This window comes from Lycium barbarum, chromosome 1, assembly GCF_019175385.1.
Source record: "Lycium barbarum isolate Lr01 chromosome 1, ASM1917538v2, whole genome shotgun sequence".
NCBI classification, from domain to species: Eukaryota; Viridiplantae; Streptophyta; class Magnoliopsida; order Solanales; family Solanaceae; genus Lycium; species Lycium barbarum.
Genome location: NC_083337.1, coordinates 19,857,217 through 19,995,391, shown reverse-complemented (window position 1 = coordinate 19,995,391; position 138,175 = coordinate 19,857,217). Strand labels below are relative to the sequence as shown.

Below are 138,175 nucleotides of genomic sequence, written 5' to 3'. Positions count from 1 at the left end.
CCATTGCCCCCGAAAAATCATCATATAAATAATAATTAAACATATTCCCCGAAGGGATTACAAATATGATGAAGCTGACAAATGGCTTCAATATAAAACAGTAAATCAGCAGGGTTCTCCTCCAGCGGCTGATGTTGAGGCCTGGCTTGTCCTGGCCTTCTTCACCCTCCGAAAGATGGTATGAATCCACAGCCGTGCTTGGTACATCTCCATTCTGACTATCACCGGGTCTGTTTCTTCTAGAATACGGGCTAAGTGTTCGTCCGTGTTTTCCAGACATTCTTTCAGACGATCTTCTTCCTGGGCATCGTGAGAAGGTGTGGGCATTGGGATGGATGCCCGAGCCAAGTGTCCTAACAGCCACTCATGATACCTCGGGTCACACCCTGCTTCGAATATGTTTGGAGCTAAAGTGTCTGGGCCCCAACTCACGCGACCATTCCATTCTCTAAGGATCACCCCGACGTTCTTGATCTTTTGCCCCGTGTGCTCAATGATGAATTGCTCAGGATTTCTACCTGAGGTATCACTTGCCTCCTACCGAATTACCTCAAAACCCGAGACAAAAAATAAGAACGGATTCCTTGAACCTCAGCTAATGGCACAAAGGGACAATTCTTACCCGAACTATCACATTTTCTGAGAGGAAGTCAGGGAACATCCACTGGATTCTGCCCCCAGTCAGTTCTTCGAAAAATCCAGCCCGTTGATGTGCCGTGAAATTACGGGATATTCAATGGTAATTTCTTAAGCTTTTGTAACTCTTCAAGCACTTTTGGTGTTGCTTTTCGTGTGTTTTTGTCCTTTTGTAGGAAAAGATATTTGGAAAGCATAACGGACCAAAATGAAGTAAAATAGGCCAAGGACACACTTTGCACAACATGCGAGCCGCATGTCATGTCTGCGGATCCACCATTCCACCGCATAGCATGGCAGACCATTGAAGAATAGAGAATGAAAGGTTGCGCAATTTGCGAGATCAACATGCGACTCGCATGTTGAACTTGCGAGACAACAGTGTTAACGGAAACCTTGTCCGACATCTGGGAAGCCTGAAGTCAAGAGCATAACATGCGGCTGCTGAGCATGCGAGACGCATGTTGTGCACGCAGGGTATTTTTGTCCAGATTTTGTTCCCGTTTTGGCACTTCTACAAATAGAATGCTAGGGTTTGTAAAACTGATCTTTGGCCACTTTCATCAAGCTTGGAGAGCTAGGTTTTTGCATCCACACTTTGGGATTGAAGATTTGAAGATCTTGATAAGAAATGTCTTAATCATTTACTCATTTCTTCTTTTCCTTGCTATGTATTGATTATCTAAGTGTGTAGCTTTCTATTCCATTACTTGAATCTTGTTTATGAAAATATTCTTGATTAAAGTTTGGTTTGAAACTCTTGTTTTGCTTATGTATTGAATGATTTTTATTCCTAATGAAGTGGGTTATTGTTTCTTTAATTAATCTTGTTCTTGAATGCTTCCAAAGGGATTAGCTAACCCTAGGACTCACCCATTTAATTTGATTTGAGCTCGAGAGAGGAAAGTCAATTTGGGAAAGATTAGTTAACAAGGATTTGAGGCATAACCCTCATCTAATGACTTGAGCTGGAGAGAGGAAAGTCACTTGGGATTATATTGATTGTGCCTAATATCACACTTTAAGGCTTGAGAAAGCTTAAAGTGAAATTCATTGATTTGGTTGAGAAACTTTCAATGGGAATTTGGAAATCATTATCTATTAACATAACCTCGTTCTTAGTTGTAATATCGTACAATACGTTGGATCGTTACTTGAGTGTAATCTCCTATTATCCATGCTTGTGGACATTGATCATTTTACTTGCTTTCTAGGTTAGTTTACATTTCTGCATTAGTAGTTATAATTTTCTCAAAACCCAAAATATTATCTATCGTTTGGCTTTAGCTTAGTTGGTGAAAGTTACTTACTTTCTTAATCGCCTAGTATATTGTTCCCTGTGGGATCGACCCCGACTCATAGTTGGGTAAATTATATTGCATATGACCGTGTACACTTTCTCTTTGAGGAGTGGATTTGGACGTTATCAATTTTAGCGCCGTTGCCGTGGAACAATTTGGCGTGTTTGGGTTAGCTTGGGATTTAAGCTTACTTGATTTGGTCCAAACTTGTGAATATTTGTGTAGTTGTTTCTTTGCTTTATTTTTTTTATATAAAAAAATGACATCATATAATGAAAATTGGTCGGATGGTAGTTGTTCATACTTTTATGACCCTTGTCTTTATTGTGGAGGACCACACTCATGGCAAAATTGTTTGAATTCTCCCGGCGGCGGATTGTGCGCACAATCCCAAACCTATGAGTGGAGTATTTGTGATAGGTGTGGTGGTCTAAATGGTCATTGGGATAATTGTGCTTATTTGTCCTTCCCTTCCCCGAGCCCCCACTATGACTATTCTAGTTTTTATTTTGATGATAGTAGGAATATGGAAGTGGAAGAAGCCTCAAATGCTCAAAATGAGAGGATAATGCTCATGTTGGAGACCATCCTTGAAAAAGTGGAAAAACAGGACTTAGCGGTTAAGGACTTGAGGCAACCACTTGATGACTTGAAGCAAGCAATTAATTGCAATGACAAAGCTATTCACACCTTGGAGGATCAAATAAAATTATTGTTTCAGACTCATAATGCTCAACAACTTGAGGGTGTTGAAAGTAGACAAGAAAGTGGCCAAAACATGAATTTCTCTAAGGGTGGATTTTTACAAGCTTTGAATGACTCTCAACTTGAAGAAGGCCTTGGCAAAGTGGAAATTGTGAGCTAAGATTGGCTTATTACTCAAGCTCAACAACTTGAAGCCTATGGGGATCATCGTGAAGGCATTTCGAGGATGATGGAAGAATTTTTAAAAATCCATGTTGAGCAAAGTCAAGAGTTGAAGAAACTTGAAATTGCTATTCGTGACTTGAAAGCCGAATTGAATGCAAAAGTTGAGGTATTCAATACTCAACATCAAATAGTCATGGATAGTAGTTTTAAGTTGGTTTCCAATGAAAAAGTGGTCAAGATTGATTTTCAAGAGCTAATGATGAATTGACAACCGAACAACCCAAAAATAATGCAAGATGCCGAAGTTGAAGAATGATACTAGAGTTGAATAAAAAGGTTCACAAAATAATTTTTGAGGACTCTAGTTCATTTGTGGGTGAGGATGTCAAAAATGGAGCGAATTTGAAAATGGAGCGCCTTAGACCACATTCCAATCATTTTTCAACATTATGCTTGGTTAGTGAAATGGAAGTTGAACTAACCGAGCCTATGGAGAATTTTGGAGATGAAGAAGAAAGCGTTTTCATTTGGAAGTTTGCTCTGCCAAGAAGACAAAATGGCATGCCTCACTTATGGGCCAAGAAGTGCAAAATGCGACACCCGAGAGTTGGCCTCTTTGCTTTTCTACCACCGCCCCATGAGCGTCACCGGAATCTTGATTCAAAGTTGGGGCGCAAATTCATATCCTCCAAGTGGAGGGAAAAGTGGTAAAGGTAACCGTCGTGCCGCGACGTTAACTTAAGCGCTTGGTGGGAGGCAACCCATCGTTTTCAAATTTTTAAGTCGTTTTTGAAATTTTCTTTTTTTAGAATAGCTTTGTAGATTATTTTTGACTAATCCACAAAGTTTTAGAATTTTTGGAGTTGTTTTGAGCAGGTCGGGTTTTCAGAGTAGCCCCAAACCAGTAGTTGCTGCTAAAAAAAAAGTTTTCAGGTGACATCACCTGCGAACCGCAGGTCACGCCTGCGGTGCTGACAAAAAAAAAATTTGTCCGCAAACTATTTTATGTTTTGTTTTGATTATGTGCAGTAAGGACACTGCAATGTTTGTAGTTAGGGGTGGCATGTGGTAGCACATTATATTTTGGTTATGCATAAATTGTGCCCTTGCCGGGCTTTTGTCTTATATATGGATATTGTGTGCCCTTGCCGGGTTTGTTTTGTGACTGTTGGTGTGGCTGTGGATAGACGTTGCAAATGGAACTTTCTCAAATTTTTGATGATTTTGTTTTGTTGGCATGTTGTGGATTAGTGACTTTTATTATTTTATTTTCTTTCTTAGCTTCTTTAATTAGTCTTGTAGTTTAGGTGTAGCTGATCATTTGAGGAAAAATTGTGAAAACTCTTGGCTTGTTTGGCACTAATAGAGTTAGTCTCTTGCATGTGAAGCGTTTATTGAGCATACCCCTCCAAGTGGAATTTTAAGTGAAAAGAGAAGCAAGATGCATAGAAGGATTGATCTTTGTGACAACGTTTTGGCTTATTTTGTGACTCTTTACCTACTAGATGAGTTTTACTTGGGATGATGAGATATTTCTCTATTTGTTCTTGCTTAGGAAGTAAAATCGATCCATCTAGACTAGTTCATATGCCATGTGTGGTGAGTGTTTGTTGAATAATTCTTGTGTTCACTTTTATCATCTAGAATTTGCCCGGTTAGTCGTTCAATGCTAATTTTGATTATGTTGGTTGGAGAGATGACCTTGGGCTATCTTTGTGATTTTTGAAAAAGCATCTTTAGCCTTTCTAGCTTACCATTGCATAAATAATATCATTAGTAACCCCATTTGAGCCTATGGCCATTTCTTTGATTGCCACATTACAAGTCTTTACCCTTTTTGATGAAAAGTCTCTTTTTTGAACCTTTCCCTTCTTGAACATGAAATTGTGAATTTGAGGCCAAAAGCCTAAGTTGGGGGGTGTTAGTGTTGCTTGAGAAGTGATGAAGATTGATGTTGTGGAAAAGTCAAAAGAAATGAAGAAAATTTGAAAAATACAAAAAGGTTGCAAACTTTACAAAAAAAAAATAGAAATCAAGAAAATGGTTGCACAAAAAGAAGTTGGAATAATTGGGGAAACTAGTATGCAACTGAAGGGGTGATGTTTTGAAATGAAGAGGAAAGTGGACAAAAGGTTTTGTGTAGTGTTCAAGGAGGGCATAGGCGCTTGTATCCCAAATACTTATCCTACCCTTCCCTAAGCCTACATTACAAGCTTAAAAAGTCCCTATGTGATCTCCTACCGAATGTTCTTGAGTTAGTGATGATTGAAAATAAGGGCAAGCTTATGGTGTGATATTTGTTAGCACTAAAGTTTCTTTGTTGAGTGTGAGTGACTTTGTGTATATATCCCTTGTGTTGTTGTTGTTGTGAATATAGTGATTTTGGGACTTTCTTTTTTGTGAGGGCATATGGATTACGATAGATTGGTGATGTTGAAAAATTCCATGTTGAGTCAGATGAGAATATCTAGTAAGCTAGTGGTTTTGAGTCACTTATTGAGGCTTGAGTGTTGTCGCTTGATTGTTTTGAAACTTCATTGCATTCTTGAAATTGTATTTTGAAATGAGGGAGTTATTTGGTTGAAGTTTCACATGTTTGTAGCCTAATTATTTGTACCAATCAAAGTCATGTTTTTGTGCTTAAAGTGGATCTTCATTGAGATTTTGGTTTTGATTTGCTTGAGGACAGCAAAGACTTAAAGCCAGCCCGTTGATGTGCCGTGAAATTACGGGATATTCGATGCTAATTTCTTAAGCTTTTGTAACTCTTCAAGCACTTTTGGTGTTACTTTTCATGTGTTTTTGTCATTTTGTAGGAAAAGATATTCGGAAAGCATAACGGACCAAAATGAAGCAAAATAGGCCAAGGACACACTTTGCACAACATGCGAGCCGCATGTCATGTCTGCGGATCCACAATTCCACCGCATAGCATGACAGGCCACTGAAGAATAGAGAATGAAAGGTTGCGCAATTTGCGAGATCAACATGCGAGTCGCACGTTGAACTTGCGAGACAACAGTGTTAACGGAAACCTTGTCTGACATCTGGGAAGCCTGAAGTCAAGAGCATAACATGCGGCTGCTGAGCATGCTTCGTGTCTCGCATGTTTGTCTTGTGACACAACATGCGAGACGCATGTTGTGCACGCAGGGTATTTTTGTCCAGATTTTGTTCCCGTTTTGGCACTTCTACAAATAGAATGCTAGGGTTTGTAAAACTGATCTTTGGCCATTTTCATCAAGCTTGGAGAGCTAGGTTTTTGCATCCACACTTTGGGATTGAAGATTTGAAGATCTTGATAAGAAATTTCTTAATCATTTACTCATTTCTTCTTTTCCTTGCTATGTATTGATTATCTAAGTGTGTAGCTTTCTATTCCATTACTTGAATCTTGTTTATGAAAATATTCTTGATTAAAGTTTGGTTTGAAACTCTTGTTTTGCTTATGTATTGAATGATTTTTATTCCTAATGAAGTGGGCTATTGTTTCTTTAGTTAATCTCGTTCTTGAATATTTCCAAAGGGATTAGCTAACCCTAGGACTCACCCATTTAATTTGATTTGAGCTCGAGAGAGGTAAGTCAATTTGGGAAAGATTAGTTAACAAGGATTTGAGGCATAACCCTCATCTAATGACTTGAGCTCGAGAGAGGAAAGTCACTTGGGATTATATTGATTGTGCCTAATATCACACTTTAAGGCTTGAGAAAGCTTAAAGTGAAACTCATTGATTTGGTTGAGAAACTTTCAATGGGAATTTAGAAATCATTATCTATTAACATAACCTCGTTCTTAGTTGTAATATCGTTCAATACGTTGGATCGTTACTTGAGTGTAATCTCCTATTATCCATGCTTGTGGCCATTGATCATTTTACTTGCTTTCTAGGTTAGTTTACATTTCTGCATTAGTTATAATTTTCTCAAAAACCAAAATATTATCTATCGTTTGGCTTTAGCTTAGTTAGTGAAAGTTCCTTACTTTCTTAATCGCCTAGTATATTGTTCCCTGTGTTATTGACCCCGACTCATAGTTGGGTAAATTATATTGCATATGACCGTGTACACTTTCTCTTTGAGGAGTGGATTTAGACGTTATCACCCGTGCCCCGTTGGACATGTAACCAAGGTTTGGACAATAGTTTGTGAGATGGTCTACCCCGTTATGGTTGCTCAGATACTGGACTTCCTTGGCCGTGTTGATGTGTTTGATAATCTACCATTGTAACAGCATGTTACATCCTTGGAAATAACGGAAACCACTTCGGCATTTGTCCAAAGCCCTGAAGATATCTGCTAGAATGATGGGTTATAAATCAAAGTACCTCATCTCGTGGTCCTTGGTTATATTGTGGAAAATGGCATGGGCTAAGTAGATCACTCAAGTGTCTATGGCCATCGAATCCCCCTATGGAAATACCATAATGCCTAGTCAAGCTATGGTGAATGCCAAGGGTTTAACAACTTCCTACTCCTCCCTACTCTTGAACTCTCTCTGGTACACAGTATATCTGTGGCATCTCCGATATAGATCCCTAAAGGGTACAGTAGGTCCTCGCGCCCAGGGCGCTTCAGTTAGTGCAAGGAACTTCATGATTTGGCCGATTGTGGGCCTTTGCGGAAATAACAGGTGGTGGTCTTGTTTGTGTCGTCTCCTTAGACAGGTTCCATTGGTGTCTATGGCATCTCTAATCTCTTCTAAGGTTGGAGTCATCTCAATTTCACCGAAGCGGAATAACATTTCCTTATCAACCCAATGTCCTGTTAATACCTCTATTAGTTCTGGACGACCTTTCATCGTCATGATAGCTGGTAAATGACCCAAGGTGCTGCTAATTGTTTTCTTGTGAGCATCCCCTAACCCTCAACAGATCTGGAGCCTCGATGATTATGTCAAAACGGATGCGAACTTCCATCTACAAAATAAAACACTGTTAGGACTCACCCACCCCCACAGGGTCAATGGTTCATCACATAGGCACTAAACATGCTTCCACATAGCATATAAATGAGAACCGGTGTTCTTCGGGTCATAGACCGTCCGGACACAGGGTGGTCTTCCTTAATGAGCTTTAAGTAGGTCTGAGATACCCAAAGCTCATCTAGGTATGCATGATCTGGTCCAGTAGGGATTTGGCTTAGCTCTATCCTAGTTTTACTAGAGTGGGTTTTCATAAAAGATCGGGAACCCGAGCGGACAACTGGTGCTGAACCGTCAGGGCTGTTGGTCGACTATGAACCAACCTCGCCTCATAACGGTTCCGAAAGAAGTATTTGGTTTTTTAGTGAAGGTATGACCGCGTGATCCGCGAAGTCGCCTTTGGAACAAAATGTTAAATAAATGTTAGGAGTGGCAGAGTTATGATATGCATGCAATGACAGTTGATAATTACGGGATGGTAAACACAAAAACAATTAAAGCAAATATAACCACATTATATTGGAAGCCTTATGGTTAGAACCTTAAGTCCCCAGCTGAGTCGCCATCTGTAACGGTTTGCATTTTCGCGGGCGGGGTTAGCGCTCGGAAAAGCTACTTCGAACTCGTTAGTGCTCTTTCGGACTTTGTTTTAAAAGAGTCGCCACCTAATTTTTAGGAAATTGAAAAAATCAGTTTTGAAGGGTTTATTCATACACCGTGAAAAATCCTTCATACTATAAGACTTTCAATCATGAACACTTAACAACACAGACCAATCATCAGCTTATGAATAAAATAGCAAAATAAATAAAAGGGTTGAGGTATTACCTTTTTTAAATGCAACCTTTGGTCAAGAAAGGGGATTGAAAGCTCCTTGTGCTTCCAACCCTCGAACTCAACCACAAGAGAAGGACAAAAATAAATAAAATTTTATAACTGAGGGACTCAAACTCGACAAGGAGAGTTTTAAGTCTAAAATTATACTTTTTGCTTAAATTTCAAGTTTTTGACTTTAAATTCTAGCTTTTTCGGCTTTTTCAAACTTGTTCTTGTGATGAAGGTTGGGGTTCTATAACTAGAACCCCACAATTGCGAAGGAACCTAAAAACTCCGATGTGGGATAAACAAATTTCCACTCAACAACCTTTGTAAACCAAATCTACGGTATAGATCGACTGTAATCGAGAATGCATGGCCAGATCTGAGTATTGTTATACTCGATCTGGCCCATTTGTACTCGACTAATGAGATTCGAGTGAATACAACATGATTCAATCATAAAAAATGCAGGAAATCATATGTTTGACTCAAAATTTAAAGAAAAAAAACTTAAAAGGAGAGTGAGTTATACCATGTTTAGAGTGAGGAAGATGAAAACAAGGCCAAACCATTAATTGTATCACATAAATGATTGTACGAAGGCTGCAAAAGCCCTGTGCCTCCTGCAACATTGCTATACGGTAAGGGGAAAGGGAAAGGGAGGAGAGGGGGGGGGGGGGGGGGGGGCTTTGGTATGGGAAATGGGAAATGAAAAAAGAAAGAGGGGTGTTACCCCCTTATCAGATAAGCCTTGGGCCGGGTCAGTCCCATTGGGCTGGACTCGGTCCAACTGATTTTTTTTTTAAAGAAAGCCTTTTCTTGTGTATACACCAAGTATATATATATATATATATATATATATATATATATATATATATATATATATTTGTGTGTGTGTGTGTGTGTGTGTGTGTGTGTGTATACTTGGTGTATATGCTGAGTATATTTAAGCCCCAGCCATTAATAATTAAAAATTAACGAGAATTTAAATCATGGGGAAAATTGGGCTGCTAAGTATTTTTATAAAAAAAGAAAATAATAATTTTAGAGGTCGGTTAAGTCGTTGATGGGCCTGAAAAGATGGCTTTAATTAACCGGCCCAACGTATTTATTTTAATTATGGCCTTTTAATCAAATCTGAAAATTAGGATAAACCTATTATTTTAAATTAAATACCAACAGGTCAATTTTGTAAAATCAACTAATTTCCTTAAATGGAGGACTAATTAATTAATTGTGACCAAGGCAAAAATCAAAAAAGGAAAATATATATCTATATAAGGGCTCAGTTTTTGCAATAATTATCATTTAATTAATTAACTAGCCTAATCAAAACAGTAAAGGGAAATTATGCTTATTTTATAAAAAAATCAGGGGTTAAAAGATTAAGTAATTAATTACTTAAACTATTTAAATTATCCAAATTTTTAGAGGTAAAAATAAAAGGGAAAAAGTGTTTGAAAATGATTTTAAATGATTAAATAAGAATTCTTCCTCTTTCTCTCTTTTCTCTTTTAAATTTAAGTTTAAAAATATCTTGAAAATATTTGTTATTCTCTAAATAAAAACATGATGCATGAAAATATTTTTTGCTAATTTAAAGGGAAGAAATATTGATCTGGGCACTTCATAAAGATCATTTAAGGTTATTAGAAATGCTCAGCTTATTCACTTTTTTACCTGGGGACTCCGAGTGACTAAAATAGATTACGGGAGGTCAAAAATTAGGTGTCAATATATAGCAAAAAAAAAAAAAAAAAAGGATTAAGCAACAGAACCTACGGACAAAGTATATTCTGGAATTCCCCGTAGTGAATTTAATGAGTTAATCAACGTGATATAAACATCTTTCTTAGAAGTTCAAATTTAGAACTTTAAAAGTCAAAGTTGACATTACATTAGCAATGATACTAATAATGTTATATGTATAATTGTGATTTTGAATGTGTTCAAAATATTAACGGAACTTTTTTCTTGTAATTTGATCAATACTTTTAATAATATTTTAGTATTTCATTTGCATTGAGCAATTAAAATTTCATTCTCTTTTATTTTTTTAATATAAAATTTTGAGTTCTAATTTAGAATTACTTAAATTGCTTACATGAGATATCTGATTATATTTTTATCGTGTTGCTTGGAATTATTTCATTGTTTAAAGTTTTATTTTTGACTTTATCTATTGATATTTCAGTTTCTTGATCTTATCTAACTTTTGTCATTATAAATCAATAAAATTTATTATGTCTATACTAAAATTTCCTTTTTTTTCCTTCTTCTTTTTCATTCCTTGTCTATTGATATTGCAATATGCATTACTTAAATTTGTTACATTGTTATCTAACTTTTTTATTATCTTGTTGTTTATGTCTTTGCCTATTATTTGCTATATTATTATGTAACTTTTTTATTATCTTGTTGTTTATGTCTTTGCTTATTACTCCTCTTTATTATAAAAAAAAAAATCACTTAGTATTGAAATTAATTTACTTTTATGTAATGTGTAAGAGGACCTACTGAATCCGCTCTCTCTTCTCTCTAGGTAAATTGGAGAACTAGTGAGAGAAAGCTTCTTCTTCACCATTAATGGCGTCTAACGCCACTGGACAACCTCCCCTTGAGGTTGTCCAGCCTCTACAACGAACTACAATACCCAAACCCATTTTAAACAACTCAAATAATCAAAACCCAATTAATTTTAATGCTCCCATATCGTTGACAGGAGTGGCACCTTCACTACCAACTCATTTTGCAACACCCAATACGTACACACAAGCTCCAATTGTACGTTCACCACTGCCAACAGTTGCTTCAACACTGCCAACTGGTAACCCATCACAAATTTCAGCGAATTTCAATGCCCCAAGTTCGTATATAGCACCACCATCAGGTAACCCAGCGCCAAGTTCATATGCAGCAGCTCCACCACTTGATTACTCCAAATTATTGTTGCCTGCAGCTTTAAATGCTAACAATGGAGGAAATTCGAAATTGGGCATCAATGGAGGAATTTCGAATTTGGGGAACAATGGACATATTTCGAACAGTGAAGAAATTGACATCATTCCACCAATACCTTTTAAACCCATTGTTTATATACATGGGGAACCAACAATTCAATATTCCATGGAAGAAATTAATCATATGATTATTCAAGAGGAATTACAATATGCAGTTGTTGGCAAGTTTTCGTATGGAGTTCCCGATATGCAATTTTTACGTACTTCGCTTGCAAGGCAGTGTGAATTGAAAACCGATATTACTATTGGTTTTTTGTGTAATAGACACATTTTGATTAGATGCAAGTTATTTGAAGATTATGTCACTCTCATGTCCAAACCTGCATTTTGGCTTAAGGAATCTCAATGGACCCATCCGATGCGAACTCTTAAATGGGATCCTTGGTTTGAACCGGACAAAGAAACGAGCATTGCAATTGCTTGGATTTCGTTCCCAACTCTAGCACCGAATTATTTTGGAAAATCCCAATTATTTTCAATGGCTTCAGCTGTAGGAAAACCACTCACTTTAGATTTGGCTACCAAAAATAAGACACGACCAAGTTGTGCTCGAGTCAAGGTGGAGGTTGATTTACTGACGGAACATCCTAAGAGAGTGGTGATTCAAGCTGTTAATAATGCCACTGGAGAAGTTAAAACCAAGTGGGTGATGATACAATATGATTTCATGCCGAAGTACTGTAAAGAGTGCTGTCTACAAGGTCACGATGAAGAAACATGTTGGAAGATTCACCCAGACTTGCTTCCTGAAAAAGAAATGGTGGAAGAAGGTGAAGGTGAGCGGGAGGAGGAGGAATTGCAAGTGCATATTGCAAAGGATAAAGGCAAACAGTCGGCTGTGGCAAATAAGGTACAAGAAACTGGTATAAATAAAAATAATAGAAGGCAATCACAATTTAAGCAAGCAAATTATAGAAATAGGGACCATGTGATTAAGGTGTTGGAGAGTGGGAAAGTGGTTGGCAATGTGAAGGACTTACACAAATGGCAAGCTAACAAAAGTCAGAAGCAGGTGAATAATAATGGAAACAACCAGTTGAAACTGGCCTTGCCAGCAGTTGAAGAAAATGGTACAAAGAAAGTACGAATACAGCTTGGTACAGGTTCAAATAATGTCCAAGTTGCCAATAAATTTAATGCCTTAGATGGGGCTGAAGAGGAACAAGAGGAAAGAGATGTTGATGCCAACAAGCAGCTGATGGTAGTAGCAGTTGAGGGGAATACGTCTCTTAATGCTGCTGTTAGTACTCTGGTCGTGCAAGATGCAGTGATTCCACATGTAAGGAATAGCCTTGTGAAACTGGTCAATACAGTGATGCCTTCCTCTGATGTGGTGGCACTAATTGATACTGGGACTAAGCCACTTAATGTTGATGCACCTGTTTATACTCCGGAAAAAAATTCAGCAAGTCAAACTAAGCAATGGGTTCAAACTGTTTTCCATAAACCTTCAGAACCGCTAGTTACTGTGAATAAAGAATCTTCGGATATTCCATAAACTACTTATGCTAATGGGGAGGACAGAATGCTTTGGAGTGAACAAATTGAAGAAAATAATGAAGAAAAGGAAATTCAAGGCGATAGTTCAGTTAGCAAACAAAAATCTGATTCACCAATGTCATCACAACAGATTCATGACATGTTTGCCAAAGAAATAGAGGAGGAGGAAGTGGATATGTCAAATGCAGCAGATAACACTATTTCTAAACATGCTGTCAACAGACATAATACTACTGATGAGGAAGAAATCAAAGTTAATGATCTTCCTGAACATCAGATGGTTGGGGCAGATTCTAAGGCAACCAATATATATGACAGTCGACAAAGGACTCCAGATGCTAGAGGGCACACACAAACAGTTGTTTTAGTATCAGGAAACAAAGGCAGTGCAAAGGCTTACTCTGGGGTAAACCAAACAAAGATGGTACAGCAGAATTCTAAAACAAATGCAGGAAGTAACAAGGCTGAAATGCAAAAATTCTCTGGTAATGCTGCAGATTTGCAGGTAGCAATTCCAAATGCGGAAGAGGATAAAATAGATATGGATGAAGAATCAACTGCTCAGAATTTTTTAAATGCTTCAAGAGAGAGTGATATTTCCCCTAGACAGATAGCAAAAGGGCCTGGGAAAGCAAAGAAGAAATCTGCAAAGGATAATGCACCTCATATTTCAGGGGTGACAACAAGGAGGACAAATTCTAAATCCCATATGTAGTGATGAATGCACTAATATGGAATATTAGATCAGTGAATACAAAAAAAGCTTTTAAAAGGCTTTTAACAATGCATACAAAACACAAATTCTTTCTTGTAGGTTTGATGGAACCATTTCAACAAGCCTATAAGATGGAAAGTTACAGAAGAAGGTTGGGGCTAGAGACTGCTATTTGCAATGTTTCTGGCAAAATTTGGGCCTTTGTTGATGAAGAGTATGAAGTAACAGTCTTGATGGACACAGTCCAGCAGCTTACACTGAAATTATTCAACTGGGATGTAGATATGGAATTGGTTGTCACTTTGGTTTATGCAAAGTGTGATAGGATAGAAAGAATTGAACTCTGGGATTCTCTGTATAATCTTGCTTCTGATATGACAATTCCATGGTTAGTAGGGGGTGACTTTAATGTCATCACTGATGAAGAGGAGAAGTATGGAGGTTTACCTGTGTCTCTGAATGAAGTTGAAGATTTTAGGCACTGTATTCAATCTTGTAATCTAACTGATTTGGGGTATAAGGGAAGTGTTTTTACCTGGTGGAATGGAAGAGGGGCAGATGATTGTGTATTCAAGAGGCTCGATAGGTGTTTGGGTAACTTTGAGCTACAGCAGTTGTTTCCAGGCTTGGAAATTAATCATTTGATCAAGTGTGGCTCAGATCACTCTCCTTTGCTGCTGGAATGCAAACAAGAGATCCAGAAATTCAAGAAACATTTCAAATTCTTAAATTTCTGGACCAAGCATGATACTTTTATTGATGTTGTCAAAGAAAATTGGCAGACAGATGTGGTTGCTAATTCTTTCTGGACCTTTAATGTGAAGCTGAAGAAAATGAAACATGTTTTATCCCAATGGAGCAGGTCCACTTATGGTGATATTTTTCAGCAGATCACTAACCTTGAGGAAGTGATTAAAACTCATGAAGCTCTCTTTGAGTCAAATCCATCTTATGCTAACAGGGAGAAACTCATGAAAGTGCAAGCGGAACTTACTAGAGTATTGCATTTGGAGGAGGAATTTTGGAAGCAAAAAGCTGGAATGTCTTGGTTTCAAGATGGTGACAAGAATTCCAAATTCTTCCATGCCTATGTTAAGGGCAGAAGAAAAATGCTACAATTGAAAAGAATACAGAACTCGCAGGGGCAATGGCTTGACAATGACGAAGATATTGCAGAGGAGGCGGTTGGGTTTTTTCAGGCACAATTTCATGAAACTCCGGTTCCTACACATCCTGATATCCTGAAACATGTCCCCTCCATGATCAATAATGAACAGAATGAAGAACTCGTTGCGGCTCCTACGAAAGAAGAGGTGAAGCAGGCGGTTTTTGGGTTAAATAGTACTAGTGCAGGCGGTCCTGATGGTTTTACAGGCTTGTTCTTCCAAACATGCTGGGATATTGTTGGGGATGATATTTTCAACATGGTTTGGGACTTTTTCAGAGGTTTTGAACTGCCTAGATACATTACTCATACTAATCTTGTGTTGTTGCCAAAACAGAAAGATGTCCACACTTTTAGTGACATGAGGCCTATTAGTCTGAGTAACTTTGTGAACAAGGTGTTTTCCAGAGTGGTACATGAGAGAATGGTCCATCTGTTGCCGGATTTGATATCACAGAATCAAGCAGGATTTGTGAGGGGTAGAAGCATCGTGGAGAATATTTTATTGACCCAAGAAATAATCACTGATATCAGACTCAGAACCAATAAGGGCAAGAAGAATGCCAATGCTATTGTTCCTAATGTCGTAATGAAATTGGACATGTCGAAGGCCTATGATAGGTTGTCATGGACTTTTCTTACAAATGTTCTGAGAAAAATGGGATTTTGTGAGCAGTTTATAAGCCTGATTTATGAAATTATTGGAAATAACTGGTATTCTGTGCTTATTAATGGACAACCGCACGGTTTCTTTCACTCTACTAGGGGCGTTAAGCAAGGTGATCCTTTGTCGCCTACTTTGTTCATATTAGCTGCTGAAGTGCTATCAAGGGGTTTGAATGCTTTGCATAGCAATTTGTGGTTTACTGGATTTGGTTTGCCAAAGTGGAGTCCAAAAATTAATCACTTAGCTTATGCAGATGATACCATCATTTTCTCATCAGCCTGTGAGATATCCCTAGGTTTGATCATGAATGTTTTGACTGAATATGAGCAAGCTTCTGGTCAATTGATAAACAAGACTAAAAGTTCAGTATATTTGCACGATAGGGTTGATGAGGAGGAGTTTCGAAAGGTAGAACGAGTTACTGGCATTGCAAGAAAGGAGTTTCCTTTGATGTATCTGGGTTGCCCTATCTATTACGCAAGAAGTAAGATGTCATTTTACTCAGAGCTCATTACGAAGGTGAGAAACAGGCTCCAGGGATGGAAAGGGAAGCTTCTATCATTTGGCGGAAGGGCCGTTTTATTGAAACATGTGTTGCAGGCTATGCCAATGCACTTGATATCTGCTGTAGATCCACCTTCCTTTGTGATAGAGAAGCTGCATAAAATATTTGCTGAGTTTTATTGGAGCAACACTGTTGGTGAAAGGAATAGACATTGGGCAGGATGGGATACTGTCTGCTTGCCTTGCGATGAAGGGGGTTTGGGCTTCAGATCTCTTAGTGACATGTCTATGGCATTGTTTGCTAAGTTATGGTGGAATTTTAGAACCAAACCATATTTGTGGAGTTCTTTCATGAGCAACAAATATCTGAAAAAGAGCAATCCTATTTTGGTGCCATGGAAAGAAGGTTCACATATATGGAGGAAAATGATTCAAGCAAGAGATTTGATTGATCATCAGATATGGTGGCAACTTAGAATGGGGTCTTCTCTGTTCTGGTTCGATAATTGGACCGGTTTAGGACCTCTCTATTTCCTTACACCTGCTGATTTTCACTGCAATGAGGCTATTAATAATGTTTCAGATGTAGTGACAGAAGGTAGGTGGCATGAGGTGGCAATCAGAAATAATTTGCCTGAAGAACTTGCTGCATATATATTAAACGATGTTCAACCACCTGCCAGAGGGGATGAATTAGACAGGCCTTGGTGGATGCTTGAAACTAAGGGTGATTTCACTGTCAAATCTGCATGGGAGTATATAAGAAGCAAGGGTGAAAAAAGGGATGTTTACAAAAAGATATGGGTGAAAGGATTGCCGTTTAAAATAGCATTCCTGATGTGGAGGGTGTGGCATTTCAAAGTGCCATTGGATGATGTGATCCGGAGTTGGGGATATCACATGCCGTCTAAGTGTTCCTGTTGTGCGGCACCTAAAGAAGAAACTGTTCCTCACATATTCTTAAGATGTGAAATTGCTCAGAGGACGTGGTCCTATTTTTGTGCTGCTGCTGGTATTAATATCTCGGGAATGCATTTGCATCAAGTTATAGTCAAATGGTGGACTGCTGATGTGTTAGCTAGAATGAAACCTATATTCTATGCTATCCCTTCTATCATTGTGTGGGAATTGTGGAAGAAGAGGAATGGGGATAAGCATAGGAATAAAGTTTCCTTTAGCAGAATCATATATCAAGCGTCAACGAACATTCAACAGCTGGTAAGGTTGAGGAAACCAGGTATCAGAATTATTCCTCATAGATGGCCTGACATTCTGAAAATTTTGGAACAATTTGTCCCAAAATTACAAGTGACAAAGGTGTGGTGGTATTTGCCTCCTGAAGGGTGGTGGAAATGTAATACGGATGGTGCTACTAGGGGCAATCTTGGTAGGAGCTCCTTTGCATTTTGTGTGAGGAATCATACTGGCGATTTGGTTTTTGCTAGAGCTAAGGAAATGGAGGATGCAACAAATAATGAGTCTGAAGCCATGGCACTACTCGAAGCTGCTAAATACTGTTTATCTCAACATGTTTACTCATTCATTCTGGAGACTGACTCATTTGTAATGAAGAACATATTGGATAGGGAGTGGAAGCCTCCTTGGAATATAGCATTGGTTGTTGAAAAATTGCTGGAAATTATAGACGATGCTAATGTACAGGTTCTGCATATTATGAGAGAGGGCAACCAATTAGCTGACCACTTGGCTAATATTGCACTCGACCATGGAGAGGTTGTTGCGCATTCTTTTAAAGAACTTGATTCAAAGGGTAGGAGGATTCTTAATAGTGACAAATTGCAATGTCCCTATTTGAGAATCAGAACTCAGAAGAGATACTGATGGATGCTGATTTATTCTTCTAGTTTAATTTCCTGGACTGCAAGTTGCAGATTAATGAGAGGAAGAAAAAAAAAAAAAAAAAAACAGCAACTGATCTGTAGCAGTGTTATAGTGTGTGGTATTAGTACTTTGTACTCAGCCTACTGTGACATTGACAATACAGAGAAACTGCTTTGAGTCCAAAAAAAAAAAAAAAAAAAAAAAAAAAAAAACCTGCAGAAAAGGCTGGTAACAGACTGCTGGTGTGACTTTACACATCATCAGGAACTGCACTACAATAATTCATGGAGAAATAAGGAGTATGTGCAGATCTGGTTTTACAGTACTGTGTGAGAAATAAACAATATGGCACATTAGATAAACTTGGTGCATGCTTGGTGCTGATATGCTGGTGCCTATGCTGGTGGTTTATGAGTGCTGATCACATATGTTGGTGCTGATAACAATATGGTGTTTGATGGGGGAGTATGTGGTGAATGTGGTTTCTGATATGCTGGTGTTGGACCAGTTAATATATCAGGAACACCTTCTACTACTAGTTCAAGCTCAGATGTATAAGCTATGCCTAGTGTTCAGAGCTTACCCCCTAATTTGCAGCATTATTACACTATTACCAGGATACAGCACAAGATTGATATGTTGAGAAGGTGTGTGCATGCTCTCGACGCCAAGTGTGTTATAGCTTTTATGAACCACACAAAACAACTGAAAGATACTGTCTACTAAATTGGAAGCTCGTGGTATGAATGCTGCAGAATTACATGGTCATCTCAACAAACTTGTAAGATCAACAATCTTAAAGAAGTTTAGAAATGGGGAGATTAGGGTGCTACTAACAAATGAGCTTTCAGCTAGAGACTTGGAGTCTTTGTTGTAAAAAAGCTGCAGAAGCAACTTTCCCTCTCCATCCAGGCTTGTGAATTTTCTGAGGGACCTACAGCATGCATCAGCTGGGAAGGACAGTAGCAAATCTCAATAATTTGGCTGACTTGAACCAGCCAAAAGAGATCTGCAGTGCAATTATCAGAGGGCATCACAGGCCACTTCAAACTTGATAAGTTGGGAATGCCAAGCTCTAGGAGAAGACAACTAAAGAGGATTAAGAAGCCACCTTGATCATTATATAGTTCTGGGCAAACCTAAGGCAAAACCTGCAGTTTCTTCAATTGCTGGTGTGCAAAAAAAAAAAAAAAAAAAAAATGCTGATTGGTTCCACAATTTCATCAGCTGCCTAAATCAGAGGTTATGCTGGTGGAAAAGCAGTGGTGAAAATGAGAGCATGGAAATAAGGAGTGAAAAAGCAAGGAGAATGCAAGCTACGCATGAACTCATAACAACAAAAGGAGGACACAAAGCTGGAAGATTGCTTCATTATACATAAAACAATTGAAGGGAATCAGTTATTTGATTGCAGGTGAAAGAGAAAGAGAAAAAAAAAAAAAATCCTAAGTTCAGCATCTGGTGTAGCATGGACAACAACAAGATGGTTTGTTTGTGCAGCATTGTTGGGGCAACATGTTGTGTTCAACACACCAATTTACACAAGTTTGCTGAAAAAAAAAAAATATAAAAAAAAAATAAAAAATAAAAAAAAATACAGCAGTTTGCTGCTGCTGTGCATCAGAAAAAGAAAAAAAAAATCATATGTGGCATAAGCAGCAGCAACACAAGGCTGGGTAAAGAAGATTATGCATACAATGCTTGGATGTACTGATTGCTGATGTGAACCAGAAAAAAAAAAAAAAAAAAAAAAAAGCAAGGATGCAGTACTGCTGAAGAGCTGCAGTCCTAGTTTATGCAGCAAGAGTATCTGGTGCATCAGTTGTGAAAGTTCTATATTGCCTAGACTCTTACAACATTGCACCAAGGATTCAAAGATGGGACTTTACATGAATATAGTTACACATTTGCAACAAGGTAAAGAGAAGAAGTTGGAGAAGAGAAAGCCCGGGACACTGCAACAACAACTGCTGTACATGCAGATTTGCTACTGGCAGTTTGTGGGTACATGCCTATCAGGTTCCTACAAGGATGCCATTGGTTTGGCTACACAAATGAAGCTATTGGCACCAGATGTATTTTCAAGCATCAAAGATGCCATTGGTTTGGTTGCTGTCAAAAGGTTTGGAAATCTGTTGCTGAAAAGTTGATAGCCAACCTGGAAGAAAACCATCAAATGAGGATACAAGTAGAAGCCTCCCTCCTCGACCAAGCAGATGTTGAGTTCGACCTCAAACTAAGAAAGCCACTCAAGCTGGACGAAAAAGAAAGCAGAAACAAAGCACAAAAACGAGAAAGAGAACCTGCACCTGCTTGTTGAAGAGAAAGACCACAGGATATATGATCTCCAGCAGCTTGTCAACTCACTGGAAAATGAATTTGAAAGTTCAACTGGCTCATTCTCAGCTAGGCTCTCAGATATGCAAGCAGAGGTTGATATGTTCCATAAAACCCGGGAGAAGATGAGAACAGCGGAGATGCTGAATGAGATTGAAATACAGATGAGGGGCTTGGTGATTATTGAATTGGAAAATGATTTTTACAAGTTAGAGCACAATCTGCAGGCCATGAAAATGTTTTGATGCTGTCACAAGATGCATAAATGCAGCAGTGTTTCTGCTGCTGTGCATCACCAGAAGAAGGGGGAGAATATGCTGTTGTACAAATACAGCAACAACATTGGTGGCTCAGAGCTGTTGTTTCCATGGCATGGACAACAAAGGTGGACATGAATCAAGGCTACATGATGTGCAACTGTAGATCAGTGCAGTTTGCAAAGTAATGCTTGGGCATACTGCTGTTTACAGCAGCCACGAAAAGCCACAGCTGGTTGCTGTACAATGCTGATGCTTATTTGCTAATAACTGGTGCTAAAATTCAGTGATACTGAACCATCATGCTCAATCCAGTTGGAGGAAAGCATGGTGGTTTTTTCACACTAACAATGTGCTCTATTTTGCAGGTTAGCATGGAACTCACGAGAACAAAAGAAGGCTAGGAAGACTGAAATATGGCTGGGCAATTTGCTGCTATTTTCAGCAGTTAGGAGAGAAAAAAAAAACAATTTTTGGCCTTTTTCTATTACAATCTGCAGCAGCTGCCTGACTAAATTTGGCATGCCCAGCTTTAGAAGAAGAATGACAAAAAGGATCATGAAACCTCCGCACTTGGACTGCCTGCTTCTCTTCACTTGGACTGAGCAGTTCCAAGGCAATTCTGCAGATTCCTCTGCATTTCTTGATTTATTGATAAACTTTCTTCACTTTGGCTATCTCCTGCTCTAAATGAGTGCGCGCGCACATGGAACTCTACCCTCTTGAGTACACATGGGCATACAGTTTCTATTTATTAGCCGTTTCTTAGTTGGTGGTATTAGCACCCCGGGATGCTCATCCTACTCAGAACTGGCCATTACGTAGAAAATGTACTGCCTTGGTACATATTGAGGGCCAAATATAGAGCATGTGAGATATAGATAAAAAAAAAAAAAAAAAAAAAAAATCTTTGTGTTACTGATAGACAAAGGATATACTTGTGCATTCATGAGTTTTTACAGGATTGCAGACACTGATATACACAAGTACATTGCTGATATACGCGGATATACATCTGATATACATGGAGTATTGGCCAACTTGTGCATCAACGGATCAAACTTGGGACACATTTTGGTTGACAAGGGAAAGAAACAACAATCAACAACTCTCAAGTTTTAGGTATACAACTGATATACATGGAGGATTGGCCAACTTGTGTATCAAGGGATCAAATCTGGGACATATGTTGGTTGACAAGAGGAGGAAAAAACTTTTCACATATGCATAATAAATGGGATTAACAGCTCATTTATTCAAGTTTTAGTTTTAACATATCCTTAATTTAGTAATTTGTAGTGCCAACTTAAGTCATCATATAAGACTTGGGTTGGTCTTTAGCTTAATTCTTGCATTTTTATTAGCCATTTTGGCACTCTTTGTAAAGACTCTTTATTTGTTGTTTTTGAAAATTTTATAAAATCAGCCCTAGGCACACAAGCCTAGTGCAACTTCAAAAAAAAAAAAAAAAAAAAAAAAAATTACTTTTATGTTTTAATTATATTGTTCAAAATCGTCATGTGAGTTTTTATTAGCTTGACCTCTTATAGATGTAAGAAGCCAACAAAAATTCTTCCTAAGATTGAATTATCCTTTATAGAAATGAAAAATGTTGGATCATAAAAAGAAAACTCTTTATGTATACGGTAAAAATCGGATATATGCTGGACCGGTGGGACCGGTGACCGAGGGAAGAAAGAAACAAGTACGAGCATATAGATTCATTTGGGACCGGAGGAGTGTTTGAACCGAAGAAAGTGAAGAACATCGTTTGATCCGGTTTCTCCATAGCCGAGTTGATCGTGGCCGTTGGTCCGTTTGATCATGGCCGTTGGTCTGTTAGATCGTGGTCGTTGGTCCGTTTGATCGTGGTCGTTGGTCCGGGTGATCCGTTACACAATTGCCACGCGTCAATACCGTTCTGCCACATTGTACTGTCAATCGTACGGGTGTCAGACCGTACGACCAACCTTATCCATTTTAGGGTTTTTCTTTATTCTTTAGGGTCTTATGTTGTATGAAGCCCATGAGGCAAAACTATAAATAGGGGCCATTACCCTACTTTTAGGGGTTGGCTGATTGAGTTCTAGAACATTTGTAATAGCAATAATATATAAATCTCTCCCTCTTAACATCTGATTTTGGTCCGGATTATTGTGTTCATCCTTTTGATTTGTTCAACCAAACAATACTTATATATTATTAGATACATATATCTATAGTCAATCACCGATTATTATTAGCTTCTTCATAGCATATCCTCATATACCTTTTTTCTACCAAATAAATTAAGGTTTAGCCACATATCCTATACCTCACTCATAAATTTAATTGATTATCCAAATTTGGGGTAAACAGTTTGGCACCCACCGTGGGGCTAGGATAATAGTGGTCTTTGATCTTAGTTACTCATCTCTTACCCGTCAGAATCGAAAGAATCTGTTCTCTGTGAAAACGGACCAAATGGCTAACCGTGGACAATCTGGTCACGTCAACAACAACGAAATCGTGGCCGAAAATGAAGACAGTGGACCACGAGGATTACCAAATCCTGCTGACCCGAACCCCGTTAATTCGAGGGAGGGCCTTAACCGGCAAAACACCGTGAATCAGGAGAATCATTGATCATTTTACCCGCTTTCTAGTTAGTTTTATCTTTGTTAGTTGTCAAACCAAAAATCAAATATTGAAAAAGTGTTTGTCTTAGCTTAGTTGGTGATAATTCCTTACTTGTTTAAATCGCCTATTATATTGTGGGATCGACCCCGACTCATAGTTGGGTAAATTATATTGCATACGACTGTGTACACTTTCTCTTTGAGGAGTGGATTTGGACGTTATCAGTAGACGAGTAGGAGCCACAAACAATCAAACTTTTGCCTTGCTCTTTCGTTGCGCCTCGAAATACTCAAAGTCTAATCATATTCGAATTCCATATTAGAAATCATACGACCAACACCCATATTTCTATACTTATCGTTTGGGTCGAATTCAACTATGAACAAAGCGGAAAACGGGTCCACAAGGGTAAAACAGTCATTTCGAAAGTGAAATATGCAATTCCATGTTCTAGGAGTTCAATCCTACTAAATAATTGCTAAAATAACTCAAGAATAAGCTAATTTCAAGATTCTAGTGCAAAACCCCCAATTTGGGTATGAACCCTAATTTTCCGACCTTCAAATTAATCAACACAAATGGAACATTCAAGCCTATTAGCTATGAACTCATCAGATTTCATGATTAGATTGGTCAAGCCCATCAACAAATTCCATTTTGAAAGTTTAGACCTCATTTCAAGAAGTTATCATCAAAACCCATTTTCCCTTTTTGATTCTAATGGATTTCTATCATGGATTCAAGCTTAGGAAGATTAATTCAATGAATACTAGGTTAGGAAACTTACCACAATGATGATTCAGCCAGTAGTTCTTCACTTTTCCCCAAATATGCTTAGAAAGTGATAAATGAAATGATAGGGGTTTAAGGGTTTTATCCTAACCTTTAATGATTCTGGAATCCCGTAATCCTGCTGCAGCGGTCTCAAGTCCGCTACAATAGGTACGCTGCAGCGCATCCATTACAGCGGATTACCATCCGCGGTAGCGCCCCAACCAAACATCGATTACCAGCTATAGCGGGCCAAGACCCCGCTATAACGGTTCCACTATGGAAGGTCTGGTATTGCTACAGTGGACACCAGACACCAGAAAATCCTAGTTTTTCACAAGTCCAATCCCGAAATCTGACAATCACTTTAGACCTCACAGATACAAACCAAACATGCATTAACACATAAAAACATGCTACGGACTCACTCGTGGTCTCGAAATTCCCAATGGAGGTCTATTTGACAGGGTCGACACCCAATGGCCAAAGACCAAATTTCCAACCAATAGCCCAAAACACTCCCAAGTACCTTGGGAACCAAAACGAACATCCTACCAAGTCACTATTGACCATCCGGACCTCTCAGAATCGACAGATTCCCGAAAAAGGTCTGTTTACCCAAAAGTCAACTGTTGATCAAACATTTTTCAAGCTCTAATTCGTACAAGTCATCATAAACCTCGCCCGATCATCTCGGGAATTGTACCACCTATCCTCGTGGGTCCAAATCGTACTCATAGGGCTCGGGGAAGGCTCAACGGGGACAAAAGGGTCAAGAACGCTATAACGACCAAATGGGTCGTTACAATTGGTATGGAATTTCGGTCCAATTGAGACACTTTTGTAGCTAAATCATTTCATTAGCATTAGAACCGTTGCAATAATTGTATCTATTGGAACAGTTGTTATAAAAGTTACAATAGACATAGTTGTTGCAACGGTTTTCTAAAGAAAAAAAAAGTCTAATGCAATGGTTGAATTCCTCTTCGTATTTGAGCGTGCGAAAAGAATACTCATAAGATTTTAACTTGATAAAGTTAGTTGAGCACTTGTATTATGTTCATGATAGTGTAGCCTCAATTCCCCTGAGTTTTATATTGTTATATTACACTTGATGTTGTTGATGACTTACTTTTCCATGATGCTAAAAAGGGAAAGATTCAGTTCATATTCATACATTTCATGTGCCCATTAGATGCATCATGCACAAATATTATAAATAATCAAGATGTTTGGAAGGAAGAAGATAAAGAAAGATGCACAGATATTCAGTTGCTACTTAGGATGCATTGTAAAGAAACTAGTTCTTATTTATAAAATTACATAGTGCTATTTTAGAAGCACCGGATGGGAGACAGGGGGAAGTCTAAAAGAAGCTGTCTTGAGGAGGAAAAAAAAAGAATCTGGTCCTTATGCTTATCAATGATGTTTTGAAAAATACGTATGGGAGTATGTTTTCTGAAAAAGCATAAATTAAAAATGTTTTTGAAGAGGACATACAGAAGAATGTCCTTGGAAATAACATATAGACATAATCGGGTTCTCTAAACCTAGCCATATATAGGGTTGCAACAAGTGGAAAGTAAGTATCTAACATGATTAAGTGAAAATTCAAATCTTACTTAGTCAAGTGATGTGATGTGGAATTACATGTTTTTCATACCCTACTTAAGATTTTCTAACATTTTAACTTAGTTTTTATCATTTCTTATGTTTATTTTGTGTTTTTAGGAATTTGGAGTTGAAGTGTCAAAGGTCACAAAAATTGAAAAAGGGACCATTTTGTTGAGGGCGGAACAGTCATGCTGATCATAAAATGAGTAGCGGAATTGGACTGAAAGTTTGGACCATTTTGCTGACCCCAGAATGGGTAGCAAAATGGGAAACGATAGTTTTGGCAGAGTTTGTAAAAGGTTTTCTTTGGGCTATAAATATTTTTAATTAATCATTATTTATTATTATTACATAATAGTTTTGTTACTTTAATTATTAAACTTGTTCTTCAATGTTTTCAAGAGGATTAGATAACCACAGGACTTGCCCATTTACTTTGATTTAAACTCGAAAGAGGCAGATCAAGGTTGTGTTAGATTAATTATCATGATTTGGAGCTTTAAACCTCATCTAATGAGTTTAACCAAGAGATAGGAAGAACCCTAGTGTAACCTAAAATTCAAATTTGATTAATACTTCTTAACTTGATTCGAAATGTCATGACCCAAAATTCCAATGTGCTGTGAGGGCAATTATTACACCTCGTAGTTTTGTACGTTGAGATTCGTTGGATGTTAGTTGTCCTAGTCTTGGCCACCGGAGTTATCTTCAAGGTTATATGAGATTATACATGCCTATCTTATGGTTATGAGGGTTTATGCTTATGTTTAGTAAGTTATGGAAGGATTGGAGAACAAGCGAATCAAATAAATTAAGTTTGTCGAAACTTTAGGAAAACTTGGCAAATTTTTGGATAATATTTTTGGTCCAACTTGAGAGAGGTATATCTCCAAGAATATGAGGAGTTATGAAATGCATAACCTATGTAAATTCAAGTTCAACGAGTCTTCTTTCCAATGAGAAGTACGGGACAGTTTCACGGACCGTGAATAATTTGATGGACCGTGAAATTAGTGTTTTGCCACCGTGAAATGGTGGAAGTAGGGAGGAGTTTCTGGAGCAGTTTCCCGGAAACTTTCACAGCTAGTGAAATATTTCACGGTCGTGAAAGTGTAACATGAAATTGAGGCAGTAGAGATTTTGTTCCTTGATTATATATTAAAGGGACACGACTTAGGTTCATAATTTTCACTAAAACAGATTTTTCTAGACCTCCTAAGCTCTCTCAAACACCCATAAACATTCCAAATCATCCCAAGCTATTCCAAGAGAAGACAAAACCTTGAAACCCTAAACTAGTTCGTAGAAGGTAGTTGTTCTTGCTTCTACTTGGAGTTCTGGTGAATTTGATCCTGAGGAAAGTTATGTGTGGCTAAATTTCTTCAAGTGTAAGGCATTTTTCACTCTGTTACTTAAATTAAGTTGATTTGGAGGTTAGAAAGTCATAAAGGTGAAAAGAATCATGGTAGAAAGGTCAAAAATTATTGTGTTGTAGTTGTTGGCTATGGATGGAATTTGGAAGTAAATTTTGGGAGTGATTTGGGTCTAATTTGAATGTAATCTCTTAGCTATCCTATTGTTGATGTTGTTATTGTTGTTTGGGAGCTGTTATGGAGTTTGGATGAAGTAGGTGATATAGGGGAAATGCTGCTCGATTTTTGTTAGCTTACCAATCAATTTAGTTTGACCTTATGAGTGTTCCAACGACTTAACCTTAATGTAAATCATCTTGAATGTAGATTTGCAAGACTGAGAGGATAGAAGTTTAGTAGTTAAGTGGACGATGAGGTATGTAATGTCTATTCTTTCTTTTCCTTGGCATGATCCGATATCCGACAAAAGCCTACTGAATCATATAAAGAGAAACTTATTGATTAGAGCTTGTCTTAGCGATAAACAACTTCCTTAGTATTGTTTGTACTTCTGAGAGATTCTCGTTATCTTCTTACATTCTTGATCTTAGAAAGAGAATGAGAGAGATATGTTATAGCTTTACACTTGCAGCATATACAGGATATACATCATGCTATACATATATTTTATTAGCCTAGCCACTTAGTCAGTGAGACATTTTTTTTAGTCTGGCCCCTTGGTCAGTGAGACAGTATTTCTTGGCCGACGAGTCAGTGAGAGTTTACAGTTGTCTGGCCACTTGGTCAGAGGGATATACGATATTATTGTATTGCATTTCATATGAGACAAGTTAGATGAAATATTCAGGGCATTCTTTGGCCTCCAGATTGTTGCGTTTTCAGTTCAGTTTCATTTTCAGTTCAGTTTCATTTTCAGTTATCTATTGCATTACATACTCGGTACATTGGTTTGTACTGACGTCCCTTTTACCCGAGGCGCTGCATTCATGCCTGTAGGTACAGATAGACAGACTGGTAGACCTTTCCAGTAGACAGGATCTGATATCAGCGGATTGGTGAGCTCCCTTTGTTCGGAGTTGCCAGGTCTTTTGGAGTCTTTCTTTTGTGACTACAAATTGGATGGGTAGGCCAGGGCCTTGTCCTGACCATGGTACAGTTATGCTATTCTTAGAGGCTTGTAGACTAGTCCTGTATATAGTGTGTTTGTGTGACAGCCTTGTCGGTTTGCATATGTCTGTTTGGGTACTGTTGGCTTTGTACGATCATAGTAGCCTCGTCGGCTTGCTCAGTTGTGTATCCATGTTTTGGGTATGTGTGCCCAGTTCAGATAAGTATATATATATATATATATATCCAGATTGTGGCCTTGCCGGCTCGTTGTCATTGTTTGTGTGTAGATAAGCCCTATCAGCCTAAGTTGAGGGCTACACCTCCTGAGATATAGATTTAGAGTAGTTCGCTCGGGCCTAGTGCGGCACCGAGTGCCGGCCATGCCTCTCCAGATTTGGGTCGTGACAGCACTAACCCAAAACCCGTAGGTGAACCCAAGTAAGATTTAAAATCCTTCAACATAATTTATAAGCGGAATTTAAAAGAAACAATCCATAAGCAAATAACAAGTCTCACTCTCATAATATAAAGAAGTCTAAGTCATACATCTCCCCCAAAACCTAGAAGTCATAAGTATAAAAGCTACCAAATCCGGAATATAAGTTTGAATACTACAAATACTGTCGGAACGATAAAGACAGAAAAGTAAGTTAGAGATAGATTCTAGTGCTGCAGATTAGCCAGCAGCTCACACTGAAAACTCCGAAGAACTGCCTCATTAGTCGGCGGGAACTCGTCCACTATTCGAACTTGGAATATGACATGCATAGAAAAGGGTGCAACAAGTGTAGAGTGAGTACGGAGAAACACGTGTACTCAGCAGCATCATTGACCTACCCTAAACTGAAGCGATGACGAGAATTGTTCCTTTCAATACTTACTTCCACACTTCGTTAGAAACCAATTATACTGATTATAATCACTTAAGGAATTCAGAGTAGAAAGTCCACAATTCAGTTAAGTCATAGAAGCTCAGTTCTTTCCAATAATTCATATAAGAGTCGCATAATGTTAATGCATCAAGTAAGTATGATATTTAATTCAAGTGTAATACAATGAAATGACAAATATGCACTAGTATACACATGCTCCTGTAGTAGGTTTCACATAATTCACGGGGGAATATACTCACCCGTAATGCTAGATCTTCCAGATGACATCGGGTATCCAGGAAATAGGCTCTCATGTCATCGTCACTCTAACTAATACCATATCCTATCGACCACCATGGACCATCCCATATAATTCATTAATAAATAAGACAGTGATATCATATGAAGTTTGAAATGAATATGAGTACAATAATGTCATGCCAATGCCAAAGATAGTTCCTTTTTCATGTATTAAATGAGAGTAGAGTGATCAATGCACAACAAATCAAATATGACAAGTATTCAAAAAGTATGGCTATCATTAGCCCATTTTATCAACAACCAAGCTAATCAAGTAGATTTAACAACTACCAACAAATGCCCATATGCTTGCCATTCATTACAATTCACAATTATTCCATTTTCATTAATTTACCCATACCATGGTACCAGTACCCGCACAAGTGTTGTTACCTCATGAGTACTGGACCCCCAATACCCCCATTATGCCTATTAACTATATTAGCCAACACAAACTATTCATAAAGAGTCTAGTAAGTCTCAACTTCCCTTAATTCCCAAGCTTGAAAAGTCAATCCACAGCATTACCCATCATTTGAGCTTCCAAACGAGTCCAATCTATTCAAATATGGATTCTATGTAACAATACAAATCCTTGATACCAATATTTCTATACAAATTACCCAGTAATCACTAAGCATCTATTCTAGAATCAATCACGTGGATACAAACCAACAACTCACAAGTAAGAAACAACTCAATAGAACCCAATAAGGCGACAAGACATAGTTAACAACAATACCAACCTAAGCATTCTATCCCAACTCCATCCCTGAAGGTTCACATGCTTTCTCCAACAATCACTAACTCTACCTGTGATTTGCTAACCGAAGTCTAACCAAATTGGTAAGTAAGCAACACTAATAGTACATATTCAAATGGAAAGAACTTGATGAAATAATACCAACCAATACCCACAACTAGTAAGGCAAACTCGATGAAATATTAATGACAACAAACTTGAATAAAAAATGTCAACCTAGAATAAACATCCCACCTTCTTGTCCGAAGACCTAGGCATTCTTTCTCCATCACCTTCTATTGCATAATTATGAAATACTAATCGGAGTCTACTCAAGTAAGCCTGATGTGCCGGGAAATCATGGGATATTCGATGCTAATTTCTTAAGCTTTTGTAACTCTTCAAGCACTTTTGGTGTTACTTTTCGTGCATTTATGTCGTTTTGTAGGATAAAATGTCCGGAGAGCATAACAGAGCAAAATGGACCAAAATAGAGCAAAATAGAGCAAAACAAGCATAAATAGAAGAAGCGTGACCTGCGAGTGGCAGGTCACACATGCGAGTGGCAGGTCACACATGCGAGTCGCATGTTCTGCAGCAAGTTTGTACAGAGATTTTCGAAATCTGAAGAAATTGGATGCAGCATCTACGAGCATCACCTGCGAGACACAGGTACCACCTGCGAGACGCATCCATGACCGCATGTGCTGCAAGTCATCTCTGTACATTGCAAGACCTGCGAGAGTTTTGCACAACCTGCGAATCGCAGGTTGAACATGCGATACAACCTGCGAGACGCACGTTGTGCACGCAGGGTATTTTTGTCCAGATTTTGTTCCCGTTTTTGGAATGTTATAAATACTCTTTTGGGGTTTGTACAACATATCTTTGGCCATTCAACACAAGCTTTGTAGCTAGGGTTTTACACCACACCTTTGGAGGAGATGATTGGAGCTCGTTAATGATAAATTTCTCAACCCTTTCTTCAATTCCTTGCTTTGTATTGCTTATTTAAGGGTGTTGTATTTTATTCCATTACTTGAATCTTGTTTATGATATTATTCATTATCAAGTGTTGGTTTAAAACTCTTGTTATGTTTATGTATTGAATGATTTTTATTGTTATTGAAGTGGATCTTTGTTGTTTTAATTAATCTTGTTCTTTAATGTTTCTTAAGGGATTAGCTAACCCTAAGACTCGCCCATTTATTTTGATTGAGCTCGGAAGAGGAAATCTAGGTTGGGAAAGATTAATTAACAAGAATTTGGGTCATTAAACCCATCTAATAACTTGAGCTAGGAAGAGGATAGTTACTTGAGGTTAAATTGATTGTGCCTAATATCACACTCTAAGGCTTGGAAAAGCTTAGAGTGAAATTCATTGATTTGGTTGGAAGACTTTCAATGAGATTTTAGAAATCCTTATCTATCAACACAAACCGGCTCTTAGTTGTAAAATCATAAAATACATTGGATCGTTACTTAAGAGTTTCTTGTATCCATGCTTGTGGCCATTGATCATTATACTTGCTTTCTAGGTTAGTTTACATTTCCGCATTAGTTATAATTTTCTCAAAAAACCAAAATATTATCTATCGTTTGGCTTAGCTTGGTAAGTGAAAGTTCCTCACTTTCTTAATCGCCTAGTATATTGTTCCCTGTGGGATCGACCCCGATGCATAGTTGGGTAAATTATATTGCATACGACCGTGTACACTTTCTCTTTGAGGAGTGGATTTGGACGTTATCAATTTTGGCGCCGTTGTCGGGGAACAATTTGGCCTATTTGAGTTAGTTTGGGATTTAAGATTGCTTGCTTTGGTCCAAACTTGTGAATATTTGTGTTGTTGTTTCGTTGCATTATTTGATTTTTATATAAAATAAATTAAAAAACAAAATGGCATCATATAATAAAAATTGGTCGGATGGTAGTTGTTCATACTTTGATGACCCTTGTCTTTATTGTGGAGCACCACACTCATGAAAAAATTGTTTGAATTCTCCCGGGGGCGGATTGTGCGCACAATCCCAAACCTATGAGTGGAGTATTTGTGATAGGTGTGGTGGTAAAAATGGTCATTGGGATAATTGTGCTTATTTGTCCTTCCCTTCCCCGAAACCCCACTATGACTATTCTAGTTTTGATTTTGATGATAGTAGGGATATGAAAGTGGAAGAAGCCTCAAATGCTCAAAATGAGAGGATAATGCTCATGTTGGAGACCATCCTTGAAAAAGTGGAAAAATAGGACTTAGCGGTTAAGGACTTGAGGCAACCACTTGATGACTTGAGGCAAGTAATTAATTGCAATGACAAAGCTATTCATACCTTGGAGGATCAAATGAAATTATTGGTTCAGGCTCATAATGCTCAACAACTTGAGGGTGTTGAAAGTAGACAAGAAAGTGGCCAAAACATGAATTTCTCCAAGGGTGGATTTTTACAAGCTTTGAATGACTCTCAACTTGAAGAAGGCCTTGACAAAGTGGAAATTATGAGCCAAGATTGGCTTATGACTCAAGCTCAACAACTTGAAGCCTATGGGGATCACCGTGAAGGCATTTCGAGGATGATGGGAGAATTTTTAAAAATCCATGTTGAGCAAAGTCAAGAGTTGAAGAAACATGAAATTGCTATCCATGACTTGAAAACCGAACTGAATGCAAAAGTTGAGGTATGCAATACTCAACATCAAATAGTCATGGATAGTAGTTTTAAGTTAGTTTCCAATGAAAAAGTGGTCAAGATTGATTTTCAAGAGCTAATGATGAATTGCCAACCGACCAACCCAAAAATAATGTAAGATGCCGAAGTTGAAGAAATGCTACTAGAGTTGAATAAAAGGGTTCACAAAATAATTTTTGAGGACTCTAGTTCATTTGTGGGTGAGGATGTCAAAAATGGAGCGAATTTTAAAATGGAGCGCCTTAGACCACATTCCAGCCATTTATCAACATTATGCCTGGTTAGTGAAATGGAAGTTGAACTAACCGAGCCTATGGAGAATTTTGGAGATGAAGAAGAAAGCGTTTTCATTTTGAAGTTTGCTATGCCAAGAAGACAAAATGGCGTGCCTCACTTACAGGCCAAGAAGTGCAAAATGCGACACCCGAGAGTTGGCCTCTTTGCTTTCCTACCACCGCCTCACAAGCATCACCGGAATCTTGATTCAAAGTTGGGGCGCAAATTCATGTCCTCCAAGTGGAGGGAAAAGTGGTAAAGGCAACCGTCGTGCCGCGACGTTAACTTAAGCGCTTGGTGGGAGGCAACCCATCGTTCTCAAAATTTTAAGTCGTTTTTGAAATTTTCTTTTTTAGAATAGCTTAGTAGATTATTTTTGACTAAACCACAAAGTTTTAGAATTTTTGGAGTTGTTTTGAGCAGGTCGGGTTTTCGGAGCAGCCCCAAACCAATACTTGCTACTGGAAAACAAAAGTTTCGCAGGTGCTGACAGTACAAAACAAAATCAGGTGACATCACCTGCGAACCGCAAGTCATGCCTGCGAGTCGCAGGTGCTGACTAAAAAAATTAATTGCCCTCAAACTATTTTATGTTTTGTTTTGTTGGCATGTTGTGGATTAGTCACTTTTATTATTTTATTTTCTTTCTTACCTTCTTTAATTAGTCTTGTAGTTTAGGTGTAGGTGATCCTTTGAGGAAAAATTGTGGAAACTCTTGACTTGTTTGGTACTAATAGAGTTAGTCTCTTGCATGTGAAGCGTTTAATTGAACATACCCCTCCAAGTGGAATTTTAAGTGAAAAGAGAAGCAAGATGCATAGAAGGAATGATCTTTGTGACAACCTTTTGGCTAATTTTGTGACTCTTTACCTACTAGATGAGTTTTATTTGGGATGATGAGATATTGCTCTATTTGTTCTTGCTTAGGAAGTAAAATTGATCCATCTTGACTAGTTCATATGCCATGTGTGGTGAGTGTTTGTTGAATAATTCTTGTATTTACTTTTATCATCTAGAACTTGCCCGGTTAGTCTTTCAATGCTAATTTTGATTATGTTGGTTGGAGAGATGACCTTGGGCTACCTTTGTGATTTTTGAAAAAAGCCTCTTTAGCCTTTCCAGCCTACCATTGCATAAATAATATCACTAGTAACCCCATTTGAGCCTATGACCTTTTCTTTAATTGCCACATTACAAGTCTTTACCCTTTTTGATGAAAAGTGTCTCTTTTGAACCTTTCCCTCCTTGAACATGAAATTGTGAATTTGAGGCCAAAAGCCTAAGTTGGGGGTGTTAGTGTTGCTTGAGAAGTGGTGAAGTTTGGTGTAGTGGAAAAGTCAAAAGAAAGGAAGAAAATTTGTAAAATACAAAAACGTAGCAAACTTTTTGTGCCAAAAAAAAATAGAAATCAAGAAAATGATTTCACAAAACGAAGTTGGAATAATTGGGGAAACTAGTATGCAAAGGAAGGAGTGATGTTTTGAAATGAAGAGGAAAGTGGACAAAAGGTATTGTGTAGTGTTCAACGAGGGCGTAGTCACTTGTATCCCAAATACTTATCCTACTCTTCCCTAAGCCTACATTACAAGCTTAAAAAGTCCCTATGTGATCTCCAACCGAATGTTCTTGAGTTAGTGATGATTGAAAATAAGGGTATGCTTATGGTGTGATATTTGTTAGCACTATAATTTCTTTGTTGAGTGTGAGTGACCTTGTGTATATGTCCCTTGTGTTGTTGTTGTGAATATAGTGATTTTGGGACTTCTTTCCTTGTGAGGGCATATGGATTACGATAGATTGGTGATGTTGAAAAATTCCAAGTTGAGTCAAATGAGCATATCTAGTAAGCTAGTGGTTTTGAGTCACTTATTGAGGCTTGCGTGTTGTCGCTTGATTGTTTTGAAACTCCATTGCATTCTTGAGATTTTGGTTTTGATTTGCTTGAGGATAAGCAAAGACTTTAAGTTGGGGGTGTTGATGTGCCGTGAAATTACGGGATATTCAATGCTAATTTCTTAAGATTTTGTAACTCTTCAAGCACTTTTGGTGTTACTTTTCGTGCATTTATGTCATTTTGTAGGATAAGATGTCCGGAGAGCATAACAGAGCAAAATGGACCAAAATTGAGCAAAATAAAGCAAAATAAAGCAAAACAAGCCAAAATAGAAGAAGCGTGACCTGCGAGTGGCAGGTCACACATGCGAGTCGCAGGTCACACATGCGAGCCGCATGTTCTGCAGCAAGTTTGTACAGAGATTTTGGAAATCTGAAGAAATTGGATGCAGCATCTGGGAGCATCACCTGCGAGATGCAGGTACCACCTGCGAGACGCATCCATGACCGCATGTGCTGCAAGTCATCTCTGTACATTGCAAGACCTGCGAGAGTTTTGCACAACCTGCGAATCGCAGGTTGAACATGCGATACAACCTACGAGACGCACGTTGTGCACGCAGGGTATTTTTGTCCAGATTTTGTTCCCGTTTTTGGAATGTTATAAATACTCTTTTGGGGTTTGTACAACATATCTTTGGCCATTCAACACAAGCTTTGTAGCTAGGGTTTTACACCACACCTTTGGAGGAGATGATTGGAGCTCGTTAATGATAAATTTCTCAACCCTTTCTTCAATTCCTTGCTTTGTATTGCTTATTTAAGGGTGTTGTATTTTATTCCATTACTTGAATCTTGTTTATGATATTATTCATTATCAAGTGTTGGATTAAAACTCTTGTTATGCTTATGTATTGAATGATTTTTATTGTTATTGAAGTGGATCTTTGTTGTTTTAATTAATCTTGTTCTTTAATGTTTCTTAAGGGATTAGCTAACCCTAAGACTCGCCCATTTATTTTGATTGAGCTCGGAAGAGGAAATCTAGGTTGGGAAAGATTAATTAACAAGAATTTGGGTCATTAAACCCATCTAATAACTTGAGCTAGGAAGAGGATAGTTACTTGAGGTTAAATTGATTGTGCCTAATATCACACTCTAAGGCTTGGAAAAGCTTAGAGTGAAATTCATTGATTTGGTTGGAAGACTTTCAATGAGATTTTAGAAATCCTTATCTATCAACACAAACCGGCTCTTAGTTGTAAAATCATAAAATACATTGGATCGTTACTTAAGAGTTTCTTGTATCCATGCTTGTGGCCATTGATCATTATACTTGCTTTCTAGGTTAGTTTACATTTCCGCATTAGTTATAATTTTCTCAAAAAACCAAAATATTATCTATCGTTTGGCTTAGCTTGGTAAGTGAAAGTTCCTCACTTTCTTAATCGCCTAGTATATTGTTCCCTGTGGGATCGACCCCGACTCATAGTTGGGTAAATTATATTGCATACGACCGTGTACACTTTCTCTTTGAGGAATGGATTTAGACGTTGTCAAAGCCGTAACCTACCTCGAGGCCAAGCAGGTGCCACGAACATCCATTTGATATTTATCTTCGCATCTCTGAACCGCGACTCACGACAGAGGGTCTAGGAATGTCAATGAGTTCCAAAAGAACAAAGGTCAGGGAAAAATCGAAATCTATTCTCAACTAAGTTTTCTAAGTTCTCATGGACTAATAATTCGCGTCTTTTTGTTAACTAAATCACCTAAGTCATAAATACTATTCCTTCCCTTATAAAATCACATTTTCAAGAACTAAAGTTGAAACCCATTTAGAAAATAGGGGAAAGATTAGCGATAGAGGTTGATTAATTTACCTAGAGTATGAATCTAAAGGATTTCTTCAAGAAAGCCTCAATTCTAAGCTTAAAAACTCCATTTTATCATCCTAGGGTTTGAACAATTTGGAAGCCTCCATTTTTATTAGCTCGAGGAGATGAATATTAATAAATGAAACAATAAATGAAAGGGAGATGGAATAAATGAGGAAGAAGGGTTACCTTCTCCAAGAATCCAATAGATTTGCTCCCCAAATTCCCCAGGTGGCGGCTAAGATATAGGGTTTCTAGAAAAATGAGGTCAAATCCCGAAATGGGACTTAAATACTAGGGTATTTCTATGTTGACCACTGTGGCGGACTGTAGGTACGCTGAAGCGGACACGCTATGGTGGAAGGATAGTCCGTTGTGGCGGACTCTTGGAAAAGAGGTTCATCCGCTGTAGCGAGTGAGAAGTCAGCTGGGGCGGATGTGCCGTGGCAGTCCATCCGCTGCTGTAGCGCTTCATTGGGCCCCAGTGGCCCTTAACGATATTTTGGGTCATGAATCTCGAGGGACTTTGGTACGGCCCAACGAGCATTGTATCAAATACCAATTAAACAACCGTTCATCCTCGAACTGTGTGGGACAAGAAGGAGGTAGCAGGTTTGATATAACGCGGAACAAGGATCACTGGGGTCAACATTACACTATATTAGCCAACTAACATCTCAAGTCTTTGCCCACAATGGAACTTTTATGGCCTAAGAATTGGAAGTGTCCATTTAGGGATGCATTTTATCACTCCATTTACGAGAAATTGATTAAGGAGGTGCTCTAATTTTAATTGAATCGTGTCTAAACTAAGCAATCACTCGCAAATAGAGAATTCTGGGGGGGGGGGGAGGGGTAGCGGAGTGGGGGGGAGTGGGTACCGCTATAGCCGAGATGGGGTGTGCTAGTGCGCCCTGTGGGTTCGCTATGGCGGTCTTGAGGATAGGTTGATCTGCACTGTGGCGGCTTGTCCAACCGCTGCAGCACATCCGCTGGCGAGTGAAACTTCTTCCATAGCTGAAGTCGGGATGACCCTTCACCCTTTCCATTCTCACTTAACTCTTTCCACTACGCTAAATACTCTCCCCTTTCCCTTCCAAAACCTTTCCCACTCCTCTACACTGTAACGACCCGTTTGGTCGTTATAGTCTTTTCGACACTTTCGATCCTTCCCTGAGCTTGTTTATCTTACTTTTAACCTGAGGGAACCGTTGACATGCTTCCGGAGGTGTTTGGATACGATTTCGGTGAATTTTTGGGAAATTTGGGCTTAAGGCGAAAAAGAGTTGACTCAAAGATGACTTTTGGGTAAACGGACCTTTTACGGGAATCCGTCGATTTTACAAGGTCCAAATGGTGTTTATAACTTGTATGTATATTTGGTTCGGTTCCCAATGCACTCGGGTGCATTTCGGGATTTGAGTTGGGAAGTTGATGTTGAGGTATCGGGAATTGACTCGATCAACGAGACTTTCGCTGGAAATTACGAGGCCATGAGTGCATTCGTAGCGTGTTTTTATGTATCTCTATATATGATATGTGAGAAGATGGCCTCAGGTGATAGTCGGGACTTCGGGTTGAGTTTGTGAAAACTTGGGATTTCTGGTATCTGGTGCCCGCTATGGCTGCACCAGCACTGCAGATGCGGTATAGCTTTAATGGTTACCCTGCCGCTGTAGAGACTTAAGTAATTAGGGCATGAACGCTGAAGCGGTCATGGGACCACAGAAGCAGTATGTTGGTCGCAGAAGCGGGTGACGGGTAGTTAATTCATTAAATGAGTGTTAAAAGCCCTGAGTTCCTCATCCATTACTATTCCAAAATATGAGTTATTGGGAGTATTTCAAGGTGATTCTTGGGGGAAAATCTTTGTGGTAAGTCCTTCTATCTTCCTTGCTATTCTTTTTTCCATAATCACCTTAGGATTCCATTATCGTGCTAGTTCACTAAGAGTTAAAGAATTAAAAGAGGGTTCCATGAGTTCTTCTTTCTAGGCTTTGTAATCTTGATTTATTGATTGAGTTAGCTTCATTAAGCACTATTCCATTAATCCTAATCATCGTATATTCCCCTTTTCCTTTAATAATCCCTTAGTAATGGAAGATGAAAGTGAATTTTGATTAATATTTCTCTAGGCTTATTAATGATGAAATTGATGGGGTTTATGCTAGATTCTGATGAATCTAAGTTTATTAATCATATATCTTCCATTATTAGTGTTGAATTTCGGAATCAAAGAGTTAGGGTTTATACCCAAATTGGGAGTTTTGCTTCAAATTTGAAAGTGGGTAAATCTATGAGTTAATTTAAAAATTAGTGATTGGGCTATGATCACCTAGTGCTTAATTTGATATTTTGCTCCCGAATTTTTCGTTTTGACCTTGTGGGCCCGTTTCCCCAAATTCTAGGGTTAGATTTGACCTAAATTGAATGATGGCAATATTAGTATCATTCTTCATGATTTCTAATCTAGATTTCGATTATTCCTAGACTTTGTTGATCTTGAGGCTCCGCGGAAGGGGAAGGCGATAGGGTGATTTATTGGTGTTGTTGTTCGGCTATCCAGGTAGGTTATGGCTTACCCTTGTGAGACTTCGCATAGCGAAGCATATATTTAGATTATATCGTCGGAGAAAGCATGTGAACCTTCAGGTATGAAGTTGGGATGTATATTGTCTTAGGTTGGGCCCTGTTGTGTTCTTGGGACTAGCCATCCCGCTATGTTGTGATAGATTGTTCTATCGTGTTGGCTTGATGCCATTGTGTTGTTAGTAGCTATTGGCATTTGTTGTTCTATCTTGATTATGATGTTATTGGCGTACCCACAGTTGGTACTTATGATTCAGATATATTGTTGGCGTACCCAGTGTCGGTACTTGTGATTCAGATATATTGTTGGCGTGCCCATTGTTGGTACTTGTGATATTGAGCATGATTATTGTGGATACATGCATTGCGCGCACTCTCATTCCTTATGATATATAGTTGAGATACTGATGATACTTGATGAAACACTGTGATGACTTGGGCTCGATTTTTACTTGAGTGACGTGAGAGGCCGATATCCTATGTTAGTTCCAAAATCGTTGATTGAGTGAGTGCATGGGCTCCGCGGGTCCCCCAGGGTGGTGCCGCTGAGAACCCCCCGTGGGCAAAGATTCGGGGTCCCCCAGAGTGGGAGTCACACTAGGTTGTGCTACCGAGATGTCAATATTTCCGTCTGGAGTACATGTGTACACAGCATTTGCATGGCATTGCATTGCATCCATACATTATTGCATTGCATAGCACCATGGCGTATTTTGATATGTTTTGGTGTTGTACTTATGATGTTGGATTCGGACTTGATATATTTAGACTTAGCACAATTGGGATTAGATGCTCTATTTAGGCGATGACGTGTACTTGGATTCAATTACATTCGATTTATACTTGTTGGTTTATCTACATATCTACTTTATTATCTGAATTGTGTTAGCTATGCTTAGTCGGCCGATGATGCCTACCTGTACTGTTGTTTTGTACTGACATGCACTTGCTGCATTCTTTTATGAATCTAGAGTATCAAGTTGGATCTGCTTCCGTTACGCATGGCAGATAGTCGCTTCAGCATTATCTTCGAGTTTCTAGGGTGAGCATGGCCGATCGCTGCCTCAAAGGCTTCTCTATCATTATGTCCTATTTCTATTCAGAGACATAGACACTTTATGTATTATTATTCCAGACTTTTATTATTTCCCTTTTAGATGGTCTTGTATTACTCAGACTAGACCCTGGGGGTGTTATTATTATTCCGCACTATTCTACTATGTATATTATCGTGAGACTTACGTATTTATTCTTTTCTGTTGCTTGATTTAATTATTCATGTCATAAGTACCGTTGGGTTAAGGGTTCGCTTACCGAGGTGACAGAGCTAAGTGCCCGCACAGCTTATGCAAAAATGGGTCGTGACATTCTTATATCATCTCGTATCTTTCCTCCGTCATAATTTATCCACATGTGCATATATAAATGTGGAATGAATGCAACAATATAACATATCATGTCAACAACATTTTAGACTTGACGTATGAATATGTGTAATCAATGAGATTCATGTACCAACTCTTTATTCTAAATCAATGTCCTTTATCAATTATTCGAGACATGGAATGATAAGGTAAAAAATCCAATCACAAGTATAAGTGAATTTCGGCTATCATATCCCAAATAAACAAAAATCATAATAAACTAGTGGATTTATCACCACAACTATGCCCGAAGGCCTAACATGCTTTCCCCGTCATTCTAAGTACCCAATAATATACACCGGTACCAATCCCAAGTGCTCATCGTAATCACTAAGGTGGGAGCCCTATCATGCCCAATACCTTTTTAACATTTATAAACTGTATAAGACCTCCAATCGGAGTCTAAGAATAAATCGTAACCTACCTCAAAGCTGAGCGGGCGCCACGAACCCCAAGCTAATGCTTTACCCTTCCAAAGTTCTTTTGAACGATCGAAATATAACAAGCATAAATTCTATGACAAAATATGAACCTAAGGATACTCAAATAACCATAAAAGGATTTGGGTAAAAAAAAGTGAACCCATAAACCCAAATTCAAACCCAAAAGCCAAAAAGGGTAAAAAGTTTTTTTTTTTTTTTGAGAAATTGAACTCAACATGATAAAATTAGTAACTTATACAGTTATACGCACCCAACCATATCCACATTGCTATACGTAAGTCGAAACACAAAAACGAACCCAAAATAACCAACCAAGAGCCCCAAGGACAAAACTAGAAGTTGAATGTAATATCATCTTACCCATAGTCTATATAGTCATAACCCTAAATTTGATGGAAAACTAATCACAATTAGGCCTTCAATTTTGTTAATTCTCAAAAACCCTTAATCTTTAATATCAAGAATCATGGATTGAATTTGAAATTCAAGCTTAGGAATAATTTACCCATATTTTAGACAATCTAAATCCAAAAGATCAAATAAAAAAATCCTAGATCATGGAATTCAATTTAATGCAAACCATTCTCTTAAAAGTTGGGGTTAACCCTAAGTCTTCTACCCATAAGTCATGCTGTTATCTATAAATAAATCAAAGAAATCATGAGGAAATGATGAAATAAGGTTAGAATCTTATCGTCAAGAAGAACTATGAGGAACTCTCTCCAAGTCTCCCAAAATCGAAGTGTAAAGGTCAAAATATGTGAATGGTAAATAACATTCATACTAAGGATTTTTATCACAACCGTCCAGCGATTCTCACAAAAGCTAGACTATTTTCGCAAATACGAGCCTCGGCAAAGCGAGGTTATTCTCGCAAATGCGGACTAAGTCCCTGACCCGACCCACTCACAAAAGCGGCCAAAATACCGCAAATACAAACCAGGTCCAGCTCGCAAATGCGGCCCAAGTCTCACAAATGAGGACTCAGGCCAACTGGCCTAGTCTCGCAAATGTGAGTCCATTCTTGCAAATGCAAACCTCACATTTGTGAGCATCTATCCGCAAATGCGGCCACACTAGAAACCAAAAAATCTTCCAACCTCAAATTTTCGATCTAACACCCTAAACTCATCCGAGACCTCCCAAATATGCATAACAATCCTAAAAACACGCTACGAACTCACTCGCGAACTTCTAATTTCCAAAAGAGGTCATCTTGACCCGGGGTTGACCAAGGCCAACACTATAACTTCCAAAATTCACATCCCATCCAAGGACTCAAATCATACCCGGGCGCCCCGGGACCCAAACAAAAGCCTCGTCTAAGTCATAAATGATTTTCCAGACCTTATGGGGACCACCAGAAGTGTTTCTTTTACAAAAAACTAAAATCACAATCCCTTTTAGCCCACCTATGCACTACGCTACAAATGCCAAAACATTCAAAAATCTCCATTCGTTATTTAGTCAGACGCTACCAGTCTCCACCCTCCCTCCCATGGAAATTAGTTTCAGTTGTGAACTACGCAGACCTGATTCTTGTTCCAGCAAGATACGTCGACAATCCTACATAAGGGTACGGTCTTCCACTCTTTCAAACTACGAACCCTCAGAACGGATCCAGGGTATGTCATTGAATCAGTCACACTCATCGAATTTTCATTCACAAACATTTTGAATCAAATACCCTAAGGACTGGAAACTGGGGCAACTTGGTCAAAATATTCGACAACTTTGTTCAGACTCCAAAGTAACCCAGTCAAACAAACGACTCCTTTCACGAAAATCTAAGAAAATGAGGACGCGCCTCATGTGACGTCCCTAAATCGGTTATTTAGCCCTCGACTCTCTCAACACTTCTTCCAAGGTTTGTATTCCCGTTACCACCAGTCTATCATGACACTTTTAATAGGATCAACATGAGTCAATCAATATCCCACTAAGAAAATTTTCTACAAGCGCAAGGACAAGAAAGCTACAAGGCGACAAGCCTCGAATCAACAAGGACAAGAAAGCCACAAGGCGACGAGCCTCAAATCAACATCGAGAGCTAAGCCAGCATGCTAAAGAGGGATACAGTTTATGAATGTTTTGCTGGCCACATTTATAATTAAGAGGTTACAAGCCTCTTTTTCCTATACTCGAATGACGAACATCAGGTGTCTCTATATTCGGCTTAAGTCTTTAGGGCACATATGGAAAACTCAAATCTGCCCGACCTATGACAACTCATGGCTTTCCGAAATCATTCTGATTCATAAACGCTGTCCCAGTCTCACACATAATTTTACACTAGGAAAAATAGAGTCATTTTTTACCTCGCTACATGAACTACGCAGTGACCTGACTTCCCAAGATGGGATGCATAGGCAGTTCTTATAGGACTCTGTTACATCTTTAGGGAAAACACCATTTCCCCTATTCGAACTACGTTTGACCTGATTCCTGACACAGCAGGATACGTAAGCGCTCCTCGAGCTCGGTCGTACCAATAAAAAATCTAAGAAACCCCTAGGAAACCTCGGGGATGCATAATTCCAGAGTACGAGTAGCGATGCAAACATCAGCCACTACCGACCCTAAACTGAGGCAGAAATTTTGAGGAGACCTTAAAAATTCCTTTCAAGACAATCAACAAGAGAAGATGATCGACGCGAACCCTCAACTGGGGCATAATTTTTTAGAGAGGATCTCAAAAATTCCAAGTCAAGGTTCGACACAAGAGATCATCGACGCAACTTAGACCGAGGCAACTTGCTACCCAATCAAATCTCTCAGATGTCTAAAAAACTTCTAGCAAACATGTCCCCTTTTTTGTGAAATCCAAACAAAGTAGGGACATACCTTCTGTGACATCCTGAAATTGGCTATTCTAGCTTTCAATATGAAAACCATTCCCCAACACGTAATAAGCTAGAAAATGACGAAGCTAAATCAACATGACTTTGTCAAAAGCGCCCATCAAGACGAAGGAACGCCGCCAAGCATCAAGTCTCTCAATCAAACTGAAGAGATGCTTAATATGCTAGACGAAATGGAAATCAATTCTTCGAAGATGACCAGAGATATCAAACAGAGCCTATCTAACGACACAAGCCAAGTCTACAACTGACGTTTCTTGACCACAAGCTGGGACAATTTGCTCCACATTAGCAAGTATCGTAGGGATCATAAACCATGTCAAACACATGATTCTCGGTATCTCAATTTATTTCTACTCGCAAGTGGTATGTCTGCTATTTGCCCAAAAGTGGGTTAACTTGTTTGCCCGGAAGGGAGATATTTGCTATTTACCTGCAAGTGGGATATCTACTTTTAACACACTTGCTCATCCACCTTAGAAAGAGACAATTATGTGCTAGTTCACTTTAGAAAGGGACGAATATGTGCTTATCCACCTTGGAAAGGGACGTACTTTCTCGTCCACCTTAGAAAGGGACAAATTTGTGCTCGTCCACCTTAGAAAGGGACATTCACATTTTCCTACCTCTACAACAAACAAACGATGCTCAACAGTCTCGTATATGCCATTAAAGCTTATTTAAGTTTTTTTTTTTTTTTACTAAAGTTGCTGGTAAAGCGACGACGTAGCTACTACCACTTTCTTTGAGTAAAGATTTTAAGGTAATTGTCGTAAGCTCAAATGCATCAGGGCTATGGCTGCATGGACAGGTCGTTAGACGAATACAATGGTGGTCTAAATCTTCAAGAGATAGCGTTTGGCCACTCACATTATCGAGGAATCATAAACCATATTGAACACATAGTTTTCGGTATTTCAATTTATCTTTTACCCGCAAATAGGATTTATTACTTGTTTTCTCGGAGGTGGAATTTATTACCAGTTTAACCGACAAAACAGAACACTAATCACCAAATTGAAACGCTACCCAGTAAAACAAAACGCTAATCACTATGGTGAGATGCTAACCGATGAAATGGAACGCTAATCACTGAGGTGAAACGCTAACGAAAAGATGGGACGCTAGTCACTGAAGTGAGACACTACCCAAATGAAAATGAAACAATCATTTAAATAATTTTGTATCGGCCACAACGGCCATTTTATTCAAACAATAGCCACAAAGGCCACTTCATTCAAACAAAGACAATAATGGTCACAACGACCATTTAATTCAAACAATAGCCACAAAGGCCACTTCGTTCAAACAAAGACAACAACGGCCACAACGGCCATTTCATTCAAAGGACACTGCCGCAGGAGGCCATTTCATACAAACCAACCGCAAGTGGTCAAAAACACAACAAATATCCTAAACAAACAACGTCTCCAAAAGAGAAACATTCATGCATGACCGGAGGAGGTCAAGTAGAGTCAGACGATGTAAATTCGATCACAAAGGCCGTAGTATTCGTTGTTAGACTCAAACGACGTAAATCTGGTCACAAAGGCCGCAGTCTTTGTTGTTAGACTGAGACGATGTAAATCCGGTCACAAAGGCCGCAATATTCATTGTTAGAGTCAAAGCTGATGTAAATCGGTCCCAAAGGCCACGGTATTCGTTGTTAGAGTCAAAGATGTTGTAAATCCGATCACAAAGGCCGCAATTTTCATCTTCAGTGTCAAAAAATGTAAATCTGGTCGCAAAGGCCGCAGTATTCGTTGTTAGAGTCAAAGATTATGTAAATCCGATCACAAAGGCCGCAATCTTCATCTTCAAAGTCAAACAATATAAATCTGGTCACAAAGGCCGCAGTATTCGTTGTTAGAGTCAACGATGATGTAAATCCGGGTCGTCCACCCTAAAATTGCGACACTTAACTTCATTTCAAACGGAGTCGTCCACCCCAATATTGCAACACTTTACTTTATTTCAAAACCTGGTCGTCCACCCTAAAATTGTGACACTTTACTTCATTTCAAACTGGGTCGTCCACCCTAAAATTGCGACAAACCGGGTTGTCCACCTTAAAATTGCAACGCTTTACTTTATTTCAAAACCGGGTCGTCCACCCTAAAATTACGACACTTTACTTTATTTCAAAATCGAGTCGTCCACCCTAAAATTGTGACACTTTACTTCATTTCAAACGGGGTCGTCCACCCTAAAATTGTGACACTTTACTTCATTTCAAATCGGGTCATCCACCCTAAAAATTGCAACGCTTTACTTTATTTCAAAACCGGGTTTTCCACCCTAAAATTTTGACACTTTACTTCATTTCAAACCAGGTCGTACACCCTAAAATTGCGACACTTTACTTCATATCTAACTGGGTCGTCCACCCTAAATTGTGACACCTTACTTTATTTCAAAAATCGGGTCGTCCACCCTAAAATTGTGACACATTAGGCTAACTGCGTCAAGTTGGAACACCGCCTATTTCTAAAGTGGATTTTCCTAGGACAAGACACTTAGATTCGAGATGACGTCATACAAACGTCACTCCCGTTATGTTTATAGTGAATTTTCTACTAACGGTGTTACCTTAAATTTTGCAGTATAAGCAACTCATGATGTAGGCTACGCCAAAGAGGACATGCCACAATGTGAAACTTTTTCTCAGTAGCGAATCAGGGCACATTGCAGAAGAGAGGCGCAGAATTTTTGGGTGAGAGTTGAGGTTCACTTTTCACCACTATTCAAACTACACCCCAGTAGAAGTCATGTAGGTGTTTCTTCCATGTCAAAACCATTCTCCAAAAGGAAAGAGTCATTATCTTTGAGTTTCACGCCCAGTATCTCTACTGGGGCATCATCAGTCTTTCTTTCAAGTCTAGGTGACGACATACTCAAGGTATAAAAAATTATGTCCGTGCAAGGACTTAATTATGAATGTGAAGCATGCCACATACATAGCTTAGAAATTGCAAGCCTCTTTTCCGTACTCAGAAGCTTGAAGCCATTTATCCCAAACTGAAGGTTACTTCCGCATAAGGAATATCATTCTCTACCCATCGAGTCGAACTACATATGGCCTGATTCCCGAGGGTAGGGATATGTAAGCGAACTCACTTTCAGAGCTCGGCTGTAATCCAAACTCCCCCCAAATCATGTCCCAAGCTCCCAGTCTCATAAATTTGACATTGGAGTAAATTTTGAAAGTTCTCAAAAAATCGAGTTGGACTACAATTGGCCTGAATTCGCATATAGCCTGAGATATGTAGGAAACCTAATGTCAGGGTCCGGCCATAATTTCAAAATTGTATCCGCTTTTCGCTTTGAGATATAAGTCAAGTTGGTCGGACAAAAATCGGGTTCGTCAAATTTCGTTGCCCAAGGACAGCTCTGCCGCCCCTGCACAATGAAGGGGCAGCTGTTGACACCCAATTTTTGCCCTCCAAAAATTCAAATTAACTAGTCAAGCTTCTTGAATTTCAAACAGAGTAAAATAATTATTCAAAAAAATCAAAAATGCTTTCTAAACTACTTTTGGTGATATCTCGCCATTTTCATTTGGCAAAATGCCATAATATATATATTGTACATTTTTACATATAATTTAAGTATAAGTTATGTCATCAATTTGCACAAAAAGCAAGCGTCTTAATTAAGTATGTATTTTCAATTATCAATTAAAGTCCTTTACGGTTTAATTACCATAATTAGTCTATTATTACAATTAGTTATGTTTAGTTTGGTAAGTTAAAGAAGCTTAATTAATTAATTGACCATTTGATTCGTCTCAGTTTTATTTCAATATGGTTAAACATTGGTTTTAATTGAAAACATTTAGTTTTGAATCAAATTGGCTATTTTTAGCATGAAACTGACTGTATTTTAAATTCAATTGTAGCCCCTCTCTTTCCCTTGAGACCAGCCCAATTTCACACCAATCAGACCAAAATCTTCAGCCCACATTGGCAATACCCGGCCCAAGCTTCCAATTAATTCCCAATTACCATTTTCCCCTTTTTCATTTTTTCTCTTCACAAAAAACTCGGACAAAACATGAACCAAACGAGCCCTAAAGAATAAAACCCAAATTGAACAGCTCGAACCCAGCTATCTCGGGCCATTTTCGGCTATGTGTCAATGTGTTTTCTGCTTCCTCAGACTTGGCTTGGCCAAAAATGGCAACCATTAATAGCGTTTTGTTTTCTTCTTCAATGCAAACGATAAAAATACTCCTTTTCATTTTTTGTTTATCAATTTTTTGGCTTTACTTCTAAAGGATGATTTGGATTTCAAAAGTTTTTGAACAATTTTCGGATTTGAAAGTGTCCCACATCGTTAGTTTTTACTAAAACCTAGGTTTTTGGGGTTCTATTTATATAACCCCATTTCTTCATTCTCAACCATGGTTCAGAGGACAAATTTGGTATTTTATACCTCCATCGGGTTTTTATACCTTTAAGAGTGAGAACACTCAGAAACCTGGCTAAGCCGTGAGCTTCAAGGAAGTTTTCGCTCATAGTTTGATTTTTGGAAGTCGTTCCGATTCATCGGAATAGTCATCGTGGTGAAAAACTAAGGTGATCAGCTCAATTCTAGTCGCCCCCATCGCTGTTCGACAAAAGGTAATTTCCTAAGTCCCTTTCTCTTAATTTCTGTCTTAATTATGTATTAGTATGTATTAAGCATGCCTCCTATTTATTTGTTAGATTAGTTTAAGATCATGGAATGCTAATTATGTTTTTTTGCTTTAGGATAAGGATTAATAAGTGTTGTATACTATACTGGTTTGGTGTAGTCGTTAGTATGATTTAGGGCTAGCTCAGATCAGTTTGGATTAATGTTGACATATAGACATTTAATTCAAACTTATTAAGAAAATTTCTCTAATTGATCTCTGCCTCATTGATTAGGATATCTGCTGATTTGAAACTGTATTATGTGGACTCTGTCATGTATTTGATTTTCCCATAACTTCATCCGGAGTTTGTGTTAGTCATACAACCTGTAGTGAATGTCATTCATGTTTTTCTCTTTACTTAATTGTTTATGAGTTGTTGAAAAGAAATGGGGAGTTTATATGCTAGTCTGAGTAAAAAGGGAATAGATGATTGTTTCTGTGATTATTAGGATGCCTTAGTTCTCAGCATTTGATTGAACTAAGCCAATAGTCTTGAAAATTGTAAATGATAGGTTAATGATGGTTTGAGCATGAATTTGGTTCTGGTTGGATATAGTTGCCTTAAGTGTTTATTGGTTTTATTTCTCTTTCCATTGTGTACAGTTTGAATTGGTTTTATTGTAGAATTGAAACAAAACTCCAGATCTGTCCTTGTTTGAACCTTAGGGATGGTTAACAAAAAATATGACTTTTGAACATGGCCTTTGGTGTATCTGCTCGTTCCTCTTTATGTTGTTTGTTTGCAAGTATTCTTTTGAAACAATAATCAACTAATATAGATCGTCCAGGATTAGTTTTCTTGTAGGATTAGGTGTTGTCACACCTAAACAACTGCCAAGATGATTCCTCTGAATGCATTTGAGTGTTTGGCAGTCTTAACAATACATGTTGCCTGATTAGATATTGAGATCTGATGTTTGGTCCTGTTAGAATAATTCCCCCCTTTCCCTTTTGTAGATTCCTATTTAGGTTAAAGAACTGGCTGTCTTGAAATGTGATTAGTTAACACTGATCCCATCGAGTTAAGGTTCCTGCATAAAATGGTTTAAGTGCCCAGTTTAGTTGCTGATCTCTTGAAAGTATTCCTTTTGTGTCCCAAAGAACTTACAAACCTACTTGTTGTGTGTATCTTGGCATGAATATTTTTTTTAACAATTCAGTAATATCTTTCTTCAATTCAGGAACAGTTTTAATCACAGCTTTCAAATTGTGAAATCAGTTTTGAGAGTGAAGTAATGGGATCTTATGAGTTGGTTTATTATTTTTGAGATAGCCTTTTTAATGTACATCCAGATTTCAAGTTACAATATGAGTTGAACTTTGTTAAGTCTATCTCAACATGGTATAGGTCTGTTTTGGCCTTAATGGTTCTGAAACATCCCTTAAAATGTAACTGGATGTCCAACAGTCCTAATAGGCATGTGTGATTCAATTTGTGAAATAAATTTTGTGTGTAATCAAGTCTCCTGTAGTTAACACTATCCTATTTTTTACTCATTAATTACTTTGAGTAGCTAAAATATTGGCCTCTAAACTGTTTATATAAGTAATGACTTCCAAAAAGTATACTTGCTCTTACTTGAACCATAGTTTGAATCTCTCTCTCTCTCTCTCTCTCTCTCTCTCTCTCTCTGTTCTTAAACCTGTTTAGGATATCTCAATATATCTTTATTTGGTTGAAACAAATATTTGAGGTTCCTTAAGGTTAAAAGGCCAAGAAAGCTTCGGGTTCGGTTTAGCCTCCTCCAATAGCCTACCATGCCGAGGTTTTAGAAACATTTGGATTTTGTGTGGCATTGGAAACACGGATGGTGGTAACCCCCCTTGATCTTTAGCCTGTTGCTTTGTTCTATATGTTGTGGCCAGTCTTTAAATTCATCTTGATGTACATTGTGTTTAGACGGAATCCCTACTTTCTGGAAATCATATCATGGTATTAACTTAAGTTTCTCTTAACAACAAGCTCCTAGATTTCTAAATAACCAATCTTTATCTTCTTGTCTTTTGTTTATGACTTCTGGGAATTGTAGTTATATTATGGGTGTTCTGGATAATATTGGAACTCGACTGTCCTGTCACCTTAATCTATTTGTGAAATCTGAACCAAACTATGATAATCATTGAACAAACAAAGTGTCCTGTCTATTGTTATCTTGTTCAAATTACTCACTTCTTGGTACTCATCCTTTACCTCTCTCTTTCTTTTCCTGACTTGGGGAAAATTTCCTAAATCCTCGAATGTTCATGAGATGCTACTGCACCTATGAGGCCACCTCTGGTCATTCTGCTGCTACATATTTGCTGTTGTTGGGCTGCTGGAACAAATGCTATACTTGGGTTACTGTTTTAAGATCACTAGCATATTTCGCCTTTGAGCTACTACTGGATTCAAGGCCTTACAATTTGTGATATATGCCACAATGCTTGGATGATTTACTTGGCTGCACTTTAAGGTAGCAAATGTTACATTAGAAGGAAAATGGTCACTGTTATATGTTGTTGTTTTGGGCAAAGAAGAGTAAATATTGTCCTTGAGTCTCTGGTGTTTATTGTCTCACTTTGGGCTGCTATTCTTAACGAGCAGCTATTATACTTGAACAAATGGTTTCTGCCCATTTCTGTTTGTTGTACATTTGAAGAGACTATTGCTGCACCTGAGATCATCACTGCACATTGTTCTGAATAGCTGCCTATTCTAAGGCAAACTATGGTTATAAATAGTTGTTGCTCTGAGGTTGAAATGGTTGTATTACTGAGTAGACTTGGATTGAAATACTGCTGCACTCCCATGAGCAGCTGCTACTCTTTCGACAAACCTGTTTGTTATTGTTCTTGGGATATCATATTTGACTAAGTTGTTTCCTGCACTTGGGTGTCTTGTGTTGTGCTGCTGCATTTTGCCATTTATTGCTGCACTTGAAGCTGAGCTTGTTTGCTATAGTTTGGAATCAATCACTGCAGATTTTAAACCAAACCATTGTTGCACTTTGAGCAGATTTAATGCTCATTACTGCTGCATTTCTAAGCCTAACTATTGCTGATGTTTTTGGGCAAAATTGCTGCTTTTCGAAGCTGTTTTACATAGCTGCACACTCTGATGAATTCATTATTGGTTATGTTGTTTCCTTAGTGAGAAAATGTTGCACTTATGATACTTCACTGGTTTGACCACGATACTATACTTAGGCCAATGAAAATTTATTTTTGAGGCCATTTCTTGTCCAGAAAGGTAATCCCTCGGTTTAGGAAAGGATGATCTCACATTGATATCACGAGGTAGTAGCCAACATGCTCTTGGAAAGGCAACTAGAATGGCCCCCCTAGTTTGCAGCCGCGACATGATTCGGGTTCCTTTTCCATATTCGGAACCGTGAGTCTGAGCCTCCATAATTAAAGCTCTCAAAGTTTGATATGAGTCCGAGGGATATTATTATTTATGTTCCTAAATGTCACCCTACGGGGTGACATATCATTTTGACTAACTATTTTCCTTTTCAATGTGCGAGGTACCAATAAAACAAGCACGGAAAGCAAAGCTTAAGGATAAAGTAAAAGGATCGGATGCTTAGAGCTTCGGACGCAGACTAGAAGAGTACGGGATTTGGGCCCAAGGCTGACAAAGCTAAACTTTCTTCCCTTCTTTATTCTTGTATAAAACATGCTTATTTTATATGTTTACATTCACTTTGTATGAACATGGTCTTTGTTGTAAATATTTATATAGATATTGAAACCCTTATAAGTTGGAACCTCGAATTCAGGTAGACGATATTTCAAATTATACTCGAACGATAAAAGAGTTGTATTCCATTTGATTAAAGTAATTAAAAGTGAAAGAATGTTTTCTTGTACAAAAAGTTGATTATCTTTGAATATATCTTTAAAAGTACATTTCATAATTTGAGAAACTTAAGAAAGTAAAAAGAAACATTTGGGCTAGACCCAACTTAATAAATTCAAACAAGTGGAATTTCCTTCAAAACCTGAGTTTGGGAAAATAGTTCCGAGGATATGGTTGACTGAAGAGATAAAATGTGGATAATGTATGAATTAAATAAAGGTTGTACATATACATACATACATATATATTACATATATATTACATATACATTACATATACATATACATACATATATATATATATATATATATATATATATATACATGGCATTAGTTTTAGATGGGATGTTCTCAGTTTACTATCCTTATAAGTAAGAGGACAAACTATTTTTATCCGGATACTTTAAATCAACTCAAAGTACCCTTACTTAAAGGATTTTTTTTAACTCTTTTAAAACCAAAATGATATGCCATGACAGTATTTTTTATACGTGAAACTAAACAAAACATAAGAAATTTATACATAATCACACATTGAAGCTCGAAGGTCAACCGTATTCTACGAATTCTTAATACTGGGGTGCCTAACACTTTTCCCAGGGGATCATCAGAACCCTTACCTAGAACTTTGAATTACGAAGGATTTTTCATTGTATTTGAATAAACCCTTCACCATTGGTTTTCTAATTTTCTAAAAATTAGGTGGCGACTCTTTTTCAAAACAAGTCCGAAAGAGCATCAACAAGTTCTTAGTAGCTTTTCGACAGCTAACCCCGCCCTCGAAATGCGAACCATAATAATACATGGATATCATGGGTCCCCTGCAGATCATGAATATCGTGCGAACAAGGCCTTTAGTATGTGTGTACGGTTACTTATCATTGGTTTCATTGCATTGGACATCATCTTATTCCTATGATTCGTTGTTGATTGGTGGTTGTTGTTGTTGTGTTGTTGTGCCTAGTTGTCTATCTTGTTGGTTTAACGAATGTATGTATGATACTAATCTTAGTCGGTCTATGATATCTACTGGTACATAGTGTTTGTACTGATACTATCTTGCTGCACCCTTTTAAGTGTAGATTGCGTTCCGGAATCGTCTTCTAGACCTCGCATCTAGCCTGTGGTATTTCTTGACAAGATCTGAGGGTGAGCCCCTATCCAAACCATGCCGCCTGAAGATCTCTATTTATTTGATGTCTATTTCATTTCCAAACATTATTGTTATATTTAGACACTTATGTATTTCTTAGACATTATTTATGGTTAGAGTCCTTGTGCGATGATTTTCGAATTTTGGGATTGTAATATGTAGTATTCCGCACTTATTTACTATCTATGGCATGACTTACACATTTATTATTGATTATGTTGTTCTTTAAGTTGTAATTGGTTAAATGAATGATTAATTTATTAAGGGGATGGTTCGCCCACCGGGGGGGTTAGCGTGGGTGCCATCACGACGGGTTGGGTTGTGAAAATGTCAGTACGAATGAATGTACCGAGTATGTAAGGCAAGAAAAGCATATATGAAACATCAATGTAAAGAGGTAAGTGAAGGGATCAACCTGAAACTCGGAATGCAACTGACGGTGTATGACATGCATGCTTATACTTACATATACATATATATACATACTGGTATCCTCATATGTACCTCAAGCTGCTCTGTGGGGCTAATCATCACAACATGCCCAACTGATCAGCGGTGTAGTCCATATATATACAGCGCACAATAGGTGTCTGCCCGTCCGAATATAGCTCGGAGGTGTGTAATAGTTTCATATACATATATATATAGTGCACAATAGGTGTCTGCCCTTCCGATTATCTCTCGGAGGTGTATAATAGTATCATATATATATATATATATATATATATATATATATATATATATATATATATATATATGAGAGACAATAGAAGAACATCTCAAGTCTTTCGGAAGGATGTAAGCTCGGTAAACCTCCGAACACGTTATGTAAGCCAACTAGTCATCATGCATCAATAAAAATCCAAGGGAATAGGACATAGCACTTTTCATTGAGCATAATGAAAGAGATACGGACATTTCTAACTTAACATAAGTAGAGTCATTTTCTAGGGACGCTCGTTTATGTTTCGTTTCAATTAGATCATGCCAAAAGAAGAAAAAAAGTAGCCTTAAAATACCTTTGAATGCCGGCCCGTTAATAACTACCACGAGATCAGTCCATCCAACACATGTTAATCTACAAGGATGATAATAACGCCACTATCAAATATAAGAAAACACAATCAACTAAACGACGAGCGGCAAGCTCGCTATATAAGCAATCATACGGCATTTCTCCTAACCCTCCTTCTCGCCAAACTCATAACATCAACAACAACTCATGTATCAAACCATAAATGCAACTTCAGCACAATAAGAACAGTCCAAAAATACGACACAACGACGCCCAGCAACTAGTTTACAATTTTTGATCGTCGTCCTATGAATTCTATCGGTAGAATATACATAAAATGCTCATAAGTCATATATACAAAGGTAGGGAAAAGCTCTACATACCTCAAACTATTTTTGGCTTAACGATAGTACCGCGGGTTCCAAGCGACTAAACACGTTGCTAAGTCAGTTTGTTGCTTCGAAAACTCGCGTTGCTGCTTTTAAAACTAAATTTGCATCATATATTTTCTTGAGTAAACTCTAAGAGAAGAAATTGCTACATAGCCTATGTTTCTCACGAGAATGGTTGCTGCCCATATATTTTATTTGATATTTTTCCCACAAGAATGATCTCTACATAAATCCTTTTATATTAGGTTGCGGGGTCCACTTAGCTCATTATAATGATCACACTACACCAAAATATGTCACCCATTATATAATTTACATAGTTACATGCTACTCATCTCCACGACTTCCACGTGGAATGGTTGGCAGCTAACATTGTCAAATAACTAATTATTTAATTACTTCATACCCATTAATATTCAACATTTAACCAATTACACACATAATTAATTTCTTGATCTCAATTCACTTATATAATACTCATTTTTAACATACTTTATGTACTCATTATCATGGACATGTGATATAACACTAGTCCATATCCTCTTTTTGCACTTAAAATATTATTTTCAACCATCGTCGTCCAACTTTTGTGTAAGAAATTATTTTAGTACTTCATCCTCTTATACAACGAGCTCTTTATTTGCATACTTGAATATGACAGAAAATTTTCCACGGCTCGGGTCCACTTACATACGTCGATCGGTTCAAACCATAGCCCGAAAGCCCGAGGTATTACATTGATGAAACTTATACTATTCGATTTATTTAACCTCTAACCTTCACGACACGTACTTATCACTTGTTAAACCTAGCGCAAACACTGACAACCTCAAAGATAATTTTTGTCCTTCAAGCTGATGTAGACTAACTTACGACGTAACATAACGCATGAAAATACGGGATGTAACAGTGAGAGAGAAGAGGATAGATCAATTTGAGGGGCTACGCTAGGGGAATATGACTGTGACTGAGTACGAGGCACAATTTCATGCATTGTCTAGCCATGCTTTGATGATTATTTTGGATAAAGCTAAGAGGGTGAAAAGATTCACCAATGGGTTAATATATCCTTTTCATTTGATTGCAGCACAAATGGTTGCACAAGGTCCTCTTTCTAGCAGATAGTGGATGCGATTCGAGAGGTCGAATTTATTAGGCGTGAAGATTATGAGGAGCGGATGGTCAAGAAACCGCACTTTAGCCCTTAAGTTAGTACCGTGTATGGAGGTAGGGGACATCTTGGTGGTAGTCATCATCGTCGGTCTAGTAGACCCATTTACACAGCCATGCCAATATCTGAGGGAGGTCAGTCTGGGTGTACTTCTTATGGTTTGGGGAAGTTATCCCAGAATTCTTATAGGCCATCTGGTCGTGGTGGAGTATCAGGCACTGGTCCTTCTGAGTGATCTGTGACTCCCAAAGGGTGTTATTAGTATGGTGACCATGTGCATTTCAATGGGATTGTCCTAGACTTAGGTGTGGTATCAGCATCATAGTTCTCAGACTCTGACACCTAGGCAGCAGAGAACCAGCTAGAGGTGGTTCTCATGGTAGTAGAGGTGGTTCTTAGGTGGGTAGGGGTGGTACTCAGTCAGTCGAGGTGGTGGTCATGGGAGTACTCATACTTCGGGTGATCGTGCTCACTTTTATGCTTTCTGGGCAGACTTTAAGTGGAGGCCTCCGATTTAGTCATTATAGGTATTATTTTGGTTTTCCATCATTTCGCTACGGTACTATTTTATCCAGGCTCTACCTATTCTTATGTGTCTGCCTACTTTATTATTTTGGTTTTCCATCATTTCGCTACGGTACTATTTTATCCAAGCTCTACCTATTCTTATGTGTCTGCCTACTTTGCTTTGAGTCTGGATATGATGTGTGATTCCCTTGCTTTACTTATTCATGTTTCTACACCTGTTGGGGATTTTGTATTGGTAGATCGAGTATATCGACATTGTGTAGTTACCTTGATAGGGTATGACACCCAGATTGTTGAAAGTCATGGATATGGTAGATTTTGATGCTATTCTTGGGATGGATTAGTTATCTCTGTATCATGTGATCTTGGACTGTCATGTCAAGACAGTTACTCTTTAGCTATGTCGGGTATTCCTCGGTTAGAGTGGAAGGGTGCTCTTAGTAAGTGTCCGAAGAGATTTATATTGTTCCTTAAGGCTCAATGGATAGTGCATAAAGGGTGTATCTCCTATTTGGCTTGTATTCGAGATACTAGTTCGGAGACTCTCCCATTAAAGTCAGTTTTGGTAGTGAGAGAGTTTCTAGAACTGTTTTCGACGAATCTTCCAGGTGTTCCACCAATCATGACATCAATTTATGTATTGACTTGGAGTCGGGCTCTCATCCCATTTTTTGTCCCTCCATATCTGATGGCTCCGGCCGAGTTGAAGGAGTTGAGAGAACAATTGCAGGATTTGTTGAGTAAAGGATTAATTTGACCTAGTAGTTCTCCTAGGGGTGCACCCATGTTATTTGTGAAGAAGAAGAACGGATCTACGTGTATGTTTGATGAGCGTAAAACACAGTATAATTTCCTTAAGCGCTTCGCTAGTAAAAAATAGTATAGTTTAAGATCGTCTCCACAGGGATTGGTGTTATTAATAAGTTAAACAAACTCTTGCTTAGTATTATTCAGGAAAATCAAATCTTTAGGGGTCGTTTGGTAGAGGGTATAAGATAGGATATGCTGGTACTAAATTTTTGGGTTAAATTAGTACCATGTTTGGTTTGAGTTATTAATTAGTACTCGTACAAAATTATACCATAAATTGGGATAATATTATCCCCTTTTCTAGTTGGTATAATTAATACCGGTACTAATATATGTTGGGATAACTTTTCTAAATGACGATCTTGCCCCTTAACCTGTTTCATATATACGTATTACGCTGTTCCAGAAATTTCATTTCTCGTCTTCACTTCTCCCAGCAGAGCTTTGGGCACTCAGCTATGGGAGATTGATACTCCAAGAAATCCAACATATTGATACTCCAAGAAATCCATCTCTGTAAGTTTGGCCTTTTATTTCTTCTCCTTTTCTGTTGCTTTACCATGTATCTATTATCATTAAACCCCCTCCCCCCCCCCCCCCCCCCCCCCTTTCCATTCTACTTACAAATTGATAAGTTTTTGGTATCACAAGAAATCTTCTCCCTTCTACTTCATGTTTTCCTCCTCTTTTTTTTTTTTACTTTCCTCTTCTTGTAAATTTTTATTTTTTATTAATTATTTTTTTAATTTTGTATGTTTATTGATCATTGAATAAAGTAGCAGGTCTTATTGTTTAGTTTCTCTCAAGAGTAATACCATGCTAAATCGGAGTTCCTCTTAGATTTCTTCGGTTGTATTCTTCTTATCAATACTAATGTGGAGAAATGGTTAAACTTTTTTGAAAATGAGAGGAAGATTCACATTTTGTAATCACTAATGTTGGGGTTTGGATTTTTGTTGTACTGGTTTTGATTTTTTGAAGCTTCGAATTTTTCAATGTTATTTTTATGTTACTAATGGAGATTTAGCGAGATATTGACGTTTTTTTACCTTCTTTTGATGTAATGATTCAACTAGAACTATTGTGTTTATAGATGACTATACTATTTCTAATTGTCACCAGTTATAAAAGAGGACCGTATTGCGGTGAAAAACGTAACTCTTTTGTGAAACTTATTTGTTCTAGTGACCGATGGTGACAATGGTGAAATTTATTTGTACATGAGAAGAAAACAAGAGCTCAGTTTTATATTATGTAATATCTATGTTTCAGTATATATACTCAGTTTATTAATGATTTTGCAATTCTTAAATGACAAATAGGTGTCTATGGATCCTCAACAATTGTGCGATGTAGAATGCTTTATCATCCTTGAGGAGATTATGGTGCATTCATATGTTGTCTTTATTTGTCTTTTTATGGCTATTCACAACATAATTTTAAGAAGACAATCTAGAAATAGACGGGTCACTCGATATAACACAGGTGCTAGAATTCCTAAAATCATGTCTCATCTAAATTCTATCATTCGTGACAGTGATATTGTATGTATTGATAAGCTTAGGATGGATAGAAAGGCCTTTCACATTTTAGCTTCTCTAGCCACGAATATTGGAGAATTGACCGACACTAACAATATGTCAAGCACTGAAAAGCTAGCAATGTTCTTAAATATTTTGGCTCATCACGAGAAGAACAGGTCTATCAAAGTTGATTATATTAGATCGGGGTGGAGTGTAAGTCAAGCCTTTAATGAATGTCTAAGAGCAATTCTCAAACTAACTCCATTATTACTTGTTAGTCCTAATCCAGTGGCCGAAGATGAGACTAATGATCGATGGAAATGGTTTAAGGTAGGTAAATTTCAATATAACATTTGATTTACTATAGAAAGATTTAAAACATTACCATGGTAATTTATTTTATAGGGTTGTCTAGGTGCATTGCATGGTACTTACATTCCCATTAGAGTTCGAACTATAGATAAGCCAAGATACAGGACACGGAAAGGAGATATAGCAACTAATGTCTTGGGCGTTTGTGATAGAAATCTTAACTTTACTTATGTCTTACCTGGTTGGGAGGGATCAGCCGCTGATGGTCGTGTATTGCGAGATGTTGTTGTACAAAGGAATGGTTTGAAAGCACCCGAGGGTATGCTTTATACAGAAAGACTTGTCTATTCTTATTACCTCAAAAATAGAATAATATTTTAAAGTAATTATATTATTTTTTATATTTTTTAGGCAATTATTATTTATGTGACGGAGGATATACAAATGGAAATGATTTTTTGTCCCTTTATCGAGGATATAGATACTGGCTAAGGGATTGGCAAGGTGACAATCCACCACCTCAATGCCGAGAAGAGTTGTTTAATATGAAGCATGCTAGGGCGCACAATGTTATTGAAAGAGCATTTGGTGTATTTAAAGGACGTTGGGGAATTCTTACAAGTCCTTCGTGGTACTCGGTTAAGATTCATACTAGAATCATTAGTGCATGCTGTTTGTTACACAATTTCATTGGAAGAGAGATGGAAGTTGATTCGTTAGACATGGAAACAGAATTCAACATGGAGCATCAACATGAACCTGAACATGGAAATATTTATACCGTTGAACCATCCGATGAGTGGACCACTTGGAGGGATAAGCTAGCTCAGTCTATGTGGAATGAAAGATCTAGCAATTAGTCTTTGTAATTTTTAAGTTATGTTGTCATTTTGTGGTGCTTGTACACTTTTGGTATGGTTTTCGTCCATTGGCTAGTGATATTTTGTGAAGACAAATAGTGAATCCTTTTTAATGTCTCACATTGCTGTTTGTGGAGACAATTCACCTTAATTTATATCTAACAATATTTTTTTAAGACAAGTAGTGAATCTTTACGTATGTTTTTACTTGTTTTTTTTTAATATAAGCAGTGTATCTATGAGTTAGTCTCACATTATTAGTTTTCCTGAACAATTTAGTTGTATATTTTTTTTTTTGGTGATGGGTAAAATATTTATAAGTGAGTCATAAGTTAGTAAGTGACTTCACATCTTCTTGTTAAGGTTCTTAATTATTTGATTGCAAATAGCAAATACTTGCTTATTTCTTGCTATGTTGTTTATTTGATCAGCTTTGGTCAAGATCATATTGATGGAATGAGTAATCACACATCATATTCTGACCTAGCATCAAAAAGGTCGAGCTGAGCAACACCTCAGAGCCGAAGGTCATGGACACTAGAAGAAGAACGCACTCTTATTGATGGTTTAAAGGATTTGTGTGTCAAGGGTTGGAAAGCGGATAATGGAACCTTTAGGCCTGGATACATGACGGAATTGGAGCTTTATTTAAACAAAATCCATCCTAACTGTGGATTGAAATCTCAACCACATATTAATTCTAAAATGAAAGTATGGAAGATGGATTACGGGACTATAGCTTTATTAAAAAGTCGTAGTGGTTTGGGCTTTCAATATGGTGAAGGAAGAATTATAGTTGATGATCCAAGCAAATGGGATGAGTTTGTTAAGGTAATGAAAATTATATTTTCTGCTCATCGAATATGTTGTTAATAAAGTTTATTAACATGTGATTTCTGTTGCATATGCCAAGTAAAAGAGAGATATGGCTTTAGTAGTTTGGCTCTTTACTATGCTTGTCCTCAAATTCTAAAGTCACTAACTTAGCTAAAGGAAGTAATATTGTTTTATGTCAAGACTACTACCTTAGCTCTATGTTAGGATTGTGAACTTCACTAACTTAACTAAAAGAAGTAATATTGTTTTATGTCAAGACTATAATATCATGTTTATAATATCATGTCTATTCTTGGACTTATTCCTTTTGCTACATCAATTTGTATGGTTTGTGGTATTAATTTGTATACTTATAAAGTACGTATGTTGATTGAATATGTTGTTTTATCCTATTTTATTATAGGCTGATCCAAATGCCAAAGGAATGCAAAACAAGACATGGCCATTGTTCGAGGATTGGGAAGAAATATTTGGAAAAGATAGAGCAACAGGAGAGTTTGCAGAAGGGCCGGAAGATGCTTTTGAGGAAATTGTTAGGAGCCAAGGTCAAGGAGTTTCTAATGACAGGAGATTAAGATTTCTTATTGAAGTTGATGATGAAGATGATGAAGAAGATGCTAGACATGAACCTGATGTAGCCCCTGGAGAAGCGGAAAATGATCATAGAACTAGTAGAGCTTCTGAAAGTGTAAATCCCGAACACCAACAAAACCAACAACAAGGTAAAAATACTAGAAGATCCTCTTCTAATGTCAATGATAAAGAGAAAAGCAAAAAAAATAAAAAGAACTGTTGAAGATGTTAGCGAGACAGCTTTAAGGGATTTAGTTGATGTTATGAAGGAATTTACGACAAACCACGGCAAAACAATGTGTGCTTTAATTGACATGTTTGGGGCGCGTGATGAATCTGAAATTCGTGGAAAAGTTTTAGATATCCTTTCATCCCCTACTTATCAAGAGTTGTATAGTCCAGATCAACAAATCAAAGCATCAATGGGGCTTACTTCTGATGTTAGAAAAAATGGATTTGTTCTTACGAATGGGTGAACTTCAACGTCAAAACATTGTGTGGATGATTGTCAATGACATGTTTCCAAGTATATGAATATGATTGTAAGGGCTGGCCATGGGTTGATATTTTTGCTAAATTGACGACCTTCAAAAGGGTTAATGATTGTATCTGTTTTTGAAGCCTCACCTCTATAAACTTGATATGTAGTCGGGAAGAGCATGAGGATGTAGATGTCAATGTTATATGTGTGGATGGTTGTCAATGATAGGTTTCCAAGTACATAATATGATTGTACGGGCTGGCCACGGGTTGATAATTTTTGTTAAATTCACGATCTTCAAAAGGTTTAATGGTTGTATTATATTTTGATGCCTCCGCTCTATAAACTTGATATGTGATGGAGAAGAGCATGAGGATGCAAATGTAAATATTATATATGAATTCTAATCATGTATTTTGAACTTTTGTTATGGTATGGTATTTTGTGTATGTTTCTATAAATCTTAGTTTCAGTTTCTCCACTCATTTTTGTACAGTTTCTGCATCATTTCTGCATCATTTTTGCACAGTTTATGCATTTTCTTCATCATTTTTTCACAGTTTCTGTATTTTTTGGCTCCAGTTTTTGCATTTTTCTGCACAGTTTCTGCATCATTTTTGCACAGTTTCTGCATTCTTGGCTTCAGTTTTTGTATTTTCTGCATCATTTTTACACAGTTTCTGCATTTTTTGGCTTCAGTTTTTGCATTTTTCTGCATCATTTTTGCATGGTTTCTGCATTTTTTGGCTTCAGTTTTTGCATTTTTTGGCTTTAGTTTTTGCATTTTTCTGCACATTTTCTGCATCATTTTTGCACAGTTTCTGCATTTTGTTCATCATTTTGCATAGTTTCTGCAATTTTTTTGGCTTCAGTTTTTGCATTTTTCTGCATCCATTTTGCACAGTTTTTGCATTTTCTGCATCATTTTTGCACAGTTTTCTACATTTTTTGGCTTCAGTTTTTGCATTTTTCTGTATAATTTCTGCATTTTCTGCATCATTTTTTCACAGTTTTATGCCCAATTCTTGCATTTCCAGCACCTAGTTTCAGTTTCTATTTTTTTTGGTTTCTAGGCAACCAATTTACTAGCTTGAGTGACTAACCAAAGTTGTAAGAAGAAAAAAAAAGGAAATAAACTAGTGAGAGTTCATTATAATGGGTCATTTATAACCTATGCACCAAGCTGGATCTCTTGTATGTTTTTGCACTTATGCACAATAAGCCATTGGAATATCAAGGTTAAAATTGGAAATGAAAACTTTATCTAGGTTTATCCAACTCCAAACCAAACACATGCTTTGAATTATACATTGTATATCCCATCTTTAATCCAATGAACCAAACAAAGGACTAGTACTAAATAATCCAAGGATTATTTAGTCCCAGGACTATAATCCCAACATAAATTTGTCCGCGTACCAAATGACCACTTAGAGTTTTGTGGTGTAAACCACAAGTAACAAACTTTACTATTAAACTAAAATAATAATGAAAACTTGTAAATGGATTAACGATTACTATCAATAGGAGAATTAAGGGCAAATGATAAGACTGGTGCAAAAGAAATATTCAAGATTAATAATCGTTCAAGGTTCTTTTTTTGAAGGTTCGTTGACTCTTTCGACTTCAACGAATGATTAGTCTACATGTAATATTCATGTTGATACCTAATTTTTTACTTTCAGTCATTTTATTTAATTATTCAGAGTTGTTGGATCACAAACGGAGTGAAATAGGTATTTTTATAAACCAAAATAATTTTTACAAAATTGTTTTGATAATAGTTTGTCATTTCATTTGGCAAAATAATTTCAAATATATATTGTAAGTTGTTTAAAGTATCTGTCAAAATTAATTCAAAATTGTTCAAACAATTATGCAATTATTTGTTTAAATTATTAGATATCAAATTGACAAATATTTTACTCTGTTAATTCAAGAAAATTGATTAATTAAATAAATAATCAATTACATCTCAGTTTTACATGACTATGATTGTAATTGACTTCAATTAGTTATGTATTAATTGAGGTTACAATTGAAATAGTCAATTAATTACTATATGTTAATTATGGTTATATTTGAAATAGCCAATTGCATGATTAAGGTCAATTAAGGTTATAATTGATAAATTAGACATTGTACGCACATGGCCATATTTTAAAATTAATTAATTGGTTAATTAGTTCGTAATATGGTCATAATTGGAATGTTCAATTAATGGACACTTTTAATTTTGTACTATTTGTTAAATCGCATAGTTGACACTCTGTATATGAACATGTATACATGTATATTCTGTATATGTAGGGATAAATTGGGCCCTTTTCTATTACCCCAAATATTGACCAACCCAGTTCAATTTCGGACTAGACCCGGCCCAACCGTCTCCGTACACGGACATATACATACAAACACACCAAACAACCCATTATTTTCGTTCCTTTGAAAGGATTAGCAAACCCTAGCCACCTGTTGGCTTTTCTCTCTCTCTCTCTATCTCTTCGTCATTACCGGCCAAAAATGTCAAAATTACAGGCGAACGTTGCTTGTTGGAGTTGATGCTACCACTTTTCAGGTAAGAGCATTAATTTCTCTTACCCTCTCTCATTCATCTCCACCGTTGAACCACCAACAAGGTAAAATCTTACCCTCTCTCTTACTTTTCTGCAATTCACGGTCAAATAAGGACGAAACCTTAATGGTTTCTAGCCATTTGTTCTCGATTTCTATTGGCTTTCAATGAATCACAAGGATTCAAGAGGAATCCTTCAAAAGAAAACTCATTGTCCCACATCGATTCACAACCAGAAAATTGGGGTTTTGGGATTCTATATAAAGAACCTCATTTCTACCATTTACGCTAGGGGTGTTAAATTTGGCCCAAAAGGTGATTGCCCGCCCAACCTGCCCAAAATTTTATGGGTTGAGCTCAAGATAATTTCATATTGGGCTGATTTTAGCCCAACCCAACATAGCCCATTTTAAAGTGATCTCCAACTTAGCCCAATTCTAGCCCCTTTTTAGAATCTACTTAAATTTGGGTTTATTGCTTGAGTTTACTCTATTTTTTTTATGTATACACTTTTCTTTTATCATGTATATTATAAGTTTGTAGTGTGTTTAATATGAAGGGAAATATTTTTCACGAAAAATGTTTTACTCGAAAATATTTACCACGGAAAATGTTTTCCTCAAAAATATTTTCAAAAAATCCGCAAAAATATTTTTTGCAAAAAATGTATTTCTAGAAAATATTTTCCACAGAAATGTTTTTCTAGAAAATAGACCCTTCAAAAAATTGGGGCAAATTGGGCGAGTCATGACCCAACCCATTTTTAGCCTATTTCAGCCCAAGTAACTTTTTAAGTCAATGTTAGCCCAACCCATTTATCACCTCAGCCCATTTTGATTGGGTCAATTTCAGCTGAACCCATTTGACACCCCTAATTTACCCACAGACAAGTCTCAATTTCAGAGCAAAAAACACCTAATTTAACTAGGGATTTAGCATTTTTGTTGAAACCTTTACTTAATTAGGTTCAAATTCTCAAGTTTGTCTTTCTTTTTTGTGGTTGAGTTAGGGGAGAAGCATAAGACGTCAAATCCATTTTCGACAGAGGCTGGGCAAAGAAGAGGTAATTTTCTCTCCTTTTATTTATTTTTAGCATTTTTGTATTTGCTTTCTATGTGTTTCTGTTTTATGTGTTTGTGATATGTGTTTTAGTGTTATTTAGTTTAGTTTAAGTCTTGATTAATCAGCTATGAGTGTTTAGCTTAGCTTAATATTAATTTCCTAAGTATGCTAATATAGTTTTAGTTTAGCTATGGTTTAGGTTAGCTTTGATAAATCAATGTAATCGTTTAATTGGTCATAGTTTAATTATTGTAGTCTTTTGAGTATGATGTTTTTGTTAAGCCTGTTCAGTTAGTTTTAAGGATATTCCGGCCTATTAGTTTCATGATTAGGTTTATTTAAATGCTCTAGCCTAGGTTTATTTGAACGCCTGTATGCCGAACTAGAGGACAAAGGCGGGGATAAGAAGTTGTACAGACTAGCCAAGGCGAGGGAGAGAAAGGCGCGCGACTTGGATCAGGTGAAGTGCATCAAGGACGAGGATGGTAGGGTACTAGTGGAGGACGCTCTCATTAGACGGAGATGACAGTCATACTTCCACAAACTCTTGAACGATGGAGGGGACAGAGATATTGTGTTGAGAGATTTGGAGTACTCCGAGAGGTGTCATGATTTTGGATATTGTAGGAATATAAAGGTTGAAGAAGTTAAGGGTATTGTTCGTAGGATGAGTAGGGGAAGAGCGACCGGGCCCGATGAGATTCCGGGGAAATTTTGGAAGACTGCAAGCAGGGCAGGTTTAGAATGGTTGACTCGACTCTTTAATGTCATCTTTAAGACGACTAAGATGCCCGAAGAATGGCGATGCAGTACAATTATTCCATTGTACAAGAACAAGGGCGACATTCAAAGTTGCAACAACTACATAGGGATCAAGCTGCTAAGCCACACTATGAAAGTGTGGGAAAGGGTGGTGGAGATGAGGGTGAGGAGAGGCGTGTCTATCTCAGAGAACCAGTTTGGATTCATGCCGGGGCGCTCAACTATAGAAGCTATTCATTTTGTACGGAGACTGGTGGATCAATATAGGGAGAGGAAGAGGGACTTGCACATGGTATTCAACGACCTAGAAAAGGCATACGACAAAGTGCTGAGAGAGGTTCTATGGAGATGCTTGGAGGCTAGAGGTGTACCTGTGGCGTACATTAGGGCGATCAAGGACATGTTTGATGGGGCCAAGACCGGGGTAAGGACTTTGGGAGGAGACTCAGAGCACTTCCCAGTGGTGATGGGGTTGCATCGGGGATCAGCTCTTAGCCCATTTTTATTCTCCTTGGTGATCGATGGATTGACGCGGCAAATTCAAGGTGAGGTGCCATGGTGTATGTTATTTGCGGATGACATAGTCCTGATTGACGAGTCTCGCAGCGGGGTTAACGCTAAGCTGGAGGTTTGGAGACAAACTCTGGAGTCTAAAGGGTTCAAGTTGAGTAGGACCAAGACAGAGTACTTGGAGTGCAAGTTCAGTGATATAGTACAGGAGGCTGACGTGGAAGTGAAGCTTGGCACCCAGGTCATACAGAAGAAAGATAGTTTCAAGTATCTTGGGTCTATTATACAAGGAAATGGGGAGATTGATGATAACGTCACACATCGTATTGGTGCAGGATGGATGAAATGGAGGCTTGCTTCCGGAGTGTTGTATGACAAGAAGGTGCCACCGAAACTTAAAGGCAAGTTCTACAAAGTGGTGGTTAGACCAACTATGTTGTATGGGGCGGAGTGTTGGCCAGTCAAGAAATCTCATGTTCAGAAGATGAAAGTGGCGGAAATGAGAATGCTGCGATGGATGTGTGGGCACACTAGGAGTGATAGGATTAGGAATGAAGTCATCCGAGACAAGGTTGGAATAGCCTTAGTGGAAGACAAGATGTGGGAAGCGAGGCTGAGATGGTTTGGGCATGTGATGCGGAGAGATGAAAATGCCCCAGTGCGGAGGTGCGTGAGGTTGGCCAGCGACGGTTTCAGAAGAGGTAGAGGTAGGCCGAAGAAGTATTGGGGGGAAGTGATTAGACAGGACATGGCGCATTTCCTGCTTATGGAGGACATGACCTTAGATAAGAGGGTATGAAGGACTCATATTAGGGTAGAAGGATAGTAGGTAGTCGCGTTATCCTACCTTAAGAGTAGTTATGTTGTTCTATAGTTTCTTGTCTCTTGATTTCTGCGAGTATCTGTTGGTTTATAATGGCTTATTTACTTTCATTGTTTTCATTTTCATAGTTATTTATAGCAGTTAATTCTCCTTTTACCATGACTTTCTTGCTTTCATATTGTTTTTGATACGCTTGATTATATCTAACCTTTTGTCTTGTCCTTTTTTTTTTTTCCTTTTCCTCTCCTCTCTTGAGCCGAGGGTCTTTCGGAAACAGCCGCCCTACCTTTCAAGGCGGGGGTTAGGTCTGCGTACACTCTACCCTCCCCAGACCCCACATAGTGGGATTATACTGGGCTTGTTGTTGTTATTGTTGTTGTTGTTGTCTTGTTTAATGTATTGATAGTCATGGTTCGTTATGAGCATGCTTAAAACTCTGTTTAACCTAGCTTAGTTACTATAGGATCAGATGTATGTTAGATTAATTAGGATATTTTCTTATCTATGATCTCAGTCTAGTTATTGGCACATAATATAACTTGCAACTGGATGAATATCAAAGGATGTGACTACAATTATGATAAACTATGTTAAATGCCTATTTCAAACAGATGTAAGCTAAACTAGTCATCACTGAGACTTTCATAATGGTTGACCTTTATTCAAAGTGCAGCTTACCTAATCATTAACCTGTTACATAAACCTGGGTGTGACTTAGCTTCTTTTTTTAATGTATTATGATGCATCTACTTAGGCTAGTTATAAATGTTTTGAAAGCATGGTTTAGTGTGAAACAAGTCCATTAGCAAATATAGACATCCTCTCCATGTTTTCATCTGGCCTAACTTTCACTTGTATGAGAATATTGATAAATTTTTCCCTATTAGCCTAATGTGACTACTCCTTAAAACAAAATGCATCAGAGTAGCCTAATGATCATTAACACTGGATAGAGGCTTGTTAATATGATACTTGATTGAAACTATAGATAGCTTACTCCAGACTTGTACCTTTGTTGCTCAAATGTGTTGATTGGTTCAAAATCTTTGTCTGTTAGAACACTCACATGACTATGTATTCATGAATTGTTTGATTAGCCTTAGTCATTTTAAAAGATTTAAGTGCTTTGCTTTGTATAGATAAAATGAAATTAGTGTGGTTTATTTGGTGAGGTTGTCACTTGTTTTTTGTAAGGAAATGAGAAGTGATTTACTTAGGGCCTGAGAGGGTTTAGGGAAGGCTTTGAGTTACACTCAGCCTAGTACTATCTTTCTTAGGTTGCTGAGGTTCCTTCTCGTGGTTTACAATTCCATGGGACCCTCTAAGGTCCATATAAGTATTAAGTTTGGAGCTGACAGGCAATTAACATGAAAATTCTTGTCTTAATCATGAATCATGCTGCTCTTAATAGCTAAAACTGGATCTGTGACTATCTTGCTTGATTGTAAAATCACAAAGCCTAAAGTATGTGTGCCTTCCCTCTATTTCTGATCAACTGTACAGCATGTTTCAAAGTTTTGGATATGGTAAGATGGTTTGTGTGTCTTGTATGCTCCCCTAAACTATTTTTAGTTTGATATTGAGTAAAGTTGAAGTTCAACTTGGTCTTTCCTCTTTATTTGAAACCGAGGGGGCAACCTGAGTATGTGTCACTGTCACTTAGTTTGAATCAAATAAAAGCAGTGATAAAAGAGATGATTGAGTTGTGGCACTGTCCTTTTCCTTTTATTTGAGTTAAACCAGTCTAAGATAAAAAAAGGAAGCAGACCTGGTACTAGTCTAAAGAGATTGGAGAGATTCCCATCTAAAATTAGCATATGTGCATTAATTCTAACTTGAAGACTGATCATTTGCTCACTTTGGAGGAGAGAACCTTTTATATAGTGTCCCTAATGGGAGGAGGATTTAAAGAAGAAGATGGATATGAACTAGAAGACCTGTATTGATGTTTGATTAGAGTGACATGAGCTATGCAGAAAGTTTGGGCTTGTATTTTGCAAATGTGATGTGATGATATGAAAGTCCCTTTCTCCCCTTTTCTGTTTTTTCATTCTTAGTGTCGATATTAGAGTATATACATCAGGCATATAGTGATATACAACCTATACATATGCCTTGATATATATGGGAGGTATATAGAGTATATCAGTGGTATATCCTAAAGGAATTTACTTGGAACCTTTATTTAGTTAGACCATATGGGCCTGTTTTGTGTTTCTATCTGAATATCTGATTTGGGCCTCAGCCTATTTTGTTTGTTCTCTGCACTGTCTTCCTTTGGAATGGGCCTGTTTTTCTGTGAATTCTCTTTAATTTCAGCCCAAGTTTTTGTTATGATTAATCTTGTTATTTGGGCTTGCTTCTTTGCCTTGTGATATATTCTGACATACAAAAATATGCAACTGAATCTGCTCTTGCACATATGATTTAGTTATTGGGAAAAGGACACAAATGGCCGCTGGGCCATAAATAATCCCACGCGCTGGCCCATCTATTCCCAAACCCAAAAATTAGCCCATAAACTATTTCCATCCGCTAGCGAAAATCTGTAGCAAGTCTTTGTGGCGACTAAAAGTCGCCACTAAAAGCCCAGGCGCTTTTTAAAAAAAAATGGACTTTTTGTGGCGACTTTTAGTCGCCACTAAAGGGCTCCTACAGAAAAATCATGTTTTTAGTGGCAATTAAAAAAGTCGCCACTAAAGATTAAACATCGCAAAACATGCATAATATGTGTATATTTAGCAAGAAATATCCCAAAAAACTCTGAGGCGATTTTTGTATATAATATGTAGCATTTCCATATAAAAATATGTATCAGTACCTATCTCTACAACAACAACAACAAACCCAGTATAATCCCACCATGTGGGGTCTGGAGAGGGTAGAGTGTACGCAGACCTAACCCCCACCTTGAAAGGTAGGGCGGCTATTTCCGAAAGACCCTCGGCTCAAGAGAGGAAAACAAGATAAAAGGTCAGATAAGGACAAACATATCGAAAACAAGATGAAAACAAGGAATAACAAAAGAGAGAATATCAGTACCTATCTCTAATGTATAGAAACTGTATAAAATATGAATCACTAAGGTATGTATCATTTTTGTATATAATATGTATCATTTGTGTATAAAATGTGTATTATAGAATAGAAAATTGTATCGTTTTTGTATATAATATGTATCATTTTTGTATAGAAAGTGTATATATAATTCCAACATGTGTATATAAACTGTATCAGTCTTGTATAACAAGTGTATCATACGTATAAAAAATGTATCATAGAAACCGTATCATTGTGGTATATAATATGTATCGCTATTGTATATGTAAAAAAAATATCATATCATTATTATATAATATGTGTATAATAAATGTATAATTTATGTATGATAAATGTATAATTAGTTCCAGCATATCTATATAAACTGTATCATTTTTGTACATAAAGTGTATAATTAATTCCAACATATGTATATAAACTGCATCATTCTTGTATATAAAGTGTATAATTAATTCCAGCATATGTATATAAATAAACTGTATCATTCTTGTATATAAAGTGTATAATTAATTCTAGCATATGTATATAAATAAACTGTATCATTCTTGTATATAAAATGTATATATAATTCCAATATGTGTATATAATTTCAGAGCTGTATATAAAGTGTATATATAATTCCAAATATTGGAATTATACATGTTTTGGGATATTTAACCTTTAGTGACGACTTTTTTAATTGCCACTAAAAAGCCTGATTTTTATGTATCAGTCCTTTAGTGGCGATGTTTTTGTGACGACTTAGTCGCCACAAAAATCTTTTTTTTTTTAAGCGCCTAGGCTGTTGGGCCGCTCAACCTTGGCATTATTTTGGGCCGGCTGGCCATTTTTTGGCATTAATTTGGGCCGACTGAACTCTTGATGGGATTAAGCCTAAACAGTGGTCAAATGTAGGATTAGTTTGGCTGAGTGGACACACAGTGTCCTTTTCCCTTAGTTATTTGTCCTTGGCATAAGTTGATAATTATGGGTATGTTATAACCGATATCTTTCTTTTTCCTCTCCCTCTTTTGCATGAATTCCTCAACGCATGCCACTCGGGCTAAACTTCTGTAAGCTATTATTGGGCCAGAGGCCAAACATCTTCCTCTTCATCGAGTCCAAACCCGCGAAGGCCCAACCATGGGTGAAATGGTCAACTGGTGGGCTTCGGTAGGCCGACTAGCCTTACTCCCTCATTTTTGTTTCATATTTGTCATATATATGCATATTTATTTGTATGAATACTTGCATAAATATTGGAACCCAAATGCGTTAGCATTTAGGAAATTCGTGTAGCAGTTAACATTTTCTTAAAACGATTTGTAGTATTGCATGAAATTGATGAACTTTGGATTTTTACAAAGTCTTTTAAAATTATCAAACTGGAAAATTAGTAGTATATGCATGTGTAAACGATTTTGGAATAAGAAAATTGGACCTGTTTTAGGCCTTTAAGCCTTCAAAAATCTAGAAAAAATAAGTGGATTGGTTTTGAACCAAAATGAATTGGGCTCAATTTATATACTTCATTTTAGGTTGATTTTCTAATCAAGGTATAACCGATTTCTGGAAATACACTAGTATAAAAAATGGACTCTTAAATTTATGGACTTAAGGCATTTTAAACCTTTTTGGGCCCAAGACCCAAACCTTTAAGGAAATAAAACAAGAGAATCCATATTGGACCTATATTTGAAGTAAGAGGCTTTGGAAGAATATGGTTGACCGTAAAATGGTCTAAGATGATACAAAAACAAGCAAAATCCTTTTATGTATACCAATAAAACCTATGCTATTTTTCAAAGGAGATCTACTCAATTTTCCTAAAACATAAACTTATAAGGATTAAAAATCATGAGATTGGACCAAGTTAGTAGAAATACTACTTTAAGAGAAATATTCTGCCAAAAGGAATGTTGATATGACATGATAGTTTTGTAAGAAAGAAAACAATAATCACAGTTAATCACACATTGAAACTTGTAGGTAACCTGTATTCTACGGATCCTTAATACTAGGTTGCTTAAAACCTTCCCTAAGGGATCACCAGAACCCTTACCTCGAACTCTAGTTTAAAAGGGATCGTTCTTGTTTGATAAACCCTTTTAACTTGGTTTTCTTAATTTCCCTTATAAATTGGCGACTCTAAAAATATTAAAATCCAAATAGAGTCCACAACCTCTTAGTAGCATTTATGCACTCACGTAAAAGTGAACCGTAACAGATGGCGACTCCGCCGTGGATTTTCTAGGTTCTAACCATAAGGGTTTTATATAATGTAATATAATTGTGAATATTTGCTTACTTGTTTAATTTCTTGCAACTATAAACTGTCATGCATTCATTTCATGAACTCTGCCACAACTAGCAAAAAGCATGATTTCAAAGGGGACACGCGGGTTCGCGGTCTAGTCTTCACTAAAAAACCAAAATACTTTCTTTGGAACACGTTGAACGCGGAGTTGGTATGCGGTCGTCCCACTCTAGCATTGACTAGGATAGAGCTAAGTCAAATCCCAGCAGATTAGCGCATACTTGCCTAGACAGGTTTTGGATATTTGAGACGGATCTAAAACCCATTAAGGAGACTACCTTGTGTCAAGACGGTCAATGACCCAAAAGACACTGCATCCCACTATGTGCTAAATGGAAAATTTTTGTGTTCCTGTATACTAAACCTTTGTCCATGGGGGTGGATAATTAACTGTGCTTTGTTTTGTAGATGCACACAAATCTAAAATTCGAAATGGTCCTCGAGGCACCTGACGTAATGACCCGGTCGGTCGTTTTGAGAACCGGTGCTCTAGTTAGCGTCTTGTCTATTCCAGAAGCTCTGTTATAATTAGTTTGACTTGGTAGCCAAATTTGAAGTCAAACGAATATTACTTGGTTCACTTCGAGAGAAGGTTTCACCTTAGAAATTTTGGCATTCAATTATTTAGATAAATTGTTTACTTTGGGAAAACGTGCTCTGATTGTCAATCTGAAGATTCCGTTAGATTTGAAATATTAGTTATGATTTGTGAAAACTGACGGGATAATTTTAGAGTTCGTCTTTTTGGTTTTTGACAATTAAGTCGGTTAATGTTTAATATGCCTATTTATGGTGAAAAGATGGTCATGGAAAGAAATTAGACCTGGATCCGAGATTTCTTATTTCTGTTAGCTTTGTTGTGATGTTTATGACTTGTGGGGATGGGTGGATTCATTCGTGAGGTGATCGGATGAGAATCGAAGAAGAAAATCTAAGTTTTGGAATTTTGAAGGCTTAAGTTTGAGAAGTTTGACCACAAGTTGACTTTTGGGTAAACGTGCCCGTAATCGAATCGCGATAGTTCCATTAGGTCCAGAATGTCATAGTCGAGTCGTTGGTTCGGTTCCCGAGAGGTTCGGGTGGTTGGTTGAGAAACTAGCTTTTGGTATGATTTGGAGTTGACCAAGGTCAACATCGGGTCAAGACGGTCCCGTTTGGATGTTTTGAGGGTTCGAGTAGGTTCGTATGATGATTTTGGACTTATTCACAAATTTTAGTTAGATTCCGATAAGTTTAGGATGTGTTTGAGTTGTACGACATTTGTTTTTGGTTTCAACGTCGTTTTGAGCAAAAAAGGTACCACAATGAGCAAATGAGCTTTGCGTTGTGTTTCGATTGAACCATTAGATCTGTATTGTAATTTTAAAGCTGTAGCAATAAGAATCGTCGCGTTTCGCCATTGCATAAGGAGATATTGGCATTTTACTAAAATTTTGCTGTGTAGATTTTTCTGGTGTGATTTTTGCTGAAAATTACGAAATTGCCACTGAGATTGTCCTTTAATTTCTGACTTCTTCTAAAAATTGAAACCACCATATCTCACTCATTTTAAAGCCAAATGAGGTGATTCAAAAACCTAACTTGAATGAAATTTCGCAAGGAATCTATTGGAGGTATCAAAAGTGATCTTTGGGATTGTTCTAGCACCAGATATGGGTCGGAAAGCTGGGCATTTTCATTTTTATTACTTGCTTGGGGTTTCTCACAATCGTAGAAGCTCGATTTTGGGAGACTTGAAGACACTTTTAAGAATTATCATTTGGGTAAGATTCCAAATACCTTTGTATGGTTATTCCATCATTTAGTAGGATTTTTTCATGCTAAGATTCTTGAATTAAGGGAGGTAAATTGGGGATTTGAAACCCTAAGCTTGAACGTGGTTTTTCTTCAATTAAACATCAATTAGTGGATGGATTTCACTCAATTTTGGTATATAGGCTCCATAAATAATGGGTAAACTTATTTTGAACTAAATTTCCTATTTTTCCCTTCGTGGCTCGGATTCCTATTTTTAGAGACTTTTTGGGTTCGGATTTAAAGTATGTTAATATGGGTACCATTGAATTCCTATGACTTCCTAGATTAATAATTTGACCTTATTGAAATCGATTTTCTTATGAATGACCATTTTTCCCCTTGAGGTTGGGAATGGGTTTTTGAACTAACTTTTTGATTTGAAATTCTTCTAAGACTATTATGGTTATCCTTCGAATTCCCTCGTTTTCCTCATTCCATGAGGTAGGGTTTGGGACTTGATTAGGAATATGGTTATTTTGGTATATGCTTCTTGATTCTAATTTCATATCCGGATATGATTAGACTTTCATTATCATGAGGCACAAAGGATGGACAAGACTAAGGTTTGACTGTTGGAGATTGTTGTTCGGCTTTCCAAGTAGGTTACGGCTTACCTTCTGGTTAGATTTCGATTAGCAAAACATATGTATAGTTAGTTTGTGTTGGAGAAAACATGTAAAACTTCGGGTATGAAGTTGGGTTAGATATTGACTTAGGTTGGGCCTTGTTATAAGATTTGCGGCTAGCTACCTCCTTGTGTTGTTTACTTACCTTGATCTATTTACTTACTGGCTCGTTGCCACATTGAGACATTGGGTATTTGTCATTAGTGATATATCATGACTATGATATTGCAGTGCTATACTTGATTGAGACTAGGGATGAGAATTGTGATTTCATTGTGGCTTATTGTGTAGCCTTATTATTGATATTACTTGTGTGCCCTGTGTGGTACTGTTTGGGATTGAATTAGTTGTTGATATTATATTGCATCGTATTCATACCCATTTTCATGATACATTGATGTTGCATGATTATGGGACTGATGGTGATAAGTGAGAGAGTGTAGCCTCCGAGGTCTTTGCCGGAGAGCGTGAAAGAGAGATAAGAGTCCGTGATCCGAGGTCATTTACCAAAGCCGAAAGAGTGTTGATAAGAGATGTTGTATATATATATGACGATGTGGCCTATGTTGTTTTTGAAATTACTTGGGAGGTTTTATACTAATTGTGCGACCATTCTATACTATGTGGTACGAGATGGTTGGCAAGCGTGAAGGGTGGAAATGTCATCTCTAGGTTGTGTGTTGCGAAGTGACATAAACATGATGTTCCTCTCGAGGCATATGTGTGCACGATATTGATATATGGCCATTGCATTCATGTCATCCATATCATTGCATTGCATTGCACTTGTTATCATCATTGTGATTGGATTGTTATTGAGTTGTGGATACTTGATCGGATATTTGATTGAATATTTTACTGGTTATGATGAGTACTTGGAATACTTGAGATTATATGCTTTAACAATAGACTTGATCGGATATGATGAGACTAGGAACACTCGGGTTTAGATACTTCACTATAGACTTGATCAGTTATGGAACCTTGTTGGTAGTTGATGGTTTGAATACTGATGTGAATTGTTGATACTTAAGGACTTGATATGTATTGATGAGATTGTATTATACTTGTACTTGATTGTGAGCATGCCTATCTTTCATTTACTTTCTGTATATATGTTAGCCAACTGAGGACGACCTAGGATACCTACCAGTACTTGTTTATACTAACCTGCACTTTCTGTATTCATAAATGAATGCAGAGTACCAGGATAGATCTACTTCTACCCCTAGTGGCTGATATTCGAGGATTGCTGATTCGAGTCTCTTCAGGGTGAGCCTGAGGACGATCGCTGCCCAAAGACTCTTCCTATTATTATGTCTTGCTTTCCATTTTGAGACATGATTTTGAAACTATTATGTATTATTATTCAGACTTGTAGTAATTAGTTTAGATGCTCTTGTATGACTAGACCAGCTACTGGGGTGGATTTTTTTTTTACTTCCGTACTTATTTTTATTATATTTTTGAGACTTACATTACTTTTCTTTCATGTCATAAACTCAAACGAGGAAACCAAGTACTTTGACCTAATCCCCATCATCCTTGCCGATATGTACCGAGCCCTAAGTATATGCCAAAATCACTACAATTAATTCCAAGGGTGTAACTACTCCTACAATGGTGAATCATTAAGCATTTGAGCAAGGTCGAGGGTACCCAATATTTGAGCAAGCAAATAGGGAAAGATGACCTACGCTCATTTCCCAAACATAGGATAGCAGACTGAGAAAAGTTGGGAATTCATCTTCTCTAGGCTTAAAAAGGGCAGCATACAATGGATGTTCGCCGATTTCAAATCTAATTCTGTTATCGCCAAGAGTCGAAAGTGTTCATTCATACCGCTTATGGGAAACCGAGGGATCCTCCCTTATGTGCCTGCTCAAGTATTGAGACAGTTTGGTAGGGCCCAGATCATACCCCAGGTTAGAAACATGTTAGAATTCATAATCGACTACTAGGAAAACAAGATCCAAAAGGGTAGAGACATAGTTTGAGAATGGAATGGTCGCATCATTTGGGGTCTGAATACCTTAGCTCAAGATAGGTTTAACCCGGGTTGTGATGAAGACTATAGAGATTGGTTGAGGGCCCACTTTGAAGGCACCCTTGCCCTTGGTCCTATCCTTTATCATTGTATCCAAGACAAGGCTTCTAAGGCCGAAATCAGAGCCCACTTGATCCAAAGGCGAGCAAATGATAGAGATGCCAAATACTTGGAGAAGATGAAGCATGATCAAGCCATCATAGATAGTTTGACACATGAGTTAGAGGTCACACATGATTTCTTGTTAGAGCTTGATGATCGAATGAAGGAGACAATGGATGATACCGTACCGATGACCTTCATAGAGAAAGGGTTTTTGATGGATGCCTTGTTGAATCGACCCATCTCCATATCCAGACTACCCTTCAAAAGGCTAAGAAGGCAAGGATTGAGAGAGCTTCGTCATCATCTATTGGAGGACATTTATGTTGATTTATTTCTTTTTGCTTTATGATCTTTTCTAACCCCTTAGGGAAAATATTATTAATGAAACTTTGACTTATGGGGCAATGGTTTGATGCAAATGGCACATTCATGTTTCAAATCGACTAGGTTGACTATGCTTTTGAAATGCGAGTAGAATAATTTATTGCATGACTATATGATTAAATGCTTATGTGTTTCATGTATTTCGTTTGAATGATTCGTTGATTCTACGTTCCAATCACTATCCCAAAGAAATACACAAAGAAATGCCAATTAGTTAAAAACCACGTACATAGAAAACTAACCCTTTGCACCTCCTAAAATATTTGATTTGCTATCATGGACGAGCGAAGAAGTCAAAGCAATGCTACTCCAGGATACGATGCCGCTAGCAAGGACAAAGGATCACTTTGTAGGAAGATTCGTAGGCTAGGGGAAAAGATCAAATTAGTCCGAGCCAAGATCAAAGAGGTCGATCAAATTGTGGACCTAGTTGAGAATCCGCCAAAGGAGATTGCAGAATTGGAGTGTTTAATTTTTGACCTCCAATAATTTTATTTAATTATTCGGAGTTCTTGAATATCAAACGAAGCAAAATATATTTTTCTTTATAAATCAAAATGATTTTATAACAATTATTTAGATAATATTTTGCCTTTTCGTTTGGCAAAATAACTTCAAATACATATTGTGAGTCATTTAAAAATAATTAACATATTTTACTATTAATATTAAAGTATTTGTCAAGTTTAATCAGAAAGTAACTTAAAACAATTATTCGATTAATTGTTCAAATTTATCAAGTGTCAAATTGACAAGTATTTTACTCCGTTTAATTCAAGAAATTTGATTAATTAAATAAATAATAATTTCTCCTCTCAAGTTTTAATTTTTCGCATAATCAATTTGCATTTGCAATTTTTGAAATTAATCATAATTAATCAAGTGTTTGATTGTGGTTATATTTGAAAATTTGTTCATTTGCGACTACTAGCTAATTTCATGGTTTAAAGTCAATTAGGGCCATATTTGACATTTAAGTCCTTTCATGCAATTAGCCGTATCTTTAGTTTGATTAATTGATTAATCATTTTCAATTCGGCTATAATTAGAGTGTTTATTAATTAACTTGTTTTTAATTTTCGTTATTTATTAAAAATGCCTTTTTGCTCCTCCATATACATATGTACGCACAGATATACACATATATAGGTGTATATATGTGTATACACGGTATACACATATGAAGGCAGGTCCCCCTCATTTATTTTATTTTTGGATCGAGCCCAGTCCATTAAAGACCGGACCCGGACCAATTCCCCTTCAACAACAAACATATACGCATGCAGGACACCAAACGAACCTTTATACACTTCATTTGAAGAAGTGAGGGTTTCGCATGGTGAAACCCTAGCCGCCAAGAGGTGGCTATCTCTTTCCTCGCGTTATCAAGTCGAAAACGGCAATGTTTCAGACGTAAAATTGCTTTATGGAAGAGCTGCTCCACCGATTGGGTAGTGCATTAATTTCTTACCCTCTTTCCACCGTGGCTCAACCCAAATGAGGTATAAATCTTCCATTTTTTGCTTTTTCTGCATTTGCTACGGTCAAATACTGAAATTCCTTAATGGTTTTTGTTGTATTAAATTTGAATCCTGTATTTCGATTGGCTAACATCAGTTTGAGGGGTAGTTCAAGAGGAATCCCCCCCAAAACTACAAGTCCCACATCAAAAATTAGGTTTCCAATTCTTAGATATGGGGTTCTATATAAAGAACCCCATATCTCACAATTTAGACAGACCTTCACTCATATATACTTACAAAGAATTCGAATTACCTAGGGTTTAGGAATTTGCTGAGATATTTAACTATTCGAATTTACGTAAAATTTTTAATCTTTATTTTTCTCTCGTTTTGTGGCTGAGCTTTGGGTTGTGGAGCAAAAGAGGGTCCAACAATTCCATTCTCGACCAAGGCTGCACATAGAAGAGGTAAATTTAGTCTGAGATTAGTTTTAAGAGCTTATTTAGTGGTCTTATGTGCTTAATTTAGTCTGAGATTAGTTTTAAGAGCTTATTTAGTTTCATTTTGGTATGAATGCAGTAGCTAGTTATTATGTTTAGCTTAAACTTGATTAGGGTTTAATATTTAGTATAAATCTGAGCCTATGGAGCGATTGGCTTAGCATGTAGGAAATAATGATTCACCTTTGGTTGTCTCTGAATATTTAGGTTCCTAACTGATCATTTTCTTGTGTCACTTATGGATTAATTGAAAACCTTATGCTACTTGCTTATTTATGTCCTTACTAGTGATGGTCCAGTATAGTTATTGAAGTTTTATTGTGTTAGTTAATAAATCTTATGATAGTGTAATGATCTGAATGGCTTATCAGTTAACCGCATAGTTGTGTTTGAGTGTTATTTTCAAGGTTTAACTTGATCAATGATTTTTGTGCTTAAACTGTGGTCATCCATACATAGATTTAAATCCCAATATCCCTCCCTTTCATGATGTTTGTGTCTCATATAACCTTAAGAACAAGATAGTGATCTAAACAGCCTAAAAAGGACTTGTTGAAAGCTTGCTCACCTTATTATGAACATGACTGCTTAATTGTTGCAATGAATGGAACTGTTCTAATCCCCTATTGTAAATGCTAAACTGTGTTATTGCATACATGAACTAATCTTCCAAGAAACTTAGCTAAATGCCTGTTTGTCTAAATGAATAATGTTGGTGGAGTCTAGTCCCTGTCTATTTGTTCTATGAAACCTGTTTCCAAGTCAAAGCTTTGTCTCTTTGCATGTTCATAAAAGAAGGGTGAAAGTGTACACTACTGCTTAAAAAAAAGGATATTTGTGCATATCAGGCCAACCCCATACCCTTAATCCTCTCATATGTTTTTATTTTAAGTTTAGGTTGCATGTTTTATCCTTGTTTGTTGGCCTATTGAAGCCTCTGATCATCATTGTCCGTTAATGTCCATGGTTTGATGAAAAGTTTAGGTTTATTGAATTCCAGCATGTTATGTTTATAGTGAATGTTTAAGTATAGAAGGTATATGATTAAGACGTCTACATGCTTTTCCCAAATCTCAATATGATAGTGTAGTCTTGTCATGAATCTTGTTTAAGCTTAAAGTCCCGTATACTTTAAAAGGTTTTAGTCATGATTTGAAGCTTGAAACTGTTACATCTCGAAAAATTCGAGTCGTGTGAATCATAAGTAGACTAGCACGAGCCTAAAATGGACATGAGGTCCTTATGAGATTAAGGAGAGTATTTGATAACTTTAAGTGAGTATTTGATAACTTTAAGTGAGTACTTTAAGATTTTGAAGTCATATGAATCGGTGGGATTAAGTCTGTTGAAGGAAGTAGAATGTAAGTCATGTTTGGGAAGATTTCGCAACGATTGAGTTATACTTTGTTTTGTAATGCCTTGAGGAGGGGTTATGGGGTCTCTTGTGTGGTTAATGAAGTGTTATGCAAGTGGCAAGAAGGTTCCATAAGGATTGAGACTCAAACGAATCGAAAGGAGCAGCCTATCGGAAGATGGCACTTTGACGGACCGTATAACATTTGATGGCCCGTCAAATGGTGGAGCACCACCGTATAATGGTCACAATGAGCCATGTTAGACTGACCACTTTGACGGACAGTAGGAATTTTTACGGTCCGTTAGAGTGGGCGTAGGATTGCCCGACGGGTTTTTAACTCACGCTTTATATATTTCGTTCCACTTCATTTGGACTCATTATTTCCCCAAAACAGAACCTTGATCTCTCCAAAACCCTCTCTCTAGGTCTATAAACTAATCCAAGCCAAAATCCAAGAAAATCTAAGATAAGTAAGAGATTCAAGTGCTAAGAAGCTTGCTAGGGCTTGTGGAACTCAAGTTTTCCTTGGGTGTTGATGTTAGGGTTTTTCACTTTGATGGAGTAAGTTGATCCAAGATTTGTTCTTGTGAGATTAAGGTGAGATTTTACATCTCTTGCATATGGTTAAAGTTGTTTGATTGTTATACTATGTGGTTGAAGGAAGAAAAGTGAAAATGGAGTTCAAGTATGAATTTGAGGATATTTTGAGCTACATGTTAACTTGAATTGGTATTCTTGGCATGTTATGAGTATAACCTTGTTGTAGGTGAGTCTAATGATGTTGAGTAAGTATTGTATGTAAGTGTATATGAAGTTGTGTTGAGATTATTATTATGAGTGATCTTGAAAGAAGTTTTGGGGATTGAATGATGCTTAACTTGAATGAAGTCTCTTGATTATGGTATTGTTGATAATGTCATTGTTTTTTTGGGAGTTGTTTTAGAATTTGATAGGAATAGATGAATTAAGGGGAAACGCTGCCCAATTTTCGTTAGCTGATGAATTATTCTAGCTTGAATTTAAGAGTGTCTTTAAGGCTTAACCTTGGTATGAATCTTTTTAAATGTAGATTTCTCAAGCCTTGGCGGTGAACGTTAAGTAGTTAAGGAGACGACGAGGTATGTAAGGCTAACCCTTCCATCTTAAGGCATGATTTCATTGTTGTACACCTATTCATGAAATTCACCATGTCTTCCATGACGCCTCCATTTCTAGAAGTGCTAAAGCTCATAAGTCTATATATATATATATATATATATATATATATATATATATCAAAGTGTCACTATTAATAACACCGAGCTTATATGGCCGGGTATGATATCTATCGCGCGCGCACCACTGCAGTTGGGTTCGAATAACACTGAGCCTTGTTAGGGCCAGGCATGTATAACACCGAGCCTTATCATGGCCGGGTATGTGAGACACTGAACCTCTATGGTCTGGTCTGATATTACTATATATGTATAAGTGTATGTAATTAGGGGTGTCAATGGTACGGTTCGGGCGGTTAATTTATAAAATATTATACCGTACCAATTTTTCGGTTATTTCATTTTGTACAACCAAAATTAGACTTTTCAAAACCGTCCCATCATGTCGGTTTCTCTTCGGTATCAGTACGGTTCGGTTAAGTTTCGGTTTTTTTTTTTTAAATAGAACATCATGTTATAGTCACTAGTAAAAGTTAAGACACAATATCATAAATATTTCTATAGGACTTTGACAAAAACTCTCTAGATATTTTTACTGATTAAAAGGTGATGAATCAAGAAAACATGAAAGATGACAAGAATAGAGATTGATCCCACTATTTTACGGTAGTGTAAAATAATGTTAAGCAAAAACAAATATATTTTAGATCGCACGAGGGGGGAAAATCAATGAAGATGAGACTTAAGAACTGAGACTACTAAGATCGAGTATCGACTAAGAGAATTTAAAATAATACGAGAGGAAAAATATCTGATATTTTGTAGCTTTCTATCCAAAATCGTTGGAATACCTTGTAGCTTACTAGTTACTACTCGAGATGCTAGAACTAATTTAAGTTCAATAGGATTAATATAATAGGTTTTAGAGTTGGAACTTTAGGTGTTAATTATGTTGCCGGCTCGTAGTCATTTTCATCATCCCAAACCCAAGGCAAAATTTTTAATATTTTATTATATGTAAATTTAATATATAAAATATATTTTACATTACATACTTATTCGGTTCGGTTCGGTATTTTTTCGGTTTATATTTATAAAATTAAAAACCAACCTAATTATTCGGTAAGGTTATAAATTTATATAAAAACCGTCGGTTTTATTAAAAGAAACCTAAAAATCTGTTCGGTACTGTACGATTCTGTCGGTTAAGTCAGTTTTTTGAAAACCATTGACACCCCTATATGTAATGGAAGATTCCCACTAGAAAAGGGGTAAGTGAATGTGATGAACGCCGCTAGAGGTATAAACGGATCTATCATCCCATGACACTTCTATCTCATGTTATTTTTCATGCTTCTATTTATGCTATTGATTATGCTTTACATACTCAGTTCATTATTCGTACTGACGTCCTTTTTGTTGTGGATGCTGCGTCATGCCCGCAGGTGGACAGGGAGATAGACTCGATCCTTAGGCTGCTTATTCAAAGATTGCTTAGAGGAGCTCCATTTGATTCGGAGCTGCAGCTGTGGGTACTATTCTTTTGTGCATATATGGGCATGGCAAGCCTTGTCCCGTCCATATAATGTCACATATACTTTCTAGGGGCTCGTAGCCAGTTGAGTACAGTTAGTTATCTTGTAGCTTTGTCGGCTCATATTTTGTATATCATTTTGTCAGTCTCGTCGGCTTGTATATAATATATGTATATGGGCATGTTTGTTGATGTTGATATAAACGTGCCCTAGCCCAATGGAAATGGCATTATTGATGTGTAGAGATTGTTAGTAGGCCATGTGGCTCACCTACATGTGAATGTGAATGTACGATGAGAGGTGCTCGGGTGGGTTAGTTCCGGATGCCCGTCATGGCCCTCCGGTTGGGTCGTGACAAAAGTGATATCAGAGCAGTTTTATCCTAGGGTGTGTCTACGAGCCGTGTCCAGTAGAGTCTTGTTTATGGGTGTGTTGCGCGCCATACTTATAAACAGGGGGTTGCGGGCATTTAGGAATGAATGACCTTCTTTCTTCATAGATCGTGCGATGGAGCCATGATATAAGGATTTCTCTTTCCTTAACCGTGTGTTATGTATTTTAGAAATGCCTGTAAAGAGGAAAGCTACGGCAGCCCAAAAGAGCAAGACAGTGACAGAAAAGCGAGCTGAAAGAGTACCACCAACGGATATAGAGGAAGGTGAGTCCCAAAATATGGTTCAATCTCAGTCCTCTCACTCGTTGCCTATTTATGAGGAGCATAAGGGAGTCTCAACCCTAGCTCCAGCACCCCAGCTCCCCCACCATAGGTTTCGGGCCAAGAGATGAATGAGGCCATTCAATTGTTGACTCAATTGGTTGCCGCTCAGCCCCAGCGGCAAGGTATGGGTCATGGGGATAGGGCGTTTAGTGCAAGAGCTCGCGATTTTATTCGCTTGAACCCTCCAAAATTCTTCGGGTCAAAGCCGGATGAGCACCCTCAAAATTTTATTGATGGAATTTTGAGGACACTTCGGTTAATGTATGCTTTCCATGTTAAATCGGTGGAGTTAGCATCGTAGAGATTGCGGGATGTTGCGGTTCATTGGTATGCGGTTTGGTTGTCTTCTAGGGGAGTCAATGCATCTCTCCCGGTATGGCAAGAATTTGTTGATGCTTTCCTTCGATATTACTTGCCCCTAGAGGTTTAGCGGGCTAGAGCCGACAAGTTCTTGAATCTTAGGTAAGGAAGTATGAGTGCCTTAGAGTATAGTCTCCGCTTCAATCCTTTTGGCTATGTATGCTCCGGCCATGGTAGCAGATATGGGTGATCGAGTACACCGATTTGTGAGTGGCTTAGGGCCACATTTGATGGATAAGTGCTTGACTGCGTCCCTTCAAGAAAATATGAATATTTCTCGCATTCAAGCCCATGCCCAGAATTTGGAGGAAAGCCAACATCCGCAAAGAAGTGAGCGTGAGTTTGACAGAGGTTATAACAAGAGGGCAAGATCTTCGGGCCTGACTAGTGAGTTTAGAGGAGGGCAAAGACAGCAGTTTTCTAAGCATTCATGCCATTTTATGACTAGTGCGCCTCTACGGTTTACGGGCCAGAGATTTGATAGGTCTACTCACTCTGGGCCGAGTCAGAGTTTTAGGGCTTCAGGTTCTCATTACAGAGGTGACTCAGGTCAGACAATGCCACCCATGCCACGATGTTCTCAGTGCAGGAAGCTGCAATGGGGCCAGTGTCGATTAGGTTCAGATGTTTGCTATACATACGGTCGGCCAGGCCATATCATGCGTGACTGCCCCTTGATTGGTGGTAGGGGTAGGGTTCAGCCTTCAGGGCCAGTAGCCGGGTCTTCATCATCTATACGTCCTCTGGGGCAAGGTTCACAGGCGCCAGTCAGCTGCAGTAGAGGTAGAGAAGGAGCTTCCAGTTCTAGTGGTCTTCAGCACTGTATTTATGCATTGGCTGGGCGATAGGATCTTGAGTCCTCCCCCGATGTTGTTACAGGTATATTATTGGTATTTTCTCTTGATGTATATGCATTGATAGATCCGGGCTCCACATTTCCATATGTTTCTTGATGTATATGCATTGATAGATCCGGGCTCCACATTGCCATATGTTACTCTATATATTGCGAGTCTATTTGGGGCCAAACCGGAGTCAATGAAACCTTTCGAGGTATCGCCACCCGTTGGTGAACCAGTAATATCTAGTCGAGTATATAGAAATTGTGTAGTTGTGATTTGTGATCATCATACTATGGCTGATTTACATAAGTTGAAAATGGTGGATTTTTATGTTATCATGGGCATGGATTGGTTGGCTTCTTGCTATGCCAACGTTAATTGTAGAACGAAAATGGTTCGCTTCCAGTTTTCGGGAGAATCAGTTTTGGAATGGGAGGGAAATACAACGTCTTCGAGAGGTAGGTTTATTTCCTATCTCAAGGCAAGGAAAATGATTGCTAAAGGATATATCTATCACTTAGTATGGGTTCAAGCTATAGAAGTCGAATCGTCAACTCTTCAGTCTGTCCCGTTAGTGAATGAGTTTCCGGATGTATTTCAGGATAAGCTTCTAGGCCTTCCCCCAGAGCAGTAGATTGATTTTTCTATTGATGTGCTACCGGATACCAAGCCTATATCTATTCCTCCTTATATAATGGCTCCCGCAGAATTGAAAGAGTTGAAGGAACAATTGAAGGACTTGATTGAGAAAGGCTTTATTAGAGCTAGTTCTTCCCCGTAGGGAGCACCCGTGTTGTTTGTGAGAAAGAAAGTTGGCTCCTTGTGAATGTGCATTGACTACAGGCAACTAAATAAGGTGACGATCAACAATAAATATCTACTCCCAAGGATTGATGATTTATTGATCAATTACAGGGTGCCAGATGATTTTCAAAAATAGATCTGAGATCCGAGTATCATCAGGTGAGAGTTAGGGAGGAAGATATTCCTAAGACGGCCTTTGAACAAGATATGGTTATTTCGAATTCCGGGTAATGTCATTTGGGCTAACTAATGCACCGGCGGTATTCATGGATTTGATGAACAATGTGTTCAGGCCTTTCTTGGATTTATTTGTGATTGTGTTCATTGATGACATCCAGGTATATTATCGGTCTGAGGCAGAACATGCAAACCATTTACGTACTGTCCTTAGAGTTCTCCAGGCTCGAGAGCTATTAGCAAATTTTTTGAAGTGTGAGTTTTGGTTGAATTCAGTGACCTTCTTGGGGCATATTATTTCTGCCGATGATATTCGGGTGGATACTTAGAAGATTGAGGCTGTGAAGACTTGGGCAAGGCCTACAACACCTATGAAGGATCGTAGTTTTCTCGGTTTGGCAGGTTCAGAAGGTTTGTAGAAGGCTTTTCTTCTATTTCTGCACCATTGACAAAGCTAACTCAGAAATTAGCTAAATTTCAATCGACGGATGCTTGTGAACGTAGTTTCCAAGAGTTAAAGAATAGATTAACTTTTTCCCCAGTCCTGACACTTCCAGAGGATCGGAAGGCTATGTTGTCTATTACGATGCTTCAGGCGTTGGGTTAGGATGTGTGTTGATGCAGCATGGTAAGGTGATTGCTTATGCTTCAAGGCAGTTGCGAAAACATGAGAAACATTATCCAACGCATGATCTCGAGTTAGCTGTGGTGATCTATGCATTGAAGATGTGGAGACATTATTTGTATCGTGTCCATATTGATATTTATACGGATCACAAGAGCCTTCAGTATATTTTCAAGAAAAAATAATTGAATTTACAACAACGGCGATGGTTGGAGTTGTTGAAAGATTATGATGTTAACATCCTATATCATCCCACGAAGGTGAACGTTGTGGCTGATTCTCTCAGCTGTAGATCTATGGGAAGTTTATGTGATGTTCAGCTAGAGAAAAGAGAGTTAGCTCGTGAGCTCCAGCAGTTAGTTAGCCTAGGAGTCCGGGTAATGGACTCGGACGATATGGGAGCTACCATTCAAAATTCAGGTGTTTCATCACCATTAGTTGAGATGAAAGAGCGCCAGTATGAGGATCCCATACTAGTTCGTTACAGAAATACACTTTCTCAAAAGAAAAAGTCATCCTTTGAGATTTCTGGAGATGTAGTTCTCCGATGCAAGGCAGGTTTTGTGTTCCCAATGTTGACGGATTACGTCATCATATTTTGAAAGAAGCCCATTTTTCCCGTTATTTTATTAACCCCGGAGCAACGAAAATGTTTCATGATCTTAAATCTATATATTGGTGGAATGGGATGAAAAAGTATATAGCGGAATTCGTGGCCCAATGTCCTAATTGTCAGCAAGTGAAAATTGAGCATCAAAAGCCCGGTGGATTGTTGCAAGCTATAGAAATTCCGACTTGGAAATGGGAAGTGATTAATATGGATTTCATTGCAGGCTTACCTCGTTCTCAATGTAAGTATGATTCTCTATGGGTAATTGTTGATAGACTTACAAAGTCAGCTCAATTCCTACTAGTCAGAACTACATATGTAGCCGAAGATTATGCAAAGCTCTATATCAAAGAGATAGTGCAACTCCACGGTGTTCCAGTATCTATTATTTCCAATAGGGGGACAAAGTTTACGGCCAATTTCTGGAAATCTTTTCAAGAAGGTTTGGGGACTCAAGTGAGTCTTAGCACAATATTTCATCCACAGACTGATGGACAAGCCGAGCGTACCATCCAAACTCTTGAGGATATGCTACGGGCATGTGTATTGTATTTTGGAGGTAGTTGGGATGGGATGATCACTTATCACATATTGAATTTTCTTATAACAACAGTTATGATTCTAGCATCCAAATGGCCCCGTATGAGGTTTTATATGGGTGCAAGTGCAGATCGCCAATTGGGTGGTTCGAAGTAGGAGAAGCTAAACTGATAGGGCCGGACTTGATCCAACAAGCTACAGAGAAGGTCAAGCTTATACATGATCGATTATTAACAGCTCAGAGTCGTCAGAAATCCTATGCAGATAATTGTCGACGAGACTTGGAATTCCAAGTGAAGGACTGGATATTCTTAAAGGTGTCGCCAATGAAGGGCGTTATGATTTTGGCAAAAAAGGCAAGCTCAGTCCTCGGTATATTGGACCTTATGAGATTGTACGCAAGGTAGGCCAAGTGGCTTATGAACTAGATCTACCTTCGGATTTGGAGTCAGTCCATCCGGTTTTTTATGTATCGATGCTTCGTAAGTGCATTGGAGACCCTTCCAAAATTGTACCAGTAGATGTTGTCCAAGTCACTGAGCAATTGTCTTATGAAGAAGTTCTATTGCAATTCTAGATAGGCAAGTAGACTTAGAACCAAAGATGTAGCTTCAGTTAAAGTCTTAAGGAGAAACAACAATAGAGAGGAAATGACTTGGGAAGCTAAGGAAAACATGAGGTTCAGGTATCCACATTTATTTCCACCTCCAGAGGAGACTCAGGCAGAGACGCCATTGTCCTCAGGTATGTAATGTTTTCTTTTGATGCTTTCTTGGTCGTGTGTGGCAATTGTTGTTGTTGTAGCCCTGTGAGGCGATATATTTTGGGTTGTTGTGACAAGATGGTAGTGCCATATTACAGGGGAAACTTTGGTGAAATTTTTGTATAATTTCTAAGAGTTTAACATTCGAGGACAAATGTTCCTAAGGGGGGAAGAATGTTACATCTAGGAAATTTCGAGTCGTGTGAATCATGAGTAGACTAGCGTGAGCCTAAAATGGACATGAGGTCCTTATGAGATTAAAGAGAGTATTTGATAACTTTAAGTGAGTACTTTAAGTTTTTGAAGTCATATGAATCGGTGGGATTAAGTTTGTTGAAGGAAGTAGAATGTAAGTCATGTTTGGGATGATTTCGCAACGATTGAGTTATACTTTGTTTAGTAATGCCTTGAGGAGGGGCTATGGGGTCTCTTGTATGGTTAATGAAGCGTTATGCAAGTGCCAAGAAGGCTCCATAAGGATTGAGAGTCAAACAAATCGAAAGGAGCAACCTATCGGAAGATGGCACTTTGACGAACCATTTGACGGACCGTATAACATTTGACGGCCCGTCAAATGGTGGAGCACCACCGTATAATTTTCATAGTGAGCCATGTTAGACTGACCACTTTTACAGACAGTTGGAATTTACGGTCCGTCAAAGTGGGCGTAGGATTGCCCGACGGGTTTTTTAACTCACGCTTTATATAATTCGTTCTACTTCATTTGGACTCATTATTTCCCCAAACCAGATCCTTGAGCACTCCAAAACCCTTTCTCTAGGTCTATAAACTAATCCAAGCCAAAATCCAAGAAAATCTAAGATAATTAAGAGATTTAAGTGCTAAGAAGCTTGTTAGGGCTTATGGAACTCAAGTTTTCCTTTGGTGTTGATGTTAGGGTTTTTCACTTTGGCGGAGTAAGTTGATACAAGACTTGTTCTTGTGAGATTAAAGTAAGTTTTTACATCTCTTGCATATGGTTAAAGTTGTTTGATTGTTATACCATGTGGTTGAAGGAAGAAAAGTGAAAATGGAGTTCAAGTATGAATTTGAGGATATTTTGAGCTACATGTCAACTTGAATTGGTATTCTTGGCATGTTATGAGTATAACTTTGTTGTAGGTGAGTCTAACGATGTTGAGGAAGTGTTGTATTTAAGTGTATATGAAGTTGTGTTGAGATTATTATTATGAGTGATCTTGAAAGGTGTTTTGGGGATTGAATGATGCTTAACTTGAATGAAGTCTCTTGATTATGGTATTGTTGATAATGTCGTTGTTGTTTGGGAGTTGTTTTAGAATTTGATAGGAGTAGATGAATTAAGGGGAAATGCTACCCAATTTTCGTTAGCTGATGAATTATTCTAGCTTGAATTTAAGAGTGTCTTTAAGGCTTAACCTTGGTATGAATCCTTTTAAATGTAGATTTCTCAAGCCTTGGTGGTGAACGTTAAGTTGTTAAGGAGACGACGAGGTATGTAAGGCTAACCCTTCCTTCTTAAGGCATGATTTCATTGTTGTACACCTATTCATGAAATTCGCCATGTCTTCCATGACGCGTCCTTTTCTAGAAGTGCTAAATCTCATAAGTCTTGATATTCTCACAATACCATTGGTCTCATCCTATGATAGTTGTCCCTCTAAGGAACGATATAATGAAAGTAATGATGATGATGATGTTGAGGATACGTATGTACTCCTATGTGTATATATATCAAAGTGTGACTATTAATAACACCGAGCGTATATGGCCGGGTATGATATCTATCAGGCGCGCACCACTGCAGTTGGGTACGGATAACACTAAGCCTTGGTAGGGCCAGGTATGTATAACACCGAGCCTTGTCATGGCCGGGTATGTGAGACACCGAACCTCTATTGTCGGGTATGATATTATTATATATGTATAAGTGTATGTAATGGAAGGTTGCCACTAGAAAAGGGGTAAGTGAATGTGATGAACGCCGCTAGAGGTATAAACGGCTCTATCATCCCATGACACTTCTATCTTATTTTATTTTTCATACTTCTATTTATGCTATTGATTATGCTTTACATACTCAGTACATTATTCGTACTGACGTCCTTTTTGTTGTGGACGCTGCATCATGCCCGCAGGTGGACAGAGAGATAGATTCGATCCTTAGGCTACTTATTCAGAGACTGCTTAGAGGAGCTCCACTTGATTTGGAGCTGCAGCCGTGGGTAATATTCTTTTGTGTATATATGAGCATGGCGGGGCCTTGTCCCGTCCATATGTTGTCACATACTCTTTCTAGAGGCTCATAGACAGTTGAGTACAGTTAGATGTCTTGTAGCATTGTTGGCTCATATTTTGTATATCATTTTGTCAGCCTCGTCGGCTTGTATATAATATATGTATATGGGCATGTTTGTTGATGTTGATATAAAAGTGCCCTAGCTCAATGGAAATGGCATTACTGATGTGTAGAGATTGTTAGCAGGCCATATGGCTCACCTAGATGTGAATGTGAATGTACGATGATAGGTGCCCGGGTGGGTTAGTTCCGGGTGCCCGTCATGGCCCTCCGATTGGTCGTGACCGAAATATGCTGGGCTTAGTGGAGGTGTCTCTGTCTAAATAACCTGCAATCAAATGAAGTACTTGAATATGCTAAAAGATAGCTGGAATATTGTATGTGTTCTCATGAAGTGATCTGTGCTAAGATAGGTTTTAACTTGATAGCTGCTCACACTCCATGTCCTCTGGTAATCTCATACATGTTTAAATGTGTCATCTTTGACTGAATGTTTGTTTAAGTGGTATAACTTGTTTACAAGGTCAAGTATAGGAAACTGCTTATTTGTCTTCTAAACTTCCACATGCTAACCTGCTTTTTTTTGTTAAAATCTTTGAACTTAAAGAGTTGGTAAAGCTTGCTGCATTTCTTGATTAAGATCTTACTTATATGTCACGCCCAAACTAGGGGAAACGTGCGGGCACCTTCCATTTCCCACCTCGGTAGGCGAACCCGTCCCGTATTCACAACCAAACAATAAATAAATTAAATCCAATCACCCAGAATTTACATAATAATAAGCCTAACATAAATAGGTAAATATAATAGGTGCGGAAGATACATCAAATCCTAAAATCTGGTCTGAATAGTACAAGAGCCACTACATAAAGTCTAGGAGATACAAGTCTCAATATCCATAAACAACTGTCTAAACGATGGAATATAAAGAAAGGAATAGATAGAGCAATCTGAGCAGCGAATCTATCCAATTGCTCACCCTAGGATGCTCGTCAGACAACCTCGGGACTCAATCACGAAGTGCAGAAGTCGATTCGGTCACAGACTGTGCACTCAGAAAGAATGCAGCAAGGTAGAATCAATATTACAACACGTACTGAGTAGGCATCATAGGCCGAAAACAGTTAGAAAAATCATATATATAAGAAAGAGGCTGAAAAAGTAGGCATGCTCACAATCAGATAAAACTCAACACAATCCAAACTATCAAATCCAGTACCAAATCACCAAGTCTAGTATATCACCTCAATTCCATTATAAGTCCGAAACACAATCTCAAAAACCACTATCAAGTACACGTATCACCAAATATCAACTAACAAGTCCAATATAATGCCATAGGTAAATGGGAGGTGAATGCAATACAAATGCAATGATACACATGCTTCAGACGGAATATCTCATTGCCTCGACAATCATGACCCATGGGGGACCGCTAAGTCCATGTACCTGCTGTGGCGCACAGCCCGATCCAATAGCCAATGTTGTCGAACGTGCAACCCGATCCAATTAAGTGTTGCGGTGCGCAACCCGATTCCAATGTATGTATAAATGAGTGAATGCATGATAACAATGCCAACAAGAATAAATGAATCAATGGTGCCACACATGGACACATATCTCAATCACTATATCAATATTATAACATTTCTTTCCTTCTTAACCACCTCAGTCATGATAAATATGCTCTTCGAAACATAAAGTAATCACTAAGCATCAACTGTAGAATCAATCATGTGCGACACGCCAGCAATCACTAAGCATCAACTGTAGAATCAATCATGTGCGACACGCCAGCAATCACAAATAAGCAAACAACTAAATAGGACACAATAAGGTGACAAGCCATAATCAACAACAATACCAACCTAAGTATTCCATCCCAACTTCATACCCGAAGGTTTACTTGCTTTCTCCAACAATCACTAACTCTACATATGATTCGCTAACCGAAGTCTAACAAAGAGGTAAGCCGTAACCTACCTGAAAAGTCGAACAAGAGCCATGAACTGTCAAACCTTGGCCTTGCCCTTTCGTAGAGCCTCCAAGTACTCAAAGTCAATTCATAATTGAATTCTATATTAAACACCACGAATAACAACACCCATGTTGCTATACTTCTAGGTAGGTCAAATTCAAACCCAAGAATTGGGGAAATGGGCCCATAAGGGTAAAACGGGAAATTGAAGGATGGAACATGCATTTCAAGATCTAGGTGATCAAACCCATAAATCAATTGCTAAAACAACTCAAGGAATTCATAAGATTAATCACTAATAATGAAAGAAATAGGCTTAACAACATGGAATTCATCAAATTCTATGGTTATACTAGTCAATTTGACCATCAATTTCCATTTTAAAAGTCCAAACCCCTTACAAGAAATTTATCACAAGACTCATCTTCTCTATTTTGATTCTAGTGATTCTAAGAATGGATTAAGGATCTAGCAAGGTAAATGAAGAAGTCTAGGGTCATCGATTTTACCTCCATGAAGATTCAGTCCACAAGTGGATCAATTCTGCCAAAGAGTGCTTAGAAAATGATGAAAATAAGTGATAGGGTTTAAGGGTTTTAACTTGAGAAAAAGAATAGAATTCTGCCCGACATCGGCTGCAGCGGCCATAGGCCTGCTACAGAGCATGCGCTATGGTGACAAGGGAATGGCTACGGCGGCCCACCCACAGTCCTTTAAGCCACTGTAGCGGTACCTCTTACTGCTACTGCGAGTCCGCTACAGTGGTTGGTGGCGGCTCGCCAGAAAGTCATTATACCCGCTATAACCGTCAGCCCTCGCTACCGTGAGGCTGCTGTGATGGTTTTTGTGTCGCTGCGATGGATACCAAATACCAGAACGTTACTAGTTTTTGACCAATCTCAACCCCAAATCCAATTATCACCCGAGGCCCCATAGATACAAAGCAAACATGCAACACACATAAAAATGCATTACGAACTCACCTGTGACCTCGGATATCCCAATGGAGGTCTATTTGATGAAGTCAACCCCCAATGGCCTAAAGCCAAGTTTCAAACCTAAGTCATAAAACGCTCCCAATTGCATTGAGAACCGAATCGAACACACTACCAAATCATAAATGACCATCTGGACCCCTTGGAGTCAACGAAATTTCGAAAAATGTATGTTTACCCAAAAGTATCTTTGGGTCAAACAAATCCCACTTTAAGGCTTAAACCTCCAAAAGTCACTCTAAAACCCGCCCGATGACCTCGAGAAAGGATCAATGGGGGTAAATGGGCTATTATCACTATAACGACCGATCAGGTCGTTACATCAGATACTAATTAAACAATCGCTCATCCTTGAGTGACAAAGAGTAGAAATGGGGGAAAAGTACCTGAATCAGCAAACAATTGGGATATCTCTCACGCATATCGTACTCGGTCTCCCAAGTAGCCTCCTCAATAGGATGATGCTTCCATTAAATGTTGACCAAAGCAATCTCTTTCGACCTCAGCTTCCTAACCTGCCAATCCAGAATCGCTATAGGATCCTCCTTATAAGATAGATTCTCATCAAGCAACACAGAATCCCAACGAACTATATGAGAACCATAAGAATGATACTTCTTCAGCATGGACACATGGAAAAACAGATGACCACTTGACAGGCCTGGTGGAAAAGCCAACTCATACGCAACATCTCCAACTCGACGGAGAACCTCAAATGGGCTAAGGTACCTCGGGTTCAACTTACCCCTCTTCCCAAATCGCATAATACCCTTCATTGGTGAGATCTTCAGAAGCACTTATTCGCCCACCATAAACTCTAAGACCTGAACCTTCCGGTCCGCATACATCTTTTGTCGACTCTAGGATGCTAGAAGCTTTTCCTGAATAAGCTTCACCCTGTCCACAGACTCTCTCAACAAATCTATGCCCTCCAGGCGAACCTCAAAGGCATCAAACCACCCAATAAGATAACTGCACCTCCTACCGTACAAAGCCTCGAACGGCGCCATATCAATACTTGAATGGTAGCTATTATTGTATGAAAACTCCGTTAAGGGCAAAAACTGGTCCCAATAAACACCAAAAATCAATAATGCATGCTCTCAACATATCCTCGAGCACCTGGATAGTCCTCTCAGACTGACCATCAGTCTGGGGTGAAAAGTTTTACTAAGGTCCAACTGAGTACTCAACTCTGCCTGAAAAGCCCTCCAGAAATTGGAAGTAAATAGGGGATCTCGATCCCAAACAATAGAAATAGGGACCCCGTACAATCGCACAATCTCATGAATGTAAATCCTAGCTAACTTCTCCGTAGTGTAAGTGACTAGAACTGGAATGAAATCAGTGGACTTAGTCAACTGATAAAAAATAATCCAAACGGAATCAAACTTGCCCAGGGTCTTTCGAAGACGCACAGCAAAATCCATGGCAATCCGCTTCCACTTCTACTGGGTAATGGGCATCCTCTGAAGCACATCACTAGGTGTCTGGTGCTCATAGTTGACTTGCTAACAATTCCCACATTTAGCATATCTCTCTTCATCCTCCCCCACCAGTAGTGCTGCCTTATATCTCGATACATCTTTGTAGCACCCGGATGAATGGAATATATAGAGCTATGGGCCTCCTCCAAAATCAAATGAATCAAATCACCAAAACGAGGAACGTAAACGCGTCCCTTGATCCTTAGAATACCCTCACTATCAAGCATGGCCTCCTTGGCCTCACCTCTCAGAAGCTTATCATGAATCTTACACAGATGGGCATCCTCAAACTGCTGGGCCCTAATCTGCTCTAAGAGGGATAACCTCGCCTCATCACAAGCTAAGACTCTGCCTGGAACTGACATATCAAGGTGCACAAAACTGTTAGCCATAGTCTGAATATCCATGGCTAATGGACGCTGAGAAGCAACCAATCGGGCTAAGCTACCCATGCTCACTGCTTTGAGACTCAAGGTATCAGCTACAATATTGGCTTTCCCGGATGACAAAGAATGGTGATGTCATAATCCTTCAGAAGCTCCATCCACCTACGCTATGTGGAATTGAGATCCTTCTGAGTGAACACATGCAAAAGGCTACGGTGATTGATGAACACCTCACAATGAACTCTGTACAGATATTGACTCCAAGTCTTCAACGCAAAGACTACTGCTAATAACTCCAGATCATGGGTAGGGTAGTTCTTCTCGTGGTTCTTCAACTAACGGAAAGCATAGGTAATGACTCTGCCTCCTGCATCAACACAACAACCAAACCAACACGGGATGCATCACAATATACTAAGAAATCCTTACCCTCCACGAGTAATGCCAGAATCGAGGCTGAAGTCAAAAGAGTCTTGATCTGTTGAAAGCTCTCTTCACAAGCATCAGACTACTAAAAGGGAACCTTTTTCTGAGTCAATCTAGTCAACGAATAAGCAATAGAAGCGAAACCCTTCACAAATCGACGGTAATAGCTGGCTAACCTTACTAAGCTATGAATCTCAATCACAGTAGTGGGCCTCGCCCAATCTCTAACAGCCTCAATCTTCTTGGGATCAAGCATGGTCCCATCGTTAGACATAATGTGGCCCAAGAATTCCATAGACTCAAGCTAGAACTCACTCTTCGAAAACTTGGCATAAAGCTCATTCTCCTTCAATAACCCAAGGACAATCCTCAAATTATGCTCATGCTCCTCCTACTCTTCGAATACATCAAAATATCATCGATGAACACAATGACGAAGGAATTAAGATATGGCTTGAAAATACCATTCATCAAAGTCATAAACACAGCTGGGGCATTCGTAAGCACAAATGACATCACAAGGAACTCTTAATGACCATAATAAGTCCTAAAGGCCATCTTCGGAATATCCTCGGCCAAAATCTCCAGCTGATGGTAGCCTGATCTCAAATATATCTTCAAAAATATCGAAGTCAATGGAAGGAATGGGATACTTATTACGAAGGGTGACCTTGTTCAACTGACTATAATCTATGCACATCCTCATCGTACATCCTTCTTCTTCACAAACAAAACAGAAGCACCCCAAGGGGAGACACTCGGTCTAATACCTTTACTCAACAGATCATGTAGCTGCTCCTTCAGCTCCCTCAACTTAGCGGGTGCCATCCTATAAGGAGGAACAGAAATAGGGCGTGTGCCCAGATTTAAATCGATACAGAAATCAATTTCGCGATTGGTTGGCATACCCAGTAAATCAAAAGGAAAGACCTTCGCGAACTCACACACAATGGGCACATACACAAGGGGTGGGGAATCAACGCTAGTATCACGAACATGGGCCAAGTAAGCCAAACACCCCTTGCTCACTAACTTCTTTGTGCGAAGATAAGAAATGATCTTCTTCGGAGCGGTGCTCGGAGTACCCCTCCGCTCTAATCTTGGCGTGACAGTCCTAAATCTCGTGATACGGTGACAACCAAGTCATACCAAAGATAATATCAAAGTCTACTATATCCAATATCATCAAGTCTACCCAAGTATCATACCCGATAAAAGTAACTAAGCAAGATCGAAAGACTTGATCAACAACAACTGAGTTTCCAACCGAAGAAGATACATGAACAGGCACATCAAGACAGTCATTAGCCAAATCCCAACCAACAGAATGATAGGCAGATACATATGAGAAAGTAGACCCCGGATCAAACAAGACTAAAGCAGGTCGATTGACGAACAGTGATAGTACCTGAGATCACAGTATCAGAGGCCTCAGCCTTGGGTCTAGCCAGAAAAGAATAGCAAAAACCACCACCACGACCACTCTAGCCCGACTATACCTCTCCTATAGAGGCCTGAGAACTGCCTCTACCTGACTGGTGTCCACCCTTGGACTGATAAGATCCACCGCGGCCTGACTGAGCACTGCCTCTGTTGAAGAACTACCCCAGCCGCCAGATGGTGCCAGAGTCCTCGGAGTATGGAATTGGGAAACCTGCTGGGATCCACTCTTTTTGGATCAAGGATAATCTCTCATAAAGTGGTCAGAATCACCACAAACATAGAAAGATCTGGGGGTTAGAGGCTGATACACGGAAGTCGATGAACTAGAGGGACCACCATGGTTAGCTGGACGAGAGTAAGAACCACCATGGGATTGTCCAGCTCCATAAGCACAGGATCTAGAAGGACCACCTGTAGAAGCATGTAAAGGTGACTAAACAGAGTGGCTAGGGGCTGATGATAAGGCCTGGATGACTGTCCCCCACTCCTGTAGCTAGAACTAATATAACCACCATGATGTTGCGGCCTCTTCTCACTAGACTCTCCCAAAGATCGAGCCTTGGCAGACAACACCCACAACATGATCAACAACTGCCTGGAACGTAGATCCTAAAGCTACCAGCTGAAGACAAGCAACATGGAGTGGATACACAAGTCCACCAACAAACCTACAAACCCTCTCTTCCTCTGTGGGAATCAACTAAGCAGCATACCTAACCAAAAATAGAAATCTGGTCTCATACTCTGACACAGTCATGCCTCGCTGTCGGAAATGAAGGAACTCATCTCTACGCTCATCCCTTAAAGTACGTGGCACATACTTCTCCAAGAAAGCCTGGTGGAACTGGGTCCAAGTAAGTGGAGGTGCACCAACGGGTCTGCTCTAAAAAAAATCCTCCACCAAGTTTTCGCGTCGCCGTGAAACTGAAATGACACATAATCCACCCCATGAGACTCCACAATACTTATCTTATAGAGCATCTCATGAATCTCCATAATGAACTAGTAAGCATCCTCACTACGTAAGCAAAAGAACTTGGGTGGCTCCATCTTCAGGAACCTCCCAATAAGTTTCTGATCTTCAACGGTCAAAGGTTGAACCACCACGAATCTGGGAGCACCCTCAGGAACTGGAAAATCACCTAACTGCGGGGCCATGGTAGCGGCAGGATGCATCCCCATAGTATGGCCCTGCTCAGGAGTCCGTAATCCCACTCGAGTCTGGGAACCACCTGGAGTAGTGGCACCCTCTATGGCATGCTGGCTATCTAGACGACAAGTACACGGGGCATGATATCCTAAAATGCCTGATCAGACATGGCATCGGGGTGAGTCTGGTCTTTTGGGATGACGTTCTGGAGAAGTTGAACGTACTCGCCACTGTCTAGCCATAGGGGCCTCACCCTTGGCCGGTGCAGCTCCACGGCCTCTAGCTTAGCCGCGAACTCTCGCCTGTGCTCGTCCTCTGGTGTCTGCCCCAACAGTCGGCCGACACATCATCCCTCACGATGGTAGCTCGTGTTCTTACCATCTGTGAGAGAGTAGAAGTGAATCAAATACTAATTAGAAAAAGCCAGATACCAATTTGAATAAAGTACCAAGAAGGTTTGAAACAATGTGAAGTTTCCTAAATGTCCCGTAGCCTCTTGCAGATAGGTACAGAGCTCATCGTACAGATCTGCAAGTCTCTACTAGACATGCTCTTGTACTTATAGACCAGGTAATCTAGGGCACTGATACTAACTTGTCATGCCCCAACTAGGGGAAACTTGCGGGTACCTACCATTTCCCACCTCAGTCGGCCAACCCGTCCTTTATTCACAACCAAACAATAAATAAATTAAATCCAATAACCCAGAATTTACATAATAATAAGTCTAACATAAATAGGTAAATATAATAGTTGTGGAAGATAATCCCAAAATCTAGTCTGAATAGTACTAAAGCCACTACATAAAGTCTAGGAGATACAAGTCTCAAATATCCATAATCAACCATCTAAATGATGGAATATAAAGATAGGAATAGATAAAGCCATCTAAGCAGCGAATCCATCCAAGTGCTCACCCTAGAATTCTCGTCAGACGGCCTCAGGACTCAGTCACGAAGCGCAGAAATTGATCCGATCACAAACTCTGCACTCAGAAAGAATGCAGCATGGTAGAATCAGTACAACAACACGAACTGAGTAGGCATTATAGGCCGACAACCAATGTAATGCCATAGTTAAATATGAGGTAAATGCAATGCAAATGCAATGATACACACACGCTACGAGCAGAATATCTCATCGCATTGATAGACATGACCCATGGGGAACTGCTAAACATTCATGACCCATGGGGGACCGCTAATTCCATGTACCTACTGTGACGCACAGCCCGGTTCAATAGTCAATGTTACGGAACGTGCAACTCGATGCAAGTGTTACAGCACGCAACCCGATCCCAATATATGAATAAACCAGTGAATGCATGACAACAATGCCAACAAAAATATATGAATCAATGGTGACACACAATATTAATATCATAACATTTCTTTCCTTCCCAACCACCTCAATCATGATACATATGCTCTACGAAACATAAAGTAATCACTAAGAATCAACTCTAGAATCAATCACGTGGTGACATGCTAACAATCACAAATAAGCAAACAACTCAAGAGGACACAATAAGGCGACAAGCCATAATCAACAACAATACCAACCTAAGTATTCCATCCCACCTTTATACCCGAAGGTTTACATGCTTTTTCCGACAATCACTAACTCTACTTATGATTCTCTAACCGAAGTCTAACTAAAAGGTAATTTGTAACCTACCTGGAAAGCCGAACAGGAACCACAAACCGTCACACCTTGGCCTTTCCCTTTCGTAGCACCTCCAAGTACTCAAAGTCTATTCATGATCGAATTCTATATTAAAAACCAAGAATAACAACACCCATATAGCTATACTTCTAGTTAGGTCACATTCCAAAATCAATTTAAGCCTAATTTGGTTTTGAAGAAAAACCCCAAAATTTGGGTATTGTCACGTCCCAAAATACCCGCTAGACGTGATTGGTACCCAGAAAATACCACCCGCTAGGCGAACCATATATCATACTCTTAATCATTTACAAAAGCACTAAAAGAAAATAAGTACAGGTTTAACAACGTTATTAATGATAAAAATGCGAAATAGTCGCCAACCAAATCCATAATCGATTTATGAAAACCAACCAACACTAAGATAAAAAGAATCTCTAGCCCACATCCCACGCTAAGACCATGGAGCATCTAACAGAGTTACATGAGTTTGAGTGTCGGGCATGTTAACCCAAAATAAAAGAAATAACTAGAAATAAACTAGATAAAGCTGAAATGGCTGCCTCCACGAACAATGCGATGACTCACCTCAGCAACAGAATCCACTCACGAAGTCTTCAATTACCGGCCTTGTTCTCAATGACAGTATCTGCATGGACATGCAGGTAAGGAGTGAGTTATACGTAAATATAACCCAGTAAGATCCTCGACCCGCCACTTCAACTACCCCTGGAACAAGTGTTAGAACATACAAACACACAACAAGCACAAAAATATTATGCACATGAATATATCATTATATAATAGCAACCAAGGTCCAAACCACTGTTTATCAAATATATTATATATATCTCAACACAATTTACACTACGAACCGTCATAAGTGGCAGTTAAAGAATTAGTCAACACTATAAATCCACGGCAACATACACAATGTGTCAAATATGTCAGGAAGCATACACAATGCTAAGGGAAGCGTACACAATGCCCCAATATCATCAAGAAGCATACACAATGCTAAGGGAAGCATACACAATGCCCCAATATAATAAAGAAGCATACACAAAGCTAAGGGAAGCATACACAATGCCCCAATATCATGGCTCACGGCTATATCACATCACAAAATAATTTATAAAGAGAGTTTTGGATTATTTGAAAATAAAGTATATGCGGTTGGCCTTAAGGACCACTGATTCTGTCAAGCACACGCTCGCCCCAACAGATGAACCAAGCAGACAAAACTTATTTTTAAAACGGGTTTTGAAAATCAAGTACCCAAAGCTTAAAGTCTCACTTACCTCAAATTCACAATTCAAGCATACTTCCCAATAAATCAAAATTGCGTTCTCGAGTCTCCGAATTGCCTCAAACTACACAAAAACAGATTTAGAATGGTCAAAACCCTTAGGGTAAACCACTTCTATATTTTTAGAGGCTTAAACGGTTAAAGTCAAATTTTAAAGGACGAAAATGCCCTCTGGTCAATGTGTTCAAAACCCGACAAGACTTATGTTTTTGGAAAGGCCTTAACGAGAGGATTCCAACGATATATAGAAGTCTAAAATCCGACGCTATTTTCCCTTTCAAATCAATGATTTTGGTTGAAGAACCCTAGAGCTAAACTTTCTCAATTCCTCAAAATATCCCCATGTTTTCACCATAAAGATTCACCCATAATTATGTAATAAACTTAAATAAAAGATTAGAGCTTGATGATTTGGGTTGAAAGTTTTTGTTTTTATCCTCTCTTTTCCTTTCTTTTCCTTTGCCGCACTGGTTTTTTTTCTCCTTCTGTTGGCACGTTCACCCCCCCCCCCCCTTTTTTTTTTCTTTCAGCAATTTAGTGATTCACGTCTGATGGCTTAGCCATCAGAATTATAAAGCCCCTTTTTTTTTTCTTTTTTCCTTTTTTCCTTTTCCTTTTCCTTTTTGGGCTTGGCCCACTAAATTGCTTCTTTTTCTATTTTCTCTTTAATTCTAATTACGAATTTATTTTCTTTTAAATTCCTTTTAGCTAAAATTACCAACTAAACCCTTATTTAAAAATTGGGTTATTAAAGGTATGAACCCTAATTTTTCAATCCTCAAATTAATCACTAGTAATGGAAGAAATAGGCTTAACAATAAGGAATTCATTAAATTCTATGACTATACTAGTCAATTTAACCATCAATTTCCATTTCAGAATTCTAAACCCCTTTCAGGAAATTTATCACAAGACTTATCTTCTCTATTCTGATTCTAGTGATTCTAAGCATGTATTAAGGATATAGGAAGGTAAATGAAGAATCTAGGGTCATAGATCTTACCTCCAAGAAGATTCAGTCCACAAGTTGATCAATTCTCCCAAAGAGTGCTTAGAAAGTGATGAAAAGAAGTGATAGGGTTTGAGTGTTTGAACTTGAGAAAAAGAATAGAATTCTGCCTAACATCGGCTACAGTGGTCATAGGCCCGCTGCAACGCATGCGCTATGGCTACTAGGGAATGGCTACAGCGGCCCACTCACATTCCTTTAAGCCATTGTAGCTGCACCTCTTACTGCTACTGCGAGTCTGTTACAGTGGTTGGTCGACCGCTATGGTGGCTTATAACAAAGTCATTTGACCCGCCATCAGCCCTTTGCTACCGCAGGGCCACTGCAGTGATTCTGGTGCCGCTGCGACATACACCAGACACCAGAATGTTACTGGTTTTTGACCAATCTGAACCCAAAATACAACTATCACCCGAGGCCCCACAGATACAAAACAAACATGCAAACACACATAAAAACGTGTTGCGAAATCACCCGTGGCCTCGAATTCGCCAACGGAGGTCTATTTGACCAAGTCAGCCCGCAATGGGTTAAAGATAAATTTCCAACCTAAGTCCCAAAATGCTCTCAATTGTATTGGGAACTGAACAGAACACACTGTCAAGTGATAAATGACCATTTGGACCCATCGAAATCGATAAAATTTCGAAAAAGGTCTGTTTACCCAAAATTCAACTTTGGGTCAAACAAATCCCACTTTAAGTCTTAAACCTCCAAAAGTGACTCTAAAACCCGCCCGACAACCTCAGAAAAGGGTCAGTAGTACTATAATGACTAATTGGGTCGTTACATTATATACGTAAAATATATGCGATATACACGACCAATATACATTTAGGTGTATATGGGAAGGTATATTACGTATATTACTAAAATAAATTCATATTGCGTGCCTTATAAATATTGTTTAGGGCCTAGTTGTGCTCCGCTTTTACTACATTCACAACAAAAGTGGGCCTGCCCTCTTCACCTTCAGATTGATCATTGCATGATTATTGATATTAGGCCTTGCCCCTTTGCATGTTAGTTCATTTTGGGCCCATCAGAGTGTTTTTTATTTGTTGTTTGGGCCTCTGCCCCTCCTATGTACTTGGTTAAATCACGCACACTCTTGATGTACTTACATGCATGAAGTATATATGTATATGTGTTTTCTTACTTAAGTTCTTATTAATTTAGTAATTAAGTATAGATATTTTCTAACTGCATTTCTCCCCTTCCCCTCATTGTTTGCATGGGACCAATGTCGTGGGCCACCTGGGCCAATCTCCTGATCTAAAACCTATAGGGCCTGAGGCCCAACTTCTTTCATTCACTCGAGTCCGTTGAAGATAAAATGTTGAAGGCCAAATCATGGGTGAAAATGGCAACTGGTGGGCTTAAGAAGGCCCACCAGCCTAACCTTTCTCATTATTTTTATCATATATTGATATATATATATATATATATATATATATATATATATATATATATATTTGGTTGTATATGTAAACAACATTTGTGACATATTGAAACCCAAATGCGTTTAGAACTTAGGAAATTCGCGTAGTAGCTAAATATTTTCCAAAATGACTTTCAAAGTTAAACACGGTTTATCTCATTATGAAACTGATAAACTTTGGATTTTTTTACCAAAAACATCAAAGTGTGAATCTGGAAATTGGTAATATGTGTAAATTAAATGGATAACAGGGGAACTGTTTTGGCCAGAAGCCAGCTTTAAGAATAAGAAAAATGGATTGCTTTGGGCTTCAAACAAATTGGACTGAAATGTTTATGTTGGGTCTAATTTACAGAACTTGGATTGTTTTAGTAGCAATGTGAACAAAAACCAGATTTTCAGAAAAATATAAGTGTAAATGGACTCTTTCAAAGCTTGTTTGGACTTAAGGTTATTTTAAAACATTTTAGGCCAAAAGCCTCCTCAAGGCCAATAAAATAAAGGAAATACACTTTAAATCAATGGTGAAATAGCTTGGCAGGACCCTGTACTTGTCCATTTCTTTCATGCCGGTGTTCGTACTTATGAGTTTGCCAACTAAACCCTTAAACTTGTTAAAACTCAAAATTATAAACCCTTTTCTCATCTGGTCATGGCGAGTGTAATACACCCGAGTACACATAGAATTCCAAGTCATTTTTTAATGACACATAAAATGACACATAGGAAATAAAATGTTAAAAATTAAATTAAATCAAATAGGCCATTTATACAAATTCTGGAAAACTTTGAGGAACAATTATCCATGTTTGCTCACAAATTAAGCACCAAGATCATCTCAAATAGCTGGAATCCTTCCCCTTTTGACCTGAAATTTCAACTACAAGTTCACAAACACAAACCCACAAACTTCAGTCACAATTTTGGATTAATTCACAAATCTACAAGACCCATTTATTGTTCTTCAAGCTTCCTCAAGCTTATCAATGGAGTTTTTGAATCTTCCGATAGCCTTTTTAATACCTCTACTATTACCCTTCATGTTAACCCATATCAAGCATGATTTGATTCAGATCTTTCCCTAAATGATGAAATTTCGATTGAAATCAATAGATTAGATGTGTCATTTGGCATAAATTGAAAGAAATGTTGAGATGCGCCAAGTTGAGCGTGGAGATAAGAGAATCTTGTACCAAAAATGGCACAACCAAGGCTATCCATGGCTGGAAAGGACTGGACTTTGTTCTAAAATAGGGAAGGAAGAGATATATAGGGGAAATGGTGTTTTACAACTTGTGGTAGATGTTTTACAACATGCTTGGATTTGTTTCAGTGATGGTCAGTTAAAGGGGTATCACGAAGAAGAAATTATAAGATTGAGTTGACGGTATTACATATGTGATGTATTCTCTTGAGTGCTTGATATTGAACTCTTTCAACCTCTATTTTAGAAAGATTGTAACGACCCGTTTCGTCATTACGGTGAAATTCTATAGAAGGCGACAACTATGGGGCCTAACAATGACTCCACCTTCTCGCATCTCAGAAACCTTTCAAGCTAAAACAAGATCGCCATGCGTATCGTGTAAGAAATAGAAGTACGAACAAATAAATAGGGCCAGACCACTATAGCGGTCTCGTGGACGCTACAGCGGTGCGGCTGTGGCGGTATACCAATCGCCGTAGCAGTAAACTCCTGGGACTGCTTGACCGCCATAGCGGTATTTTGGCCACCGTGGCGGTACCGCTGCAGCGGTAAACCTACCCCCAGGGTGGTTTCGCACAATGAATTCCACCTATTTAAGTGACATTTGGGGAATTGACTTCATTTCTCAAAACCCTAGAGAGTCCAGCCGCCTTAGGAGTGATTTTGGAGCAAAATATTAAATTTCCTTCAGAAGGGTTATTTCCCTAACCTCTTCCAATCATTCTCCCAACATTGATTCTCATTAAAGATCCTTGTCTAGAGTCACAAATGGGAATCTCAAATCTCTTAAGTTCTAATATAATGAACCCTTGTCCCTTTTGATATAAAGTCCTTGGAATATTTTCCTATGCACATCATCCTAACACCATCCCCAACCAAATCCTTCACCTACCCCATTAAAATACCTTTGCGTCTTTATTTTAGATCTTGGAAATGGGTTTCTTGAAATAAGCCTAAAATGGAAAAATGTCCAAACTAGTAACTTGAGTAAGGTCATGAATGTTCTAAATAAAGGTTTATCTATCAACTAACGTGGTGATAGTGAGTTTTTAGGTAAGATAAAATTCCATATCTACCTTAGCAATTTCGAAGTCCTTGGGAAGGACCCTATTGATGAATTCTACTCTTTGGTCTCATGGTTATCTCCGGGATTTTCATATGGATTACACGATGGTGACTAATTGGGGCAGCATTGGATGTCCGTGGCACCCGCTCGGCCATGAGGTAGGTTATGGCTTCCTTTCGGTAGATTCCGGTTAGTTTCCGTATTGTTATGTAGAAGAAACGGAGAATGCATGCATAGGATTTGGGGATATAGGATGGAATCTTAGGATGGTATTGTTATGTGTGATATGTTTGTTCGGGCTCGTGGCCTGCAGAATCCTTAGGTATTGATATGACCTTGTTGATTATCGGTGGATTTATGTGACTTGGGAGTAGTGGACAGAATCTTGTTATGCCTATCGATGAGATTATGGTAGTGAATCTAAGTGCTAGCTGGAAATATAAAATGAATCACAGTAGTGAATGATATCCTAATTAGATGGTAAAGAGTGACTCAAATGTAGGATGAGGTTCGTATCCTAAGTAAATAGGCCTGTTAGGAAAATGGTAATACCGCATGTTCAATGATTGACTTGATGTGTATTGGGACTAGCCGCCCCATTATATGTGATGATTGTTTAATTGTGTTGGCTTGATGCCACGTGTAGTTGATAGATAGCGAATGTCGCTTGTTATCCTGATTTAGGATACATTATTCGCATACCCACTGTTGGTACTTGAGTTATTGATATATGTTGGCATACCCACTGTTGGTATTGTGATATGATATATTGTTGGCGTACCTTGTTGAGGTACTTGTGATATTGAGCTTACTTTTTGATGATTGATATATGCATTGCACGCATTTTCTCATGTTATCATGCATGGCCGATATCCGGTGATGATCCAGTATCGTTGATTGAGCGAAACTGATATTTGAGAAACGCTTTTACTTGCGTGATTGTAAAAAGGGCCGATGTCCGAAGATCCATTCCGGAATCGTTGTTTATATGAAACTGATACTTGCTAAACACTTTTACTTGAGTGATTGTGAGGAGGCCGATGTCCGAGGTTCAATTCCGGAATCATTGATTTGTGAAACTAATATTTGAAAACTCTTTGAGTGATGGTGAGGAGGACGATTGCCGATGGTTATATTCGGGCATCGTTGTGCATGGCCGTTTTCCATGTTATCCCGGATTCGATTGTAGTGTATGGGTTCCGCGGGTCCCCCAGAATGGTGCCGGTGAGACTCCTCCTGTGAGCAATTAGCCTAGGCCCCGTCTATCCTTTTGGCAAAGATTCGGGACGGGTGGCACTCAGACTTCGCGAGTCACACTAGGTTATGCTGCCGAGACGCCGATATCCGGAGTACATGTGTACTTCTCATTTGCATAGCATGGCATGGCATCACATTCATACCGTTATTTCATTGCATTGCATTATGGCTTGAGTGAGATGTCGTGATGACTGTATTTGTGACCATTGTGCTGTTGATGCTATTGTGTTGATTGTTGTTTGCTTAGATATAAATAGACTTATCGTATGAGGGTTAGGTGCTATATGTAGGTAACGATGAACATTTGGACTTGTCTCTTGTGACTCGTGTAGTTGACTTGTGCCTGTTAAACAAAACTAAAACTAGTAGCGTATTGTGTTAAGCGAGGTCGGACATGAAGGTGTCGTAACAATGAGTTCGCTCCTGAAACACGGATGAGCGACCTGGGAATGGGAAGAAGTTAAAAATTTGTATATGTGTTTAGCCAACTTATGGTTTATGATAGATTAGTTGTGACATAAGTTATATTGAAGTTGTGATCTATTGTTTGCGGGCGATGTGACTTGATGTAGTGATTATCATCATTATTCGTGAATTCTTTACCAATATGTGTTACTAACCATTGTCGGCCTATGATACTTACTCAGTGCGTGTGGTTGTACTAATATTGCACTTGCTACACCCTTTTTGGGGTGTAGATTATTTCAGGTGATTGATTGAAGTATATGCGGAAATTATGCGGTGCTTGTCTGGGATGCCTCCTCCCATTTCATTCCAGGATTGGAGGTCGAGTCTTAGTATAGGATGTCACTCTGAAACTTACTTAGTCGCTCTTATATTAGTCTAGACCAGGTCATGGGAAATTGTATTGAGTCTGTAAAAACGTATTCTCAAATTTTGTAATATTCGAGTTTGTACTTATAAATGAAATTCCGTTGTTTTTCTTAAATTCTAATGCTTTTGAAAAGAAAGTTATGTGATTAAAGCGTTGTATAAATGAGAGGGTTCGCCAACCAAGGTGGGAAGGTAGGTGCCCGCACGAGCCCAAAATGGGTTGTGACAAAGATATGGACCCCCTAGGTAGAAGTTATACTTGGTTCTATTGGAGGAGCTCGGATTTGGAAGAGCATGGTGATGAATCTGAAAACGAGCTCTTATAGGCTGTATTAACGGTGGTGTTACGATGGAGCTGTAGCGGGTGTTTTTTTGGTGGGAGGGCGTAGATGCGATGGAAGAAGAGGGAGGGGTTGGAATTATTTTCTTTTTTTCTTTTTTCTTATTGTTATTCAATTTGTTTCTTCTGAATAAAATATTTTTTAACCAAATTAATTGCATTAACTCGCTTTTAAGAGTGTGACACCACACCCTACATCTGAGTCAGTAACAAATGCTACATAAGTTCAGTCAATGGTCGGAGGGGTTTAAAATGTTGAGTTTTAACAAGTTTAAGGGTTCAACTAGCAAACTCGTAAGTACGGACACCAGCATGACAAAAATGGATAAGAACAGGGGCCACCAAGCTACTCCGCCTAAATAAATTAAGACTTTTTACAAACTACCTATTTTACTTGCATAAAGACTCAAATTTTACAATATCGTATACTACATGACTTAGCATACACCTGCAACGCACATGCCGAAAATTATAAGTCAGAGAAATAATTTCTATATGGAAGCCGCCCCTACTCCTCTTCCTGGAAAAATCCATCACTAAATAACTGATGATCTCCATTTGAATATTAAATGAAAGGATCGGCGAATTTGGATTTCTAATTCATGTGCTCGTTTTATTGATTGTCTAACAGAAAAATTAAGTCATAGCTCGGCTGTTCGCACCATTGAATGGCTCTTAGTGCAGGCTGTGCCCTTCATTAAATCATTCTCCCCCAAAAATCTTCTACTTCTGCTAATACTAAGTCTCCATCACGACAATGTCTTCCTCCTAGTGTGGAGAAATCAATTCTTCGGCATAGAACCGTGCTTCCTCCTTTAGTCTTCTATCATGAATTGGAACTTCACCGTATGAAGTTCTCAAAAGAAGATGTTGTACGACTTTCCACTAATTGTCTACTAGAGTTAGTCGGATCTGCATCAGACTCACAAAATATGAATCCATCAGATGCCAATTGGTCTTATTCAGATTAGTTGCATTACGTTTTCCTTTTGTTAGTTTGTCGGCGAGGGTCACATCCCTCTCCCTAAAAATTCCAGGTTTTCTTTCCTTGGCGAGTGAAGTTTTGCCCTTGTTGAGACAGTAAGGTCCAATCCAGCTTATGTTCTCCCTAGGTCTTTCACCATCTGCTTTTCCTCGAGAATGTGTGACTGCTCACCCTTAGTAACCATATTTTTTGCTCTTTTCTTTAATTTCACAGCTTTCTCTAAACAAGGAATTTCTAGGAGTCCTCCCAGCCGGAAAAAGGCGCAAAGGCTTTTGTGTTTGAATCAGGCTAAGGTGTGAGCAAGGGCAACTTCTTAGGGGTCTATCACCATAGCCTTTTCCTTAAGCTATTACCTAGCCTTACGAACTACCTATTTTACTTGCTTAATGGTTTGCACGCACACGTCGGCCACCACCGTCACGTCTAATGGAGCGAGAACGATGTGATGATGGTGCTCGAGAGGTAGGTCTCTCATTTCTCGGCATTCTTGCTTGTTGGCACTGGTAGTGAAATTATTATATCCGGGAGCGGGATAGGGCGTGAACTCTATATTCTTAAGAAAGACAAAAGGAAACAATGACAAACACGTAAATATTTGAAATCAAGCAAACCTTGAAATTTTTTCTATAAAGAAATTTAGTTTACCTAACTGACTTATTCAACATGAGGAGGCCGACACTGAATCAAGCACATCAACCTTATGTATTTCTTGAAACATTTATAGGCGCCACTCAATACACTTTTGGAACCCACACGTGAAGAAATAAATTATATCGTTAGAAGAGACAACTCTGAAAAACACATGTTTGTAATTAAAATTCTACAAATTCGTATACTACATGACTTGACATACATGTGAAGCGCATGTGCCGAGAATCTATCTATATATTTAAAATCGCGAAGCACCATGTCTAAATGTCGTTCGGACCTTTTTACCCTTAAAAAAATAGATTTCACTGTAGATATTTTTTTATATATATAATTCTTGCCATAGGTGGCACTCCCTTTTATTTGTAATTATATATAGAGAAAGCATACACAGAGGAGGGTTAGGAAAAAAGAAACCTCTGCCAAAAGAGTTGTGTAACAGGGGGAAAAACAAGGGAATTTCTGCGAACTTCCCTGTGCAGTAGAGTAGAAAATACATTCCAGGATTTACAATTCTTACATCAGCTTTCAAAAAATTGCATTCGACAAAAAATTGTCATCTAATAATTTTTGTAATAAATAGGAATTTAAAAAATCAAAAAATTATTTACTACATCATTTCCCCATATTTAGGACTTCAAAATCTATTAAAAAATCTAAAATTTTCCTTTTAAGAACATTCCTGATATTGTGCCTAATATTTAGGACTTTAAATCAATGGTTAAATAGTTTCATAGGCCCCTGTACTTGTCCATTTTTGTCATGCTGGTGGTCGTACTTACGAGTTTTCCAATTGAACCCTTAAACTTGTTAAAACTCAACATTATAAACCCTTTTTTCATCTGGTCATGGCAAGTGTAATACACCTGAGTACACATTGAATTTCGCGCCATTTTTTTAATGACACATAGGTAATAAAATGTTAAAAATTAAATAAAATCAAATAGGCCATTTATAACAATTCTGGAAAACTTGGAGTAGCGGTTCTCCATGTTTGCTCGCAAATTGAGCACCAAGATCATCCCAAATAGCTGGGATCCTTCCCCTTGTGACTTGAAATTTCAACTACAAGTTCACAAACACAAACCCACAAACATCAGTCACAATTTTGGATTAATTTCAAAAATTTACATGGCCCATTTATTGTTCTTCAAGCTTCCTCAAGCTTATCAATGGAGTGTTTGAATCTTTCGATAGCCTTTTTAATACATCCACTATCACCCTTCACGTTAACCCATATCAAGCACGATTCAATTCAGATCTTTCCCTAAATGGTGAGCTTTCGACTGAAACCAAGAGATTAGATGCGTCATTGAGCAAAAATTGAATGAGACATTGAGATGTGCCAAGTTGAGCGTGCAGATAGGAGTATCTTGTACGAAAAATGGCACAACCCAGGCTATCCATGGCTGGAAATTAAAGGAATGGACTTTGTTCTAGAAGAGGGAAGGAAGTGAGAGATAGGGGAAATGGTGTTTTACAACTTGTAGTAGATGTTTTACAACTTTCTTGCATTTGTTTCAGCGATGGTCAGTTAAAAGGGGTATCACGAAGAAGAAATTATAAGATTGAGTTGACGGTATTACAGATGTGATGTATTCTCTTGACTTCTTGATGTTGAACTCCTTCAACTTCTATTTGAGAAAGATACGCATCCCCTAGTTAGAAGTTATACTTGGTTCTATTGGAGGAGCTCGAATTTGGAAGAGCATGGTGATGAATCTGAAAACGAGCTCTTACAGGGTATTTTAATGGTGGTGCTACGGTGGAGCTGTAGTGGGTGTTTTTTGGTGGGAGGGCGGAGATGCGGTTGAAGAAGTGGGAGGGGTTGGAATTTCTTTTTTCATTTTTCTTATTGTTATTTAATTTGTTTCTTCTGAATAAAATATTTTTTAACCAAATTTATTGTATTCACTCGCTTTTAAGAGTGTGACACCACACCCTACATCTGAGTTAGTAAAAAATGATGCATAAGTTTGGTCAATGGTCAGAGGGGTTTAAAATGTTGAGTTTTAACAAGTTTACGGGTTCAATTAGCAAACTCGAAAGCACGAACACTAGCATGACAAAAATGGATAAGTACAGGGGCCACCAAGCTATTCCTCCTAAATAAATTAAGACTTTTTTACAAACTACCTATTTTACTTGCATAAAGACTCACATTTTACAATATCATATACTACATGACTTACCATACACCTGCAACGCACGTGCCAAAAATTATAAGTCAGAGAAATAATTTCTATATTGAAGCCGCCCTTACTCTTAATCCTGGCAATATCCGACGCAAAATAACTGATGGATCTCCATTTGAATATTAAACGAAAGGATCGGTGAATTCGGATTTCTAATTCATGTGCTTGTTTTATTAATTGGCTAAAAGAAAAATTAGGTCATTGATTGGGTAACAGAAAAATTAGGTCATAGCTCGGCTGGTCGCACCATTGAATAGCTCTTAGTGCAGGCTGAGCCCTTCATTAAACCATTCTCCCCCAAAAAGCTTTTACTTCTGCTAAAACTAAGTCGCCACCAAACCAATGTCTTCCTCCTAGCGTGGAGAAATCAATTATTCGGCATAGAACTGTGCTTTCTCCTTTAGTAGTCTACCATGGATCGGAACTTGACCGTATGAACTTCTCTAAAGAAGATATTGTACGACTTACCATTACTTGTCTACTAGAGTCAGTTGGATCTGCATCAAACTCACAAAATATGAATCCATCTGATGCCAATTGGTCTTATTCAGATGAGTTGCATTACGTTTTCCTTTTGTTAGTTTATCAGTGAGGGTCACATCCTTCTCCCTAAAAATTCCAGGTTTTCTTTCCTTGGCGAGTGAAGTTTTGCCCTTGTTGAGATAGTAAGGCCCAATCCAGCTTATGTACTCCCCAGGTCTTTCACCATCTACTTTTCCTCGAGAATGTGTGACTGCTAACCCTTAGTAACTATGTTGTCTGCTCTTTTCTTTAATTTTACAGCTTTCTCTAAACAAAGAATTTCTAGGAGTCCTCCCAGCCGGCAAAAGGCACAAAGGCTTTTGTACTTGAATCAGGCTAAGGTATGAGCAAGGGCAACTTCTTAGGGGTCTATCACCATAGCCTTTTCCTTAAGCTATTACCTATCCTTAAGAACTACCTATTTTACTTGCATAATGGTTTGCACGCACACGTCGGCCACCACCGTCATGTCTACTGGAGCGAGAAAGATGTGATGATAGTGCTCGAGAGGTAGGTCTCTCATTTCTCGGCACTCTTTCTTATTGGCGCTGGTTGTGTAATTATTATCTCTCGGAGCGGGATAGGGCTCGAACTTTATATTCTTAAGAAAGACAAAACAAAACAATGACAAACACGTAAATATTTGAAATCAAGCAAACCTTGAGAGTTTTTTCAATAAAGAAATTTAGTTTATCTAACTGACTTATTCAACACAAGGAGGCTGACACTGAATCAAGCACATCAACCTTATGTATTTCTTGAAACATTTATAGGCGCTGCTCCATATACTTGTGGAACCCACACGTGAAGAAATAAATTATACTGTTAGGAGAGACAACTCTGAAAAACACATGTTTGTAATTAAAATTGCACAAATTATTATACTACATGACTTGACATACATGTGCAGCGCACGTGCCGAGAATCTATCTATATATGTAAAATCACGAAGCACCTTGTCTAAATGTCGTTCAGACCTTTTTACCCTTTAAAAAAAATTAGATTTCAGTATAGATATTTTTTATTTTTATAATTCGTGCCATTGGTGGCACTCCCTTTTATTTGTAAATATATATATACAAAGCATACACAGAGGAGGGTTAGGAAAAAAGAAACCTCTGCCAAAAGAGTTGCGTAACAGGGTGAAAAACAAGGGAATTTATGCAAACTTCCCTTGCAGTAGAGCAGAAAATACATTGTAGGATTTACAATCCTTACATCAGCTTTTAAAAAAATGCATTCGATAAAAAATTGTCATCTAATAATTTTTCTAATAAATAGGACTTTAAAAAATTGAAAAATTATTTATTACATCATTTCCCCATATTTAGGACTTCAAAATCTATTAAAAAAATCTAAAATTTCCTTTTTAAGTACTTTCCTGAAATGGTGAAATAGCTTCGCAGGCCCCTGTACTTGTCCATTTTTATCATGCTGGTGATCGTACTTACGAGTTTTCCAACTGAACTCTTAAACTTGTTAAAACTCAAAACTCTTAAAACTTAGGACTTTAAATCAATGGTGAAATAGCTTCGCAGGCCCCTGTACTTGTCCATTTTTATCATGCCGGTGATCGTACTTACGAGTTTGCCAACTGAACTCTTAAACTTGTTAAAACTCAAAACTCTTAAACTTAGGACTTTAAATCATTGGTGAAATAGCTTCGCAGGCCCCTATACTTGTCCATTTTTATCATGCCGGTGATCGTACTTACGAGTTTGCCAACTGAACTCTTAAACTTGTTAAAACTCAAAATTATAAACCCTTTTTTCATTCGGTCATGGCAAGTGTAATACACCCGAGTACACATCGAATTCCGCGTCATATTTTAATGACACATAGGGAATAATATGTTAAAAATTAAATTAAATCAATAGGCCATTTGTAACAATTTTGGAAAACTTTGAATAGCAGTTCTCCACGTTTGCTCGCAAATTGAGCACCAAGATCATCCCAAATAGCTTGGATCCTTCCCCTTGTGATTTGAAATTTCAACTACAAGTTCATAAACACAAACCCACAAACAACAATCACAATTTTGGATTAATTTTACAAATCTACAAGAACAATTTATTGTTCTTCAAGCTTCCTCAAGCTTATCAACGGAGTTTTTGAATCTTCCGATAGCCTTTTCAATACCTCCACTATCACCCCTCACGTTAATCCATATCAAGCATGATTCGATTCAGATCTTTCCCCAAATGGTGAAATTTTGGCTGAAACCAAGAGATTAGATGAGTCATTGGGCCTAAATTGAAAGAGACGTTGAGATGTGCCAAGTTGAGCGTGGAGATAGGAGAATCTTGTACCAAAAATGGTACAAACAAGACTATCCATTGCTGGAAAGGACAAGACTTTATCCAGAAGATGGAAGGATGAGAGAGATAGGGGAAATGGTGTTTTACAACTTGTGGTAGATGTTTTACACCTTGCTTGGATTTTTTTCAGTGATGGTCAGTTAAAGGGGTATCACGAAGATGAAATTATAAGATTGAGTTGACGGTATTACAGATATGATGTATTCACTTGACTGCTTGATGTTGAACTTCTTCAACCTCTATTTGAGAAAGATATGCATCCCCTAGGTAGAAGCTATACTTGGTTCTATTGGAGGAGCTCGAATTTGGAAGAGTTAGGTGATGAATCGGAAAATGAGCTCTTGCATGATGTTTTAATGATGGTGTTACAGTGGAGCTGTAGCAGCTGTTTTTTGGTGGGAGGGCAGAGATGCGGTGGAAGAAGAGGGAGGGGTTTGAATATTTTCTTTTTTCTTTTTTCTTACTGTTATTTAGTTTGTTTCTTCTGAATAAAATACTTTTTTAACCAAATTTATTGTATTCACTCGCTTTTAAGAGTGTGACACCATGCCCTACATCTAAGTTAGAAAAAAATGTCACATAAGTTTGGTTAATGGTCAGAGGTGTTTAAAATGTTGTGTTTTACAAGTTTAAGGGTTCAATTAGCAAACTCGTAAGTACGGACACCGGCATGACAAAAATGGACAAGTACAGGGGCCTACCAAGCTATCCCGCCTAAACAAATTAAGACGTTTTTACAAACTACCTATTTCACTTGCATAAAGACTCATATTTTACAATATAGTATACTGCATTGCTTCGCATACAAGTGCAACACAAGTGCCGAAAATTATAAGTTGGAGTAATAATTTCTATATGGAAGGCACCCCTACTCCTCATCCTGGCAATATCCATTGCAAAAGAACTAATGATCGCCATTTGAATATTAAATGAAAGGATGTGCTCATTTTATTGATTGGCTAACTGAAAAATTAGGTCATAGTTCGGTTGGTCGCACTATTGAATGGCTCTTAGTGCAGGCTGAGCCCTTTCATTAACCTATTCTCCCCTAAAAAACGTCTACTTCTGCTACTACTAAGTCGCCCCCACGACAATGTGTTCCTCCTAGTGCGGAGAAATCAATTCCTCGACATAGCACTGTGCTTCCTCTTTTAGTCTTTTGTCATGAATTGGAACTTGACCATATGAAGTTCTCTAAAGATGATGTTGAACGACTTTCCACTACTTTTCTACTAGAGTCGGTCACATCTTCACCGAACTCACAACATATGAATCCATTAGATGCCAATTGGTCTTCAGATGAGTTGCGTTACATTTTCCTTTTGTTAGTTTATCAGGGAGGGCCAAATCTTTCCTTGGCGAGTGAAGTTTTTCCCTTGTAGAGTCAGTAAGGCAAAATCCATCTTATGTGCTTACCAAGTTTTTCACCATCTGCTTATCCTCGAGAATGTGATACTTCTCACCCACAGTAATCCTAGTGTCCGATCTTTTCATTAATTGTACAGCTTTTTCTAAACAAGGAATTTCAAGGGGTCCTCCGAGCCGTATAAAGGCGCAAGGGCTTTTAGGTTTGAATTTGGCTAAGGTGTGAGCAAGGCCAGCTTCTTTGGGGTGAACCACCATAGCCTTTTCCTTAAGCTATTACCTATCCTTACTAACAACCTATTTTACTTGCATAATGCCTCGCACGCACCCACCACCGTCATCTCTAACGAAGCGAGAACGATATGATAATGATGCTCGATAGGTAGGTCTCTCATTTCTCGGCATTGTTGCGTGTTGCGCTGGTAGTGCAATTACTATATCCCGGAGCGGGTTAGAGTGTGAACTAGATATTCTTAAGAAATACAAATGAAAACAATAGAAAACACATAAATATTTGAAATCAAGCTAAACTGGAAATTTTTTCTATAAAGAAATTTAGTTTACCTAACTGACTTATTCAACACGAGGAGGCTGACACTGAATCAAGCACATCAACTTTATGTATTTCATCAAGCATTTATAGGCGCCACTGACTACACTTATGGAACCCACACGTGAAGAAATAAATTATACCGTTAGGAGAGACAACTCTGAAAAACACATGTTTGTAATTAAAATTCAACAAACTTGTATACTACATGACTTGACATACAAGTGCAGCGCACGTACCGAGAATCTATCTATATATTTAAAATCACGAAGCACCTTGTCTAAATGTCGTTCAGACCTTTTTACCCTTTAAAAAATACATTTCACTATAGATGTTTTTTATTTTTTATAATTCAGGCTATGGGCGGCACTCCCTTTTATTTGTAATTATATATAGAAAAAGCATGCACAGAGGAGGGTTAGGAAAAAAGAATCCTCTACCAAAAGAGTTTCGTTATGAGGGAAAAGCAATGGAATTTTTGGGAACTTCCCTGTGCAGTAGAGAAGAAAATACATTGTAGGATTTACAATCCATACATCAGCTCTCAAAAAAATGCATTCGATAAAAAATTGTCATCTAATAATTTTTCTAATAAATAGGACTTTAAAATCGAAAAATTATTTATTACATCATTTCCCCATATTTAGGACTTCAAAATCTACTAAAAAATCTATAATTTTCTTTTTTAAAACTTTCCAAATATTGTGCCTAGTATTTAGGACCTTAAATCAATGGTGAAATAGTTTGGCAGGCTCCTGTACTTGTCCATTTTTGTCATGCTGGTGTTCGTACTAACGAGTTTGCCAACTGAACCGTTAAACTTGATAAAAGTCAAAATTATAAACCCTTTTCTCATCCGGTCATGGCGAGGGTAATACACCCGAATACATATCGAATTCCACATCATTTTTTAATGACACATAGGAAATAAAATGTTAAAAATTAAATTAAATCAAATAGGCCATTTATACAAATTCTGGAAAACATTGAGTAGCAGTTCCCCATGTTTGCTCGCAAATTGAGCACCAAGATCAACCCAAATAGCTGGGATCCTTCCCTTTTTGACTTGAAATTTCAACTACAAGTTCACAAACACAAACCCACGAACATCAATCACAATTTTTCATTAATTTCACAAGTCTACAAAACCCATTTATTGTTCTTCAAGCTTCCTCAAGCTTATTGATGGAGTTTTTGAATCTTCCGATAGCCTTTTCAATACCTCCACTATAAACCTTCACGTTAACCCATATCAAGGATGATTCATTTCTGATCTTTCCCCCAAATGGTGAAATTTTTACTTAAACCAAGAGATCAGATGCGTCATTGGGCATAAATGGAAAGAGACGTTGAGATGCGCCAAGTTGAGCGTGGATATTGGAGAATATTGTACCAAAAATGGCACAACCAAGGTTATCCTTGGCTGGAAAGGACATGAATTTGTTGTAGAAGACGGAAGGAAGAGAGAGATAGGGGAAATGGTGTTTTACAACTTGTGGTTAATGCTTTAGAACTTGCTTGCATTTGTTTCAGTGATGTTCAAGGGGTATCACGAAGATAATGATAGTCAGTTAAAGGGGTATCACGAAGATTAAATTATAAGATTGAATTGACGGTATTACAGATGTGATGTATTCTCTTGACTAGTTGATGTTGAAATCCTTCAACCTCTATTTGAGAAGGTATGCATCCCCTAGGTAGAAGCTATACTTGGTTCTATTGGAGGATCTCAGATTTGGAAAAGCTTGGTGATGAATCTGAAAGCAAGCTCTTACATGATGTTTTAATGATGGTGTTATGGTGGAGCTGTAGCGGCTGTTTTTTGGTGGGAGGGCGGAGATGCGGTGGAAGAAGAGGGAGGGGTTTTAATTTTTATTTTTTTATTTTTTCTTACTGTTATTTAGTTTGTTTCTTCTGAATAAAATACCTTTTTAACCAAATTTATTGCATTCACTCGCTTTTAAGAGTGTGACACCATGCCCTACATCTAAGTCAGCAAAAAATGCCACATAAGTTTGGTTTATGGTCAGAGGGGTTTAAAATGTTGTGTTTTACCAAGTTTAAGGGTTCAAATAGCAAATTCGTAAGTACGGACACTGGCATGAAAAAGTTGGACAAGTACAGGGTCCTACCAAGCTATCCCGCCTAAATAAATTAAGAGTTTTTTACAAACTATCTATTTTACTTGCATAAAGACTCACGTTTTACAATATAGTATACTACATTGCTTCGCATACACATGCAACACACGGGCCAAAAATTATAAGTTAGAGAAATAATTTCTATATGGACGGCACCCCTACTCCTCATCCTAGCAATATTCATTGCAAAATAACTGATGATCGCCATTTGAATATTAAATGAAAGGATGTGCTCATTTTATTGATTGGCTAACTGAAAAATTAGGTCATAGCTCGGCTGGTCGCACTATTGAATGGCTCTTAGTGCAGGCTGAGCCCTTAATTAACCCATTCTCCCCCAAAAAGCATCTACTTCTGCTAATACTACGTCTCCCCCACGACAATGTGTTCTTCCTAGTGCGGAGAAATCAATTCCTCGGCACAACACTGCGCTTCCTCTTTTAGTCTTCTGTCATGAATTGGAACTTGACCATATGAAGTTCTCTAAAGATGAAGTTTAATGACTTTCCATTACTTGCCTACTAGAGTCAGTCACATCTGCATCGAAGTCACAACATATGAATCTATTGGATGCCAATTGGTCTGATTCGGATGAGTTGCATTACATTTTCCTTTTGTTAGTTTATCAGTGAGGGCCAAATCTTTCCTTGGCGAGTGAAGTTTTCCCCTAGTTGAGTCAGCAAGGACAAATCAATCTTTTGGACCCGCCAGGTCTTTCACCATCTGCTTATCCTCTAGAATGTGAGACTTCTCACCCTCAGTAATCCTATTGTCCGATATTTTAATTAATTGTACAGTTTTTTCTAAACAAGGAATTTTTAGGCGTCCTCCCAGCCTGCTAAGGGAGAAAAGGCTTTTGGGTATGAATCAGGCTAAGGTGTGAGCAAGGGAAGCTTCTTTGGGGTCTATCACCATAATCTTTTCCTTAAGCTATTACCTAGCCTTACAAATTCCTTAAGCTATTACCTAGCCTTACAAACTACCTATTTTACTTGCATAATGTCTTGCACGCATGCATCGACTACCACTGTCATCTCTAATGGCGTGAGAACAATGTGATGATGATGCTCGATAGGTAGATCTCTCATTTCTCGGCATTGTTGCCTGTTGCGCTGGTAGTGCAATTACTATCTCCGGAGCCGGTTAGAGTGTGAACTCGATATTCTTAAGAAAGACAAAAGAAACAATGACAAACATATAAATATTTGAAATCAAGCTGAACCAGAAATTGTTTCTATAAAGAAATTTAGTTTACCTAACTGACTTATTCAACATGAGGAGGCCGACACTGAATCAAGCACATCAACCTTATGTATTTCATCAAGCATTTATAGGCTCCACTCACTACACTTATGGAACCCACACGTGATGAAATAAAGTATATCGTTAGGAGAGACAACTCTGAAAAACACAAGTTTGTAATTAAAATTCTATAAAATCGCATAATTCATGACTTGACATACACGTGCAGCGCACGTGCCGAGAATCTGTCTATATATATTTAAAATCACGAAGCACCTTATCTAAATGTCGTTCGGACCTTTGTACCCTTTAAATAAATAGATTTCACTATTGGTTTTTTTAATTTTTTTTTAATTTTATAATTCACGCCATAGGTGGCACTCCCTTTTATTTATCATATCATATTATACTAAAAATGGGAAGCCTCACAGTTGAAAGTTGGATTACGATAATACCCTTCAAACAAAGTTAATCAACTAAATTACCTTCAATCTAAAATTAATTACCCTCATTAAATAATTATTTTGGAGTTTTAAATATTTTTCCTATTAGTTAATGGGAATAATAGACACTTCTCTTTGTTTCGGAGAATTCAGGAGGTTATTCCATTATATGAAGGGATTGCAATATTTAATAAAGGGCAGCCCGGTGCACAAAGCTCCCGCTATGCGCGGGGTCCGGGGAAGGGTCGGACCACAAGGATTGCAATATTTAATGTTTACATTAAATGGAATGCCAAAAACAATGAAACGTATGTTTATTCATTTTACTGTGTCTATCATTATCATTTAAAGGAGTTATATATCATTAGTTATCTTCCTATCCTTTTCTGTATTTCCACTTCTCCTCTCTACTTTTAACCCTTCATCAAGCATGTGAATATAATTCTTTCTGTCTTCCACAATTTTCTTAAAATACTTTCATGGGAAAATACTACTCAATGATCGAGATGCCAATGGAATTGACACAAGCTGGCCAAATTGCAACCTTGAAGGTTCTTCCGAGTTTTTTTTGGTAGAGTTCTTGTGATTTATTATGCTTGTATGTATGCAAGGATGGATGTGGCTCGCCATCTATCCAGTCGATCACAATTTTTAAAACATTCCTATTGTTTTAAAATTTGCTTCAAGCTATATTTTTGCATATGTGCCGCTTATACTGATCAGGACTTGAGAGGTAATTTTGTGGATACTTTCATTTACCATTTCGCTAAAATAAATAGCCTCGTGGAATTAAGAAAATTAGAGGACGATGAAATGGTCAAAGTAATAAAATGTATAAATCTAAAATTATTTGTCTAGGAAGTTGCTATAATATAGTGTATCTTCTTCACTCTTGAAATCTTTCTCATGTGCCTTGGTTTATATACATTACGCTACTTAATCTCAGTCACTTGACATGTCAGTTTTATTTTATTAACTCATATTTCCCGTCGTGTAGTTTTCACAGTTTATGTAAATTATCTTACTCTTTGCTTATATTGTAAGCCTTTTTACTTTTTCAGCTTATTGTTTTTATAAGCTTTCCATGGGTATTGGAATTAATTAATGAAAAATATTCACGCTAATATTTTATTTGTCTATATTTCTCTTATTGATCTGCATTATTTAGTAATTTGAAGCAGTTTAATAAAGGAGTACAAAAATAAAACGGGAACAGTGTTCGTTGGCCGCTAATGTTCATTGATGAAGAGGTAACATTATTTTACTCTTGCATTATATTCGTTGATTGCTATAATACCTTTTTTAATTACTGACTATGGCTTTGTCCCTCTTGATACAAAGGCACAAATACAAATTACTCTTTCAAACAATGACTTTATTCCTTTAGTGACTCTAATGTTTGCACCTGATAAATCAAAATGTTATTTGTCGTTCAACAATCAAGTCAATTGATTTATATTGTTTGTTCTACTCGATGGGACACACGTGCAACGTACGTGTCCAACAACTAGTAATTATAAATAGACAAAGCATAGAAAGAGCCAGGCTAGGAAAAAATAAACCTCTGTCAAAAGAGCTTCATAACAGGGGAAAAAGAAAAGGGAATTTCTGCAAACATCCCTGTGCAGCAGAGAAAGAAATACATTGCAGGATTTAAAATCCATATATAAGCTTTCAAAAATGTATTCAACAAAAAGTTGTCATCTAATATTTTTCCTAATATATAGGACTTTAAAATCTACAAATTATTTATTAGATCATTTATTCATATTTAGGACTATAAAATCTAAAATTTTCTGTATAAAATCTTTCCTGATATTTTGCCTAATATTTAGGACTTTAAATCAATTAAGATTTTTTTACAAACTACCTATTTTACTTGCATAAAGACTCAAATTTTAAAATATCGTATAATACATGACTTAGCATACACGTGCAATGCACGTGCCAAAAATTATAAGTTAGAGAAATAATTTTTATATGGAAGCCGCCTCTACTCCTCGTCCTGGCAATATCCGTCCCAAAATAACTGATGATGTCCATTGGAATATTAAATGAAAGGATCGACGAATTCAGAATTCTAATTCATGTGCTCATTTTATTCATCAGCTAACAGAAAAATTAAGTCATAGCTTGGCTGGTCGCACCATTGAAAGGTTCTCAGTGCAGGCTGAGCCGTTCATTAAACCATTCTGCCCCAAAAAGCTTCTACCTCTACTAATACTAAATCGCCACCGCGACAATGTCTTCCTCCTAGTGTGGAGAAATCAATTCTTCGGCATAGAACCGTGCTTCCTCCTTAAGTCTTCTGTCATGAATTGGAACTTGACCGTATGATGTTCTCTAAAGAAGTTGTTGAATGACTTTCCACTACTTGTGTACTAGAGTTAGTCGGATCTGCATCAAACTCACAACATATGAATCCATCCGATGCCAATTGGTCTTATTCAGATGAGTTGCAATACGTTGTCCTTTTGTTAGTTTATCGGTGTGGGTCACATCCTTCTCCCTAAAAATTCCAGGTTTTCTTTCCATGGCGAGTGAAGTTTTGCCCTTGTTGAGTCAGTAAGGCCAATCCAGCTTATGTGCTCCCCAGGCCTTTCACCATCTGCTTTTCCTCAAGAATGTGCGACTGCTCCCCCTCAGTAATCCAATTTTCCGAACTTTCCATTAATTTTACAACTTTCTCTAAATTTCTAGGAGTCCTCCCAGCCAACTAAAGGCGCAAAGGCTTTTGTGTTTGAATCTGTAACTTCTTTGGGGTCTATCACCATAGCCTTTTCCTGAAGCTATTACCTAGCCTTACAAACCACCTATTTTACTTGCATAATGGATTGCACGCACACGTCGGCCACCACTATCATGTCTAATGGAGCGAGAACTATGTGATGATGGTGCTCGAGAGGTAGGTCTCTCATTTCTCGGCACTCTTGCTTGTTGGCGCTGGTAGTGCAATTATTATCTCCTGGAGCGGGATAGGACGTGAACTTTATATTCTTAAGAGAGATAAGACAAAACAATGACAAACACATAAATATTTTAAATCATACAAACCTTGAAAGTTTTTCTATAAAGAAATTTAGTTTACCTAACTGACTTATTCAACACGAGAAGGCTGACACTGGATCAAGCACATCAACCTTATGTATTTCATGAAGCATCTATAAGCGCCGCTCAATACACTTATGGAACCCACACGTGATGAAATAAATTATACCGGTAGGAGTGACAACTCTAAAAAACACATGTTTGTAATTAAAATTCGTCAAATTCGTATACTACATGACTTGACATACATGTGCAGCGCACGTGTCGAGAATCTATCTATATATTTAAAATCACGAAGCACCTTGTATAAATGTCCTTCAAACCTTTTTACCCTTTAAAAAAAATTAGATTTCACTATAGGTTTTTTTTATATATATAATTCAGGCCATAGGTGGCACTCCCTTTTATTTGTAATTATATATAGACAAAGCATACACAGAGGGGGGTTAGGAAAAAAGAAACCTCTACCAAAATAGTTGCATAACAGGGGGAAAAACAGGGGAATTTCGGCGAAGTTCCCTGTGCAGCAGAGAAGAAAATACATTGTAGGATTTACAATCCATACATTAGCTTTCAAAAAAATGCATTCAACAAAAAATTATCATCTAATAATTTTTGTAATATATAGGAATTTGAAATCTACAAATTATTTATTACATCATTTCCTCGTATTTAGGACTTCAAAATCTACTAAAAAATCTAAAATTTTCTGTATAAAATCTTTCCAGATATTGTGCCTAATATTTAGGACTTTAAATCAATGATGAAATAGCTTGGCAAGCCCCTGTACTTGTCCATTTTTGTCATGCCGGTGTTCGTACTCACGAGTTTGCCAACTGAACCCTTAAGCTTGTTAAAACTCAGAATTATAAACCCTTTTCTCATCCGGTCATGGCGAGTGTAATACACCCAAGTACACATCGAATTCCACGTCTTCTTTTGATGATACATAGGAAATAAAATGTTAAAAATTAAATTAAATCAAATAGGCCATTTATACAAATTTTGGAAAACTTTAAGGAACAATTATCCATGTTTGCTCACAAATTAAGCACCAAGATCATCTCAAATAGCTGGAATCCTTCCCCTTTTGACCTGAAATTTCAACTACAAGTTCACAAACACAAACCCACAAACTTCAGTTACAACTTTGGATTAATTTCACAAATCTACAAGACCCATTTATTGTTCTTCAAGCTTCCTCAAGCTTATCAATGGAGTTTTTGAATCTTCTGATAGCCTTTTTAATACCCCTACTATCACCCTTCATGTTAACCCATATCAATAATGATTTGATTCAGATCTTTCCCTAAATGATGAAATTTCGATTGAAATCAATAGATTAGATGTGTCATTGGGCATAAATTGAAAGAAACGTTGAGATGCGCCAAGTTGAGTGTGGAGATAGGAGAATCTTGCACCAAAAATGGCATAACCCAGGCTATCCATGGCTACAAAGGACTGGACTTTGTTCTAGAAGAGGGAAGGAAGTGACAGATAGGGGAATCACGAAGAAGAAATTATAAGATTGAGTTGACGGTATTACAGATGTGATGTATTCTCTTGACTGCTTGGTGTTGAACTCCTTCAACCTCTATTTGAGAAAGTTATGCATCCCCTAGATAGAAGTTATGCTTGGTTCTATTGGCGGAGCTCGGATTTGGAAGAGCTTGGTGATGAATCTCAAAACGAGCTCTTACATGGTGTTTTAATGGTGGTGTTACGGTGGAGCTATAACGGTTGTTTTTGGTGGGAGGGCGGAGATGCGGCGGATGAAGAGGGATGGGTTGGATTTTTTTTTCTTTTTTCTTATTGTTATTTAATTTGTTTCTTCTGGATAAAATATGTTTTAACCAAATTTATTGCATTCACTCAGTTCTAAGAGTGTGACACCACACCCTACATCTGAGTCAGCAAAAAATGCCACATAAGTTCGGTCAATGGTCAGAGGGGTTTAAAATATTGAGTTTAACAAGTGTGAGGGTTCAATTAGCTAACTCGTATGTACTGACACCAGCATGACAAAAATGGACAAGTACAGGGGCCTTCCAAGCTATTCCGCCTAAATAAGTTAAGACTTTTTTTACAAACTACCTATTTTACTTGTATAAAGACTCAAATTTTACAATATCGTATACTACATGACTTAGTATACACCTGCAATGCACGTGCCAAAAATCATAAGTTATAGAAATAATTTCTATATGGACGCTGCCCCTACTCCTCGTTCTGTCAATATCCGTTGTAAGAGACTTGATGATCGCCATTTGAATATTAAATGAAAGGATCGACGAATTCGGATTTTTGATGCATCTGCTTGTTTTATTGATTGGCTGACAGAAATATTAGGTCATAGCTCGACAGTTGGCACCATTGAGTGGCTCTTAGTGCCGGCTGAGCCCTTCATTAACCCATTCTCCCCCAAAGCGTCTACTTCTTGCTAATTCTATGCCGCCACCACGACAATGTCTTCCACCTAGTTTGGAGAAATCAATTCCTCACCATAGAACCGAGCTTCCTCGTTTAGTCTTCTGTCATGAATTGGAACTTGACCGTATGAAGTTCTCTAAAGAAGAAGTTGAACGACTTTCCACAATTATCTACCACAGTCAGTTGGATCTACATCAAACTCACAACATATAAATCCATCATATGCCAATTTATCTTACTCAGATGAGTTGCATTACGTTTTCCTTTTGTTAGTTTATCAGTGAGGGTCACATCCTTCTCCCTAAAAATTCCAGGTTTTCTTTCCGTAGTGAGTGAAGTTTTCTCCTCGTTGAGTCAGTAAAGCCAAATCTAGCTTATGTGCTCACCAGGTCTTTCACCATCTGCTTTTCCTCGAGAATGTGTGACTGCTCACCCTCAGTAATCATATTGTCCGCTCTTCTCATTAATTTTACAGCTTTCTCTAAACAAGGAATTTCTAGGAGTCCTCCCAGCCGACTAAAGGCGCAAAGACTTTTGTGTTTGAATCAGGCTAAGGTGTGAGCAAGGGAAACTTATTTGGGGTCTATCACCATAGCCTTTTCCTTAAGCTATTACCTAGCCTTACAAACTACCTATTTTACTTGCATAATGATTTGCACGCACACTTCGGCCACCACCGTCATGTCTAATAGAGCGAGAACAATGCGATGATGGTGTTCGAGAGCAAGCCTCTCATTTCTCGGCACTCTTCCTTGTTGGCGCTGGTAGTGCAATTATTATCTCCCGGAGTGGGATAGGGCGTGAACTCTATATTCTTAAGAAAGACAAGACAAAACAATGACAAACATGTAAATATTTGAAATCAAGCAAACCTTGAAAGTGTTTCTATAAAGAAATTTAGTTTACTTAATTGACTTATTCAACATGAGGAGCCGACATTGAATCAAGCACATCAACCTTATGTATTTCATGAAGCATTTATAGGCGCCGCTCAATACACTTATGGAACCCACACGTGATGAAATAAATTATAATGTTAGGAGAGACAACTCGAAAAAACACATGTTTGTAATTAAAATTCTACAAATTCGTATACTACATGACTTGACATACATGTGCAGCGCACATGCCGAGAATCTGTCTATATATTTAAAATCCCGAAGCACCTTGTCTAAATGTCGTTCGAATCTTTTTACCCTTTAAAAAAATAGATTTCACTAAAGATTTTTTCTTGAATTTTTTATAATTCAGGCCATAGGTGGCACTCGCTTTTCTTTTTAATTATATATAGACAAAACATGCACAGAGGGGGTTAGGAAAAAAGAAACCTCTGGCAAAAGAGCTGCGTTACTAGGGGGAAAAAGGAGTAATTTCTGCTAACATCTCTGTGCAGCAGAGAAGAAAATACATTGCATGATTGACAATCCATATATCAGCTTTCAAAAAAAAATGTTTTCACCAAAAAATTGTCATCTAATAATTTTCCTAATATAGAGGACTTTAAAATCTACAAATTATTTATTACATCATTTCCTCATATTTAGGACTTCAAAATCTACTAAATAATCTAAAATTTTCTTTATAAAATCTTTCCTTATATTTTCCTTTATATTTAGGACTTTTTAAAAACTACCTATTTTACTTGCACAAAAACTCAAATTTTACAATATCCTATACTACATGAGTTAGATATGGATGCCGCCCCTACACCTCGTCCTAACAATATCTGTTGTAAAAGAATTGATGATCACCATTTTAAGATTAAATGACAGGATAGATGAATTGATGCATGTGATTGTTTTATAGCTAACAGAAAAATTAGGTCATAGCTCGGCTAGTCGCACCATTGAATAACTCTTAGTGAAAAATGAATCCTTCATTAAACCATTCTCCTCCAAAAGGTGTCTACTTCTGCTAATACTAAGTCGCCACCACGACAATGTCTTCCTCCTAGTGTAGAGAAAACAATTCCTCGGCATAGAAACGTGCTTCCGCCTTTAGTGTTCTGTCATGAATTGGAACTTGACAATATCAAGTTCTCTAAAGAAAAATTTGAACGAATTTCCACTACTTGTCTACTAGAGTCAGTCGGATCTGCATCAAACGCAAACATTTGAACCCATCGGATGCCAATTGGTCTTATTTGATTGCATTATGTTTTCCTTTTGTTAGTTTATCAGTGAGGGCCAAATCCTTCTCCCTAAAATTTCCTGGTTTTCTTTCCTTGGCAAGTGAAGTTTTGCCCTTGTTGAGTCAGTAAGGCCAAATCCAACTTATGTGCTCGCCAGGTCTTTCACTATCGGCTTTTCCTCGAGAATGTGAGACTGCTCACCCTCAGTAATCGTATTGTCAGCTCTCTTCATTAATTGTACAACTTTCTCTAAAATAGGAATTTCTAGGAGTCCTCCCAGCTGTCACAACCCAATTTAAGATCGCACAGGCACCTACCTTTCCCTTCTCAGTAGGCGAACCCTCAATCAAACAACACATCAACCAAGTAAAGACAATTCATTTAATCCAGTAAATATATCTATTAACAGTGGAATTGAACTTATTTAACAAACTTATGATTTAAAATGATTACAACAGTTAAATAAATACAGACTCATTCCGACTTCCCACGACCTGGTCTAGACTAGTACAAGAGCGACTAATGAAAATTTCAGAATGGAATACAACTCTAAGACTAATCCTCCATCCTGGAATGAAGTTGGAGGAGATCTTCGAGATAGGTACCGTGCATCTCCCAACGTATCTCAAACAATTACCTGAAACACTCTACACCCCAAAAGGGATGTAGCAAGAGCAGTATCAGTACAATCAACACGTACTAAGTAAGTATCATAGGCCGACAATGGTTAGAAACACATATCAGTAAAAGAATTCACAAATAAGCATGATAAACCACTAGATCAATACCATACATCTATTTACCACACGTTATAACATCAAGACTCTTAAATCATGCAAAACCCTTCTCTAATAGCCATCAATCAATTTCACAACAATCTTACGCTAGTCATATACCATTATGCCATTCGTTCTTAGCACAATAGTCTACTCATCATTAAGGTATTGCTTACTCTGCATTCTTTTGTAAGCCAAACATATAATTGATCCTACGAACGATCTAAGAGATAAATTAACAGGTTTAAGGCAACGAAAATCATAATTAGGTGTCACGACCCAAGCCCATGAGCCGTGACGAGTGCCCGACCACTACTGACCAAGCACTCCTATGCTTGTATCTACTTCTCACTGATTAACCTGGGCCCATACATAACTCATAATTGAACCTGATCGTTTGCTGTAAAGTTAACATAATAAGCTTCGCATCGGAACTCATAACCTGCACATCTATATAAACAATCATACGTGCCAAGGATAACAGTGTAGGCCGAGTGGGACACTACATATACTGTACAACAACATAAGAGCTGACATAGCTACACGACACTTCTACTATAACTGTCTACAGACCTCTATGGAATATAAACTGTAGAAAAGACAGGACAAGGCCCCTATCATACCAATATATCTACATATCAAGGTAGCATACCAAAAGAGCTGCAGCTCCGGACCAATGGAGCGCATTGACTGCTGCTGAGGGGAGGTCCTACTGGTCTGGATCATCTGGCTGGCTACCTGATCCTGCGTGCATGAACGCAGCGTCCACAAGGAAGGACGTCAGTACGAACAGTGTACTGAGTATCTAAGACATCAATAATATCATAATGAGAGACATGAAGCACAACATGAGGTAAAGAGATAACCTGTACATCTGATTGCCTCATAAGGCAGATACCATGCATGCTTAGCTTTCTTTAAAAAAACATTCCTTATATATATAAATAATAGTATTGCGGAACGTGCAGCCTGATCCATATATCATATCATCATCATTATATATATATAGCTGCGGAACGAACGGCCAGATCCATACCCATATATCCCACGTTCGGGACGATATCATAATATACCAACTGATTAGGTGGCTATGCGTATATAATGCCTCGCCCTTTTCCCATATCCCATATATATATATATATATATATATATATATATATATAATATAATATAATATAATATAATATAAGTAGCATGCATGAGAGCCCAAATAAAGGTTGTCACTTTAACAGAGTGACGTAAGGTCGGTAACCTCCGATTTATCTTATGGAACAATCATCATCGTTATACCTCACATCGAAGGAACAATTCATAAGGTGAGATCAACAATAATAATGAAATAAAAGAAATCATAAAATAAGCTCCATAGTCTCATAATGGCATCAATTCATAAGCTTTGGGATTTCTAGAAATAGGATCATCATCATCATCATTAAACACACTTCATCTTTAGCATTACAAAGACCTTGAGAACCATGAACTTCTAGCTTTTGGGACATAGGGACGTTATTGAACACATATACGAGATCATAAGAAAAGAGTCATGCCTTTGGAAAGAAAGGGACAAGCCTCAACATACCTTTTGGTCTCCTTAGCGATTCAACATTTATTTTCCAAGCTCACAAATCTACATATAGCCCATTCATACCATTGTTATGCTCAATGTCATATGCTCATCCTAAGTCTTTGATTTAATTCCATTTAAAGTCTGCCAAAATTCGGGCAGCATCTCCCCTATTTATATGCCTGGCCCGAAATCATAATTCAACAACCAACAACAATACCAGCATCGACAACATCATTACTAACACCATTATGTTTCATAAAACATCCCAAATGATGTTTTCCAACGTCCTCAATTAACAAACTTATTATATGACTGTTTAATGGTTTTACCTCTGTAAATAAGCCGAAACTAACATTAATAAGGAGAGATTCATACCTTATTCCCGCTAGTATTGCAATATCTTTATTTTCCACCTTGAATTTGAGCCAAGACTCATCGTTATACGATTTTATAGTCGCAACTATACACTGTCTGGACTAGAATTTGGGGATTATACTCGATTTACATTAACATTTGGTGTGTGGAAGTTGGTGGAGGATTCCAGAAATTTAGAGAAGTTTGGAGGATGTTTTGGAAGAGAAAATAAGGGGGTAACCCCTTTTTATAACGTTTTAAGCTCGGGTTGCATCGACCTAAAAATTGCTCAGTTCGTTCACGCTGAGTTAGCCCCTGGTCCTCTGCGCGTTAACGCCACTCCCTGGCACGTTCGCGCAGACCATTTTCCTGGCCTGCCCGCTCGACTTGTAAAATCCCTATCTCCTTACTCCGATACCGTATTGATGAGCTGTTTGTTGCGTTAGAAACTAGACCTCATGAACTTCACTTTAGGCTTTAGCTTTTCCTCAAAACTCCTCGTATACTAAAAGATATCCTCTCCTCAAATACGGCCAAAATTGTCCCAAATATTTTCTCCAAAGTCCAACAAGCTTAGGTTTCCTTAATTCACTTACTATCCTATCCTCCCATAGCTTATTATATGAACTAAACCTTCATGACCATAGGATAAACACATGCAATCATATTTATTCCCTTGAGGGCAACAACAAAGTCCATACCTGAAACGACCAACACTTACAAATTTCAACATACAGAACTACGGGGTGTAACATCAGGTACACGTCATCGCCTGCCAAGTTCTAATGGGTCCAATCCGAATCCAACAATCCTAAATAAAAACACCGAATGATCTCAATATAAGCCGTGATGCAATGCAGTACAATAATGTTTGAATGCAATGCAATGGCACGCAAATGTTGTGTACATATGTACTCCGGACGGAAATATCGACATCTCGGTAGCACAACCCAAGGTGACTCGCAAAGTCTAAGTGCCGCTCATCCCGGATATTTGCCTAGTAGACAGATGAGACCCCGATCTTTTCCCACGGGGGTTCTCATTGGCACCACCTTGGGGGACCCACGGAGTCCATGCATTCTCTTAATCCATGATTTCGGGACTAACATCGGATATCGAATTCTCACATCACTCTCATTTAAAAATAGAGCCCAACTCCTCACAGTGTTTAATCAAGTACCAATAGTGCATCAATAGTATATCATGAAGAATGAGAGTGAGTGCAATTCATATGTCTACATCAAGAATCAACTCGACATCACAAGTACCAACAATGTCTACGCCAACAACGTATCAATGTCACAAGCACCAACATGGGTACGCCAACAATATATCAATGTCACAAGTACCAACATGGGTACGCCAACAATATATCAGTATAACGATCAAGATGGAATAACTTACCAATCATCTTTTTAAGTCTTAGGAAACTGTGATACCCATTCTTGTAGTTTCTAGATGAGGGACTTTTAATAAGAATCACTAATAGGAAGAAATGAATGGGAGGAGTTGGAGGGATTACCTTTCCCAAGAATAATCTAACAAGTAGAATTCAAAAGGAGTGAGCTAATAACTAGGGGTCCGGTACGTTTCTGTAAAGCTTGGAGTGCCTTGTAATGTATTGAGATATTGAGGCAGAATTTTTGGCCTGGTTGCTACCGCGGCTTTCAGAGCACTGGGACGACGCCGTTACCGTGGTAAGAAAAATGTTGTGGTGGCAGGATGGAATGACAAGTACACTGCTTCAGCGGCATAGGATACCGCTGCGGCAACGACATGGCTACCGCTACAGCGGTATCGCTGAACTAGAATACTAAGAGGCATCAACCTCATTCTGTCCACTTCCGCTCCTTCTCAAAAATGAAAAACCTCTCCATTTTCCAACCCCATTCATTCCCCACTACAATATAACTCCAAAAAAAACTCCTTCTTTACTCCCCCACTCCAAACCCACGCTACACTTCTCACATCTCACCTGTATTCTCAAGGACAAGAGGAAGAGTTAGAAGGGCAATCTCACCTTCCATTCGCTTGCTTGAATCTCCAAAACAGAGGTAAGAAATCGTCACCCTCTATTTGAAGATAGATAGTAGACTTGAAATTCGGGAGATGATGCATATGAGATTCGAAATTTTTGACCCCAAAGTTGGGATTTTTGGGTTGTGGTTGATGAACCACTAGGACGAAAAGTAAGAGAAATTGGAACCATTTAATTGTTAGAATAAACTCCCTATCGAATGTAGCATAGTTATAACACTAATTTAGGCCACAAAACTTGAATATAGTAAAGGAATTTCCTTGAAGGAGATTTTTGAATTTTCTCAAAATCTGGGTTGGTTTGTTGTTAGAATAGTCCTTCAATAGAATTGAACTTCATGCATACTAGTTTCCTACTCGATTTGTGCTGGAAAACAAGTGTTTGAATCAAATTTTGGTGTTGAGAAGCTGGAACATTTTTGTGGGTTTCTAGGGATGACGATACCGCTTCAGTGGTTGGCTGACCGCTGTAGTGGTACCTCTGTATCGCTTGGTCTACCGCTTTAACGGTTCATTGGAATCTTTGCACATAACCGCTGTGGCGGTCTGTGGCTCGTTATGGCGGCACCGCTGACCGCTACAGCGACGCCATCAGATTCTGCAACTGACAGATTTAGTGATAGGGAAGGATTTCGATCGGGTCGTCAAGTTATTCTCTTCTAGAATGATACAAAACCGATAAGATAGGAACTTAACACATTCTAATTCTTTTGCAGGGAAGATGTCATAGAATCAAGAAGAAGATCAACAAGTTCAACACGAAGAGGAGATTCCTTCGTATGAGAAACTTCCAACTCTTGAAAGCAAGCGAATACACTTGCAACAGCTACCCATGTCCTTACTATTAGAGCGAAGCTTTGACATGACTAATGTGGACAAGAGGGCTCCAAATTTTCTTACCAAGTTAGAGCGAATCAAATGGAACTGCTTGGTTAAGGATCCCGGGCTCTGCAATGAGACTTGGGTGAGAGCATTTTACGCCATGCTGCCTGCGGTGGACTAGAATTCTCCCAATATAGATATTTTCATTCGGCATACTATGGTGAGAGTGGGGCCAAAGGCAATCAATAGGGTGTACAAGCTTGAAAACCATCCAGAGGCAGCGGAGCAGGATTCAAGGTGGTTGGATTCAGTGCTGGTTCACGAGAGCGAGTTGAAACATGCTATTTGGGTTGAGGGAAAGGTACGGGCAAGTATTTTATTACGGGGGCTAAAATGTGGTTGAATATTGTTTCCCGTAGGGTTTGGCCGTCGAAGAATGTTCGGGATATGACCTTCCCTCGTGCCATGGTTGTTCCTTATGTCCTTACGGACATTCTTGTTAATATAGGTGCTTAGGTTGTTTATGAGTGGAAGGAGTTCTTGAAGGACGGGGGTGCCAGCTTAATGTTTCCATCATTAATCACTCCGCTATGCAAGAGGTTTAAGGTGCCGAGAGAGAAGGAGATGGATGAGTGGGTTCCTAGTGATAATCTATTTCACCCACTTCTAGTAAAGGGCTGGGGTACTGCTGTTGTTAGTAGAGAGGGTAGGAAGAAGAGGAAGGTTAGCAAGGCTTCAAAGGGAGGCAGTAGAACCGAGGATGATGATGAGGCCAGGGTCGAGGGTTGTCAGGAGACCGGGGCTGCGGTTTCCTGCCTTCAGAGACCATTTGAGCGCATAGACTCACACTTTGATGAGATAGTAGGTATGTTCCAGAAATTGCCTATGTTCTCCGAGGGTTCTAGTTCATCGAGGGATGCTGCAGCATTTGTCACAAGAGATGATATGAAGGGTTACTTTGAGACCCAAAAGACTATGGGCGAGTCACTATCTTTCTGGTAGACAGTCTACTCTACTTTGTCCACTGACCATAGAAAAATTCGGGAGGATTTCGATGCTGAGGTAGCCAAGAAAAGATCTCGGGATAGGGTGTACATCCAGTCTTGGAGAGGAGTTAAGGAAGTGTGGGGTACCATGTGTCCCGGTGTGCCGATCCCCGTATGAGATGAGGATGACTCTAATAGGTATTCCTTCCTGATGATGCCCCGAGAGGTTGGTGGTATAGCTGGACAGGTGGAGGTAGTTGGCAGCTCGGACGATGATGACGCCATGAGTAAGATAGATAATTAGAGACTTCCCTTACCTTTTAGATGGTGTATGGTTGCCCATGTCGAGCTTTGCTGTTTAGACAATTTGTTTTGTTTTGTTTTGTTTGTTTGCTTGGATTTTCCCCTTTCTGGATAATTTCGTTTTGGCTGTGGTTAGCCTTGTTTGGGCTTAATGTTCAGATATTTTTTGTCGAATGTTGGACTATTTGGTTTCTTGTTTTGATGATGGTAATTGTGTTTGTAGTAATAACTTGAGTGATCCTTGCCCTTGTCAGGCTTGTCTCTATATCACTGATGGTTTGGGTTTGCTATTTTTTTTATCTAGTTTGTTGAATGGCGTAAACAGGGAAAGTCAGCTGAAAATAGGGGAGGGGTTTCAGGTCTCTGAATCTTGCAATGTCACTTCGGCGGTCTCTCAGACCGCTATGGCGGTCCCGCTTCTGTGGTAGGGAGGCCGCAGGAGCGGTCGAAGGAAACAAAGGGTATTGCTTCAGCGGTGGTCTACCGCTGCAGCGGTGGACTGATCGCTAGGGTGAAATAACTAGCAGTAACATTATACTATGCTCGGAATACTTTAGCAACTAAAATTTAACTCAAACATACCTAACACATCCTAGATCTGATCCCGAAATACTAGTTGATTTCGCGCGTAGATACCTATTGGAATCGTCTAGATACCAATTTGATCGAAATAGCATGAGTTGAAAGAAAGAAGGGAAATTTCCTAAATGCCCTATAGCCTCCCGTGGATGGGTACGGATGTCTACGTACCATTCCACGAGACTCTACTAGACATTGCTCTTGGACTTGTGAGACCGGTAACCTAGGCTCTAATACCAACTGTAACGACCCAATTTAGGATCGCGCGGGCACCTACCTTTCCCTCCTTAGTAGGCGAGCCCTCAATCAAATAACACATCAACCAAGTAAAGACAATTCATTTAATCCAGTAACTACATTTATTAACAGCGGAATTCAATTTATTTGATACACTTAAGATTGAAAATGATTACAACAGTTAAATGAATACAAACTCATTCTAACTTCCAACGACCTAGTCTAGACTAGTACAAGAGCGACTAATGAAAATTTCAGAATGGAATACAACTCTAAGACTAATCCTCCATCCTGGAATGAAGTGGGAGGAAATCTTCAAGATAGGTACCGTGCATCTCCCAACGTATCTCAAACAATCACCTGAAACACTCTACACCCTAAAAGGAATGTAACAAGAGCAGTATCAGTACAATTAACGCGTATTGAGTAAGTATCATAGGCCGACAATGGTTAGAAACACATATCAGTAAAAGAATTCACAAATAAGAAGGATAAACCACTAGATCAATACCATACATCTATTTACCGCACGCTATAACATCAAGACTCTTAAATCTTCCAAAACCCTTCTCTAATAGCCATCAATCAATTTCACAACAATCTTACGCTAGT

At 38.1% G+C, this 138,175-nt stretch overlaps 2 protein-coding genes and 2 long non-coding RNA genes across 4 annotated transcripts; 3 read left to right on the top strand and 1 right to left on the bottom strand.

Annotated features, from left to right (window-relative positions):
• The first annotated feature begins 47,998 nt into the window (after window positions 1-47,998).
• On the top strand, window positions 47,999-52,480 carry LOC132633026 (uncharacterized). The gene is made up of 2 exons (XR_009579526.1): window positions 47,999-48,567; window positions 51,810-52,480. It is a non-coding gene; the product is annotated as an uncharacterized LOC132633026 (long non-coding RNA).
• A 6,617-nt stretch (window positions 52,481-59,097) lies between these two features.
• On the top strand, window positions 59,098-60,227 carry LOC132610410 (protein ALP1-like). The gene is made up of 3 exons (XM_060324709.1): window positions 59,098-59,385; window positions 59,461-59,686; window positions 59,779-60,227. The coding sequence occupies exons 1-3, from the start codon at window positions 59,098-59,100 to the stop codon at window positions 60,225-60,227; spliced, it is 963 nt and encodes a 320-aa protein (XP_060180692.1).
• Window positions 60,228-64,571: 4,344 nt separating this feature from the next.
• On the top strand, window positions 64,572-77,100 carry LOC132633438 (uncharacterized). The gene is made up of 3 exons (XR_009579655.1): window positions 64,572-64,757; window positions 65,703-65,756; window positions 76,831-77,100. It is a non-coding gene; the product is annotated as an uncharacterized LOC132633438 (long non-coding RNA).
• Window positions 77,101-95,334: 18,234 nt separating this feature from the next.
• LOC132610400 (uncharacterized) lies at window positions 95,335-95,640 on the bottom strand. Its single transcript, XM_060324701.1, has one exon. It carries the CDS (start codon window positions 95,638-95,640, stop codon window positions 95,335-95,337), a length of 306 nt encoding a protein of 101 aa, XP_060180684.1.
• Window positions 95,641-138,175: the final 42,535 nt, after the last annotated feature.

What these genes read in the sequence shown, in the direction of transcription:
- LOC132610410 (XM_060324709.1), top strand. Translation starts at nt 59,098, where the DNA reads ATGGATAGAAAGGCCTTTCACATTTTAGCTTCTCTAGCCACGAATATT. An exon ending in ATCGATGGAAATGGTTTAAG is followed by an intron (nt 59,386 to 59,460) that starts GTAGGTAAATTT and finishes TTTATTTTATAG; the next exon opens with GGTTGTCTAGGTGCATTGCA. An exon ending in TGGTTTGAAAGCACCCGAGG is followed by an intron (nt 59,687 to 59,778) that starts GTATGCTTTATA and finishes TATATTTTTTAG; the next exon opens with GCAATTATTATTTATGTGAC.
- LOC132610400 (XM_060324701.1), bottom strand. Translation starts at nt 95,640, where the DNA reads ATGAAGGGTATTATGCGATTTGGGAAGAGGGGTAAGTTGAACCCGAGG.